The 144,179-nt window shown below is 43.3% G+C and overlaps 1 protein-coding gene and 2 pseudogenes across 1 annotated transcript; 1 reads left to right on the forward strand and 2 right to left on the reverse strand.

The window, feature by feature from the left end:
- Positions 1-1,873: 1,873 nt before the first annotated feature.
- LOC120053187 lies at positions 1,874-85,123 on the reverse strand (annotated as a pseudogene).
- A 14,641-nt stretch (positions 85,124-99,764) lies between these two features.
- LOC120053806 (twinfilin-1-like) lies at positions 99,765-113,690 on the forward strand. The gene is made up of 9 exons (XM_039001062.1): positions 99,765-99,856; positions 102,269-102,349; positions 102,555-102,733; positions 107,173-107,268; positions 107,632-107,736; positions 111,111-111,236; positions 111,635-111,785; positions 111,958-112,079; positions 112,334-113,690. The coding sequence occupies exons 1-9, from the start codon at positions 99,832-99,834 to the stop codon at positions 112,499-112,501; spliced, it is 1,053 nt and encodes a 350-aa protein (XP_038856990.1). The 5' UTR covers positions 99,765-99,831; the 3' UTR covers positions 112,502-113,690.
- LOC120053188 lies at positions 113,558-127,071 on the reverse strand (annotated as a pseudogene).
- Between the last annotated feature and the right edge of the window lie 17,108 nt (positions 127,072-144,179).

Here is a 144,179-nt window from a genome sequence, read left to right on the forward strand (position 1 = left end):
GACCTGAGGAGTTGCTTGGCAACAGTGTCAATGCGCTATATCTACTGTATATAAAATATGAACTAGTTTCAGCATTGAGGTTATGTAACAGATAGAATGAGGTGCCTATCTCACACTGATATTCTTCAATCCCACAAAGTATATCAGTTAATAAGGGCACCGGCAACCTAGTATGTAGCAAAATGTATACATTTTATTGATACCATTACTCGGCAGACATTTATTGTGTCAACATGTTAAAAAGAGATATCCTTTGTTTAAAAAAAACACACAACCACACACACAAGAATGCAAAATAGCTGTCAGTTATGCAACACAATACCATGTATAACAGCAGGGGGAACATTCAGTTCCAACCAAAGCACAATATTTTACAAACATATCACTAGATCACTTAAAGTGAGATAAACACACTCATTTAGCCATTGCCCCATACATTTAGCAATTTGTTGCCTTGTTGCGAAGCCATATCTCCAAAATGAAATAAGTTGAGCTGTAATGAGGACTCTGACCTGTAAAGTGTAGAAGGGGGATCACTGAACCAAGGACCATACACGACTTACATTAACTACATTGACCTCTTCAGAATTGTCAGCTCTCGCTGTCTCTGACACATACACACGCACGCGCGCACAAACTCAGACGCACAACACATTGTTAGAAAACACTTAACAGAGCATTGGTATACAGTAGTTGCACACTTAACGTATGTGATATAATAACGCTCATAACTCTCAGAAATACTAAAAACTCCCATTCTCTTTTGCTTGTCAGCTGTAAGAGGTCACATTCTCTATGTGTTCTCTCAAACCAAACCATACCCCAATACTGGCTTCGAACCAAGGTCGTACTTGTGGTACATATACTGCTGGGGGATATGATATGGGTAAGGTGCAGCAGTTAGATTTGGTGTACTTCTCTCTCCTTCTATAACAAAAGCACATTTACCCCACCAAGGGCAAATGACCTTTCTGACCTAATTGGCATTTCATCTGAGTATAATGACCAGATAAGCGATCATGAGGTGACTTTTGAATGTTATTTGAAAATAGCTTATGCCTTTTATCTTGCATTTGATAATACAACTAGAAAATGAAGAGGTGGTCATAGTATTATCATCATCATAACGATGTTTAGCAATCAAGTCATTTCTATGACGACAAGAGAAGAGGCACGTGAAGATGGGATATGTAAGAATTATCAAGATAACACATTCATTCAAAAACCTGTGATAAAGTCTGAAAGGGTAAACATTGTCCAACATTGTGAAGTGGAACATTGAAATAAACAAGACAGACACACATTATCAGACATCTTCTGTTTTGCTGCCTATGGTATAGACTATGTTGCTGTCCTTTAGTGGACGTGGGTTATCAAGGCACCTCTTCAACTGTAATACTCTAGTTGTACAATATAAACTAGCCATGACTATTGTGTCATACATCGACTGTAGAAATAGTTCCCCACATAGGCACCAAAATATGTCACGATAAGAGAAAACATCTTGATATTATAAAAACGGCAAATCTAGCTAGAGCACCATGTTGACAATAGAACTTTGCAGTGAGGGAGGTTAAAATAAGCTGTTTGTCATTGTGTTGGTGTCAGCTTAAAGGTTTTACAATTCAAATAAATAATCATAATAAAAAGCCATCAGGGATATCACAGTAGCAAAACAAAGTGGCCATTGTAGCTACATCTTCCTGCTCCAGGAATACTCAATCAGTGTTGGGTTCAAAATCTACTCAGACTGAAAAAGATCTAGACTGAAAATGAGTTTCAGTTTGGTCTCTCTCCTGTGTCTCCTCTCCTCCCTCCAGGCTGTGTGTCTGTCAGTAGAAGTATAGCAGTACTTCCCCTCAGGGCAGTAAGGTCAGGGCGGTGACAGTTTGCCGACATCAAAGGAAACCGCCGGCTCTCTCGGCTCCGCGCCTTCGATGACAATGCTGGGATGCGTCTCCTGGCTCTCCATGGAAACAGGCGAAGTGGAGTTGGTGGAGGTGGCAGAGTGCAGAGCAAAGTGATGCCCGTCCACCGACAGCAGCATGGGGGTTCCGGAACGTTTGAGCGCCTCGCTCATAGAGATGTGCACCTCCTCTGGCGTGAGTCCCATGTCCTTACTATACTCAGACGGAGACTTCCTCTTGATCCTCTCGTACGTCTTGTCCACCTGGCCCTCCGGGAAGGTCTCGCTGTCCTGGAAACGTCCCAGCAGCCAGATGAAGAAGCCGAAGAGGACAAAGGCAGCCAGGCTGGGGATGAAGGCCAGGCACTTGACTTCCAGGCTGGCACCCACGTAGCGGCTATGCAGGAACATGTCGCGATGCACGTACGAGCGGTTGGTCAGCGGGTCCACGTGGCTGGAGCGCCACTTGTAGGTGAGCGTGCTGCGGTTGAAGTCGCCCAGCGTGTGGGGCTCCTCCACAGTGAAGATCTTCTCCCCTGGACCAACGTACTGGCCGTACTCGTAGGGCTTGTAGAAGATCTGGTTCTTCCACATGTTCAGGTCCAGGATTAACACCAGGAAGATGATGCCGTAGTTGAACCACTTACCTGCAGGGACAAACAATATGGAGGGCAGTTAGGATCATTTCTAGATGTCAAAATCCAGTTTTATTGTATTTATTGTGCCCAAGCTGACGTTGACATGCTCTTTAATTCACTGATTTCTGTACTGTTGGGACAAATTCTAAAGCTTTTAAGAATCAAATGCATTTAAGGTAATCAATTGACAAAACACAGGCAGTATGTGTGTTAAGGCATATGAGAATATATTTGCAGGTACCAGGTCCAACATTGACACTTAATGAAATGAGGTCATAATATTAATGGTAGCAATCTTTCCAGGTTTACTGATCTAAAGTCAGATAGCTTCATGGGTACATGTGACACAATTCCTTCCCTTTCCTGAGACGCACCACCGTTAACAAGCTTTTAGTCAAAGCAATCACGTACTGTAAGAATATTAACATAATGCTAAATGGATGTGCGATGCATTAGGGTTAACAACCAAGCGCAAATCAGGGAGCGTTTGAACATTTTAACATCTAGCATGGGAACATTAGTTTCTCTCCCCCTTAATGGTTGTCACATTTACACTTTAGCAGATGCTCTTATCCAGAGCGACTTACAGGAACAATTAGGGTTAAGTGCCTTGCTCAAGGGCACATCCACAGATATTTCACCTAGTCGGCTTAGAGACTTGAACCAGCGACCTTTCAGTTACCGGCCCAACGCTCTTAACCTCTAGGTTACCTGTCGCCCCACATGAGTTTAATAAATTACTTATAATTAAAGAAAACAAGCGCAACACATTGAATAATATCAATACTTGGGGCATGCTGTGGAACAGAATGAAACCTGGGTGATTGTTTAAATGGAAGAGTTAACTCTCATATGTTTATACACATTGCACCTTTCTGTCTGACGCAGCAGGGATGCTAGGTGGGGCAGAAACAAGCAACACTGGTAGGATGAAGAAGACACATGTCAGAACAGGTATATCTGATCTGTATTCATCTTAGGCCAGTGTCATGGTGCAACCATCAAAACACAGCTGGTCAGATAGAATGTGAAAATATTGAAGTAATAGTGGTGACCCTCTATACCACCTAAATCAATTGGGATAGTATAGTATGTTTACTTGTATAGTATGCTTGCTAATATATGTACCTGTGATATGGATGTGGTACTCCTCTTTGAAGATGCTCTTGCAGACAGGAAGTTTGAACTTGAGCTGAGTGGTGGACATGCCAGGCAGGTTCATATCCAGGTCGCCCATGAACTGAGGAAAATCCCAATCCTAATGACATCAAACATATGATCAAACAATGCAAATACAAAATACATCAGCACATCCAAATAATTTACTGATAGTGAAAGCTTTTACTGAAGTAAACACACATCATGTAACACCTAGCATAAAAGCAAAGACAAAAGAAGAATCTGAACAATACACAGGCTCCAAAGTCTAATGGTGCGTGTGTAGCAGGGATTTATTTTAATATATAAAATGATACTAACGAGGGATTCAGAGGAGTTGTCCATTGACGGGTAAGTTACCACAGAGGTCAAAAGCCTAACTGAGAGCTGCAGTGCACAGTGTGCTTACATGGCCTTGTATTGTGCCTGTGTGCATTGACGTTTTCTCATGTCAAAACACCTCAGGAATCACTCACAGACATCTATCTATAAGTTGCCCTCTGTGTCTCAGTCTTTGCTTTGGAATAGTCAATACAGACTCAATATCATATAGATGTAAGATCCCGGAACATTGTCTGAAATAAACAAGTGATAATGTCTGGGAAGAATGTGATGTGTGTTGAACAGATAGAGGGACATACTGTACATTTTAGACAACAAAAGCACACTGAGATCTTTCCAGATTTTTATGAATAGCTGCATTTTCATCAGATTCTAACAGTCTAGTTATGTACCTAAACAGCAGCCATTTCTAATGCTATAAAATTCTATACATTTTAAGATGTTAGGGTGAATGAAGAATCCATATGTATGAATGTTCATATGGAAAAATATGAGAAGGGATTTCCCCCTTGATATTAATTAGACCTTCCACCTACTCAACTGTACTTCCTTTCCTGATACAGTCCCACTAATAAGCTTGACATTTAAGTCATGTGCCCCCCTCACAATCAATAATGAGTCTCTAGGACATACTGTAGTAAACAGTGCACATACGCACACATGCATGCGCACGCACAGAAGCACACAAAACAGTTACAAGTTTGCTAGGTCACAATTGATTCTTTGGAAGAGACACTCAGTGTTCTGTCACTCATGGGGACACTACGTCACCCGCCTTTAGTAAAGGTAGACATCAAGAATGTGAGCCCTTTGGGTGTTGCCATAGAGTTGCATTAGAAGTGCCCTTCCAAGAAGGCTCAATGTCATTGGCCACAGATAAAATGACGTCTAATCACGTTATATCTACAGTAGCTTTGATTGGACAACATCTTACTTTCAAAATCTTAGTTACCAGTCATCATCATAAATCAAGTAGACAATCTGTTTAATCCTTGTCATATGAAGAGAAATTATAGATAAAACGTATCGGTGCTCATCAGCCATTGGACATAAACATTACACAACAAGTTGGAAATCGCAAATTCAACAATGAGTTGTTTGGAAGGAATCGGTGACAGTGGCTAACCCGCAAGCATTGCAACTGGGAAGTCAGACTGAAAAAATACGTTTTGAACGGTCATTCAACTTGGAATTGAAAATATTTTTCTTTGATGACAAAATTTGCCAATGAAGGACCGCCGCGCACAACAAGGTGAGTCCAAAAATGTCTTATATGATGTAATATGCCAGGGAGATATGGTCAGCCATATCAGCTATGTTTTTAAAAGAAAGCAGTAAACAAGGCTGAATGAACTGTTTCGCTGCCAGACAAGGCTCTGCTGATAGCCAGGTGTAGCGGTGGAAAGGATTCACTCCATTGTGCTGTTGGGACAGCTTTATGTAGACCTTAACAGTTTCTGGGCATCGCTTGTCGCCGTTATAGTGCAATTAATGTATTGTTTAGTATTGGGATAACCCAAACATGGGTTAATTTAACCATCAGTTGGGTTTTATTCATTTTCATGCTGGGTTGACCCAGCAGCTGGGTCTTTTTTAATGTAATCCTCAGGTTCTTTTCAGGAGGTGTGGCTTATTAGGGGTGTGGCTTCCGGCAGTTATTTTTGGCCATCCGTGAGAGTAAATGTTATTCCTGTTCATCATGTTTTTTACTTTTCTTGTTGAAAAGCTTTATCTCAAGTATAAATACAGTACACACACTAAAAGGTAAAACAAATATATGTTTTGAGAAAAATAGTGGTTAGACAACTGCAAACTTCAAGGAGTAGGGCATTCAAGGAGTTGGTTTGATGGGAAGTCATGATGTCATCGGCCTTGCCCCTCACTTGAGGAACAACAGAGAACAAAAGAGGAAAGGCCCACCCCCCTCACTTGTGCTAGTTCATGACTTACCTGGACCACCTATTGAGATGTGCCTTTTGTAAATCAGATGACATATGAGCTGAAAAGGAGACTGGAGTGCCACTTTAAGTTTGTACACTGCAAATAAAACTGTTCCTTAAATATTTTTACACATTACATATTCTACTATAATAACAGGATTTTTTACACATTGCAACAAAGTGATGTCTATCACAACATTGAGATTTGTATAGGCTTTTAAGGAACTCCGTTAGCTTCAGTAAAGCTTCAAAAGTGTCTGTGTTCAACCTTACCATGTGATAACAATACAACAGAACAGATTAACCAGAATGACGCTTACTCTCACAGGTGGCCAAACATAACTATCTAAAAGCCACAACTCTACTAAGCCACACCTCCAGTCTTCTGATCTAACCCGCTGGGTCATATCTCAATAACCCAGCACTAACAACTCAACCTTGCTCTTTTTAGAAAACAACCCAACTAAGTGGCCCAATGCCTGCACCCTGCAGTTGGGTCATCCAAACCCAACATTTTTGAGACTGTACCAGACAGAACATGTACATATGAAGGTGAATGAAGCCATTTCAAAGGCCGTGACATAGAGGCGGAGTAGAGGAGTGTTTATTGACTTTACCAGAGTAAAGTGCATGGACAGCCAGCCTCAGATCCATGTGAGTACTACCGGCGGGAACTAATTGAAATCATAAATAACCGTAGTAAACGTGCTTGCTGTACACAGAGCAGAAAACGAGAGGAGGCTAGCAATCATAAACAACGAAATCTGAAAGATGCAGGGGTGATGTGATTGGTGGGTAGTTGGGTATTGGCTGGGGCCAGGGAGTCAAAATAGGGATGTCATACTATGGAGACTGCTGTAGTCATGAGGCAGGAGATGAGAGCTGAAACTGACAGCATGCTGAATAATAATAATATATGCCATTTAACAGACACATTAATCCAAAGTCACTTACAGTCATGCATGCACACATTTTACATATGGGTGGCCCCAGGAATCAAACCAACAACTCTGGCATTACAGACAACATGCTCTATCAACTGAGCCATACAGGACCAAGATGGTCACTATGCCTTGGCCTGTTTCTGAGATGGAAAGGGACCCCGGTGAAGAGCAAGGAGGCCTATGCAAACAAAAGCAGGCATGGAAAAAAGTTGTGAGAAGTTGTAATCTTGTAATAAAATCATTTTAAACTATTGAATGGCTGAGCTGAGGTAAATTAAATAGCATTGAAAATACATTATATCGGATTCGTTCTTTTTTGTCAGTTATTGTGCTACAGATAAATAATTTGTGTTAGCTAATAATAAAAGTGTGGTAACAACAGGTGCCAAGTGTGCAGAAGGTAGGCTGAGGTATTATTGACACAATAAGGTTGTGTACTTATCCATGAGCAGCTACTAGGTAGTTTCAATAATGTAGAAACAGACATTTAAGGGATACTACAGATTAGACTACTCCATATCCTTTAAAACAACAAAGCTGTGGAAATACACTACATGACCAAAAGTATGTGGACACCTGCTCATCGAACATCTCATTCCAAAATCATAGGCAATAATATGGAGTTGGTCACCACTTTGCTGCTACAACAGCCTCCACTCTTCTGGGAAGGCTTTTCACTAGATGTTGTAACATTGCTGTGGAGACTTGCTTCCATTCAGCCACAGAAGCCAAACTAAATCCGGCTAGCGTTACAAACCAACCAGTCTGCATTTAGCTTGGAGCCACTGGGCTGAAAGCCTTCTCTCTTTGAAACACTGTTATGCATTTTCTACCCAGACAAAATATTTGCATATTCATGAGTATGCCACTGACAAATCCTTCATTGATGTATAGTCTCCTGTGGGATGGAGAACATTGGGTGGAAAAAAGGAAAGAAAACATAACATTTTATGAGTCATCATTAAGGAAGGCCTGGGTTCACGGAGGAGGAGAGGGTTTAGTTCCTTGCCTGAAGCATGGCCGGATGGGGGGATTGCTGGATAGCTGGGTGGATGATGGATTAGGGGTAAGTAGACATGCAGGTTCAGACTGATTAAATGTCTCCCTCTCTCATCCAAGTACCACAGTGACCCTTTTTTATTTAACCTTTATTTAACTAGGCAAGTCAGTTAAGAGAAAATTCTTATTTACAATGACAGCCTAGCAACAGTGGGTTACTGCCTTGTTCAGGGGCAGAACGACAGATTTTTACCTTGTCAGCTCGGGGATTTGATCTAGCAACCTTTCAGTTACTGGCCCAACACTCTAACCACTAGGCTACCTGCTGCCCCTGTGGCTGAGGGAGGGGTGAGGAAGCGGAGAGATAGAGGAAAAAGTGGGGGAGAGTATAGGAGTCCAGCTAGTTTTTAATTGGCCATGGGGGAGCCCCTACCTGCATGACAATGAGCAGGTCAAAGACCAGGATGAAGGATACCAGGAAGGCCCTGGAGACCTCGTCGCTGGGCAGAAATCCCCGGTTCAGGTTGTCCCAGCTGATCCAGTCAGTGCTGATGACCAGCAAAACCACTGATGTCAGAGTGATCAGGACCGTCCTGGGGGAGACCGGAAGTAAAACCGCATTACTTTCCTGTTAATAACCTGGGACACTCCACAGATTTACTAATTACCACTTTATTAGTCCATTTGTTACGGCGGACGACAATAATTTGCCTTCTGCTCATTTCTCTAAAGTACACAACAATAATATAATTATAACAGGAAGTTATCATAGGTTTATGTAAATATTAATGATGGTTAATAATTCTGTTAGGTATCATTTGATGTTTATCTGTGTGTTATGGACTTTGGATTTAGCAAACTATATTTGGCTCCTCTTTGTACTTGTTTCAATGTCATTCAGTAATTATTACACTGGTGTTGTGTGGGTTGTTGCATCCCCATGGTGACTGGCTGCATTGCCGGTAGCTTGCACCAAGTTCATCATATCATATTTCAATTGTTGTGAGTCAGTTTGCATTTTAAAAATCTAATTCCAGTCCAGATTACTGATTTTTGTAACTGTCATTTGTGATTTACCCAGATTCTTTGCCGCATAATGTCAAGATACATTCCTCAACATATTTATGAATCATACTTTCTCAACCAGTATTTGAGATTTACAAATCATACTTTCTCCCGAGAGTACACATTGATTGTGACAGTCAGACTGGGGGCATTCATTAATAAGACAAAGGCTTCCAGAGGAGCCACAGAGACTATATTTCGACACTCTGCATCCTAAAATAGAAGAACAATCAATTCTAATGGGAAACATAATGCATTGGAGAGTGTGACTTTGAACTTCCATTTATTGGTAATTTACAAATCGAAATGCTCAGATAATACCAAACTACTCCAACACATGTTGATGTTTGTACATAAACTCAAATATCCCCATCCCAGTAGTGACCCTAGTGTCTTGTCCAATAACCAGCATTAGGGACATAGATCTACTACTGTACAATGGATTTCTGTTACACTGTTTATACACACTGCATATTTATATACTGGATTGTTGACATAACTCACTGTAATATATCTACTGTTGTACATATATATTTTTGAGTTTATCCACAGATTGCATTTGGATTACTGATACAGTATTTTTGGGGTTGTTAATTAGATTCGTTTGGACATTCTTGATTTCTTGTTTTTGATTATTTGTGTAATTTTTTGAAATTTGTACTGCACTGTTCGGAGCCAATAACACAAGCATTTCGCTGCACCCGCTATAACATCTGCTAAACTGTGTACGCGACCTGTAACGGCGTTCCTCCTCCTCTTCATCCGAAGAGGAGGAGCAGGGATTGAACCAAACTGCAGCGTTGTGAAATGACATGATATTTATTCAAACAAGACATAAAAACGAACTATACTTGATAATAAACAAAATAACAAAACGAATGTAGACAAACCTGAACATACGAACTTACATAAAACACGAAGAACGCACAACAGGAAAAATGACTACATAAAACGATGAACGAACGAAACAGTCCCGTATGGTGCAACAAACACTGACACAGGAAACAACCACCCACAAACAAACAGTGTGAAAACACCTACCTTAATATGACTCTCAATCAGAGGAAATGAAAACCACCTGCCTCTAATTGAGAGCCATATCAGGTCACCCTTTAAACCAACATAGAAACAGAAAACATAGACTGCCCACCCAAACTCACGTCCTGACCAACTAACACATACAAAACTAACAGAAAACAGGTCAGGAACGTGACACGACCAATAAACTTTGATTTGAGATAAGGGCATCAACCTGTCATGTTTGACTGGCAGTAGCGAACCATTTTCATGCTGACCTGGTGGAGTGACCCCCTCTGGGACCACAGGTGACCGTGAGATATATTTAGACCAGGACTGTCTAAAACGACCATTGACCGCTCCTTTGTAATAAGCATTATTGGGCACAGTGTAACAGTTTGAGTGGGTCATAGACCTTGCTCTGGCTCAGTGAGGTAAAGGCAGCAGTGTGTGTGTGTGTATGTGTATGTGTGTGTGTGTGTGTGTGTGTGTGTAAAGGCAGGGGTATAGCTGGTCTCGTGACCTTGCTGTGTCTATTGATTTCCTCTTCCTGTTCTTCTAATTAAAGGTGAAAGATTAACAGGGCTATTGACTGTGTGTTACTGTGTGTAACCCCACGAGGAGCACAGGGCTTTGTCTGAATACCAATACATGAATGAATACATGCATGCTAATGCACACACACATACTCATGAACCCTAGCACCCACACACACGTACTCATAATCCCCAGCATACACACACATGTACACATACACTGATTGTGCTCAGAGGCAGCATACTGTAAATGCATTAGACTGGAGAATAGAACATACCAGAAGAGGATGATCCTGTGGTTGCCTTGTTTCCAGAACCTTCTGGCAGCTTTGCCCCAGTCTGGGTAGTGCTGGTCCTGGAGCATCATGTCAGTGACCTGGGAATAAAACAGGGTAACTTAACACGTGACATGTGTGAGGGAGAAATAAACTAACATCAAACTGAGATGGTGTTTCCAGGAATCATTCATTTCTGAGTGATCTCTGAATGAGGCTAAAATTAATTCATAGAATCACATTCGTACCAGATTGAGCTTGTGTTATTTCATTGTGAATACAGTGTTAAAATGGATGTTTAGAATTTGCCATTCTGCCGATGAAACGCCGCAATGGAATGGCATAATCAATTCAAATGGCATTGCTTTGTTTATATTCCTATGCTATACAGTCAATCATTAAAAGTAATCTAGGTTTATTTATTTTCGATCAACATTCATTTAGATTTTAAAGGGTTGTTATACCCAACTATGCAAATCCAGACTTTCGGAGAAGGGACTTCATTGGGGCGAGGGTCATTTGTCAGCAGGCCACATCTCCTTCAGGCAGAGAGAGTGGAGAAAGATTTTGTTGAGAATAGTCTCTCACAGTTGAAGTGTACCTATGATAAAAATGACAGACCTCTACATGCTTTGTAAGTAGGGAAACCTGCAAAATCGGCAGTGTATCAAACACTTGTTCTCCCCACTGTACATACGAGATGGATAATGCAAGATATGTAGAAGTGACTAGTGTTCCATTTATTAAAGTGATCAGTGATTTCAAGCCTATGTATATAGGCAGCAGCCTCTATGTGCTAGTGATGGCTATTTAGCAGTCTGATGGCCTTGAGATAGAAGCTGTTTTTCAGTCTCTCAGTCCCAGCTTTGATGCACCTGTACTGACCTCGCCTTCTGGATGATAGCGGGGTGAACAGGCAGTGACATCGGGTGCTGTATTTGCCCCCGGTGATGCGTTGGGCAGACCGCACCACCATCTGGAAAGCCCTGCGGTTGCAGGCGGTACAGTTGCCTTAACAAGCGGTGATACAGCCCGACAGGATGCTCTCGATTGTGTATCTGTAAAGGTTTGTGAGGGTTTTAGGTGATAAGCCAAATTTCTTCAGCCTCCTGAGGTTGAAGAGGCGCTGTTGTGCCTTCTTCACCACACTGTCTGTGTGAGTGGACCATTTCAGTTTGTCAGTGATGTGTATGCCGAGGAACTTAAAACTTTCCACCTACTCCACTGCTGTCCCGTCGATGTGGATAGGGGGGTGCTCCCTCTGCTGTTTCCTGAAGTCCACAATCATCTCCTTTGTTTTATTGACGTTGAGTGAGAAGTTGTTTTCCTGACACCACACTCCCAGAGCCCTCACCTCCTCCTTGTAGGCTGTCTCGTCATGGTTGGCATCAAATCAAAGTTCAAGCCTACTACTGTTGTCGTCTGCAAACTTGATGACTGAGTTGGAGGCGTGCATGGCCACACAGTCATTGGTAAAAAGGGAGTACAGGAGGGGGCTGAGCACGCACCATTGTGGGGCCCCAGTGTTAAAGATCAGCGAAGTGGAGATATTGATTCCTACATTCACCACCTGGGGGCGGCCCATCAGGAAGTCCAGGACCAAGTTGCACAGGGCGTGGTTCAGACCCAGGGCCTCAAGTTTAATTGTTACATTTGAATTTTTTTATTTAACCAGGCAAGCCAGTTAAAACTTCTTATGGCTGAGATCCCGTTAACGGGATCGACTTGACAACAGCCAGTGAAAGTGCAGGGCGCCAAAGTCAAACAGAAATCTCATAATTAAAATTCCTCAAACATACAAGTATTTTACACCATTTTAAAGATAAACTTGTTGTTAATCCCACCACAGTGTCCGATTTCAAGAAGGCTTTACGACGAAAGCACACCATCTGATTATGTTAGGTCAGTACCTAGTCACAGAAAAACACAGCCATTTTTCCAGCCAAAGAAAGGAGTCACAAAAATCAGGAATAGAGATCAAATTCATCACTAACCTTTGATGACCTTCATCAGATGACACTCATAGGACTTCATGTTACACAATACATGTATGTTTTGTTCGATAAAGTTCATATTTATATCCAAAAATCTTAGTTTACATTGGCGCGTTATGTTCAGTAATGTTTTGCCTCCAAAATATCCGGTGATTTTGCAGAGAGCCACATCAATTTACAGAAATACTCATCATAAATGTTGATGAAAATACAAGTGTTATGCATGGAACTTTAGATCAACTTCTCCTTAATGCAACCGCTGTGTCAGATTTTTTTTAAACTTTACGGAAAAAGCACACCATGCTATAATCTGAGTACGGCGCTCAGACACAAAAACAAGCCACAGGTACCCGCCATGTTGGATGTTGGAGTCAACAGAAGTCAGAAATAGCATTATAAATATTCACTTACCTTTGGTGATCTTCATCAGAATGCACTCCCAGGAATCCCAGTTCCACAATAAATGTTTGTTTTGTTCGATAAAGTCTATACTTTATATCCAAATACCTCCATTTTGTTCACGCGTTTAGATCAAAAATCCAAATTCACGACTCGCAGGCACACTTAGTCCAGACAAAAAGTCAAAAAATTCCATTACAGTTTGTAGAAACATGTCAAACGATGTATAGAATCAATCTTTAGGATGTTTTTAACATAAATCTTCAATAATGTTTCAACCGGAGAATTCATTTGTCTTTAGAAACTAAAAGGAACGCAGCTACCTCTCACGGGGGAGTGCCTGAGTGAGCTCGTGGCACTCTGCCAGACACCTGACTCAATCAGCTCTCAATTCCTCATCCTTCATAGTAGAAGCATCAAACAAGGTTCTAAAGACTGTTGACATCTAATGGAAGCCTTAGGAAGTGCAATATGACCCCATAGACACTGTATATTGGATAGGCAAACCTACAAACTTCAGATTTCCCACTTCCTGGTTGGATTTATTCTCAGGTTTTTGCCTGCCATATGAGTTCTGTTATACTCACAGACATCATTCAAATAGTTTTAGAAACTTCAGTGTTTTTTCTATATCTTAGCTTCTGGGCCTGAGTAGCAGGCAGTTTACTCTGGGCACCTTTTTCATCCAAGCTACTCAATACTGCCCCCGGCCATAAGAAGTTAAGAACAAATTCTTATTTACAATGACTGCCTACCCCAGCCAAACCCGGACGACGCTGGGCCAATTGTGCGCCGCCCTATGGGACTCCCAATCACAGCTGGATGTGATGCAGCCTGGATACAAACCAGGTACTGCAGTGACGCCTCATGCACTGAGACGCAGTGCCTTAGACGACTGCGCCACTCGGGAGCCAAATGATGAGTTTGGACAGTACTATGGTGTTGAACGCTGAGCGATAGTCAATGAACAGCATTCTTACATAGGTATTCCTCTTGTCCAGATGGGATAGGGCAGTGTGCAGTGCGATGGCGATTGCATCGTCTGTGGATCTATTGGGGCGGCAAGCAAATTTAAGTGGGTCTAGGGTGTCAGGTAAGGTAGAGATGATATGACCCTTGAATAGTCTCTCAAAGCACTTCATGATGACAGAAGTGAGTGCTACGAGGTGAAAGTCATTTAGTTTAGTTACCTTTGCATTCTTGGGTACAGGAACAATTATGGCCATCTTGAAGCATGTTTGGACAGCAGACAGGGATATGGAGAGATAGAATACGTCCGTAAACACAACAGCCAGCTGGTCTGCCATGCTCTGAGGACGCGGCTAGGGATGCCGTCTGGGCCGGCAGCTTTGCAAGGGTTAACACGCCTAAATGTCTTACTCACATCGGCCATGGAGAAGAGGAGCCCACAGTCCTTGGTAGCGGACCGCGTCGGTGGCACTGTTTTATCCTCAAATCGGGCGAAGAAGGTGTTTAGCTTGTCCGGAAGCAAGACATTGGTGTCCGCAACATGGCTGGTTTTCCTTTTGTAGTCCGTGATTGTCTGTAGACCCTGCAACATACGTCTCAAGTCTGAGCCGTTGAATTGCGACTCCACTTTGTCTCTATATTGAGGTTTTTTGACGTTGATTGCCTTACGGAGGGAATAACTACACTGTTTGTATTCTGCCATATTCCCAGTCACCTTGCCATGGTTAAATGCGGTGGTTTGCGCTTTCAGTTTTGCGTGAATGCTGCCATCTATCCACGGTTTCTGGTTAGGGTAGGTTTTAATAGTCACAGTGGGTACAACATCTCCTATACACTTCCTGATAAACTCAGTCACCGTATCAGTGTATTCGTCAATGTTATTCTCGGAAGCTACCCGGAACATATCCCAGTCCGCGTAATCAAAACAATCTTGAAGCGTGGATTCTGATTGGTCAGACCAGTGTTGAATAGTTCTTAGTACGGGTACTTCCTTTTTGAGTTACTGCCTATAGGAAGAGTGGAGCAAAATGGAGTCATGATTTAGATTTGCCGAATGGAGGGCAAGGGAGGGCCTTGTAGGCATCCCGGAAGTTGTGGCAGTGGTCGAGAGTTTTAGCAGAGCGAGTATTACAGTCGATGTGTTGATAGAACTTCGATAGCACTTTCCTCAAATTTGCTTTGTTAAAATCCCCAGCTACAATAAATGTGGCCTCAGGATACGTGGTTTCCAGTTTGGATAAAGTCCAGTGAAGTTCTTTGAGGGCCGTTGTGGTATCGGCTTGAGGAGGAATATACACGGCTGTGACAATAACCGAAGAGAATTCTCTTGGAAGGTAATACGGTTCGCATTTGATTGTGAGGTATTCTAGGTCGGGTAAACAAAAGGACTTGAGTTCCTGTATGTTATCACAATCACACCATGAATAGCTAATCATGAAACATACACCCCCGCCCTTCTTCCTGGAGAGATATTTATTCCTGTCGGCGCAATGAACTGAGAACCCAACTGGCTGTACGTACTCAGACAGTAAATCCCGAGAGAGCCATGTTTCCATGAAACAGAGTATGTTACAATCTCTGTAAGGAGATCCTCACCCTCACCTCGTCAACTTTATTATCCAGAGACTGAACATTAGCGAGTAATATACTCGGAAGCGGTGGGTGGTGTGCGCGCCTCCTGAGTCGGACTAAAAGTCCACTCTTCTCTGCCAGCGATGTTTTGGGTCAGCCTATGGAATCAGTTCAATTGCCCTAGGCCCTATGGGTAGAACAAAGGATCCAATTCTGGAAAGTTGTTTTCCTGGTCGTAATGCTGGTAATGCTGGTGAGTACCGCCGCTCTGATATCCAAAAGTTCGTCTCAGCTGTATGTAATAACACAAAAACATGTAAGAAATAACACATTAAAAAAATACTGCAAAGTTGCGTAGGGGCTAGAAGCACAGCTGCCCTCTCTATCAGCACCATTTTACACCACTTTTGAATGATGCCCAGTGTTTGCAGTAAGAAGAATCAGCACATGGCAAGAAACGGCAAGAAACAGCACATGGCGTTTTTGCAACTTTACTTCCGTGTGAGCATTGCTGCGCTTATTATGTGAAGAGATAGCTTAATAGTTGATCAACATTTTAAGCTAAACGTTCTGATCTGTTGCATTTTTGATGCGAGTGGTTTGATTAATTTGGGATCTATCGCATCCCACAACTGTTTGGAATATTTATTTCTCGCACAGAAGGACAAGTTGACCAATAGAATAGGTTAACTTTTGTACTATGGGGGATAGTACAGTCGTGGCCAAAAGTTTTGAGAATTACACAAATATTAATTTTCACAAAGTCTGCTGCCTCAGTTTGTATGAAGGCAATTTGCATATACTCCAGAATGTTATGAAGAGTGATCAGATGAATTGCAATTAATTGCAAAGTCCCTCTTTGCCATGCAAATTAAATGAATCCCCCAAAAATATTTCCACTGCATTTCAGCCCTGCCACAAAAGGACCAGCTGACATCATGTCAGTGATTCTCTCGTTAACACAGGTGTGATTATTGACGAGGACAAGGCTGGAGATCACTCTGTTATGCTGATTGAGTTTGAATAACAGACTGGAAGCTTCAAAAGGAGGTTGGTGCTTGGAATCATTGTTCTTCCTTTGTCAAACATGGTTACCTGCAAGGAAACACGTGCCGTCATCATTGCTTTGCACAAAAAGGGCTTCACAGGCAAGGATATTGCTGCCAGTAAGATTGCACCTAAAATCAACCATTTATCGGATCATCAAGAACTTCAAGGAGAGCGGTTCAATTGTTGTGAAGAAGGCTTCAGGGCACCCAAGAAAGTCCAGCAAGCGCCAGGACCATCTCCTAAAGTTGATTCAGCTGCAGGATTGGGGCACCACCAGTACAGAGCTAACTCAGGAATGGCAGCAGGCAGGTGTGAGTGCATCTGCACGCACAGTGAGGCAAAGACTTTTGGAGGATGGCTTTGTGTCAAGAAGGGCAGCAAAGAAGCCACTTCTCTCCAGGAAAAACATCAGGGACAGACTGATATTCTGCAAAAGGTACAGGGATTGGACTACTGAGGACTGGGGTAAAGTCATTTTCTCTGATGAATCCCCTTTCCGATTGTTCGGGGCATACGGAAAAAAGCTTGTCCGGAGAAGACAAGGTGAACGCTACCATCAGTCCTGTGTCATGCCAACAGTAAAGCATCCTGAGACCATTCATGTGTGGGGTTGCTTCTCAGCCAAGGGAGAGGGCTCACTCACAATTTTGCCTAAGAACACAGCCATGAATAAAGTATGGTACCAACACATCCTCCGAGAGGAACTTCTCCCAACCATCCAGGAACAGTTTGGTGATGAACAATGCCTTTTCCAGCTGGATGGAGCACCTTGCCATAAGGCAAAAGTGATAACTAAGTGGCTCGGGGAACAAAACATCGATATTTTGGGTCCATGGCCAGGAAACTCCCCAGACCTTAATCCCATTGAGAACTTGTGGTCAATCCTCAAGAGGCGGGTGGACAAACAAAAACCCACAAATTCTGACAAACTCCAAGCATTGATTATGCAAGAATGGGCTGCCATCAGTCAGGATGTGGCCCAGAAGTTAATTGACAGCATGCCAGGGCAGATTGCAGAGGTCTTGAAAAAGAAGGGTCAACACTGCAAATATTGACTCTTTGCATCAACTTCATGTAATTGTCAATAAAGGCCTTTGACACTTTAAAAAAATAAAAATATTTCACCTTTATTTAACCAGGTAGGCAAGTTGAGAACAAGTTCTCATTTACAATTGCGACCTGGCCAAGATAAAGCAAAGCAGTTCGACACATACAACAACACAGAGTTACACATGGCGTAAAACAAACATACAGTAGAAAAATAAGTCTATATACAATGTGAGCAAATGAGGTGAGATAAGGGAGGTAAAGGCAAAATAAGGCCATGGTGGCGAAGTAAACACAATATAGCAAGTAAAACACTGGAATGGTAGATTTGCTCTCTCTCTCTCTCATGAAATGCTTGTAATTATACTTCAGTATTCCATAGTAACATTTGACAAAAATATCTAAAGACACTGAAGCAGCAAACTGTGAAAATGTATATTTGTGTCATTCTCAGAACTTTTGGCCACGACTGTAGATTGACATAGGCTAATGCTTTTGCTGTTTATTAGGCCTATTCATCTTGTTGGCTGACAAAAAAGTAAATGTGGACAGTATGCGCCTCAGAATTCGTTAAGAAAGACGCATGCAGTTGCGTTCCAGATGTGTCTGTCTTCACTTGTAGCCTACTTCGGAACTGAGATGCCTGTGAGAAGGACCCGATCACATGACGGGCATTGGCAAATAAGAATTGAGATATCTGAGAGAGCCATGTGAGCGAGAGGTGCCACGGAGCACGGAGATTGGCAGCCGTGAGAAGGGAATTAGGCTATAATTATTATATTCAGCCCAAGGGCATTACGGCCACACAAGGGGGATGCTGCCATGACATTCGAGGCCTGGTGAGAATATTATCAAGTGCTTGTCAAATTGTGACAGAGTGTGTGCAGCCTGCACGAGAAACAAAGCAGAGTTCATGCCTTTCATGCAACTTTTTTCAAATCAGCCATGCAGCCAACGTTTGTATCACAACTAAAGTTGCATAAATAACACTAAATTAACCATATAGGAGGACCTGTTTCTTTGTTAACTCCTCAACACAGAATAGCCGCATGTGCTCACTCCATCGGAAATTGTTTTCTAGAAAATATTTATATTTTATTTAGCTATGTTCAATTGTATTCTTCATACTATAAAATAATATAAAATAACACCACAGAATTCTAAGCGAATCTTGTCTGCTAAATGAACTACTGTAGCCCAAAGCCATATGGCAGGGCGTAACATAAGGAAAACTCAGAGTATGCTATTCTGTTCTTCGAAAAAAACGACATTCTCTTCATATCATGTTTCTTTAGACCTGTCTAAAATAAATAATGGATTTATTATGATGGTCTAGGATATATTTAATGAATGTATTAGACTTTTTATAATGTGGATGTTCCAAAGGTCTGCATCAGTGGCTTGTAGGCTATGCGTGGAAGCCAGGAGATCCTAAATGTGTTTATGTTAATTACCGGTCAATTAACGTGAGACTGGCAGTTATTTGCTTGACAATCACCGGCTGATAATATTTCATGACCACCACAGCCCTAGTAGAGAAAATAAGGTGTTGCAAAAACACCAATTTCCTGCTCACTCATCTACCGATGACACATTCAAAATATCTGCTCTGTCGAGGAGAAACACAGAGGTCGTCTTGAAAGTGCCATGTTTAATTTATCAACTGTAAAAAAAATAAAAGAAAAAAAAGCTAGAGTAATGTCTGGATTCAGCTCTCTCTCTCTCCCCCTCTCTCGTACAGTAGAATAATAATGGAGGCTGAGGAAGCGTGACAAGTTGTCTCTCCTCTACTCCAGTGGTTCCCAAACTGTGGGGCGCGAGGGTGTCGGCAGGGGTAGTGCGGGGTTCTCCCCCCACTCTATCCCTCGCTGTCTCTCCTTTCCTCTTCTCCACCTCTCACTGTCTCTCTTCTACTCCACCCCTCGCTGTGCCGCTATGCTTCTCTGTGTTTCCTGTGACCTCGCACTGTTGCTCTGTTCCTGCTACTTCTGTTTGATCTGGCCTGGGACCAGGTGCTAAGGGTATAAACCCTCATCTTTGTGCTGATATTCTAGTTGATTCTAATCAGTGTTGGGCTACTACTGGGTAGTTCTCTTACCATCCATGCAGTCACAAAGTCCCCCATCCACGTCCCTACTGCTGCAATCTTCATGAAGCTCTCGTTCCTGATACCCATGTACTCTGTCACCATGTGAGGCCTAGAAAGAGAAAGAGAGATAGAAAGAGGAAGAAAGAAAGAGAGAGAGCGAGGGAGCGAGGGGAAAAACAGAAAACGGTCACTGCGGCTGCTAAGTGTCATGATGCTAACTGTCAGATCCCATCCAAATCAAACTAGCCCTGTGAAAACAGTGTGCAGCAAGCGGCGCTACCTTTGTGGGACCCTCAGGGTTGTAAACAATATACACTGAGCTTCCATGAAATTGTTTACCTCCCTACTGTTTGGGAATTATCTTTCCATTTCGCAAATTTGTATCAGTGTCTAGGTGAATTTAAATCAGCATTATCCAAAAGCATGAGATGTCTCCATTGGTTGTTGGAACTAACAGAACATTGTTACTTAGCGCCATGCCACCATCCCTGATACAAAGGGCATGGGAGAAGAAACCATTTGTGGTATGCAGTTTGTCTTTGGTGCAGGGAAAAGATGACATGCATTCGCTGAAGTCCTAGTTATTCCTCCTATATTTCCTGTTGTAGGTAGAGATGGGAGCAGGAGCCTTTTGTTCAGGGTATTCATTAATCTTCCAACTTATCCTGGTAATAACACTGGGAGAAACTGGGTCACAAGCCAGGTCTATATGACAACCGCACCTACTGTACTTACCGCCCCCCAAAGAGAAGAAAAGAAGGATGAGGGAGGGAGGAGTTTGATCTCCTGGCAGCATCTTAGAGGCTGAGTGGAGCAGGTGGGCCTCCTCCCTCCCTCATCATTCTTTTCTTCTCTTTGGGGGGCGGTAAGTACAGTAGGTGCGGTCTCCTCCCTCCCTCCCTCTCCCACCCCTGACAGGTCACTGCGGTTTTCCAGCGAGTCGTTTCTGAAGTCAATAGCTCCACTCATCCTCTTTTGGCTCCGTGGCTGTTTTCCAACCTGCCACACAATACCCATGAAATATTTATTTGGCTTTGTGGACAGAGGCATCTGGAAAATGACAACCATGCCTGTTTTACTTTCCCATGCATTTATTTGATATGTTATTAGTGTTTACAATGACTGTACATGCCATTGGTTTTGTGAATGAAAATACAACTCTTTCAAAGCGGTACAGGATTATCCCATTAAATCCTATTAAAGAGCTTAGGCATGTTTAAATTAAACTTGAATATGTATTCATCTCCAATTAATGATAATTGCTCTCCCTTTTATCACCCATTAACTCATAATTCCCCTTAGCAACAAAACATAATAAAGAATTGAAGGTGGTCCTGGGGCAGAATTGCTATCAGCTATAACGAACCACTGAACACAAATGGCACTTGTCTTCTTCTGCTGTTTTCATGTTCTTTGAATTCATGAAAATGAGCTGCTTTTGAAAATGAATGTGTTAAATATGATGGGGTGTGGTATAATTTATTCCTACCCATCATTTTGTCTGACTTGTCATTCATGCTCAGTGTAGAGTAAAAGTGCTACCATATAACTGTTCTGTTTCAAGTGTCTCCTAGAACCTATGACAAACCATTGACCCCAAATGGCACCTGTTTTCTTGTGCCTACATAGACAGTCTCTGTAGTCATGAAAACAGATAGATTGTTAATTAAAAATACAATTAAGATGCTGCATCAAAGGTAGGCTACAATATAAATCATATGACATCAATACTCTATTCATTAGATTGCCGTGAAAGGGCTTGATTAACAGAAACGTGAGGGGCATGGCATAGGTGACTTAACACCTTGCCCGTAAATAAAACTAAACTTGATTAGAATGGGAATTTATAGGCCTACCTGCATTAAGTCAGTTAGATGCTCAGCAGCTTGGCCCCGGTCCAGTTGCCTAGGAGATCCCACAGGGAGTCGTGTACCCACTGCAAAATTATAATCGATAGTCCTGGAAATGCTGTCTAGCACAGCACAACTCAGACTTAAATCTAGCCGATAGCTGGCCGTATCAGAGAAAACACTTGCCCTCTCTACACCTCCTCCACGGTTATCAAAATTGGGCAAACATTGCACCTCTTCTACCAGGCAGCAATGTTTGCCCTTTTTTCTATGGACAGCAGAAGAGCAGAGGAAGAGTTTGGGGACTCTTCTCTCAGTGTGATTAAAGGCAACACTTCCACGGCTGCCGTGAACCCTCTGACCTAATGAGAGTGTTCACGGCAGCCGTGGAACATCAGTACAGTAGCTGTCATGAATAATCAGATCAAAAATGGCTCCCTCCTGGTGGAACATCAGTACACTAACTACCATGAATAATCGGATCCAAAATGGCTCCTGTGGCGCAAAGCAGTGAACCAGTTACACCTGTGCGTCAATCTAATTAACATATATACATCAAAATCCGTCAGTTTAAGAGAGAGATAGAGATATGTTTTTTTGCATGGGCTGCGTCTTAATCCACCACATCCGCCTAAGTCAGCCTTCCACATCTGCGTTGGAAAGTGACAGAGCTACAGTCCTCTTTGTCAGACCAGGAGACATCCAGAAAACCGGTCTTCTTACAAAAATGTCTGTAGCGAACGGTTTGGCCTACTAACTATGTTCTCCGTTTTGCTCCATGACCCCCACAAGCCCCACGGGACTTGTCTGAAGTCGGTACCACCGATGTGCCAACTTCTGTCTGTAGTGTCCAAACCGTTTGGGCTACAACTGAATATCACCCCACTATGGAAAAGGGAGACTCTCGTTTTGCTCCCCCACAAGTGTAACGGGACTCATCTGAAAGTAACCCGCTACCACCCCCAAAAAATGAATGGAAGTATGGTGGTAGTTTTGTGCCAGCAAAAAAAGAGCTTAAATATGTGTCCAAAAACAAAACTAAAATCCTGAGCTTTCTTATATCTCCTAGACATAGGACAAACACTTCAAAACATTTTAACTTATGATTTATTTTTTGATTGTCTGTTTCGCCAATTAGGAATGTGTAAAATCAATGCGTTTCTATGGGCTATAGTAGTAAAGGCTAAATAATATATATATATATATATATATATATATATATATATATATATATATATATATATATATATAGCTGAAGTCGGAAGTTTACATACACCTTAGCCAAATACATCTAAACTCAGTTTTTCACAATTCCTGACATTTAATCCTGGTAAAAAATTCCCTGTCAGAATAATAGTAGAGAGGATTATTTATTTCAGCTTTTATTTCTTTCATCACATTCCCAGTGGGTCAGAAGTTTACATACACTCAATTAGTATTTGGTAGCATTGCCTTTAAATTGTTTAACTTGGGTCAAACGTTTCAGGTAAGACCTCCCGGGTGGCGCAGTGGTCTAGGGCACTGCATCGCAGTGCTAGCTGCGCCACCAGAGTCTCTGGGTTCGCGCCCAGGCTCTGTCGCAGCCGGCCGCAACCGGGAGGTCCGTGGGGCGACGCACAATTGGCATAGCGTCGTCCGGGTTAGGGAGGGTTTGGCCGGTAGGGATATCCTTGTCTCAGTATGTAAAATGTAATAAGAAATGTATGCACTCTACTGTAAGTCGCTCTGGATAAGAGCGTCTGCTAAATGACTAAAATAAAAATAAAATAAAAAATAGGTAGCCTTCCACAAGCTTCCCACGATAAGTTGGGTGAATTTTGGCCCATTACTCCTGACAGAGCTGGTGTAACTGAGTTAGGTTTGTAGGCCTCCTTGCTCACACACGCTTTTTCAGTTCTGCTCACACATTTTCTATAAGACTGAGGTCAGGGCTTTGTGATGGCCACTCCAATACCTTCACTTTGTTGTCCTTAAGCCATTTTGCCACAACTTTGGAAGTATGCTTGGGGTCATTGTCTATTTGGAAGACCCATTTGCGATCAAGTTTTACCTTCCTGACTGATGTCTTGAGATGTTGCTTCAATATATCCACATAATTTTCCATCCTCATGATGCCATCTATTTTGTGAAGTGCACCAGTCCCTCCTGCAGCAAAGCACCCCGAAAACATGATGCTGCCACCCCCGTGCTTCACGGTTGGGATGGTGTTCTTCGCAAGCCTCCCCCTTTTTCCTCCAAACATAACAATGGTTATTATGGCCAAACAGTTCTATTTTTGTTGCATCAGACCAGAGGACATTTCTCCAAAAAGTACGATCTTTGTCCCCATGTGCAGTTGCAAACCATAATCTGGCTTTTTTATGGCGGTTTTGGAGCATTGGCTTCTTCCTTGCTGAGGGGCTTTTTAGGTTGTCGATATAGGACTCATTTTACTGTGGATATAGATACTTTTGTACCAGTTTCCTCCAGCATCTTCACAAGGTCCTTTGCTGTTGTTCTGGGATTGATTTGCACTTTTCACACCAAAGCACGTTCATCTCTAGGAGAGAACGGTTCTCCTTCCTGAGCGGTATGACGGCTGTGTGGTCCCATGGTGTTTATACTTGCGTGCTACTGTTTGTACAGATGAACGTGGTACCTTCAGGCATTTGGAAATTGCTCCCAAGGATGAACCAGATGTTTTCAGAGGTCTTGGCTGATTTCTTTTGATTTTCCCATGATGTCAAGCAAAGAGGCACTGAGTTTGAAGGTAGGCCTTGAAATACATCCACAGGTACACCTCCTATTGACACAAATGACGTCAATTAGCCTATCAGAAGCTTTTAAAGCCATTACATCCTTTTCTGTAATTTTCCAAGCTGTTTATTTTATTTATTTAACCTTTATTTAACCAGGAAGGGCTCATTGAGATTTAAAATCTCTTTTTCAAGAGCGTCCTGGCCAAGATAGGCAGCACCAAGTCATTACAAGTCATTTCAAAAATTACAGACAGACAACATGAAAAACTACAAGTAATCTAGTAAAAACCATAGAATTCACAAGAGTATAACAACATCAAAAACAGCAAATTAAAAACATTGACAGGTCAGGGAATCAGCCTCAAAATCCTTCATCAGTGATTTAAAAACACCAATCGGGACAAGTTCTTCCAGTTTAAAATTATTTTGTAAGGTGTTCCAAGACGATGGCGCAGAGTACATAAAAGACCTTTTACCAAATTCAGTTCGGACATTTGGAACAGTTAGCAGGATAAAGTCTAGCGAACCAAGAGAGTACCCACCACATTTCTGAACAATAAAAATGCCCAAATAAAAAGGTAGCAAACCCAAAATGGCTTTGTAAATAAAAGTATACCAGTGACTGAGCCTACGAGTGACTAGAGAAGGCCAGCCAACCCTGGTATACAAAGTGCAGTGGTGCGTAAGGGTTTTGCAGTTTAAAATAAATCTCAAAGTGCCATGGTAAAGAGTGTCAATTGATCTCAAACACTGAGCGGAAGCATTCATATATAAAATATCCCCATAGTCTAGTAAAGGCATAAATGTAGCTGATACTAGCCTCCTTCTGGCTTCAAAAGAAAAACAGGCCTTATTCCTAAAATAAAAACCCAATTTCAGCTTCAATTTTTTTGTAAGTTGTTGAATATGCAATTTAAAAGAGAGGCCGTCATCAATTAGAATTCCAAGATATTTATATGAGGTTACAACCTCAATCTCCTTGCCCTGACAGGTAGTAATAGGTGAAAGGTTCAGAGGTCTATTTCTTGCATTAGAAAACACCATTAGTTTAGTTTTGTCAGTATTGAGGATAAGCTTCAATTGACACAAGATATGTTGAACAGTATAAAAAGCAGTTTGCAAGTTCTGGAAAGCTTTTGTAAGAGATGAGGCACAACAGTAAATAACAGTATCATCAGCATAAAAATGAAGTTGTGCATTTTGGACATTTTTGTCTAAATCATTTATATAAATAGTGAATAAGAGAGGACCAAGTACAGCGCCTTGGGGCACACCATTCAGGACAGACAATTTAACAGACATAAGCCCATCAAATTGAGTGCACTGAGTTCTATCAGACAGATAGTTAGCAAACCATGCAACTGCATGCTCCGAAAGACCTACACTCAACAATCTCTGCCTTAGTATAGCATGATCAACTGTATCAAAAGCCTTAGAGAGATCAATAAAAAGTGAGACACAGTGCTGTTTTTTGTCAAGGGCTTCAGTGATATCATTTAAAACCTTCATGGCTGCTGTAATTGTGCTATGCTTCTTCCTGAAGCCCGATTGGTACATAGATAAAATAGAGTTAGTAAATAAAAGCTCTTTTAGCTGTTCACTTACAAGGGTTTCAAGTATTTTCACCAGGGGTGACAGCTTTGAGATTGGCCTATAATTATTTAAAAGAGTTGGATCTCCCCCTTTTAAAAGTGGTAGGACAAATGCTGATTTCCAGATATTTGGAATTTCATTACATTCCAGGGTTAGATTGAACAGATATGTAAGTGGTTCAGCTATGAAATCAGCTGCCACTTTTAAAAAGCAGGGATCCAAAAGATCAGGACTTGCAGGCTTTCTTTGATCTAAGGATTTCAGGGCTTTATGTACCACCTGCACTGAGAATGGCAAAAAGCTAAAAGTTTGACCAGCTCTCACTGGTTCATCCACACAGGGTTGTACAGAGACAGAGGACACTGGTTCATCCACACAGGGTTGTACAGAGACAGAGGACACTGAATCAAACAGCCTACCAGATGATACAAAGTGCTCATTGAAACAATTCAGCATTTCAGTTTTGTCATATATAGCAACAGAGTCCTTCAAAACACATGATGGTAATTCATTAACATTACTGTTACCAGACAGACTTAATAGCATTCCAAAACTTTCTAGGGTCATTCAGGTTATCAGTGGTAACAGACATAAAATATTCAGACTTGGCCTTCCTGAGAAGAAAAGAACACTTGTTTCTTAACTGCCTAAAAATAAGCCAATCAGCATCAGAACAAGATTTCCTTGCTTTAGCCCAGGCTAGATTACGGTCGTGAATAATACAAGACAGCTCAGAAGAAAACCATGGATTATCCCGCCCTTTAACCCTGAACCTGCGGAATGGGGCATGTTTGTTTACTATTTGGGAAAAACCATCATGAAAGAATATCCAGGCAGTTTCCACATCAGGGATAAGCTCAATCTTGCTCCAGTCAAAATAAAACAAATCATGAAAGAAAGCCTGCTCATTAAAACACTTCAAATTTCTCTTACGAATAAAACGTGGATTTGTCTTTGGAACCTTAGTATTTCTAACAGCAACAACAGCACAACGGTCACTTAAATCATTACAAAAAACACCCACCGCAGAATATTTATGTGGAACATTTGTCAATATCAAATCAATCAGGGTAGATTTATCTGGGCATTTAAGATTTGGGCGAGTTAATCAACTGGGTAAGATTCATAGAATTACAAAATATTTTTAAATCATCAGACACCGGCTTTAACCAACACCAGTTGAGATCACCAATCAAGATCATTTCACTGTAAAGAAGTTTAGACATAAGGTGCGTCAAAGAAGAAAATTCATCACCGAGAGCAGTTATAGAGAGGCCCTTTGAAACCTCAATATTCAAAGCAAGAAATTCCAACTGTTTACAAATAGTTGTTTCAGACTTTGCCACACTTACATGGAATTTAGATTTTACTTACATGGAATTTAGATTTTACATATATAGCCACACCTTTCTTAACCCGATCAGTGCGATACACATTGTAACCACTTATACAAATATCCTTATCAAAAATAGACTTGCTGAGCCAGGTTTCAGAAAACACAATTACATCAGCATCAGTTGATTTAGCCCAAATCCTAACCCCATCAATTTTTGACAACAGGCTGCGTACATTTAAATGAAAAATACCAAAACCAGATCTTGATTTAAAATCAGAGGGGGTTTGGAGACATTGCATATCAGGGCCAGGGTTGGGTTGCACATTACCTGATATCAACAACAGAAGAATAACTAGGCACCTCTGTTTAATAACCTTGCACGGCTTCTCTTTTTTAAGAGACCTACTGCAAGCAAATTCTACAAGTGAGTTTCCAGACAATACAAAACAGTCATTTAAAACCATTAGACTTTGGTAGTGACACAAATTCGTACTGTTCACATCATGCCACAAATGCATCGGCACTTGGACGAGTGAACCGAGTAAAAAAGAGCGAGTTCCTGCAGACAAAATGTCTAATGGACGGGAGAGCACATTGTCAGATGTACTCACCCTGCGACAATGTTCGTTTTCTCCAGAGTTCAGTAAAGTCAGTGCACAAAGCAATACCACGTAAATTGTCATTTTCTCTGACAAAAAAATAAGAGGCCAACGAAGGTAAGGGGAGAGAGGGACAGCGTGTATGTGAGTCAATGTGAGTGTTTGCGCGTGTGAGTAGATTGGGTGTTGAGGGCGATAGAGAGAACGGGTTGAGCTGCCACTGACAGCCAGGCGAAGAGCAAAAAGGAGCAGCTTGGACGAGACACTCCGCGGACGAAGGAGGAACTCAGGCCAGCCAGAGATAGGGTTACCTTGGTAAACTTCAAGTAATGAAGTGCCGAGTTGAGGGAGACCCGTGATCTTTACACCAGCAAAAATAAAATTGTTTGCACTACACAACAATGAAGTTACGCAACCATAAATAAATAGATTATTAGTAGGTTAAAATGTACTAGTCACAGACAAACGACTTGACATGCTGCCATCTTGGAACGCTTTATAGGCTCAGTCAACTTAGTGTATGTAAACTTCTGACCCCCTGGAATTGTGATACAGTGAATATAAGTGAAATAATCTCTGTAAACAATTGTTGGAAAAATTACTTGTGTCATGCACAAAGTAGATGTCCTAACTGACTTGCCAAAACTATAGTTTGTTAACAAGACATTTGTGGAGTGGTTGAAAAATGACTTTTAATGACTCCAACCTAAGTGTATGTAAACTTCTGACTTCAACTGTACCTACAGGGGTATATAATTCATCACGGTGAGAGATTGTACTCCACTGAGTCCTTCTGGCCCTTCCTTTCTCTCCTCTGCTCCTTTCTGTCCACTAGTTTCCAAGCTTGATTCTTGTACTTGTGTTCTGAATTTCACAATCAGTGATTGTGGAAGAACCTGGCAGGTGTGTAACCTCTGAAGCCTCGGAGATGTCTAGCCTACTTCAGTACACAAACATGGCATTGGATCCTCCGTCATCTACATTGAGATGTTTTTTCTGTCTCTTCCGTGTGTACAGTACATAAGAGCACACATTTGACAGTATACACAGCTTTGGACTGGAGAATGGTTGACTGAAGAACATCAAGCTGTCATGGAAGGGCCTCTCTCCTATCACCAAATCATCTCCCAAGGCGACTTAAAATCTCTATCTCCATCCATCCCCCTCTTTTTTAGTCAGAGCGACATCAGCCCACATATTGTATTAAACTTTCTCTAGTTTCTTATCACTCTACTGGCTCATACAGTGGGGGAGTGGGGGTGAATAACCAGCAGGCACTTTCCAGGCCAGCACCAGTATCTGTCCACTGTATCAGTCTTCCATTAAACTAGTCTTAAATGGAGTCTGCAAGTCCTAGAATCTTATAAATCCACTTGACTTGGGCTTTACAATGTCACAAGTGATAAAACGCACACGCGCACACACACACAAAATCAACTGTGATAAGCTTTTATAAAAAGTATTGCTTGTAGATGCTGGCATATGCCTGCTAATTAAGGCTACAAACAGGTGGGTGAGACAGGCTTTGTAGCTTTGCCTTACTTGATAAATACAGCCAGACCATAACTTTATACTTGATAGTCAAGACAAGCTCTGAGTTTACCTTTCCACCTCCTCTCGAGATGGGAAAGTGCTCAAGTACTTACATAAAGTCACACATCAACACACAGGCAGGCACGCACACATGCACACACACACAAAACCAACTGTGGTAAGCTTTTATAAAAAATGATTGCTTGTAGATGCATTACACATTTTTAAATATTGATTAAAAGACACGTTTCAAGTTGTTTGATGTCCCTCAAGGGAAGATTGGTTCTGCACTGTGTGGCATTTAGAAATGTCAGGACACATTTTATAAATCATATTTTATCGCAAATTGTCTGCAGAGCAGCACAAACAATTTATAGTACAGTGCTTGCAAAACTGTAGCCTTTAAGGCAAGATTATGAAATGCTATCAATGACATGACTGGCTGGTGTGAAACATAATGAAAAGGTAGAGAGATTCACACATGCAGACCACAGGAGGTTGGAGGCACCTGAATTGGGGAGAACGGGCTTGTGGTAATGACTGGAGCAGTATAAGTGGAATGGTATCAAATACATCAAACAGATGGTTTCCAGGTGTTTGATGGCATTCCATTTGCTCCGTTCCGTCCATTATTTTGAGCGGTTCTCCCCTCAGCAGCCTCCACTGATACAGATGTATGCACACACACACACTGTGTTAGGCTTTTTCCTATTTGCAGTTCCCAGTGGACTTCCCCATAGAGTTGTCAAGGTTAATGTGCTATGCTGTTGATAGTAGCTGTCTGTATGTCTCTGCATGAGGATGACCTGTAAGAGGCCAACTCCCAATAAGGCCTCTCTCCCTTGTCCCAGATAACAGCAGGGGAAGGTGGGCTTATGATACTAAGGTAATGACAGACCTGTCTCTCCTCTCTCTCTCTCAATATCGACCGTCAGCTACAAAAAATAGCATGGTCTCTCCACCCCTGGTCATGTTTATGTTTGGTACTCCGGCAGGGAATCCCTCCTGTCAACAGGAGGGAACCTAAATACCACAACATCCCATATATTCTGCCTTTTAAATCTACTAGTCTATGGCATTACGCCCGCTCAGCTAGACAGGGACTCTCACGCAAGGAACACAGAGGCATGGTGGTAAACAGAGACAATGTTCTTATGTGCTGCTATAACCCAGCTCAGTCAAAGGGGCGGCTGCGGTCATCTGCCTCCCTCCCTCCCGCCACTGGGTGAGGACATGGGGCACGCAGGCAGCCGCCCCCTGCCTCCACCCGTCCCATGCAGCAGTGTAGCCTGGCAATAGCAGAGTCCCCCCTCATCTAAATTAGTCATGATTAACATGTGCGGTGCCACGCATTGGGCTCTCTTAATTAAATAACACTGCCTAATTAGGGGCTTCTTTCTGCAGGTAATGGTGCTGTAAAATGCCAGAATGGGATTAGGCGGCGTGACGGAGCACCGGTGAAGGGCGTCAAACTCCCTGGGCGGTCACACTCCTCTGCTTTCACACAAACAAAAGCCCCCTAATCTGACACTTACATTAAAATGCAAATGGCCCAGATGTGAAAGCCGCCCGGTAACAAGTGTGGCTCTGGATAACACTGTGTGCTGTGGGAGCCACAATGGAGGGATGCATTCCTGGTGTTACATATGAATGAAGGCAACTGGTTGATAGCTGATGACCCTGGGTTATGTTTAAACCATGGCTCTCATGGTTACATGTTTGATCAATGTCCTTTGTCTGGACAGCTCTAAATTCTGATGGTCACATCTAACATGGAGGTAATGACATGTCGCTCTCATCATTTATCATATTTGAATGAATTGAATTTGAATAAGTAAGTATTAGGTCATTCCTAGAGAAAATATAAATTCCTGTCATTGAATCAAGCTCAGTGGAGTCTGAATGGTCAAAGAAAATGAAAGCATATCAATGAGCACTGGGTCAGGGACAGCATACGGTGACAGGTCAGAGAGCACGGAGACAGACACACCTCCCCCTCAGCCACACACAGTCAGACACACACAAGACACAGCCAGACCTCTACAAAGGGGTGTGAGATGGAAACAATATGTGGTGTGTGTGTGGGGGGGGGGGGGCAAACGAGCAGTAGGACCTCTCCTGCACCGCTCCATCACAGTTGGATGCCAAGCGCAAGGCATCATGGTGTGTTTTTTCAAAGACATCATTATTCCGAGGGAAACCAATGCCAGCAGATGGCCTTTACAGAGCCTTGGCAATAACTGTGCCTTATCCTCTCTGAACAAAAAATTAAAAGGAAAATATAATTAATTCCCACACAGAGGCTTCCTATCCTATTTGCCACAAAGGGATATTATTGTACCTCTTTTATGCTTTGCCTCAGTAAAATTACAACGGCCTCATATTGAGTAAGGGAACGCGGGATATGGATGCAGAAAAGCTTTGGACACGGATCAAAATACTTAAGTTTCACTGCATCATCAGAGTTGGAACACTTCCATTCTCCTCTCCATCCATCCTCCTCCCGCTCTACCTCCCTCCCCTCTCTGCTAACTGCTGCATTGGCTGCCATCAGAGACCCGAACACATCTCTTCTGAGGCGTGTCCTGGTCCTCTCTGGTAGAATGTGAACACTGCTCTAATAGGTCCGCATTAAACAGAGATGCAAACATTAGTCATCTCTAGCAGACCGCCAGCCTTAAGAGGACACAGAGAAAGAGCAAGACAGGAGGTGCCGGGAGGAAACAGGACAGGACCGACAGGAAAAAAAGGCAGAGTGGTGGAGTAGAGGAGTAGAGCAGAGAAAAGGCTGGTTGCTGGCTCCTACTGCCTCTTGGTGGGCTGCTGGCTCGATGCGTTCACTTGCTTTACAACAGCACCATCTACCGATCTGAAAAGACACAACCTGAAATGACTATGTGATGTCATTGGAACTGTCACATCAGAGGCAGTTTGTTACATAAGGGAGACTATTATTTTTTATGTCTGGGACATATAGTTGACCAATTGAAAGTACCTGGCTCGTTGTGTCTGCACTGTATCTCTGTTCATTTAGTGTTTACAGCTCACAGTGAGGAGTAAATGAGGATTGGGAACATTCTCAGCACTTTTAAGGAACTTGAAAACATTTTTCTTCATCACTATTTCAGTACTTTAACATAACTTCTCAAAGTTCAAACATGGTTACATTTAATTTCAATTTTAGTAATGTTCCTTGGAATGTTATCAAACTGGTTTGGCATTGGGAATATTCTCAAATAGTTCAGAGAACGTTAAGAAACAACATCCTTCTGTGGGAATTTCAGTAATTCAGCATAACGTTTTCTACAGGTTTCCTCATGGTTCTATTTAAAGTAGGGCCGTCATTTTTGGGACATTTCTTCATCGCACGCAGTGGCGACCCGTCATTCAGGGCAGTTTTTCTTGCTCTAGCTGTTTTTTTTTGGGGGGGGGGGGGGGGGGCTTGCCTGTTTTGCACATTATTTTGGCATTAATACGTAACACATATCAGTTTGCAAACAATGTAAAAAAAAATATATATCATTGAGTTAATAAAGCCGCATTACAAACATGGTCTCTTTTTTGTTTTCTTGAGTAAGGCAGCTCCAAAATGATAGGTGTTTCAGCCTAGCTCAGTGCTTATCTAGCAGTCATCATCATGAATCAAGTCGACAATCTACATGCAAATCCTTTTTAATCCTATGAAGAGAAATAATTAAGAGAAATTATAGGTAAAACGTATCGGTGCTCATTGGCCATTGGACATAAATATTACCCAACGGGTTGTAAATCGCAAATTCAACAATGACTGATTTGGAAGGAATCAGTGACAGTGGCTGTGTGGTACCAAATCTGTGATCAAGGGGCTCTGATAAACATTCAACATTGGCCTTGCTGTCAATGAAGCATGATTTGTGCCGCGCTCAAAACAACAGTTAACTCGGAACTACGAAAACTTCACTTCAGTGAGTTCGAGACAACTGGGAAGTCAGAAATAAACGAGCTCCGACTGGGAAAATTCGTTTTGAACAGTCATCCAACTCGGAATTGTAAATCCGGCCTCTTTCTAGAGCTACGACCTGAAGATCAATGACGTCATCATGATTCGACCTTGTTTGTTTCCGAGTTCCCATTTGTTTTGAAAGCACCATAAATCCAGAGAATGCCAGACATTGATGACAAAATTTGCAGATGAAGGACCGCCGCTCCACCTTCCTGTTCAAGTGAGCACAGCACAACAAGGTGAGACCAAAAATGTATTGTATGCTGCTGCATAAATTATGTAATATGTCTGGGGGATATGTATACTGTAGCTAAGAAAGTAATACTATGTCTATGTTGTGTAGTAAGATGTTAGTAGCCCATGTGCCTCACCCTAATAATTTGGTCTATTTACCCCTCTTAATTTCACCCACTCTTCTGACTTGGTGGTGCACATGTAGCCTATAACCTGTTTTGAGAAATGTAATCATCGAATATTGTAAGTTTTCATTGTCTGCTTATATGCCCCCTTTATTTATCCTATGCTTCTGACTTGGTGTACAGGGAGAACACTGTAAGAAGGGCCCATGTTCTGAATTCTGTACATTTCAAAAGTGCTGAACAAATAGTTATATTGACTACGTCTGTCCTTGCTATGCTCATTAATGTCCCCTTATGCCATAGTTTGTAGATCTCAATTGTCATTAGAAACCACATTTGTTTAAGCCAGTTTGCCATATCAGCTATGTTTATTTAAGGCAGTAAATGAGGCTGAATGAACTGTTTTGTTGCCAGACAAGGCTCCGCTGATAGCCAGGTGTAGCAGTGGTAAGATGTTGGGACTGCTGTTAGGACAGCTTTATGTAGGCCCTCACAGTTTGTGGGCACTGTTTGTCATTGTTATAGTACAATCGCATATAACCTTTTAAGCGCACACGTTTCCGCACTGAACCTTTTAAGCGCAGAACACAGCTACAGTCAATGCTTGCTTGCACCTTTACATAGCTGAAGACCATGTGCCTCTAGCCAAAATCATGTAAAAGATTTGGTCAATATTACCGGAGATATGTTTTTTTCTTTTGTGTACATGTCATAAGCCATTTTAAAATACTCACAAGACGCAATTCTTTGGTTTGATAACAAACAACATTGTTTAGCTAGCTAGCTAGCAACCTGATAACTTAACCACTGACTAGGCTATGCACAGATATGGATGGCACAGGAAGAACTGAAAATGAATAGGGTACTCAAAGAGATGCATCAAAGGTAGGCTGCATATGCAAGAGTGATGTGTGTATTATTGTGTTTGTGAGAGAGGATGTGTGTGCGAGCAGGAGTAAATGTGACAGAGAGGGTTGTGGGAGGAAGGGAGAGTGTGTAGGCCTACAGTATGTGTTTTACATTTATCTGAAAAGTACAGAAGGTTACAGTGTTTAAAAGCTCTTTGTTCTTTGTATCCATAGAGACAGTTATTTTTTCCTACTGTCACACTCATTTAGAATTCCTGAGTAAGGGGGATTATTTAAGATACTCAAGGGTTTCAGATCACTTCAAAAGATGGGCAGGAACTCTGCTGTCCTAGCTTCAGGGGAAAGCTGATTTCACCATTGGGGTGCCAGGACAGAGAAGAGCTTGGTCCTCCCACCCCTACCAGAGGTGGCAGAATGGAGACCAGAGGTGGCAGAATGGAGTACTCGGATTGGGTTGTAGAGTATAGCCTGAAGGTAGGGAGAGGCAGTTCCTCTTGTTGCACCGCAGACAAGTACCATGGTCTTGTAGTGGATGCGAGCTTCGACTGGAAGCTAGTGGAGTTTACGGAGGAGTAGGGTGACATGGAAGAACATGGGAAGGTTGAATACCAGGTGGGCTGCAGCATTATGGATAATTTGCAGGGGTTTGATGGCACAAGTGGGGAACCCAGCCAACAGCAAGTCGCAGTAGTCAAGACAGGAGATGACAAGTGCCTGGATTATGTGAGTTAGGGTTGTACTCTACGGATATTGTAGAGCTTTCAAACTCAACTCTGGACCTCGAAGCCAGTTTCACTACATTTTTTCATTGTTCCCCTCTAGTGATTTAGACTTGGGACACCAGGTACTTGCAATTCATTATCAGGTAGAACAGAAAACCAGCAGGCTCCGGACCTTGTAGGGTAAGAGTTGTAGAGCATAAAACCTGCAGGAGCAAGTCACTACTTTGATGTTTGCAGAGAACAACAGGGTGTTGTCCAGGGTCAAGCCAAGGTTCTTTGCACACTGGGAGGGGGACACCGTGGAGTTGTCAACCATCATGTAGAGGTCTTGGAACGGGCAGGCCTTCTCCAGGAGGAAGAGCAGCTCTGGCTTGTCAAGGTTGAAATTGAGGTGGTGGGCCAACATCTAAGCTGAGATGTCTGCCAGGCACGCAGAGAAGTGTGTCGTCAGAAAGGGGAGAAGTAAAAAAGTAGCTGAGTGTCATCCGCATAGCAATGATAGGAGAGACCATGTGAGGATATGACGGAGCCAAGTGACTTGGTGTATAGAGAGAAGAGGAGAGGGCCTTTAGCAGCGGATACAGAGGAAGAGAAGGTCGAGAGGAGGGAGTGATAGGTTCTCCGGAAGTTTCATTTTCCTCCATTTTCTCTCAGCTGCCCACAGCCCTGTTCTGTAAGCTCACAATGAGTCCCTCAACCACGGAGCAGGAGGGGAGGAAAGGGGACAGTACGAGTCATAGGATGGGGAAAGGGAGGAGAGTAGGGTCAAAGAAGCAGAATTAGGAGACAGGAGGGAGCAGGATTTAGCAGAAGAGAGAGATGATAGGATAGAAGAGGAAGGAGTAGTGGGAGAGAGAGAGCAAAGATTGCGACAGTGCATGACCATCTGGGTAAGGGCTGAGTGGCTAGGGTTGGAGGAGAGGGAGACAGAAAAATATACAAAGTAGTGATCAGGGACCTGAATGGGGGTTGCAGTGAGATTAGTATGAGAAAAGCCTCTAGTAAAGATAAGGTCAAGTGTATTGCCTGCCTTGTGAGTGGGTCAAAAGAGGGAGTGGGAGGGGAAAGAAAACTATTCGACGGCAGACATAGGGAGGTTGAAGTTGCCAAGTAAGAACAATGGAAATGAGTTTATCAAGGTGGCAAACTCATTGAGGAACTCTCTAAGGGCAACTGGTGGGCAATAAATTACAACAATGTTAAGCTTGAGTGTATGTTACAGTGACTTTTGTGTTATTTATGGTGAAAATCCTATTAAAACATTCTGATGTAGATCATTCTATGTTTTTGTCCCTTTCAATCAAAGCATAGTATGCCTGTATCTCAATGCACTACTGTTTAAATGTCAAATCCTTCTTTAGGGTCAAATTTTTGCAAATTCAAAGATTTAGATTAACTAATGCCATTAAGTTAAAGTCACGTTCTCAGAACATTAAGAAAACTTTCCATAAAAAAACGCAACAAAACAACGTAACGAACGTAACGTTCTAAGAACATTTTCAGAATGTTATTTAAAATATATACATTCCGTTTTCAGCATCAAAAAATCTCTATCCTCTAACTCACAGGTGTCAAACTCATTCCACGGGGGGCCGAGTGTCTGCGGGTTTTCGCTCCTCCCTTGTACTTGATTGATGAATTAACATCACTAATTAGTTAGGAACTCCCCACACCTGGTTGTCTAGGGCTTTATTGAAAGGAAAAACCAAAAACCTGCAGACACTAGGCCCTCCGTGGAATGAGTTTGACACCCCTGCTCTAACTGGTTAAGTGTGTTCGGGTGTGCTGGCCAGGCCCACTAATTGGCCACACCTGATCTTAATCAGTGTTTGTTTCCTTTGAAATGGGGTCTATTTGAATAGACTAAAATGAACAGTTTGTATGGCATGCTAGCTCCATCCTGATGGCGCAGTGGACTAATTCCATGGGAACAGAAGTGCCACATTAAAATGGAAATGTGTTTGTACGTATGATTAATGCAGAAGCAAATTCATTTCCATATGTCCTATCTGTCCTATCTGTCCTAAACCTCCCAGGATATCTTTCAGGACACCATAATAAAATGTTTCCAGAACATTTCTGCAACCTAAAAATGTATGTTGACATTTTCACTTCCATTCTCAGTACGTTAAAAAAAAGTTAACATTAATTTTTACCAGTCAGGAAACTTTTGGCTTCGTTCCCAAAACCAATGGGAAACCAAAAACGTATGTTCCCACAACTTCCAAGGAACCGAATGTGTTAGCTGGGCCTGTTGCATTGGGGTGACATACGCTCCAACATTCTAGATGGCCAACAAGATACGGTAAAGGTCTCAAGACAACAGCCAATAGGACACACATGCCATAGACACAGACACACACACAGGTACAGACACTCACACAGACACACAGACACACTCACTAATAACGGCGCCGGAGGAGATCGTTGCCGTTTACGGTCTCCTGACCAATTGTGCTAATGCGTGTGTTTTTTTCACGTTATTTGTAACTTGTTTTGTACATAATGTTTCTGCCACCGTCTCTTATGACCGAAAAGAGCCTCTAGATATCAGGACAGCGATTAATCACCTCATACTGGACAAAGATTTTTTCTTTAACTAGTCGGACGCAAAGGATTTACTTCAGACACCCGATAAGGGCCAAATCCCCGTGATTCGCATGAGAAAGAGACGGAGATATCAGGGACATAGGTCGGGGTGCCTTGTAAGGATCCGACAGCGAGTGGATAATCTGCCTCAACCATCAGTCCTCCGACAGCGAGAGGGTAATCTGCCTCTACCATCAGTCCAATTAACCAACGTACAATCATTGGATAACAAAATAGACTAACTACCATCATGAATATCCTAAGGGGACATTAAAAACTATAATATCTTATGTTTCATCGAGTCGTGGCTGAACGACGACATGAATAACATTCAGCTGGAGGGTTTATGCTGCAATGGCAAGATAGAACAGCCGCCTCCGGTAAGACAAGGGGTGGCAGTCTATGTATATTTGTAAACAACAGCTGGTGCATGAAATCGCTGTACACCACCCTATTTAACAAGAGCGTTTTCATCTACAGTTGAAGTCGGAAGTTTTCATACACTTAGGTTGGAGCCATTAAAACTCATTTTTCAACCACTCCACAAATTTATTGTTAACAAACTATAGTTTTGTCAAGTCAGTTAGGACATCTACTTAGTACATGACACAAGTAATTTTTCCAACAATTGTTTACAGACAGTGTATTTAACTTATATTCACTGTATCACAATTCCAGTGGGTCAGAAGTTTACATACAGTAAATTGACAGTGCCTTTAAACAGCTTGGAAAATTCAAGAAAATTATGTCATGGCTTTAAGAATAAATCAGCTAATTGACATAATTTAGGTCAATTGGAGGTGTACCTGTGGATGTATTTCAAGGCCTACCTTCAAACTCAGTGCCTCTTTGCTTGACATCATGGGAAAATCAAAAGAAATCAGCCAAAAAATTGTAGACCTTCACAAGTCTGGTTCATCCTTGGGAGTGTCACGCCCTGACCGTAGAGAGCTTTTTATGTCTCTATTTTGGTTTGGTCAGGGTGTGATTTGGGTGGGAATTCTATGTTCATTTTCTATTTTTTGTATTTCTTTGTGTTTGGCCGGGTGTGGTTCTCAATCAGAGGCAGCTGTCTATCGTTGTCTCTGATTGAGAATCATACTTTAGCAGCTTTTTCCCACCTGTGTTTTGTGGGTAGTTGTTTTCTGTTTAGTGTTTTGCACCTGACAGGACTGTTTCGGTTTCGGTTATTCACTTTGTTATTTTTTGTTTCGTGTTCAGTTTAAATAAAAAGTCATGAACACTTACCACGCTGCGCTTTTTTCCGATTCCTCTTCATCCGACGATGAAACTCGTTACAGGGAGCAATTTCCAAAATGCCTGAATATACCATGTTCATCTGTACAAACAATAGTACGCAAGTATAAACACCATGGGACCACGCAGCCATCATACCACTCAGGAAGGAGACGCGTTCTGTCTCCTAGAGATGAACGTACTTTGGTGTGAAAAGTGCAAATCAATCCCAGGCCTACAAACCTGACTCCCGCTCTGTCAGGAGGAATGGGCCAAAATTCACCCAACTTATTGTGGGAAGCTTGTGTAAGGCTACCCAAAACGTTTGACTCAAGTTAAACAATTTAAAGGCAATGCTACCAAATACTAATTGAGGGTATGTGACCCACTGACCCACTGGGAATGTGATGAAAAAAATAAAAGCTGAAATAAATCATTCTCTCTACTATTATTCTGACATTTCACATTCTTAAAATAAAGTGGTGATCCTAACTGACCTAAAACAGGGAATTTTTACTAGGATTAAATGTCAGGAATTGTGAAAAACTGAGTTTAAATGTATTTGGCTAAGGTGTATGTAAACTTCCGACTTCAACTGTATATTCTTCGTAGCTGTCTATTTATTACCACAAACCGATGCTGGCACTTAGCCCGCACTCAATGAGCTGTATACGGCCATAAGCAAACAGGAAAACGCTCATCCAGAGGCGGCGCTCCTAGTGGCCGGGGACTTGAATGCAGGGAAATTTAAATCCGTTTTACCTCATTTCTAACTCTAGACCACCTTTACTCCACACACAGAGATGTGTATAAAACTCTTCCTCCATTTGGCAAATCTGACCATAATTCTATTCACCTGATTCCTGCTTACAAGCAAAAACTAAAGCAGGAAGCACCAGTGACTCGGTCAATAAATAGTGGTCAGATGGCGCAGATGCTAAGCTACAGGACTGTTTTGCTAGCACAGACAGGAAATGTTCTGGGATTCTTCTGAAGGCATTGAGGAGTACACCATATCAGTCACTGGCTTCATCAATAAGTGCATCGATGACGTCGTCCCCAAAGTGACTGGACGTACATACCCCAACCAGAAGCCATGGATTACCGACAACATACGCACTGAGCTAAAGGGTAGAGCTGCCACTTTTCAAGGAGCGGGACTCTAACCTGGATGCTTAAAAGAAATTCCGCTATGCCCTCCGACAAACCATCAAACAGGCAAAGCGTCAATACAGGACTAAGATTGAATCGTACTACACCGGCTCCGACGCTCGTCGGATGTGGCAGGGCGTTTCAAGGAGGTGCTGACAGAGAGGGCTGCCTCGCTTCTAGTTCTTAGGAAATGTTGCAGTATTTAGCTTTTTTATGTATTATTTCTTACATTGTTAGCCCAGAAAATGTAATGTGTTATTACATACAGCCGGGAAGAACTATTGGATATCAAAGCAGTGGTAACTCACCAGCACTACCAGTATTACGACCAGGAATACGACTTTCCCAAAGCGGTTCCTTTGTTCTCACCACCCAGGGCAATTTAACTGATTCCCGGAAGCCTACCCAAAACAACGCCGGAGGTGAAGAGGAATTCAGAGCGGTCTTCTAGTCCGACTTAGGAGGCGCACACACCACCCACCACTTCCGAGTATTTTACTCGCTAATGTTCAGTCACTGTATAACAAAGTTGACGAGGTCAGGGCAAGGGTATCTTTCCAGTGAGACACTAGGGATTGTAACATACTCTGTTTCACGGAAACATGGCTCTCTTGGGATATAATGTTGGAGTCGGTCCAGCCATCTGGATTCTCAGTTCATCGCGCCGACAGGAAAAAACATCTCTCCGGGAAGAAGGGCGGAGGTGTATGTTTCATGATTAACGACTCATGGTGTAATTGTGATTACATACAGGATCTCAAGTCCTTTTGTTCACCTGACCTAGAATACCTCGACCTAGAATACAATCAAATGCCGACCATATTATCTCCCAAGAGAATGTTCTTTCATTATAGCCACAGCCGTGTACATCCCCCCTAATAGCCAAACTATTACAGACTATAAAGGGAAGCACAGCCGTGAACTGCCCAGTGACACCAGCCTACCAGAAGAGATAAATTACTTCTATGCTCGCTTCGAGGCAAGCAGCACTGAAGCATGCATGAAGGCATCAGCTGTTCCTGACGACTGTGTGATCACACTCTCTGTAGCCGATGTGAGTAAGACCTTTAAAGAGGTCAACATTCACAAGGCCGCAGGGCCAGATAGATTACCAAGACGTGTACTCCGAGCATGCGCTGACCAACTGGCAAGTGTCTTCACTGACATTTTCAACCTGTCCCTGACTGAGTCTGTAAAACCTACATGTTTCAAGCAGATCACCATAGTCTCTGTGCCAAAGAACACTAAGGTAACTTGCCTAAATGATACCGCCCCGTAGCACTCACGTCTGTAGCCATGAAGTGCTTTGAAAAGCTGGTCATGGCTCACATCAACACCATTATCCCAGAAAACCTAGACCCACTCCAATTTGCAATATGATCACAGACAACGCTGAGACAGCCTATAGGGAGGAGGTTAGAGACCTGGCTGTGTGGTGCCAGGATAACAACCTCTCCCTCAACGTGATCGAGACAAAGGAGATGATTGTGGACTACAAGAAAAGGAGGACCGAGCACGCCCCCATTCTAAACGACGGGGCAGTAGTGGAGCAGGCTGAGCGCTTCAAGTTCCTTGGTATCCACACCACCAAAAAGCGATCATGGTCCAAGCACACCAAGACAGTTGTGAAGAGGGCACAACAAAGCCTATTCCCCCTCAGGAGACTGAAAAGATTTGGCATGGGTCCTCAGATCCTCAAAAAGTTCTACAGCTGCACCATTGAGAGCATCCTGACTGGTTGCATCACTGCCTGGTATGGCAACTGCTCTGTCTCCCACTGCAAGGCACTACAAAGGGTAGTGCGACCGGCCCAGTACATCACTGGGGCCAAGCTTCCTGCCATCCAGGACCTCTATACCAGGCGGTATCAGAGGAAGGCACCAAAAATTGACAAAGACTCCAACCACCCTAGTCATAGATTGTTCTCTCTGCTACCGCACGACAAGCGGTACCGGAGCACCAAGTCTAAGTTCAAAAGGTTTCTAAACAACTGCTACGCCCAAGCCATAAGACTTCTGAACAGCTAATGAAATGGCTAGACCCCCCCTCTTTAATGCTGCTGCTACTCTCTGTTTATTATCTATGCATAGTCACTTTAACTCTACCTACATACACATATTACCTCAATTACCTCGACTAACCTGTACTGGTTCTCACTGTATATAGCCTCACTACTGTTATTTTACTGCTGCTCTTTAATTTTATTTTTTTTGACTGATCTATTTTTTACTTAACACTTATTTTTCTTAAAACTGCATTGTAGGTTAAGGGCTTGAAAATAAGCATTTCACTGTAACCTGTTGTATTTGGTGCATGTGACAAATACAATTTGATTTGATTTGATTCGCTGAAGGCAGTATAGGTACTATTTTGGTAAAGCATGAAATGGGAGAGTGGTAGCGGGTAACATTTATCGTCTCAGCGGACCGGCTGCTCCGTTCAGCCATGCATCTCTGCGTTTCCCTTCCTCCTGCCAAATAGAAAGAGCGGGTATGATGGATGTCACTGTCACAGCTCTGGCCAGTTTGACAGATTATACAAGCATATTCTCCTCCCCTGTATAGAACAACAACACCTTACCGCTAGCTATTAGCCTGCCAAGTCTACTTCCACTGACAGCATGTTTGCAATACGTAATTTCATTTTTATGTTTTACAACCAAAACAAACAAATGGTAAATCACAAGCCCTCGACCTTGGAGCTGGATGGATACTCAATACCCAATAAGGGATATCTCTATTGCATGTGCTTATTGGGCCAGTATAGTTGGGCCCTGTCCAGAAGCAACACTAACCCTAGGCATTTGTGTAGATCTGGAACAACTTGATACGTGTAAGCAATAGGGTGAATGCACTTTGAAGTAAATCTCAGCTATGGTAAAAGTACACTTGATTTTCAGGACTATCATTAATATGCCCCACTGGCATTAGACAACTATACAGAAAGCCCTTACATATCTACAATTAGTAAATAAAACAAATTATAACAGAACAGTCTGATTACCTGATACCTGACACGGACATGGTGGCGTAGAAAGGAAGATCGGAACTTTGTGAACTAAGAGGGTGTGAGTTCAAATCCCAGGTGACAAAATGTCGAATAATAATTACGGGTATAAATGACCATGCACAATGTAATCACATACAGTTAATTCGGAAAGTATTCTGACCCCTTGACTTTTTCCACATTTTATTAAGTACAGCCTTATACAGCCTTATTCTAAAATTGATTAAATTAATGTTTTTTTCTCATCAATCTACACACAGTACCCCATAATGAACAGGTAATAACATTTTTTTTTTTTTTTGCAAATGTATACAAAAAAACAAAAACAGAAATACCTTATTTACATAAGTATTCAGACCCTTTGCTATGATAATCAAAATTGAGCTCAGGTGCAACCTGTTTCCATTGATCATCCTTGAGATGTTTCTACAACTTGATTAGAGTCCAGCTGTGGTAAATTCAAGTGATTGGACATGATTTGCAAAGGCACACACCTTTCTATATAAGGTCCCACAGTTGACAGTGCATGTCAGAGCAAAAACGAAGCCACGAGGTCGAAGGAATTGTCCGTAAAGGTCAGAGACAGGATTGTGTCGAGGCACAGATCTGGTGAAGGGTACGAAAACATGTCTGGAGCACTGAAGGTCCCCAAGAACACAGTGGCCTCCATTATTCTTAAATAGAAAAAGTTTGGAACTACCAAGACTCTTCCTATAGTTGGCCGCCAAACTGAGCAATCAGGGGAGAAGGGCCTTGGTTAGGGAGGTGACCAAGAACCCGATGGTCGCTCTAACAGAGCTCCAGAATTCCTCTGTGGAGATGGGAGAACCTTCCAGAAGGACAACCATCTCTGCAGCACTCCACCAATCAGGTCGTTATGGTAGAGTGACCAGACGGAAGCCACTCCTCAGTAAAAGGCACATGACAGTAAGCTTGGAGATTGCCAAAAGGCACCTAAAGAGTCCCAGACCATGAGAAACAAGATTCTCTGGCCTGAATGCCAAGTATCACATCTGGAGGAAACCTGGGACCATCCCTACGTTGAAGCATGGTGGTGGCAGAGTCATGCTGTGGGGATGTTTTTCAGCAGCAGGGACTGGGAGACTAGTCAGGATCCAGGCAATGATGAACGGAGCAAAATACAGAGAGATCCTTGATGAAAACCTGCTCCAAAGCGCCTCAGACTGGGGCAAAGGTTCTCCTTCCAACAGGACAATGACCCTAAGCACACAGCCAAGACAATGCAGCAGTGGCTTCTCTGAATGTCCTTGAGTGGCCCAGCCAGAGCCCAGACTTGAACCCGATCGAACATCTCTGGAGAAACCTGAAAAGAGCTGTGCAGCGATGCTCCCCATCCAACCTGACAGAGGTTGAGAGGATCTGCAGAGAAGAATGGGAGAAACTCCCCAAATACAGCCGCGTCAAGCCTGTAGTGTCATAACCAAGAAGACTCAAGGCTGTAATCGCTGCCAAAGGTGCTTCAACAAAGTACTGAGTAAAGGGTCTGAATACTTATGTAAATGTGATACATATATATATATATACACATTTTCAAACATTTAAGAAAACCTGTTGCTGCTTTGTCATTATGAGGTATTGTGTGTAGATTGATGAGGGGGAAAAACTATGTAATACATTTTAGAATAAGGCTGTAACGTAACAAAATGTGGAAAAAGTCAAAGGGTCTGAATACTTTCCGAATGCACTGTATGTTAAAGTGTGTCAAATACAGTGCCTTCAGAAAGTATTCACACACACTTTATCCACTTTTTGTTGTGTTACATCCTGAATTTTTAATGGATTAAATTTAGATTTTTTGTCACTGGCCTACACACAATACCCCATAATGTCAAGCGGAATAATGTTCTTTTAATTTTTTTTAAATTAAATGCTGAAATGTCTTGAGTCAATACGTATTCAACCCCTTTGTTATGGCAAACCTAAATACGTTCAGGAGTAAAAGTGTGCTTAACAAGTCACATAATAAGTTGCACGGACTCATTCCATATTCAATAATAGTGGTTAACATGATTTTTGAATAACTACCTCATCCTTGTACCCTAGACATACAATTATCTGTAAGAATTTCAAGCACAGATTCAACTACAAAGACCAGGGAGGTTTTTCAATACCTCGCAAAGAAGGGCACCTATAGAGTACCACAGTATGAGTCATAATACCCATAAAACCTAGCGGTGAAACAGGGAAATGGTTCCAATAGTTTTTTCCACCATTCATTTTTCACATAGGGGATTTTAGAAGCAATTAAAATAAGAGCTGTGTTTCGTGTAGGCTTACCCAGGCATGACGTCGTGTAAATCTCTCTAGGACAGGGTGACTTTTATCAATATATTCACATGTATTTATCCCCCCAAAATGAAATGCTAATTTGCTGCTAATGTGACTATCATAAAGAACTACAAATTCCATGATGATCCGGACGAGACTGCCGAATTGAGGCAAAGGTAAGAATCTCTGTATTAACTATCTAATGTTAGCGAAATGTAGTAATGAATAAATAGGCAAAATTTATTTAAAAAAGGAAAATTCTGTAAACTGTCTTGTGCTAGATTTAAATTGACACAATAACTGTTAGCATAGGTGTCAGCTAGAGATGACATGTAAGAGCTTGCAGGGATTTGTAGTTTTGCATGATGTCTTCTTTGATGCTAACTAGCATTTTCGAATCTGAGATTAAATAGAGCCGAATATATTGATAAAAGTCACCTTGTCCGAGAGAGATTTACATGATCAAAACGGCCCGCCAGGGTAAGTCCACCTGAAACAGACCTTACTTAAAGTGTTTCTAAAATCCCCTAAGGGGGAAAATTAACGGTAGAAAAATTATTGGAACCATTTCACTGTTTGACGGCTAGGTTTTATGGGTATTATGACACCTCCACTGTGAGGCTATGTAGGTAGATGGGTAAAAAAAAGTTATTAATTAACCTTTGGATGGTGTGTCAATATACCCAGTCACTACAAAGGTACAGGCATCCTTCCTAACAGTTGCCGGAGAGGATGAAAACCCGCTCAGGGTTTTCACCATGAGGCCAATAGTGAACGTAACAGTTCGAGTTTAATGGCTGTGATAGGAAAAAACTGAGGATGGATCAACAACATTGTAGTTACTCCACAATACTAACCTACACCTAACAAAATATAAATGCAACATGCAACAATTTCAAAGATTTTACTGAGTTACAGTTCATATAAGGAACTCAAGTAAATTCAAATAAATTCATTATGCCCTAATCTATGGATTTCACATGACTAGGAATACAGATATGCATCTGTTGGTCACAGATACCTTTAAAAAAAAGTAGGGGCATGGATCATAAAACCAGTCAGTATCTGGTGTGACCACCATTTGCCACATGCAGCGTTGATCAGTCTGTTGATTGTGGCATGTGGAATGTTGTCCCACTCCTCTTCAATGGCTGTGCGAAGTTGCTGGATATTGGTGGGAACTGGAACACGCTGTTGTCCACGTCGATCCAGAGCATCCCAAACATGATCTATGGATGACACGTCTGGTCAGTATGCAGGCCATGGAAGAAAAGGGGACATTTTTAGCTTCCGGGAATTGTGAGAAAGCCATCTTCTCCCGGGAGACCGCTGGCAGCGGCACCTGTCAGTACCCCTTCGTCAGGTCCAGGGTGCCTTCCCCAAGCGGTCGATCAGTTTGTCCACCCGGGGCATGGGGTAGGCGTCGAATTTACTGACCTCGTTCCCAGAAGTCGTTGCAGAAGCGGACAGTTCTGTCCAGTTTCGGTACCAGCACTATAGGGCTAGACCACTCAGTGTGGGACTCCTCCAGTACCCCCATCTCTAGCATTGTCGTCACTTCCCGCTGGACCGCCGTCCTCCGTGATTCTGGTGTCCGGTTTGGCCGTTTACACACTTTTGTGTAGATGTGATGTTCCGGAGAACACGGCCGTATTCCACTGGACCAACTCTCAGAGCGCTTGTCGTTAGGTCGGGCTGAGGTCTTCCCCCATGGAGACTTCGACAGAGGGCGGATTCTGCTGTGGCCGGGTCCACATTGCGCACAGCGCCTCTAGTGCGTGCCACTTCTTCAGAAGGTTCACATGGTAAAGCTGGAGGGGTTTTCTCCACCCTGGTTGGCAGACCTTATAATTGACGTTGCCTATCCGCTCGACGATATCATAGGACCCATGCCACGTAGCCAGGAATTTGCTCTCCGTTGTGGGGATCAGCACCAAGACCTTCTCACCTGGGTGGAACTCTCGTGATTGGGCCCCCCGGTTGTAAACACGCTCCTGGGCGCGTTGCGCCTGGGTCGTGTGCTCCCTCACCACTGGCCAAATCGCAGTCATCCTCTCCCTCATCTCCTCCACGTGTTCCACCATGCTGCGAAGGGGGGTTGGTTGGTACTCCCAGACCTTCTTGGCTAGGTCCAGCAGTCCGTGGGGCCGATGGCCATACAGGAGCTCAAGTGAGGAGAACCCAGTGGATGCTTGGGGTACCTCGCGCACCAATAACATCAGGTAGGGCAGCAGCTGGTCCCAGTTTCTTCCCGTCTCTCTCGATGACATTCTTCAGCATCTGTTTTAGGGTCTTATTGAAGTGTTCGACTAGCCCATCCGTTTGTGGATGGTACATACTGGTCGTCATTTGGTTGATTCGTAAAAGATTGCAGACCACTTTCATTACACGAGACATGAATGCGGGCCCTGGTCCTACAGAATTTCCCGCAGAATACCCACCCGGCTGAATAAAGGAAGAGCTCCCGTGCGATAACGTTCGTTGCCGCCGTGCGTAATGGGATCGCCTCCGGATACCGTGTGGCGTAATCTACGATTACCAAGATGTATTTGGTGTCCGCTCGGGGTCTTCACATACGGACCCACCAGATCCATCGCCACCCGCTCAAACGGCACCCCTATAATAGGAAAGGGAACCAAAGGGTTTCTATAATATACCATCTGAGCTGTGATCTGGCACTCCAGGCAGGTACGGCAGTAGTCCTCAACGGCACTCTTGACTCCGGGACAGTGGAACCGATTCCTGATCCGCTCCCTGGTTTTCTACATCCCCAGGTGTGCCCCGAGCAGGTGGGTGTGGGGGCGAGCTGCAAGACAGTCCTAACATACTGGGTGGGTATGAGTAACAAGTCTTTTGACTCCCCATTGTGCATTACTACCTGATACAATAAATTATGCTTGATGGCAAAGTGGGGGTAGCGCCACTCACTTACCCCGGGTAATAGTGCGCCGTCCACCGCGATCACCTGGCCCCTTGTGTTCTGGAGGTTGGGGTCTTCTAACTGGGCCATCCCAAACTGGCCCGTGAGGATTCCCGTGTCGAGCGGTCCGCATGGTGCCTCCACCTCCATAAAGGGAGGTGGAGACTTTTTGTCCTGAATACAAAGTGTTATGTTTGGGGCAAATCCAATACAGCACATTACTGAGTACCACTCTCCATATTTTCAAGTATACTGGTGGCTACATCATGTAATGCATATGCTTGTAATTGTTAAGGACTGGGGAGTTTTTTCAGCATAAAAATAACCAGAACGGCGCCAGACACAGGCAAAATCCTAGAGGAAAACCTGGTTCAGTCTGCTTTCCACCAGACACTGGGAGACTAATTCACCTTTCATCAGGACAATAACCTAAAACACAAGGCCAAGTCTAAACTGGAGTTGCTTACCAAGGAGATAGTGAATGTTCCTGAGTGGCTGTTATAGTTTTGACTTAAATCTATTGCAAGACCTGAAAATGGTTGTCTAGCAATGATCAACAACCAACTTGACAGAGCTTGATGAATTTTGAAAATAATAATGGGCAAATGTTGCACAATCCAGGTGTGGAAAGCACTTAGAGACTTACCCAGAAAGACTCACAGCTGTAATCACTGCCAAAGGTGCTTCTACAAAGTATTGACTCAAGGGTGAGACTACTTACAGTTGAAGTCGGAAGTTTACATACATCTTAGCCAAATACATTTAAACTCAGTAGTTCACAATTCCTGACATTTAATCCAAGTAAAAATTCCCTGTTTTAGGTCAGTTAGGATCACCACTTTATTTTAAGAATGTGAAATGTCAGAAAAAAAGTAGAGAGAATTATTTATTTCATCTTTTATTTATTTAATCACATTCCCAGTCGGTCAGAAGTTTACATACACTTAATTAGTATTTGGTAGCATTGCCTTTAAATTGTTTAACTTGGGTCAAACGTTTCGGGTAGCCTTTCACAAGCATCCCACAATAAGTTGGGTGAATATTGGCCCATTCCTCCTGACAGAGCTGATGTAACTGAGTCAGGTTTGTAGGACTCCTTGCTCGCACACGCTTTTTCAGTTCTGCTCACAAATTTTCTATGGGATTGAGGTCAGGGTTTTGTGATGGTCACTCCAATGCCTTGACTTTGTTGTCCTTAAGCCATTTTGCCACAACTTTGGAAGTATGCTTGGGGTCATTGTCCATTTGGAAGACCCATTTGCGACCAAGCTTTAAATTCATGACTGATGTCTTAAGATGTTGCTTCAATATATCCACATAATTTTCCTGCCTCATGATGCCATCTATTTTGTGAAGTGCACCAGTCCCTCCTGAAGCAAAGCACCTCCACAACATGATGCTGCCACCCCCATTGTAACGATAGTCATTTTCTTCCTCCTCCTCGGAAGAGGAGAGGCGAGAAGGATCGGACCAATACGCAGAGTGGTTAGTTTCCATAGTGATTTAATATATAACAAAACAATATGCGATACAAAATAACTACCGTGACAGTCCCGTGTGGCGAAACACTGACACAAGAACAAACACCCACAAAACACACGTGAAACCCCGGCTGCCTAAGTATGATTCTCAATCAGGGACAACGATTGACAGCTGCCTCTGATTGAGAATCATACCAGGCCGAACACACAAAATCCCAACATAAAAATCACACATCGACAACCCACCCAACTCACGCCCTGACCATACTAAATAAATACAAAAACAAGGGAAAACAGGTCAGGAACGTGACAGAACCCCCCCCCCCCCCCCCCTTAAGGGGCAACTCCGGGCGCACCTCCTAAACTCTAGGGGAGGGTCTGGGTGGGCGTCTGTCCGCGGTGGCAGCTCTGGCGCGGGACGTGGACCCCACTTAAACAATGTTTTTTCCCGCCTCCTTAATCGCCCCCGTGGCTTCCTAACCACAACCACCCTCCATATCAACCCCACTGAACCAAGGGGTAGCACCGGACTGAGGGGCAGATCCTGGCTGGCGGGCGGTTCTGGCAGATCCTGGCTGGCTGGCGGCTCTGGCAGATCCTGGCTGGCTGGCGGCTCTGGCAGATCCTGGCTGGCTGGCGGCTCTGGCAGATCCTGGCTGGCTGGCGGCTCTGGCAGCTCCTGGCTGGCTGGCTCTGGCAGATCCTGGCTGGCTGGCGGCTCTGGCAGCTCCTGGCTGGCTGGCGGCTCTGGCAGCTCCTGGCTGGCTGGCGGCTCTGGCAGCTCCTGGCTGGCTGGCGGCTCTGGCAGCTCCTGGCTGGCTGGCGGCTCTGGCAGCTCCTGGCTGGCTGGCTCTGGCAGCTCCATGCTGGCTGGCTCTGGCAGCTCCATGCTGGCTGGCTCTGGCAGCTCCATGCTGGCTGGCTCTGGCAGCTCCTGGCTGGCTGACGGCTCTGGCTGGTCATGGCTGGCTGACGGCTCTGGCTGGTCATGGCTGGCTGACGGCTCTGGCTGGTCATGGCTGGCTGACGGCTCTGGCTGCTCCTGTCTGGCGGACGGCTCTGACTGCTCCTGTCTGGCGGACGGCTCTGACTGCTCCTGTCTGGCGGACGGCTCTGGCTGCTCCTGTCTGGCGCACGGCTCTGACTGCTCCTGTCTGGCGGACGGTTCTGGCTGCTCCTGTCTGGCGGACGGCTCTGGCTGCTCCTGTCTGGCGGTCGGCTCTAGCGGCTCGGGACAGACGGGCAGCTCTGACGGCTCGGGACAGACGGGCAGCTCTGACGGCTCGGGACAGACGGGCAGCTCTGACAGCGCTGGGCAGGCAGGCAGCTCAGACAGCGCTGGGCAGGCAGGCAGCTCAGACAGCGCTGGGCAGGCAGGCAGCTCAGACTCTGGCTGCGCTGGAGAGGAGGAAGGCTCTGACAGCGCTGGACAGGTGGGAGCAACTGGAGAGAGAAGACGGAGAGACAGCCTGGTGCGGGGGGCTGCCACCGGAGGACTGGTACGTGGAGGTGGCACCGGATATACCGGACCGTGAAGGAGTACACGCGCTCTTGAGCACCGAGCCTGCCCAACCTTACCAGGTTGAATGGTCCCCGTAGCCCTGCCAGTGCGGCGAGGTGGAATAGCCCGCACTGGGCTATGCTGGCGAACCGGGGACACCATTTGTAAGGCTGGTGCCATGTACGCCGGCCCGAGGAGACGCACTGGAGAACAGATGCGTTGGGCCGGCTTCATGACACCCGGCTCGATGCCCAACCTAGCCCTACCAGTGCGGCGAGGTGGAATAGCCCGCACTGGGCTAAGCACGCGTACTGGGGACACCGTGCGCTCCACCGCATAACACGGTGTCTGACCAGTACGACGCCCTCTCACTCCACGGTAAGCACGGGGAGTTGGCTCAGGTCTCCTACCCGGCTTTGCCACACTCCGCGTGTGCCCCCCACAATACATTTTTGGGTCTGACTCTCGGGCTCCCAACCGCGTCGCCGCGCTGCCTCCTCATACCAGCGCCTAGTCATTTTCTTCCTCCTCCTCGGAAGAGGAGAGGCGAGAAGGATCGGACCAATACGCAGAGTGGTTAGTTTCCATAGTGATTTAATATATAACAAAACAATATGCGATACAAAATAACAAAATAATTACCGTGACAGTCCCGTGTGGCGAAACACTGACACAAGAACAAACACCCACAAAACACACGTGAAACCCCGGCTGCCAAAGTATGATTCTCAATCAGGGACAAAGATTGACAGCTGCCTCTGATTGAGAATCATACCAGGCCGAACACACAAAATCCCAACATAAAAATCACACATCGACAACCCACCCAACTCACGCCCTGACCATACTAAATAAATACAAAAACAAGGGAAAACAGGTCAGGAACGTGACACCCGTGCTTCACGGTTGGGATGGTGTTCTTCGGCTTGCAATCCTCCCCCTTTTTCCTCCAAACATAACGATGGTCATTATGGCCAAACAGTTCTATTTTTGTTTCATCACACCAGAGGACATTTCTCCAAAAAGTACGATCTTTGTCCCCATGTGCATTCGCAAATCGTAGTATGACTTTTTATGGCGGTTTTGGAGCAGTGGCTTCTTCCTTGATGAGCGGCCTTTCAGGTTATGTCGATATAGGACTCGTTTTACTGTGGATATAGATACTTTTGTACCTGTTTCCTCCAGCATCTTCACAGGGTCCTTTGCTGTTGTTTTGGGATTGATTTGCACTTTCGCACCAAAGTACGTTCATTTGTAGGAGACAGAATGCGTCTCCTTTCTGAGCGGTATGACGGCTGCGTGGTCCCATGGTGTTTATACTTGCATACTATTGTTTGTACAGATGTGGTACCTTCAGGCATTTGGAAATTGCTCCCAAGGATGAACCAAACTTGCGGAGGTCTACAAATTTATTTTCTGAGGTCTTGGCTGATTTCTTTAGATTTTCCCATGATGTCAAGCAACGTGGCACTGAATTTGAAGGTAGCCCTTCAAATACATCCACAGGTACACCTCCAATTGACTCAAATTATGTCAATTAGCCTATCAGAAGCTTCTAAAGCCATGACATAATTTTCTGGAATTTTCCAAGCTGTTTAAAGGCACAGTCAACTTAGTGTATATAAACTTCTGACCCACTGGAATTGTGATACAGTGAATTATAAGTTGGAAAAATGACTTGTGTCATGCACAAAGTAGATGTCCTAACCGACTTGCTAAAACTATAGTTTGTTAATTAACAATACATTTGTGGAGTGGTTGAAAAACAAGTTTTCATGATTCCAACCGAAGTGTATGTAAACTTCCAACTTCAACTGTATGTATGTAAATGAGGTATTTCTGCATTTCATTTTCACAAAATTTGTAAAACATTTTTAAAAAATTACAACTTTGTCATTATGGGCACTGTGTGTAGATGGGTGAGGAAAAACATACATTTAATCTATTTAAATTTTCAGGCTGTAACACAACAAAATGTGGAATAAGTCAAGGGGTATGAATATGTTCTGAAGGCACTAAATTGAAAACACTATGTTAAAAGCACTGTGTGCTTGACTTATTCCACATTTCATTGTTACAGTCTGAATTCAAAATTGATTATTATATTTCATTATTTAATATTTTAACAAACCTAACCTTGCCAACAGACAAAGATCTATGACTGGATCAGTGGTCCACCAATCAGAGCCTTGGATTGGTTCAACAACAGTAACAAGAGGTGTAATGTGTAATGACATTTTTTTACACAAATGTTCTTGCATACTTCCCATGATACATGTCTAGAACATTAATATCTTATGTTCTGAGAACATGACAACCATGTTCTGTGTATGTTTTGTGGGAAATTTATAAAATATTCTCTCTACCCACAGAAAACTGGACACATGAATGTTCTTGCAGCGTACTATGAAACGTTTCTAGAACAATAATATCTTATATTCTGAGAACATGGCAACCATGTTCTGCGTATGTTTGATGTGACGTTGATGGAATATTCTCCTAACACTCAGAAAACAGGACACAAATGTTCTTGCAACATTCCCATGATATATGTCTAGAATTGTTATATCTTAAATTCTGAGAACATGGCAACCACGTTCTGTGTATGTTTGGTGGGACATTGATGAAATATTATCCTAACCCACAAAAAACTGGACACATGAATGTTCTTGCAATATTCTCGTTTAATCTAGAACATCTAGAACATTAATATCTTATAACATTAAAGGGAATGGTCTCTTGGAAACATTGCTTGCACATCACGGTAACATTCCTTTAAAAACGTTAGTTAATGACCTAATGAGACTCTTAACTTCTCTAGGGTAGGGGGCAGCATTCGGAATTTTGGATGAAAAGCATGCCCAAATTAAACTGCCTGCTTCTCGGGCCCAGAAGATATGATATGCATATAACTGGTAGATTTGGATAGAAAACACTCTAAAGTTTCCAAAACTGTTAAAATAGTGTCTGTGAGTATAACAGAACTGAATTAGCAGACGAAAACCTGAGAAATTAATTCGGGAAGTCGTTATATTTTTGGTTTTGTAGTTTTCTATTCAATGCCATTACAGTATCCATTGACTTAGGACTCAAATTGCAGTTCCTATGCCTTCCACTAGAAGTCAACAGTCTTTAGAAATTGTTTCAGGCTTGTATTCTGAAAAATTAGGAAGTAAGAGCAGTCTGAATGAGTGGACCCTAAAGTGTCACAGAGCTTTTTCATGCACGCGACCAAGAGAGTGCCTTTGTTGTTGACCTTTTATATTGACGCCGTTATTGTCCGGTTTAAATATGATCGATTATTTAGGCTAAAAACAACCCGAGGATTGAATATAAACATCGTTTAACATGTTTCTATTAACTTTACGGATACAATTTAGATTTTTTTCTGCCTGTTTTGACTGCGTTTGAGCCTGTGGATTACTGAAGAAAACGCGCGAACAAAACGGAGGGTTTTGGAACAAAAGGAACATTTATTGAGTAAATGAATGTCTGCTGAGTGCAACCATATGAAGATCATCAAAGGTAAGGGATTCATTTTATCTCTATTTCTGACTTGTGTAACTCTTCTACTTGGCTGGTTACTGTTTGTAATGATTTGTCTGCTGGGCTATGTTCTCAAATAATCGTAAGGTATGCTTTCGCCGTAAAGCATTTTTTAAATCTGACACTGTGGTTGGATTCACAAGAAGTTAATCTTTAAACCTATGTAAAATATGTTTTGTTTTCTGAATTTTTATAATGAGTATTTCTGTATTTGAATTTGGCGCCCAGCAGTTTCACTGGCTGTTGAAGAGGTGGGACGCTAACGTCTCACGTACCCAAGAGAGGTTAAGGGTACGTTCTCTAAAGTTGTGGGAACGTTTGTTGTTAACTGGAAGCTTCTCTCTGACTGAAACATCAAATGCTAAAATGGATTCCTGTCACTGGCTTGATATGTGTGACTGACACGGCTCTGCAGCTGGTTACCCATTGAGTGTAGGTAAACCAGTAGAACAGCAGGTAAAGGGGAAGCCATCTTGACTCTTGACTTTAATTAGTCAATAAACCAAGATGGCCGCCCTGATCATCATTGAAGAGTTATGGTGGTGCTGAAGGTGATCTTTCAGGTTCCCTCCCACCCACCCACCCCAACTCCATCTCCTCCACCCCTGAATTAAAGTCTCGAGGTGATTGATGGGACTGAGAGAGACAGAGGCTCTAACAAATGAAAGCAGCAGTGAGAGAATGAGAGAGAAGGATGAGACATTGAGCGGTGGCTTACCCCATGCTTCCTGCCATTAGAAGGATCACATTGTAGATGTGTGAGAAGATGAAGAGGAAGAGGATGGTGCTGAAGAACATGGTCATCCAGGAGCCGTGATCCTCACGGAACATTTTCAGACGCAGATATCGACCTATAGGAGGAGGGCATGAGGACGACAAACCTTTTCAGTGGCAGGGTCCATTCACTGGGCATTATATTCTCTCAGTCATTGTACTACTTTTGACCAGGACCACTAGTCAAAAGTTGTGCACTATATAGGGAATAGGCTACCATTTTAGATGCAACCCGTGTCTGCTGTACCAGCAAATATGGGCTCAACAAACAAGGATGAAATGATAGGCTATGTTCATACACATAAATAAACATGTCAGAAACTCAGCCCTAAAGCATTGAAATTATGATTAAAGACCATTCTGGAGCACTATATCCTCCCTTCCAATTTCAGTGCAATTTATTTTGGTGAACTAAACCTTGCCAACTGAATTGACTGTTCTAAAATGGCATCTCCTTAGTACAGGGATCTTCAACCTTTTCTTGCCCAGGGAAACCCTCTCAGGTAAACCCGCGAGCCAGGGACACCTGTCATACGTTAGCAAAACATTTTTTCACATGTTTTGTCTTATAATCAAGTGAATGATAATAGCAAGGAGAAGTAATCAACAATTGAAAATGAATAGATTAGATAGATAGTCACGCGGTCTCCTCTGAACAGTTGATGTTGAGATGTGTCTGTTACTTGAACTCTGTGAAGCATATATTTGGGCTGCAATCTGAGGTGAAGTTAACTCTAATGAACTTATCCTCTGCAGCAGAGGTAACTCTGGGTCTTTCCTTCCTGTGGCGGTCCTCATGAGAGCCAGTTTCATCATAGCACTTGATGTTTTTTGCGACTGCACCTTAAGAAACTTTTAAAGTTCTTGACATATTCCGGATTGACTGCCCTTTATGTCTTAAAGTAACGATGTGCTGTCATTTTTGCTTATTTGAGCTGTTCTTGCCATAATATGGACTTGGACTTTTACCAAATAGAGCTATCTTCTGTATACCACCCCTACCTTGTCACAAGACAACTGATTGGCTCAAACGCATGAAGAAGGAAAGATATTCCACAAATTAACTTTGAACAAGGCACACCTGTTAATTGAAATGCATTCCAGGTGACTACTTCATGAAGCTGGTTGAGAGAATGCCAAGAGTGTGCAAAGCTGTCATCAAGGCAAAGGGTGGCTACTTTGAAGAATCTAAAATCTATATATTTGTTTTACACTTTTTTGGTTACTACATGATTCCATATGTGTTATGTCATAGTTTTGATGTCTTCACTATTATTCTACAATGTAGAAAATAGTAAAATAAAGAAAAACCCTTGAATGAGTATGTGTGTCCAAACTTTTGACTGGTACTGTATATAATTATACCTTTTATTTTAGTATTTTATTTTTTGCAGTGGTGGCCGCGATTTAGCAGCGGCAAAGGTGCCACTGCTGAATGCATATAGGGGAAACACTGCCTTGTCTGTGCTCTTTGGTATATCACTGGCTTTTTGGTCTAAACAGGTAACATGATTTTTAGCAATCTGACTGAGACCCTGTTGTGTTCCAAGCCACTGATGCTGCCTTGATTGTGTTCCATGAGGACAGTTCAGCATGATTAGATAGATTATGCTGATATTTGTGACCTGTGGTGTTTTCCATTCTTCTGGCTGGGAATTCAATTACTGGGAAATATCTCTCTGCTAGAGCATGAGATTGATTCAGGCAGTCCACCTTCTGCCCAGAATACATCATCACAGCTGGCCTCGGGTGCCAGAGATCCTCTACACAGTTTATGAAGACACTTACAACATTCCATTACAACATTGTTATTTTGGAATTTGAATGAATCCATCTGTTAAGTTAATCCATGGATTGCGTTGCCCAGAAAATAATATAGTAAGTGCATAGCCTAAAAGGCTTGTATCATTTTGACAGCCATCTATTTCAGATGAAATGTTGCATGGCAATAATATGAATATATTCAAACCAGGCAATATAATCCATATGACAACTCTAAACATAAACATGTTGCATGAGTAGTGGCTTAAGCTAATGTCACTGCAAAACAGAAAATGTTATTTTCTTTGGGGATGTACAATCAGACTATGGCTAGTGTATACCACAATTTTGATCTCACTCCTGCTGCTCAGTGCTCATACAGTACAGTACAATGCCATGTCAGTGAGCCTGACCCCAAGTCCTCTCTCCCCACCGGGAGGCCCCTCTAAAATATAGGTGTTACTAACAAACACAGCAGGCTTTTTTCTCTCCTTCTGGTTCCTCCTCAGAAACCTCAGCCAGTGCCAACCCAGTACCAGCAGCCTGCTTCTCTCAGAGACAACTCTTTATTTTGGTCTGCCCCAGTCTCTCTAAGAGTTGCAGCCCCTGGGAGGGGTGTTGTATAGTGTAGTGTTGTGTAGCTGCAGTGTAGTGTTGTGTCCACACGCAGTAGCAGCCACAAAGACAGGACCCCAATGCTCCGTTTATTTTCCCATTACCACAAGGCCAAAGGCTCCCTCTCTCCGGCTCCCTCTCTCCGAGTGCCTAACATGCTGTTTAATTTCAGCTCGCTCACCTCATTCTCCCTAATAAAACCAAAGCCGCTGAGACTGCATCAGAGAGATGGAGTTCTCCAATGCTGCTTTACGTCCATAATAAAGATATCCATTATCTCCCTTCAGGTGTATAGACACTGTGTGTGTGTTTGGGTTTTCATACTGAAATGCATTCTTAAACAGCCTGTATACAGAAAACAAATTGAGGTCTCCACTACTCAATGCACCATGTACTGTGTAAGATACAACAAAGCAGTGGTGGCATACTGTACCATTATACTGAAGAAAGAGATTAAATTGGCTACATTCCCTGAAACCAAATTGTGTTCAACCCCATTCAAACAGTTGTAAAGTTGTGGACGAATCGATGTGCAGGTGCCTAGCTAGTGTGGATTGTGGTTTTTCGAGGTTCATCACAACTCCATAATTGAATTGGTTTGTGTGGATTAATTTAATTGCAGTGCCAGTGAGCCCTAGCTCTGATCTAGGTGCAGCCTGCAGAGTATCGGCAGATCTGACTCTTAAAGTGGCCAGCCCAGCCAGCAAACACGGTGGCAAGCCTCTCGGAGCCAATCAGTGTAGGCCTGATAACGAGTGATTCATGAACCCCTTCTACACCATTCAGCCAGGCTGGAAACACACACGCACACAGCCACGCACACACACAGGCACATACACACACACTTGAACCCACACGCGCAAGCAAACAATTTTCCGTAGCTGGCTATTTACCACCATAAACCAATGCTGACACTAAGACCGCACTCAACGAGCTATATAGGGCCATAAGCCAACAAGAAAACGCTCACCCAGAGGCAGTGCTTCTAGTGGCAGGTGATTTTAATGCAGGAAAACTCAGTTTTACTTCATTTCTACCAGCATGTCACCTGTGCAACTAGAGGGAAAAAAACTCTAGACGGATACAAAGCTCTCTCTCGCCCTCCATTTGGCAAATCTGACCGTAAGTCTATCTTCCTGATTCCTGCTTACAAGCAAATACTATAACAGGAAGTACCAGAGACACGCTCAATTCGGAAGTGGTCCGATGAAGCGGAGGCTAAGCTACAAGACTGTTTTGCTAGCACAGACTGGAATATGTTCCTGGATTCATCAGATGGCATTGAGGAGTTTACCACATCAGTCACCGGCTGATGAGTGCATTGATAAGTGCATTGACGACGTCATCCCCACAGTGACCGTACATACATATCCCAACCAGAAGCCATGGATTACAGGCAATATCTGCTTTGAGCTAAAGCCTAGAGCTACTGCTTTCAAGGAGCGGAAAACTAAGCTGGACGCTTATAAGAAATCCCGCTACGCCCTCCGATAAATGAACAAACAGGCAAAGCGTCAATACAGGATAGGGTTTCCATTAGACGGTAATAGCCGGCTTTTGGCCTATAAAAGAAATTGAGAAGCCGATTAATAAAATTGTCACCGGCCAATTGTCCGGGAGAAGAAAACAAAGTCCCATTGAGAAATAATGATTTTTATCCTGTTCATCGATGGAAATACCAGTCGATGGAAATACATTTGACTGGTCATGCTTATCCGTCTATAGGTTCATTTCCATAATTTAGTGGCATTAAATTGGCATGTGTGTAGGTTAAAGTATATCCGTTATGTATCTTATTTATCACACACGTACAGCATACAGATACAGCGACGTTGAGTGGAAAATCTGTCAGACTAGGCAAAAGCAGCTGCTGCAGCATCTCAAACTTCATCAGCACTTTGCGATAAGCTGGAGGCAGTAGGCAATGCCTTTTCAAAAAATATACTTCATTGTTTGAAACATGAACGTTTTAATATATATTATTAAGCATGTCTTACCTTGCTTCAAAGTAGCCAATTAGATATCCTCTCTTTCTAAATTTCAAACAGATATTTTTATCTGTCACATGAAATCCCTCGCATGTGCATTGTCCCGCTAACTGCATTATGGAATGAACATTTGCAAGTAGCCTACTGCCTTGTGCGCATTGCTGCGCTTATAATGTGAAGAAATAGTCGTTTATCAACATTGTAAGCTAAACGTTCTGATCTGTTGCATCAGACTCATTGCTTTTTAAAGTGTTTCTTATGTAGCCTTACTGGATTTGTGAATTTGGGATCTACACTACATGACCAAAAGTATGTGGACATCTGCCCGTCGAACATCTCATTCCAAAATCATGGGCATTAATATGGAGTTGTCCCCCCTTTGCTGCTATAACAGCCTCCACTCTTCTGGGAAGGCTTTCCACTAAGATGTTGGAACATTGCTGCGGGGACTTGCTTGGTTTTGGGCGATTAGGCCTGGCTCGCAGTCTGTGTTCCAATTCATCCCAAAGGTGTTCGATGGGGTTGAGGTCAGGACACTGTGCAGGCCAGACAAGTTATTCCACTCTGATCTCGACAAACTATTTCTGTATGGACCTTGCTTTGTGCACAGGGGCATTGTCATGCTGAAACAGGAAAGGGCCTCCCCGAAACTGTTGCCACAAAGTTGGAAGCACAGAATCGTCTAGAATGTCATTGTATGCTGCAGCATTAAGATTTCCCTTCACTGGAACTAAGGGGCCTAGCCCGAACCATGAAAAACAGCCCCAGACCATTATTCCTCCTCCACTCCTCCTCTACAGTTGCCACTATGCATTTGGGTAGGTAGCGTTCTCCTGGCATTTGCCAAACCCAGATTCGTCCGTCGGACTGCCAGATGGGGAAGCGTGATTCATCACTCCAGAGAACGCGTATCCACTGCTCCAGAGTCCAATTGTGGTGAGCTTTACACCACTCCAGCCGACGCTTGGCATTGTACATGGTGATCTTAGGCTTGTGTATGGCTGCTCGGACATGGAAACCCGTGGGCCGAATTTGACACGCGGGTGATTTTATTTTGCCACCCAAGTTTTGTATTTTTTATTTGTATTTTTATTGTTGGACATAATAGACTAAAAACACCAGGAAATCAGCTCCAAGTGATTCTAATTTAAGAAATCTGTTCCCAAGTATTTCCATACATACTGTAATAGAGATCATATACAAATGTAATCAAGGTTTCAAATGATTATGTTTTAGCCAAACATTATATCTGTTTGGGCTTCTTGCGGTCAATAGTCCGTCTATAAATTATTTGTAATTATGTTCCGGCCCCCCGACCATCCAATCAAGAAAAATTCGTCCCACGGCTGAATCTGGTGGATGATCCCTAACTTCCATGTTTCAAGCAGACCACCATAGTCCCTATGCCCAAGAATGCCAAGGTAAGCTGTCTAAAACTGACTAGGTATCCCCCTTTCCCTTATCGCCCCGTAGTACTCACATCTGTAGCCATGGAATGCTTTGGAAGGCTGGTCATGGCTCATATCAACACCATCATCCCAGACACCCTGGACCCACTCCAATTCGCATACTGCCCCAATAGATCCACAGATGATGCAATCTCTATTGCACTCCACACTGCCCTTTTCCACTTGGAAAAAAGGAACACCTACCTGAGAATGCTGTTCATTGACTACAGCTCAAGATTCAAAACCATAGTGCCCTCGAAGCTCATCACTAAGCTAAGGTCCCTGGGACTGAACACCTCCCTCTGCAACTGTATCCTGGACTTCCTGTTGGGCCACCCACAGGTGGTAAGGGTAGGCTACAACACATCCGCCATGCTTACCCTCAACACTGGGGCCCCTCAGAGGTACAGTGTACTCCCTATTCAAACATCGACTGCGTGGCCGCGTGTCCATCATCATTAAGTTTGTCAAAAACACAACGGTGGTCACTGACGACGATGAGACAGCCTATAGAGAGGAGGTCAGAGACCTGGCAGGGTGGTGCCAGGACAACAAGCTCTCCCTCAATATCAGTCAGACAAAAGAACCGATCGTGGACTACAGGAAACGGAGGGCCGAGCACACCCCCATTCACATCGACGGGGCTGTTGTGGAGCGGATCAAGAGCTTCAAGTTCCTCGGTGTGCACATCACTAAAGACCTATCATGGTCCAAACACACCAATACAGTTGTGAAGAGGGCACGACAACGCCTCTTCCCCTTCAAAAGCCTGAAAAGAATTGGCATGGGCCCTTTTGTGACGTGACTAAACATTCATCTGATGACTGTTATGTATCAAATCAACTAACTAGGTTTAATTGTTACTCAATTAAATTAATCATGTAACAGTTAACTCATTAGGATTTAGGGCACCACTGAAGAAGTTGTTTAACGAGTTAGTTACAATTTCCCAAATTAAACTTTAGATGATATATAAGATATATATCGATAAAAGTAATTTATTAATATTACCTTATATCAGTCTCATAATTCTGAATGTCACATACTCCTTGCATATGCACCAACCCCAGCTTTACTGATCATTCCGTACCACAAAAATGTATTTTATTATTGAATTACTACCTAACTACATGATAACACAGGATACACACACACACGGTATAGGTTATTGATTAGAAACTTAATACGATGGAAACAGGTCCCTAGCGGACTAACAACAACATGACTGCTTGTTTATCAAAAGAGGGAGGAGTAAAGAGGAACAAAGGGAGAATCAAAGAGAGACAAACTTATATACTTGGAACTACACTCACAGTAATCATGATACTTTGCCTCGAACCACCGCCCATTTGGGGTAAGAAGTAATGAATGTATTTACGTGTTTGTATGTCTTCCTTCGTCATTTATCTCTTTTGGACCCATGCCTTCGTGAAAAGGGTTCCGTTGGCCTTCTCCCGAGCTCTTAAGTGTAAGGCTCTGATTGTACACAAGAGGTCACAATGTTCTTGTCCTGTAGTCTGAAGCAGACTAACAGGGTTTTGTTTACTTTCATTCCCAGGAAGAGGGGTCCTCTGAACGCAGCTAATCAGCTGTGTCGATGATCCCCAGTGGGGTGATGAGAGCAGTGTAGTTGATGAGGATTTGAAGAGAGTAATAGGATGGTCCTACTTAAATTCACTTTCTTACATACAGTACTTAGAACAGCTACTCAGCCGTAACATTGATTGCTAGAGAGGCTACTTTGCCATCTTCACCTCGTCTTAACCAATGGAGATCTAGGCTGCAGCTAGAGTCCTGGTCTGATATGTTAATTCTCAACTCATCCTTTATACACTCTGGCAAAAAGGGGGCGTTTCCATCATGCTGACACACTCTTTGAGCTCCCTCGAGCGTGGCTACTTACTGGGCAATGTATCATCAAAACTATGATCTCGTAAAAACTCAAATCAAATTCATATCTTAACATAAATATTCTCATCATCTTGATATTTCCTACGCGTAAGGACGAAAACCTGACATATACAGTGTGTATACTGTTCAAGTTACAATATTTTTGTCATACATTTTTTATACCATTTTTTATGACATCACAAAATCAACATTAGTTTTCCGTAGACCATCTCTCATCATTCCCCACATCCAGATGTTAGAAATATTGTCCCAGTGTTCACTTTTGGACATTAGAGTTTTTGGGCGGCAAAGTACCTCTTTAACAAAGGGACATTCCAATCATCACTACCAAAAAGAGTCCAATTTACATACAATTTACAACCGGGCGTGAGGTGTCACAAAACCCCTACATCAATCCCTCCTCCCCTCTGCGGGTGAGAGGGATCTGGTAGATGTTGATCCATTGTAACCTGATCTTTGGATTCTCACGGGAGAGTTATGACAGCCCTCAGATCCTCAAAAAGTTCTACAGCTGTACCATCTGGGGCATCTTGACTGGCTGGTTCACTGCTTGGTACTGTATGGCAACTGATTGGCATGCGACCGCAAGGCGCTACAGAGTATAGTGCATATGGCCCAGTAAATCACTGGGACCGAGCCCCCTGCCATCCAGGACCTCTATATCAGGCAGTGTTAGAGGAAGGCCCAAAAAAAATTCAAAGTCTCCAGCCACCCAAGCCACAGACTGTTCTCTCTACTACCATATGGCAAGCAGTACCCGTGCATAAAGTCTGGAACCAACAGGACCCTAAACAGCTTCTCCCCCCAAGCCATAAGACTTCTAAACAAGACTGCTAAATAGCTAATCAAATTGCTACCCGGACCTCCTACATTTACTCTATTTTGCACCAACTCTCTTTCACTGACTCTATGCACACACATTGGACACACACTACCCACACATACTTACACTGACACCCCAACACACACGTACTAAATACGCCCACACACACATAACATGCACACACTTGCATACTGACGCCACACACACACACACACACACACACACACAGACACCACATACACTGCTGCTACTGTCTATTATCGATCCTGTTGCCTAGTCACTTTACCCCTACCTATATGTACAGCAGTGGAGGCTGCTGAGGGGAGGACAGCTCATAATAATGTCTGGAATGGATTTTAATGGCTGGAATAGAGTGAATAGAATGGTAACAAACTCATTCATGTGTTTGATACACTTCCATTTACTCCATTCTGGCCATTATTATGAGCCGTCCATAGCTACTTCAATTACCTAGTACCCCTGCATATCGACTCGGTACTTGCACCTCCCTTTACATAGCCATGTTATTTTTACTCTTATTTTTGTTCGTTATTCACAGGTGTATTTATTCATCTTGCCACAATTTCTATTTTATGTCATTTTTTATCTTATCTTTAACTCTGCATTGTTGGAAAAGGACCCGTAAGTAAGCATTTCACTGTTGGTCTACACCTGTTGTCTACGAAGCATGTGACAAATAAAATTTGATTCAATTTTGAAACTCTGACTGTTGGTGACTACAGCTTCCATCAAAATTCTAAAATGTGTGGTTGTTTCCATCTAGTGGTAATATAGTGATAGTACAATAGAACTGAAAAGGTGCCACTTTTTTAATTATACAGCATTAATATTGACCATCATGTAAATGTGGAAATCGTTAAACGTGATATGTGCATGACCACGCTGGTTTCCCCTGTTTAATTCTAGCAAATCAGTGGAATGATAAATGATAATGAACATTAAACAAAGGTCATGGCACAAAAACAGGATTTGAAAAAGACAAAAAACACTCCTATCTTTTTCTGACAACAAGCAGGAACGTTGGTGCCAGACAGCTAAAATACAAACACACATTGGCAAACTGGAGCAGGCAATCAATCAAAAACACACACACACAGTGGGCGTCACACACAGACAGGCAGCCTGTCACCAGCCTCAGCCCCAGACTGATGAGAAGTACACAGCTGGTGGAGGTGTTCAACTAAGTGAGTGACAGAATGAGTGAGTGAGTGAGACCTGAGACCCGAACACGGTCACTCCTGTCATCATGATACCACTGCTCATCAATAACTCGCTGTTTATTAAACAGGGTAAGAACAGCTCCTCATTCATCATTTCACACCCACATTATGATTCACTGACACATCATGGTGTATACCTGTACAGATACATTCATACATATATTTTTGAGCAATGACGGTAGTTTGTGGCCATCAAAACATTATTTATTGTGTTATTGGTGTTGAAGTTTTTTGGTCACGTACACAGATTTACAGATGTTATAGCAGGTGCAGCAAAATGCTTGTGTTTCTAGCTCAAACAGTGCAGTAATACCTAGCAATAAAAAACAATACCCACATAATCCAATTGATTATGATTTTTTAAATAAGAAATTAAGAAATATCAGAACGATCAATGTCAGAGTCCGGAATATAAATATATATACATACTGTATAATGTATATAATAATATATATACAAATAATGGTGTGTATAGACAGTATGGACAGTATATGAACAGAAAAGGTGTATACTGAAGTAGCTTTATATGATGAGGCATGAATACAGTATATACATATAAAGTGGGTAAATTAGTGTAAACATTATTAAAGTGACCAGTGTTCAATGACTATGTACACAGGGCAGCAGTCGCTAAGGTGCAGCGTAGAGTACCGGGTGGTAGCCGGCTAGTAACAGTGACTAAGGTTCACTGTAGGGTACTAGACGGAGGCCGGCTAGTGGTGACTGTTTAACAGTCTGATGGCCTGGAGATAAAAGCTGTTTATCAGTCTCTCAGTCCCAGCTTTGATGCACCTAATGTGGTCTTTTGAATGGGTATAGTATTAATTTGAAAAATGCTTATCAGTATGTTTGGAAAGTTTTGTGATGAGAAAGATGACAGAAAATGCAAGATGTCCACAAAAAAATACTTAATAACACATTTAAGGCATTCCATGTGTATAAAGTTCAGAATTAGTCTTTACATCGCTAAAAATCGAGAGAGAAAACTATCCTATCACTCTCAGCGTCACAGACACTATGTTGAAATGTGATGAAAGTTCGTGTAACCTTTGCATGCATGGTCAACATAAATAGCCAGTCTTGATTGAAAGCAAACAGCACGTTTCCATATTGAAGGTAATAGATCAACAGTGGAATCCCGGGCTCATTATTCTCAGCACATACAGTACAATAGCCAGGCTGTCACTTCCTGGTGACTGGTCACAGCAGGACTGAGGGGGTGGACGGGGTTGAGAACGTTTGGAGACAGGCAGGCAGGGGACTCTACCTGATTTAATGATAATAATATATCCTGGCTGAACCTTGGCTAGAATAACCTTGATGTGGATCAACTGAAATGCATGTAATTATATATGGCATGAAAGGCTACCCTTGATTATGTTTTTATACTGTATTAAGTGATCTTGTAAATGTCCCCATCCCACAACACCAGAGGTAATGTTTTGGGGTAAATGCAAGCTGTTTGAAATCAATACGTTTTTAAGTGGCTATCTATTGTCTTTTCCCACCCCCACAGTACCGTTCCTGCCCAAAAACCAGTCGGAAGCGTTCTGCAGCCAGTTTAAGAACGGCCATTGGTACTGCTACGTCCTCCTCGTTCTCTTCACCTTCACCCTGCCCCTGGGCATCCTGGGTAACGTGGCGGCGCTGTTCAACTACACCTGCTTCAGGAGGACACGTAGTCTGTCCACCAGCAACGTGTTCCTACTCAACCTGGCCATGTGTGACTCCGCCTGGATCCTCACCCTGCCCTTCACCATCTACTTCAGCCTCCAGAGGCCCTTCCTCAAGGACATCCAGACCTTCTGCCAACTCAAGAAGATCTTCTTCAACATCAACATCTACGGTAGTATTCTCTTCCTCACTCTGATCAGCTTCGATCGCTACGCCGGCACCGTGCACCCTATCAGCTCCCGCCAGTGGTGGGACGTAGGCAAAGCCAAGCTCTGCTCCGCCTGCGTCTGGGTCTTCCTCTTCCTGGGCTCCATCCCTGAACTCTTCGTGACCTTCGCTATCCAGAGACCGGGGAATGTGACCGTGTGCATGGACCACATCCAGGGTCCATTCGTCTACGTCAAAACCATCTCTATCATCAGGACTCTGGTGGGCTTCGCCCTGCCGTTCACTGTCATGCTGGCCTTCTATGTGATGACAGTGCGGGTGTTACGAGGAATGCCCCGGGGAAAGAGAAGGGGTTGTGGCGGGTGTCAGTGGGTGGGGAAGCCCCTGCTGCTCATCACCGCTGCCCTGCTGGTGTTCGTGGTGTCCTTCGTGCCCTACCACGTCATGATCATGATCCTGGTGTTCATGAGGATCCACGACCAGGTAACTCCCGCCAACGTGCACGTCCTCTATGCCTCCTATGAGTTCTTCGAGGCCATGTGCAGCGTGAGTAGCTGCCTGGACCCCATGCTGTACATCCTGGCCAGTGACAGGTTCCGGAGGAGACTGCAGGCCCTCAGGAGGGGCCACCACAGGGCGCTATGCTGCAGGCGTAGCAGGAGGGTAGGGGTGGAGGGCTGACAGCGGAAAGGGCCTTCTATTATAGTCAGCTTTATTCAATTCAATTCATTTAGTAAACTACAAAATAGTTTGATCGTTTTATTTGATGATCTAATAAGACACATATTAAGGGCCGGTGTTATGTGCAGGCGTTAGTGGGCGTGGCACATCTAACATACCTCCTTGCCCAACCAAATCAAATATTTAAATATTGATCATTTATTTTTGTCCAGACAGCATCAGATACATGGGCTAGATATAGTAAGACAGAGAGGCGCTGTTTCGCTGACTCTGATTATTTTTCGGATGCTTTTGCTATCTCATCCTGGAATATACAAGGTCTTAGGTCATCTACCTTTGGTCGAAAGAGCAGGAACCAGACTTCATCAAATAAATTGGAATACAGACATTGTCATCCTACAATAGACATGGTATAGAGGAGACGGACCCACCGGTTGCCATCTAGGTTACAGAGAGCTGGTAGTCCCATCCACCAAACTACTGTACCAGGTGTGAAACAGGGAAGAGACTCTGGGGGTATGCTAACTTGGTATAAATCAGACCTAACCCACTCTATTACATTAGTCAAAACAGAAGCATTTTACATCTGTCTAGAAATAAATAAGGAAATTATTTCAACGGAGCAAAATGTCCTCAAGTGTGCTACCAATATTCCCCCTACAGAATCAAGATCAACCTTTGGCAGCTATTACAGCTGTGAGTCTATCTGGGTAAGTCTCTAAGAGCATTGCACACAAGCTTTGTCAAGTTGGTTGTTAGACAGCCATTTTCAAATCTTGCCATATATTTTCAAGACGATTTAAGTCAAAAGTGTAACTAGGCCACTCAGGAACATTCAATGTTATCTTGGTTAGCAACTCCAGTGTATATTTGGCCTAGTGATTTAGGTTATTGTCTTGCATCATGTTATGGTGAACCAACAACATGATGCAGCCACTATCATGCTTGAAAATATGAAGAGTGGTAGGTACTCAGTGAAGTGTGGTGTTGGATTTGACCCAACGCTTTGTATTCTGGACAAAAAGTTAATTACTTAAGTGCCTTGTTGCAAACCGGATGCATTTTTGGAATATTTTTACATCAGTACAGGCTTCACTCTTTTCACTCTGTCATTTAGGTTAGTATTGTTGAGTAACTACAATGTTGTTGATCCATCCTGCGTTTTCTCATATCACAACCATTAAGCTCTGTAAATGTTTTAAAATCACCATTGCCCTTATGGTGAAAAACCGGAGCGGTTTCCATCCTCTCCGGCAACTGAGTTAGGAAAGACGCCTGCATCTTTGTAGTGACTGGGTGTATTGATACACCATCCAAAGTGTAATTAATAACTTCACCATGCTCAAAGAGATATTCAATGTCTGCTATTTTTATTATTACCCATCTACCAATAGATGCCCTTCTTTGTGAAGCATTGGAAACCCCCAAACCCCCATGTTTTATTAATTTGTAAACATTTCTAAAGACATAATTCCGCTTTGACATTATGGGGTATTGTGTGTAGGCCATTGACAGAAAATCGCAATTTAATCCATTTTAAATTCAGGCTGTAACACAACAAAATAGGGGAAAAAATCAAGGGGTGTGAATACTTTCTGAATTCACTGCAATTGTATGTGTGGGGTACAGAGATGGGGTAATCATAAAAAAATGATGTTAACCACTATTACTCAACACAGAATGAGTCCATGCAACTTATGTGATTTGTTAAGTACATTTTTACTACTGAACTTATTTAGGCTTGCCATAAAAAAGGGATTGAATACTTTTTGACTGAAGACATTTCAGCTTTTCATTTTTAATTAATTTGAGAGAGGAAAAAAACACAAACAAATATTCCACTTTGACATTATGGGGTATTGTAGATCAGTAACACAAAATCTAAATTTGTATCAATTTTAAATTCAAGCTGTAACACCAAAATGTGAAGTGTTTCAGGAAACTAGACATATGTCGCGCGTCACTACTTCACAGTAGCGCCATTTGAACGTAAACTTTTTTGGGGCAGAAATGCCTTCTGGAACATGTGAACTTTCGTTTGCCTTAATAACACACTTGTATGTCATCTGTAAATACGAATAAAATGGTTAAATTACGAGCCTAGTTGGTTTAGCCATGGAAAAAGACAGAAACCTTCCCGCTAGCCATGATTAGCTGAGATAATGAGTGGGTTGGACATGCCAAGAGATGAGCTTGGATTGGTCTGCCATGTAGCTCGCTTCTGTCTATAATATGAGCTTTCCAGTATGTGTATGTAATCCTTTCTAACGCAGATTTTTTTTTAAGATATCACATAGTGGAGCTGCATAAGTGTTGCTCTCCATTTTTTGGAGGACCGAGTTTTGAAATCAGTGAAATTAGAGTATGATAGCTAAGGAGATGGAGAAAATTGTGGCGTTTGATTGCAAATAAAAGAGAGCACACAGAAGGCTGTGTTGTATAAAACACCTGTCTCCAGATTACATCTTCAAACTAAGGACAACCATGGCATCCGTGACAGAGGGAGAAGCATCCATCCATGTATACGGGTAAGAGAGTCTAGCTAGCTACATTTTCTAATTTTAGTCAGAAAGTCAGAAAGTGGCTGGCCACTTATTCCAGTGGGTCAGAAGTTAACATGCACTAAGTAGACTGTGCATTTAAACACCTTGGAAAATTCCAGAAAATGATGTAATGGCATTAGAAGCTTCTGATAGGCTAATTGACATCATTTGAGTCAATTGGAGGTGTACCTGTGGATTTATTTCAAGGCCTACCTTCAAACTCAATGCCTCTTTGCTTGACATCATGGGAAAATCAAAAGACCTCAGAATTTTTTTTTTAGACTTCCACAAGTCTTATTCATCCTTGGGAGCAATTTCCAAATGCTTGAAGGTACCACGTTCATCTGTACAAAGAATAGTATGCAAGTATAAACCCCATGGGACCACGCAGCCATCATACCGCTCAGGAAGGAGACGCGTTCTGTCTCCTAGAGATGAACGCACTTTGGTGCAAAAACTGCAACAAAAAAAAAGGACCTTGTGAAGATGCTGGAGGAAACAGGTACAAAAGTATCTATATCCACAGTAAAACGAGTCCTATCGACATAACCTGAAAGGCTGCTCAGCAAGGAAGAAGCCACTGCTCCAAAACCGACATAAAAAATCCAGACTACGGTTTGCAACTGCACATGGGGACAAAGATCGTACTTTTTGGAGAAATGTCCTCTGGTGTGATGAAGCAAAAATAGAACTGTTTGGCCACAATGATCATCGTTATGTTTGGAGGAGAAAGGGGGAGGCTTGCAAGCCGAAGAACACCATCCCAATCGTGAAGCACGGGGGTGGCAGCATCATGTTGCGGGGGTGCTTTGCTGCAGGAGGGCCTGGTGCACTTCACAAAATAGATAGCTTCATGAGGGAGGAAAATTATGTGGATATATTGAAGCAACATCTCAAGACATCAGTCAGGAAGTTAAAGCTTAGTCGCAAATGGGTCTTACAAATGGACAATGACCCCAAGCATACTTCCAAAGTTGTGGCAAAATGGCTTAAGGACAACAAAGTCAAGGTGGCCATCACAAAGCCCTGACCTCAATCCTATAGAAAATGTGGGGGCAGAACAGAAAAAGTGTGTGCGAGCTAGGAGGCCTACAAAGCTGACTCAGTTACACCAGCTCTGTCAGGAGGAATTCACTCAACTGATTGTGGGAAGCTTGTGGAGGGCTACCCGAAACGTTTGACTCAAGTTAAACTATTTAAAGTCAATGCTACCAAATACTAATTGAGTGTATGTAAACTTCTGACCCACTGGGAATGTGATTAAAGAAATTAAAGCTGAAATAAATCATTCTCGCTACTATTATTCTGACATTTCACATTCTTAAAATAAAGTGGTGAACTTCTGACTTCAACTGTACATGACATGTATTAATCACACTGCTAGAATGTTGCATTCAGAATGACTGCTCATTAGCTTGAAGCGGGGGTCCATCGAGGCCTAGCCGTTCTAGTTTTAAAAAGAATTGGGAAGCGCATGCACACATAGGAGGTCCTGTCAAGAAAACATGCCCCAATGTAAATCAAACACCTGTCCAACTGATTAGTTCTGGTGCTGGCCATGCACATATTGCCATGTCATTCAGAGAGATTGTCTCTCACAAAAGATATGCCAACCAAGGAGGGAGAGGGGGAAAATTCTACCATTGTCAAGTGTCTGTGTTTATCTATAGAGCAGGATAGAGGATGAATTGTGCCATTGATACCTATATATTACAGTGTCAAAACACTTTTGCAAATATTCCATTCCAGAAAACAGAAGTTCAAACTGGGGCCCTTGCTAGATGAAACAGAAATAGTAATGAGAGGGAAATTCTGCAGTTGGGGGAACACAATATCCTTTAATATGGGGCAGCAGGTAGCCTAGTTAGGGCGTTGGGCCAGTAACCGAAAGGTTGCTAGATTGAATCCCCGAGCTGACAAGAATCTGTCGTTCTGCCCCTGAACAAGACAGTTAACCCACTGTTCCTAGGCCGTCATTGTAAATAAGAATTTGTTCTTAACTGACTTGCCTAGTTAAATAAAGGTTAAATAAAAAATAAAAATAAATCATATAACCTGTTGCAGTCACAGACTGTTATTGCCACAGTCTTCCAGGGGGATAAAAACACCAACTGATAAAATATTTTGCTGGCAGAGACAGGGCGCCGAGCTGGACATGGAAAAAGTGGTCAAATCAATCTAGGCACAATGAGATCAAATATTGAGCTTTTAAAAAACAACATTTGATCACTTTACTTGAGGATATCTGTATTGATACATACAGCCTTCAGATAGCCAACCCTCCATGTGTTACACCTTCTCCTTTTCTATACCACACATGACATATTGCCAGCAGCATACCACCCTGCATCCCACTGCTGGCTTGCTTCTGAAGCTAAGACATACAGCCTTACGGTCCTAGTCAACATACGGTCCTAGTCAGTCCCTGGATGGGAGACCAGATGCTGCTGGAAGTGGTGTTGGAGGGCCAGTAGGAGGCACCCTTTCCTATGGTCTCAAAAATATATATCCCAATGCCCCAGGGAAGTGATTGGGGACATTGCCCTGTGTAGTGTGCTGTCTTTTAGATGGGACGTTAAACGGGTGTCCTGACTCTCTGTGGTCACTAAAGATCCTATGGCACTTATCGTAAGAGTAGAGGTGTTAACCCTGGTGTCCTGGCTAAATTCCCAATCGGGCCTTCATACCATCATGCTCACCTAATAATCCCCAGCTTCCAATTGGCTCATTCATCCCCTCACCTCTCCCCTGTAACTATTCCCCAGGTCATTGCTGTAAATGAGAATGTGTTCTCAGTCAACTTACCGGGTAAAAAAAAATAACCCAATAAATTTACATGCTGTTGGGTCTATAACTGGGTGTCCTGATTTGGGGTATTGCACCATCAAAGTGGTTGTTAGTCCACTCACACACATACATAACAACAGTTACTGCCCTCCTTAGGGACCCTAGAAGAGACGACTTGCTTCCCTCTGACAAACCTAGATGGGCTGGATAGGAGAGGAGAGAGCCTTGCTCCGCTCCACCTGGATATCACAAAGTTTACACTGCAGCCCCGTGTCATTATATCGCCAGCTGTGTTACCGTGGCCAAGGCGTCACACTCAACATTGGAATTACCATGACAACGTTGCCGGGGTCCCCAGAGTTGCAGCCCATGGTAACTACAAGTCTCCCCAATAAAACAGAGATTGGCGGACGTACTTGTAAGAGTGAGACTCCCTCCCTCCCTCCTTGCCTCCCTCGCTCCAATGGGCGATGGAAAGCAGCTGTTCCAGTGTCTAGCTGGGGCTGTTTCAACAGCCACATCTGATTACTGTCAGAGAGGTTTGTTAAATCATTTCCCCAGTCGTAAGAGCTACAGTTTGTACCATAGACTTCATTAATCTTAAGTAAACAAGCAATTTCCTTTACCCAATGTATTGTATGCCTCCTCTCTCTCACACTCTCAATCTCTCTCTCTCCCTGGATTTTGCAAACGCCTGGACCGTTTTATCTTTCATTCAAAGCAGACAGATGTTTAGAGTTAGTTTACTTCACGAATAAAAATAAATAAAACACCTTTCATTGTCTTTATACAAGACACGAAAGGAGGTTACTTATTAATGTTTTGAGTGTAAACCAGTCTTGTGGATAAACAACTTCACTGTTTACAATTGATCCTGGACACATAATAGATCATGAACACATTTAAGATTCTGCTAAATATAGCGTATTTAGTGCGTATTTAATGCTGTTATAGCGTATTTAATGCTGTTTGATGCAAAATGTATCAAACAACAAAACATAAAAAACCCATTCACTCTAAAACAACAACATGCCAATGTAAGAAAGAGCTACTGTCTAAGATAGTGGCCGATTCCCCTCTGCTCAAATCTCTGCTACAAACATCAATATTACATTACAACCCATCAGTCTCAACACAGCAGCCGGCCTGCTGGTCCATGTCTTAAATATTTGAATCCTGGCACTAGTACAATACTCTATTATTTACTGTGAAAGGCCAGCCTCCGAGTGACAACTAACATAGGTAGGTCTAAACTGAATTGTTGCTGTGTATTAAACAGAAGAAACAACAAGGAGGCATAGGGTTATATGCTGTGTTCCAGATGTGAACACACACACACACACACACACACACACACACACACACACACACACACACACACACACACACACACACACACACACACACACACACACACACGTATGCAAAGTAAACACACACACACTTAAACCCACACGCTCAAGCAAACTCTGACCTTTGGCCACCACAGCACAGGGCCATCATACCCATAATGCACTACTGTAACAACGTGTGACAGAGTCCAGGTGGCATCTCTGAGGCTACAGCTAGTCAAGGATCAGGATCAGGCAGGAGGAGCATTCATAAGTGGAGAGCGCTTTAACAATGGAACAACCATAGGCAATAGTCACACATTCACAGCAGCGCATTGATGTTAACTTCAAAATATCTTCAACCATCAAAGTCTCCCAAAAAAACTGGGTCTCCCATTTCAGTCTTTTCTCAAACGGGTTTTTACTATTCTGAGCGGCTGTGTGAGCTGGAAAATCCACCGTGATGACTCAAAGCAAAGAAGCCCTGTGCTCATAGTACTGAATCAAAGATGGTCAATGGGATACCTACTCCTGTTAGGATGCTAAACATTCACTGAGAACACAAGTCTTGGAAAATGCACAGGAAACAAAGGTTAAAAGGTTATGTTAATCTGAAACTGGTGCAGCACAACATGGAATGAGAAGCAGATTCCATTGCATTACCTTGATGAAAAGGCGTTTTGTTTTACAATGAAGGCTGTAAGCATGAAATACTGAGTGCTGTGCTGGATCAGGGAGGAAAGGAAAAAGGTATGCTGTATGTACTGTATGCCTACTGGTTTACAACACAGAAAACCCAGTATACAAAATGGAATACAATACAATCTCACATGGGCATACAAATCAAATTCCCCATGTCCTTGTTGTAATAACAAAGGCACAGAGACAGACAAGCTCTCACTGAATGACCAGAAGACATGCCACTCAATGGGAGAGTACATAGCCTTTAGTGGCTGGGTGAATTAGCATCGGTTGTATATATGCCTGGGAGGTAGTCTTAACCCACATAGTCTGTCACGAACCATCCATCACCTTTGAGAGAAACTGATAAGTGGCTGGCTGTGCTACCGGAGAATAAAAACCAAACCCACTGTGATCTCCATCCACCTCCTCTCATTCCACTAGGTAGCAGCCAACGTTATTGCTAACATAAACATGGTAAATTGAGTATTGCGTATAGTCCTCTGTGAAAAAGCAACATCGCCAGTGGGATGAGTTGGTGTAATTCAACGTAAAATTAGTGGTTGTGATATTCAGATTTTTTTCTAGGCCATGATAAATTATAAATGATGCAGCGGAATGCGTCAGCAAGCAACACATTGTCTGGTTTCCATTTAGTTACAAATTGATACATAGTTGAACACAAATGGAAATAGCAGCATGAATAACTTCATATATTACGTAGGAAAGACAAGTGCTTTCATTTGGAAAAATAAAACAAATAAACAAAGAATAAGTTGAAATATCAGTGACCAGGTAAAAAGCTTGGCATTTATTGGACAAATGACTCTCATTACAATTATAAATACACTGTGAATTCCTCATAAGAATTCTTCATAAATGAGACATTACTGTAATTAACTAAGTGTGCATGCCTACCATGTTGTAGTGTAGGTAGTAAAGGAGAGAAGAGTACTCTATAGAGTGCTCTATATTCTGCTCATCTCTCATTTTTAGGATTACATAACGCCATTGCAAAAATGTTGTGCTGAACCCCCCTCTGTCGCTCACCATCGCTCTTCATGTTCCATTTCTCCATGTCTATCTCACACTCACTCAATCACTCAAGCCCACACACACACACACCATCTGTTCCTCCTGCACTCTGTGCCCTGCACTGCTCTACCCTGTGGCCTGTGAAGTGCAATGGCCCTACCTGGCTCCAGCTCCAGAGAGAGAGAGAGAGATGGGAGGTCTACTCTGCTCTCTGTTCCCGCTATGTGCCCTGAAGCTCTGGGCTTTAAGTGTAAAACTCTGATCTGAATAGACTGCCCTCATTTTTATTTTATTTTTTTAACCTTTATTTAACTAGGCAAGTCAGTTAACAACAAATTATTATTTACAATGAAAGCCTACCCCGGCCAAACCCAGACGACACTGAGACAATTGTGCACTGCTATATGGGACTCCCAATCACGGCAGGATGTGAAACCAGGGACTGTAGTGACGCCTCTTGCAATGAGATGCAGTGCCTTAGACTGCTGCACCATAATGGTGCTGAATCTGAGGGTGGGAACCAGACAAGCAGCTAGGCTTGACATGACTTTCAAAGGAAAGCCAAGCTGAGTGCCGATTGAAAACAGACCTCCATCCTCTGCCAGCTTGCTACCCATGGCCCGGCTAGCTGTCTGAATCGCCGTGACCCCAACCAACCTCACTACTCACTGGACCCTTATGATCACTCGGCTAAGCATGCCTCTCCTGTCAATATGTAGAGGTGAATCCAGGCCCTGCAGTGCCTAGCTCCACTCCTATTCCCCAGGCGCTCTCTTTTGATGACTTCTGCAACCGTAATAGCCTTGGTTTCATGCATGTTAACATTAGAAGCCTCCTCCCTAAGTTTGTTTTATTCACTGCTTTAGCACACTCTGCCAACCCGGAAGTCCTAGCCGTGTCTGAGTTCTGGCTTAGGAAGACCACCAAAAACTCTGAAATCTTCATCCCTAACTACAACATTTTCAGACAAGATAGAACGGCCAAAGGTGACGGTGCTGCAATCTACTGCAGAGATAGCCTGCAGAGTTCTGTCCTACTATCCAGGTCTGTATCCAAACAATTTGAACTTCTACTTTTAAAAATCCACCTCTCTAAATACAAGTCTCTCACAGTTGCCACCTGCCATAGACCACCCTCTGCCCCCAGCTGTGCTCTGGACACCATATATGAACTGATTGCCCCCCATCTATCTTCAGAGCTCGTGCTGCTAGGTGACCTAAACTGGGACATGCTTAACACCCCAGCCATCCTACAATCTAAGCTTGATGCCCTCAATCTCACACAAATTATCAATGAACCTACCAGGTACCACCCCAAAGCCGTAAACACGGGCACCCTCATAGATATCATCCTAATCAACTTGCCCTCTAAATACACCTCTGCTGTTTTCAACCAAGATCTCAGCGATCACTGCCTCATTGCCTCCATCCGTAACGGGTCAGCGGTCAAATGACCTCCACTCATCACTGTCAAACGCTCCCTGAAACACTTCAGCGAGCAGGCCTTTCTAATCGACCTGGCCCGGGTATCCTGGAAGGATATTGACCTCATCCCGTCAGTAGAGGATGCCTGGTTATTTCTTAAATAAGCATGTCCCATTCAAGAAATGTAGAACCAGGAACAGATATAGCCCTTGGTTCTCTCCAGAGCTGACTGCCCTTAACCAACACAAAAACATCCTATGGCATTCTGCATTAGCATCGAACAACCCCCGTGATATGCAACTTTTCAGGGAAGTTAGAAACCAATATACACAGGCAGTTAGAAAAGCCAAGGCTAGCTTTTTCAAGCCGAAATTTGCTTCCTGCAACACAAACTCAAAAAAGTTCTGGGACACTGTAAAGTCCATGGAGAATAAGAACACCTCCTCCCAGCTGCCCACTGCACCGAGGATAGGAAACTTTGTCACCACCGATAAATCCACTATAATTGAGAATTTCAATAAGCATTTTTCTACGGCTGGCCATGCTTTCCACCTGGCTACCCCTACCCCGGTCAACAGCACTAAACCCCCCCACAGCAACTCGCCCAAGCCTTCCCCATTTCTCCTTCTCCCAAATCCAGTCAGCTGATGTTCTGAAAGAGCTGCAAAATCTGGACCCCTACAAATCAGCCGGGCTAGACAATTTGGACCCTTTCTTTCTAAAATTATCTGCCGAAATTGTTGCAATCCCTATTACTAGCCTGTTCAACCTCTCTTTCGTGTCATCTGAGATTCCCAAAGATTGGAAAGCAGCTGCGGTCATCCCCCTCTTCAAAGGGGGGGACACTTTTGACCCAAACTGCTACAGACCTATATCTATCCTACCCTGCCTTTCTAAGGTCTTCGAAAGCCAAGTCAACAAACAGATCACCGACCATTTCGAATCCCACCGCACCTTCTCCGCTATGCAATCTGGTTTCAGAGCTGGTCATGGGTGCACCTCAGCCACGCTCAAGGTCCTAAACGATATCTTAACCGCCATCCATAAGAAACAATACTGTGCAGCCGTATTCATTGACCTGGCCAAGGCTTTCGACTCTGTCAATCACCACATCCTCATCGGCAGAATCGATAGCCTTGGTTTGTCAAATGATTGCCTCGCCTGGTTCACCAACTACTTCTCTGATAGAGTTCAGTGTGTCAAATCGGAGGGCCTGTTGTCCGGGCCTCTGGCAGTCTCTATCGGGGTGCCACAGGGTTCAATTCTTGGGCCGACTCTCTTCTCTGTATACATCAATGATGTCGCTCTTGCTGCTGGTGAGTCTCTGATCCACCTCTACGCAGACGACACCATTCTGTATACTTCTGGCCCTTCTTTGGACACTGTGTTAACAACCCTCCAGACGAGCTTCAATGCCATACAACTCTCCTTCCGTGGCCTCCAACTGCTCTTAAATACAAGTAAAACTAAATGCATGCTCTTCAACCGATCGCTGCCTGCACCTGCCCGCCTGTCCAGCATCACTACTCTGGACGGTTCTGACTTAGAATATGTGGACAACTACAAATACCTAGGTGTCTGGTTAGACTGTAAACTCTTCTTCCAGACTCACATCAAACATCTCCAATCCAAAGTTAAATCTAGAATTGGCTTCCTATTTCGCAACAAAGCATCCTTCACTCATGCTGCCAAACATACCCTCGTAAAACTGACCATCCTACCGATCCCTGACTTCGGCAATGTCATTTACAAAATAGCCTCCAATACCCTATAAATTGGATGCAGTCTATCACAGTACCATCCGTTTTGTCACCAAAGCCCCATATATTACCCACCACTGCGACCTGTACGCTCTCGTTGGCTGGCCCTCGCTTCATACTCGTCGCCAAACCCACTGGCTCCAGGTCATCTACAAGACCGTGCTAAGTAAAGTCCCCCCTTATCTCAGCTCTCTGGTCACCATAGCAGCACCCACCTGTAGCACGCGCTCCAGCAGGTATATCTCTCTGGTCACCATCAAAGCCAATTCCTCCTTTGGCCGCCTCTCCTTCCAGTTCTCTGCTGCCAATGACTGGAACGAACTACAAAAATCTCTGAAACTGGAAACACTTATCTCCCTCACTAACTTTAAGCACCAGCTGTCAGAGCAGCTCACAGATTACTGCACCTGTACATAGCCCATCTATAATTTAGCCCAAACAACTACGTCTTCCCCTACTGTATTTATTTATTTATTTTGCTCCTTTCCACCCCATTATTTCTATTTCTACTTTGCACTTTCTTCCACTGCAAATCTACCATTCCAGTGTTTTACTTGCTGTATTGTATTTACTTCGCCACCATGGCCTTTTTTTGCCTTTACCTCCCTTATCTCACCTCATTTGCTCACATTGTATATAGACTTATTTTTCTACTGTATTATTGACTGTATGTTTGTTTTACTCCATGTGTAACTCTGTGTTGTATGTGTCGAACTGCTTTGCTTTATCTTGGCCAGGTCGCAATTGTAAATGAGAACTTGTTCTCAACTTGCCTACCTGGTTAAATAAAGATGAAATAAAAAATAAATAAAATAAATAATAATCCTAGCAATTATGAAAGATCAACGCAACTATAGTGCTGTAAATGCATTTAAGATGCTTGCTTTTGTGTAGGAGGGAAACAGCTAAGTGGCTTCAAACTCTGACATTTAGTTTTAGTCTCAAAGTAAATGGGGGAATCATCCGGGTAATTCAATAGATTAAGGCTTGAAAGATGTGCAAGGACAGAGTAGCTACATTATCAGATACCTATTCTTCCGCATAGAGGAAACATAATAGCACTCAAGACATGTTCTCTTTCCTGGCCTAAGTGAAGACTGCAACATTCAATATTTATAGAGAGCAGCACATGGAATAGAGTCATGATCCCTTCATATCCTGATAATGCTCTGTGTGTGTGTGTGTGTGTGTGTGTGTGTGTGTGTGTGTGTGTGTGTGTGTGTGTGTGTGTGTGTGTGTGTGTGTGTGTGTGTGTGTGTGTGTGTGTGTGTGTGTGTGTGTGTGTGTGTGTGTGTGTGTGAGTGTCAGTGTTTAGCATATCACGTGGTTTTCTTTGCCACTCTAACCATTACCCTAACATGACAAAATACTTTTCAGTTGTCTTTGTATGGCTGTATTCCTCATTAAGTCTCGCCAGAAGAGGACTGAAGAGGACTGGCCACCCTTCAGAGCATGGTTCCTCTCTAGGTTTCTTCCTAGGTTCCTGGCTTTCATAGGAGTTTTTCCTAGCCACCGTGTGTAACGGTCGTCATAGTCGTTCTCCTCCTCAGACGAGGAGGAGCATGGATCGGACCAACACGCAGAGTGGATAGTGCTCATGATAATTTATTAAAACGAAACTGAACACTAACACGAAACAAAATAACAAAAATGAATACAACCGACAACAGTCCCGTGTGGCACGAATACAAACACGGAAACAAACACCCACAAAACACACGTGAAACCCGGCTGCCTTAGTATGATTCTCAATCAGGGACAACGATTGACAGCTGCCTCTGATTGAGAATCATACCAGGCCGAACACAAAATCCCAACATAGAAAATCACACATAGACAAACCCACCCAACTCACGCCCTGACCAACTAAATAAATACAAGACAAAAGAAAACAGGTCAGGAACGTGACATAACCCCCCCCTTAAGGTGCGAACTCCGGGCGCACCAGCATAAACTCTAGGGGAGGGTCTGGGTGGGCGTCTGTCCACGGTGGCGGCTCTGTCGTGGTCCCCACCCCACCATAGTCAAACCCCGCTTCCGTGGCCTCTTCCCAATGGCCACCCTCCATATAAACTCCATTGGATTAAGGGGCAGCTCCGGACTGAGGGGCAGCCCCGGACTGAGGGGCAGCACCGGACTGAGGGGCAGCACCGGACTGAGGGGCAGCACCGGACTGAGGGGCGGATCCTGGCTGGCTGGCTCTGGCGGATCCTGGCTGGCTGGCTCTGGCGGATCCTGGCTGGCTCTGGCGGATCCTGGCTGGCTGGCTCTGGCGGATCCTGGCTGGCTGGCTCTGGCAGATCCTGGCTGGCTGGCTCTGGCGGATCCTGGCTGGCTGGCTCTGGCGGCTCCTGGCTGGCTGGCGGCCCTGGCGGATCCTGGCTGGCTGGCGGCCCTGGCGGATCCTGGCTGGCTGGCGGCCCTGGCGGATCCTGGCTGGCTGGCGGCCCTGGCGGATCCTGGCTGGCTGGCTCTGGCTGGTCCTGGCTGGCTGGCTCTGGCTGGTCCTGGCTGGACGGCTCTGGCTGGTCCTGGCTGGACGGCTCTGGCTGGTCCTGGCTGGACGGCTCTGGCGGATCCTGTCTGGCGGAAGGCTTTGGCTGCTCCTGTCTGGCGGAAGGCTCTAGCGGCTCCTGTCTGGCAGACGGCTCTGAAGGCTCAGGACAGACGGGCGGCTTTGAAGGCTCAGTACAGACGGGCGGCTTTGAAGGCTCAGTACAGACGGGCGGCTTTGAAGACTCAGTACAGACGGGCAGCTCTGACGGCTCGGGACAGACGGACAGCGCTGGGCAGGCAGGCAGCTCAGACAGCGCTGGGCAGGCAGGCAGCTCAGACAGCGCTGGGCAGGAAGACAGTTCAGACAGCGCTGGGCAGGCAGACAGTTCAGACAGCGCTGGGCAGGCAGGCAGCTCAGACACTGGCTGCGCTGGAGAGGAGGAAGGCTCTGACAGCGCTGGACAGGTGGGAGCAACTGGAGAGAGAAGACGGAGAGACAGCCTGGTGCGGGGGGCTGCCACCGGAGGACTGGTACGTGGAGGTGGCACCGGAAAAACCGGACCGTGAAGGAGGACACGCGCTCTTGAGCACCGAGCCTGCCCAACCTTACCAGGTTGAATGGTCCCCGTAGCCCTGCCAGTGCGGCGAGGTGGAAAAACCCGCACTGGGCTATGCTGGCGAACCGGGGACACCATTTGTAAGGCTGGTGCCATGTACGCCGGCCCGAGGAGACGCACTGGAGGCCAGATGCGTTGGGCCGGCTTCATGACACCCGGCTCGATGCCCAACCTAGCCCGGCCAGTGCGGCAAGGTGGAATAGCCCGCACTGGACTAAGCACGCGTACTGGGGACACCGTGCGCTTTACCGCATAACACGGTGTCTGACCAGTACGACGCCCTCTCACTCCACGGTAAGCACGGGGAGTTGGCTCAGGTATCCTACCCGGCTTTGCCACACTCCGCGTGTGCCCCCCCCCCCCCCCCAAGACATTTTTGGGTCTGGCTCTCGGGCTCCCAACCGCGTCGCCGCGCTGCCTCCTCATACCAGCGCCTCTCTACCTTCGCTGCCTCCAACTCCGCCTTGGGACGGCGATATTCCCCTGGCTGAGCCCAGGGTCCTTTGCCGTCCAGGATCTCCTCCCAAGTCCACGAGTCCTGTGTCCTCGGTCTCTGCTGCTGCTGCTGTCTGTTCCCACTCTGCTTGATCCTTTTGGGGTGGGTGTTTCTGTAACGGTCGTCATAGTCGTTCTCCTCCTCAGACGAGGAGGAGCATGGATCGGACCAACACGCAGAGTGGGTAGTGCTCATGATAATTTATTAAAACGAAACTGAACACTAACACGAAGCAAAATAACAAAAATGAATAAAACCGACAACAGTCCCGTGTGGCACGAATACAAACACGGAAACAAACACCCACAAAACACACGTGAAACCCGGGCTGCCTTAGTATGATTCTCAATCAGGGACAACGATTGACAGCTGCCTCTGATTGAGAATCATACCAGGCCGAACACAAAATCCCAACATAGAAAATCACACATAGACAAACCCACCCAACTCACGCCCTGACCAACTAAATAAATACAAGACAAAAGAAAACAGGTCAGGAACGTGACACCGTGGCTCTACATCTGCATTGCTTGCTCTCTGGGTTCTGTATAAGCACTTTGTGACATCTGCTGATGTAAAATTGGGTTATATAAATATATTGAATTGATTGACTGATGACTTACCAAAGAGCCTGCGGTGGAATATGAACTTCCCGGCAAACATTCCGATTACAATGGCCATCAGCCACGAGATGATTTTGAGGACGCTCCATCCTCCACCAGGGTACTTGTTCACTATGAAGGAGAAGCAGTTTCCCACCACGATCATGTGAGCCTCTGTCTGGCTGTGGGAGACAGGGTCCTCAGCAAAGATAAGGAAGTTGCAGAAAGTGACGAGGTAGGCCACAAACAGACGAGACCAGGGGTGCTGGAAATAGTACCGCAAACAGGGATCTATATCCATTTTGAAGGACCCCAAGCCACAGTCCACCTGAAGAGGGAGAGAAGATTGTTGCCTGAGTGAAATCTGCAACAGATTACAGTGGAAATATTACAGAGTTCATGAGATTACAGAGGAAAAACTAGAGACGTCCATCCAGACTGAGATTATTCTAAATTCAGACTACTCAGATTATTCTGTAGCGTGATCACCACACTAATAGCAGCAGGACAGACAAGTGGTCTATCATCCAGACTGAGGTTATCTGAGAAACGTCTATCAGTCAGGTCAACAGTGTAGTTTCAGAGCATCATTATGGTCATCTACTCCTCAAATGGTGTCACATTTGTATTTATTTTACATTTCTCTTCCTTTTAATCTATTATTTCGCCAGGGATGACCTTTGACGTCAGAGGTTTTCCAGAGACCATTCACTCAATCAATAAAATGATCTAAAGATACAGTGTCACACAAGGCAGTCTCTTGGAGCTGCCTCACATTCACTGCCTAGCTGCTTGTCTGGTTCCCACCCTCAGATTTAGCACCATCATGCTGATATTTTGGTTCCACTGCCAGGCAGTGCTTGGGTCAGTTCTCAACAGGACAGTGAGCCCACTGTATTTTTAAATCTGTGGACTATTATTCGCTCCAGGACTTCACCTCGTCACTCACTCACTGCCGTGCACATTCTTGGCGGTCTCAAATATTTCCCTCTGGTTTCCTCCGACCCTGTTTCCTAAAATATCCATACTGGGAATTTGTATGATGATGTAAGGCCCCAGATATAGAGCAGTGTCAAACTGGGCTATGTGGATATTACATTTCACCAGCATCATGTTTGTCTTGCTGTAATGTGCTACCCTAGGTGTTGTTGATGTTATGACTCGGGGGAGGTTTATGACAAATAAGTTAACATATGGATTTTTTAAAGATGGTCATACCAAGGAAGTTTTAGCTACTTGATTTAGAATTTTAGGACCCCTTTAGTTATAAAATATATATTTAAAAACATTTTATGATGAGACATTGAATTTGGCCTTACTGCTATTAGCCCATGGCCCATTGAATAACAGATTCATACATGGAAAAACAGATAGTAAAAAAAAATATCAAAAGGAAGTTTGTTTTAAAGTGTCTGTCCTACACTACAAGGCCAAAAGTAGGTGGACACCCATTCAAATTAGTGGATTTTGCTATTTCAGCCACACCCATTGCTGACAGGTGTATAAAATCGAGCACGCAGCTATGCAATCTCCATAGACAAACAATGGCAGTAGAATGGCCGTACTGAAGAGCTCAGTGACTTTCAACGTGGCACCGTCATAGGATGCCACCTTTCCAACAAGTCAGTTTGTAAAATGTCTGGAGCAACAACGGCTCAGCCGCAAAGTGGTAGGCCACACAAGCTCACAGAACGGGACTGCCGAGTGCTGAAGCACGTAGTGCATAAAAATCATCTGTCCTCAGTTGCAACACTCACTACCGAGTTCCAAATTGCCTCTGGAAGCAGCGTCAGCACAAGAAGTGTTTCTTCGGGAGCTTCATTAGCATCGTCTGGAGTGGTGTAAAGCTCGCTGCCATTGGACTGGAGCAGTGGAAACACGTTCTCTGGAGTGATGAATCATGCTTCACCATCTGGCGGTCCAACTGACAAATCTGGGTTTGGAGGATGCCAGGAGAACGCTACCTGCCTGAATGCATAGTGCTAACTGTAAAGTTTGGTGGAGGAGGAATAATGGTCTGGGGCTGTTTTTCATGGTTCGGGTTAGGCCCCTTTGTTCCAGTGAAGGGAAATCTTAACACTACAGCATACAAGGACATTCTAGAACACCTTTGGGATGAATTGGAACGCCGACTGTGAGCCAGACCTAATCGCCCAACATCAGTGCCCGACCTCACTAATGCTCTTGTGGCTGAATGGAAGTAAGTCCTCACAGCAATGTTCCAACAGCTAGTGGGAGGCCTTCCCAGAAGAGTGGAGGCTATTATAGCGGCAAAGGGGGGACCAACTCCATATTAATGCCAATGATATTGGAATGAGATGTTTGACAAGCATTTGTCCACATTTATATATTTTTTTCACCTTAATTTATCCAGGTAGGCCAGTTGAGAACAAGTTCTCATTTACAACTGCAACCGGCCAAGATAAAGCAAAGCAGTGCGACATAAACAACAACACAGAGTTACACATGGGATAAACAAGCGTACAGTCAATAACACAATAGATATATCTGTATACAGTGTGTGCAAATGAAGTAAGGAGGTCAGGCAATAAATAGGCCAATATTGGTGAAGTAATTACAATTTAGCAATTTACACTGGAGTGATATATGTGCAGATGAGGATGTGCAAATAGAAATACTGGTGTGCAAAAGAGCAGAGAAACATACTTTTGGTCATTTAGTGTATATCTGAGCGATATAAGAAAGATCAGAAAATTATTTTAGTTTTTTACCCATATTTAACCTCTTTTTTGGCACAAAACTACTTCCACATACACTAATCATACAAAACATTAAGAACACCGGCTCTTTCCATGACATAGGTAGATTGACCAGGTGAAAGCTATGATCTCTTATTGATGTCACTTGTTAAATCCACTCCAGTCAGTAGGGATTGAGTATTATCTGAGATGGGCTAGATGGGCCCTGTCATTAGACACAGCACCGCTGTTGTGACGATGGGGAGGTGCATCTGTGTATCCAGTTCATCGAATTAATAGAGTCGATGTTTCCGCCCACGCGGAAACGTAATTAGCATAATTAAGTTAGCATTATATATATTTTTTAATGTTATTTATTTATTTAACCTTTATTTAACTAGGCAAGTCAGTTAAGGACAAATTCTTATTTACAAAGACGGGCTACCCCATCCAAACCCTAACCCGGACGACGCTGGGCCAATTGTGTGACAGGTTGTGATACAGCCTGGAATCAGACCAGGGTCTGTAGTGACGCCTCAAGCACTGAGATACAGTGCCTTAGATCAATGCGCGACTCAGGAGATGAAGGGGAAGAGACAGGTTAAATTGAGACATGGAATGTTTATGTTTGCCATTCAGAGGGTGAACAGAGTATGGTAGTAGGTGCCAGGTGCACAGGTTTGTGTCAAGAACTGCAATGCTGTTGGGTTTTTCAAGCTTAACAGTTTCCTGTGTGGATCAAGAATGGTCCACCACCCAAAGGACATCCAGCCAACTTGACACAACTGTGGTATACTTAGTGTATACTTCCATTAATAATTTTAACTGGTACTGGCTACCCTCAGACTAGTATTATGAGGCTTGTACGTGTCCTACAGCAAAACAACCAGGCTTGTGAGCGTTCTAGAGCAGAACAACCCATGTAGGCCTACCTGTTCATGAGAGGCTTGCCTTTTCCATATAGGGGACGTATTAGTGTGTAGCCCTAACTGTTCGGACCTACAGACGGGAGTTGGCAGATCGGCGGTACCGACCTCAGACGCTTGTGGGGGTCGTAGATCAAACCGTTCGGACCCTACAGACCTTTAAGTGAGAATACCGATTTTCGGCATGTCTCATGATCTGACAAACACCGCTGTAACTCGGCCTCCTTCCACAGCAGATGCAGAAGGCCACCATTGGCTGGTGCGGTGGGTTGAGACAGCCAACTCCCCCCCAAAAACAGATCTCTCTAGTATAAACAAACCGATTTTGATGGGGATTTTTGTATTATGCTAATTAAGTTTCCGCATGGGCGCAGACATCGACTCATCGACTCCGATGAACTGGATACACAGATGCACCTCCCCATCGTCGCAACAGCGGTGCTGTGTCTAATGACAGGGCACATCTAGCCCATCTCAGATAATACTCGATCCATATGCTTTATCAATCTCGAATGGAATTATCTGATTACAAAATTGAAACCTACCTCAGTGCACAATGGTGTGTACAAGCCATCTACATATTGATTTAATAAGAAAGCATCCCTTGTATTTTGATATTTATAGGCCTACATACACAGACACGCACTCCACGCACTTACCTGTTCCACGCTTCTTTGCGTTTCCCTCTCAAAAAGTACTGTCAAAACGAGAAGCCCCGCTCCCCCACGGCTCTCTCTCCTGCCTATCATGCCCGGCGAGCCGACAGCGGCGCTCTAATCATCGTAACGACGAGAGCTGAATCGGTTGAGGCGGGATTATCCATGCTATCTGTTGTTGCTAAAACAGATGCACCCCCAAATCCTCTGCCATTGTGTTGGCTGTCCATGCAGCGGCGTGGCAGGGCAGCGAGGCGCTGCTTTGCACCGCCGGAGCGGCTTGCAGGTTTCTATGTGTGATGATGATGCTGGAGAGTCGCGCGATGGATGAATGGATGCTTCTATCCCCAGGACTGGCGCATACCATCAGTGCATTGTAATGTAACTGCAATATAACAAACACATTGAGTTTCCCACTGACGGCAGGGTGATGTTCATAGAGCATACAAATATTTATTTTTATATCCAGAGGGGTATGCATATACCCCTTTCTGTGTTTGCAAACATTGTCGCACGAGGGCGAAGGGCGCACGCTGGTGTCAGAACACGGGGGAGTTCTTATAGAACGCCGGCAAATTTAGGGTGATTTACATGCTAAAATCGACACTGCATAGGGTTCTGAGTTAAATAATGTTATGGTTATAAAAAACAAAGAAATTATATTCAGCGTCTCATTACAACAGACACTACATGAACAAAAGTATGTGGACGCCTGGTCCTCAAACATCTCATATTCCAAAATCATGGGCATTACTATGGAGTTGGTCCCCTTTGCTACTATAACAGCCTCCACAGTGCGGCGGGGACTTGCTTCCATTCAGCCACAAGAGCATTAGTGAGGTCTGGCACTAATGTTGGGCGATTAGGGCTGGCTTGCAGTCATTGTTCCAATTCATCCCAAAGGTGTTGGGGATGAGGGCTTCCCCAAAATGTTGCAACAAAGTTGGAAGCACAGAATCGTCTAGAATGTCATTGTATGCTGTATCGTTAAGATTTCCCATCTCTGGAACTAAGGGGCCTGGACCATGAAAAACAGCCACAGACCATTATTCCTGGTCCACCAAACTTTAAAGTTGGCACTATGCATTCCGGCAGGTAGCGTTTTCCTGGCATCTGCCAAACCCATATTTGTCTGTCGGACTGCCAGATGGTGAAGCATGATTCATCACTCCAGAGAACACGTTTCCACTGTTCCAGAGTCCAAAGGCAGCGAGTTTTACACCATTCCAGCTGACGCTGGCTGCTCGGCCATGGAAAGCCAATTCATGAAGCTCCCGACGAACAGTTCTTGTGCTGACATTGCACCCAGAGGCAATTTGGAACTCGGTAGTGAGTGTCACAACCGTAGACAGACGATTTTACGAGCTTCAGCACTTGGCGGTCCATTTCTGTGAGCTTGTGTGGCCTACCACTTCACGGCTGAGCCATTGTTGCTCCTATACGTTTCCACTTCACAAAAACAGCACTTACAGTTGACTGGGGCAGCTCTAGCAGGGGCAGAAATTTGATGAACTGACTTGTTGGAAAGGTGGCACCCTATGATGGTGCCATGATGAAAGTCACTGAGCTCTTCAGTAAGGCCATTCTACTGCCAATGTTTGTCTATGGAGATTGCATGGCGGTGTGCTCGATTTTATAGCCAAATCCACTCATTTGAAGGGGTGTCCACATACTTTTGTATATATAGTGTATTTTGTAATGGGATGTAATTGTACATCAAAATGACTGTAAATGGTTTTCTTACTACTCTCACCTTTTTAGAATATTGACATTTTGACAGTGTTCTCAGTTCATCGCGCATACAGGAATAAATATCTCTCCGGGAAGAAGGGCGGGGTGTATGTTTCATGATTAACTACTTAGGGTGTGATTGTGATAACATACATGAACTCAAGTCCTTGTTTACCCAACCTAGAATACCTCACAATCAAATTCCGACCGTATTAACTCCCAAGAGAATTCTCTTCGGTTATAGTCACATATTCACCCTCAAGCCGATACCACAACAGCCTTCAAAGAACTTCACTGGACTTTATGCAAACTGGAAACCACATATCCTTAGACCGCATTTATTGTAGCTGGGGATTTTAACAAAGCAATTTTGAGAAAAATGCTACCGAAGTTCTATCAACACATTGACTGTAGTACTCACGCTGCTAAAACACGTGACCACTGCTACTCCAACTTCTGGGATGCCTAAAAGGCCCTCCCCTGCCTTCCCTTCGGCAAATCTGATCACGACTCCATTTTCCTCCTCCCTTTGTATAGGCGGAAACCCAAACAGGAAGTACCAGTGCTGAGGACTATTCAACGCTGGTCTGACCAATCGGAATCCACGCTTCAATATTGTTTTGATCACGCGGACTGGGATATGTTCAGGGAAGCTATAAATAACATTGACGAATACACTGATACGGTGACCGAGTTCATCAGGAAGTGTATAGTCACCGAACGTACCCACGGTGACTATTAAAACCTACCCTAACCAAAACTGTGGATAGATGGCAGCATTTGCGCAAAACCGAAAGTGCGAACCACTGCATTTAAGGTGAATGGGAATATGCCGAATACGAACAGTGCAGTTATTCCCTCCGTAAGGCAATCAAATAGGCCAAACATCAGCATAGAGACAAAGTGGAGTCCGTATTTCGACGTGGCCTGCTACCAAGGACTGTGGGCTCTCCTTCTCCGTGGCTGACGTGAGTAAGACATTTAAGTGTGTTAACTCTCGCAAGGCTGCCGGCCCAGACGGCATCCCTAGCCGCATTCTCAGAGCATGCACAGACCAGCTGGCTGGAGTGTTTACGGACGTATTCAATCTCTCCCTATCCCAGTCTGCTGTCTCCACTATTGTTCCTGTACCCAAAAAACAAAGGAAACTGAACTAAATGACTATCGCCCCATAACACTCACTTATGTCATCATGAAGTGCTTTGAAAGACTAGTCAATGTTATATCACCTCTACCTTACCTTGACACCCTAGACCCACTTAAATTTTCTTACTGCCCCAATAGATCCACAGACGATACAATCGCCATTGCCATCGCTCTGCACACTGCGCTATCCCATCTGGACAAGAGGAATACCTATGTACTGTAAGAATGCTGTTCATTGACACTAGCTCAGCATTCAACACCATAGTACACTCCAAGCTCATCATTAAGCTCGTGGCCCTGGGTCTGAACCCCGCCCTGTGAAACTGGGTCCTGGACTTCCTGACGGGCTACCCCCAGGTGGTGAAGGTAGGAAACCACACCTCCACTTCGCTGATCGTCAACATAGGGGCCCCACAAGGGTGCGTGCTCAGCCCCCTCCTGTACTCTCTGTTCACCCATGACTGCGTGGCCACGCACACCTTCAACTCAATCATCAAGTTTGCAGATGACACAACAGTAGTAGGCCTGATTACCAACAATGATGAGACAGCCTACAGGGAGGAGGTGAGGGCCCTGGGAGTGTGGTGCCAGGAAAATAACCTCTCACTCAACGTCACCAAAACAAAGGAGCTGATCGTGGACTACAGGAAACAGCAGAGGGAGCACCCCCCTATCCACATCGACGGAACCGCAGTGGAGAAGATGGAAAGTTTCAAGTTCCTCGGCGTACACATCACTGACAAACTGAAATGGTCAACCCACACAGACAGTGTGGTGAAGAAGGTGCAACAGAACATCTTCAACCTCAGGAGGCTGAAGAAATTTGGCTTGGCACCTAAAACCCTCACAAACTTTTACAGATGCACAATTGAGAGCATCCTGTCGGGCTGTATGACCGCCTGGTACGGAAAATGCACCGCCCGCAACCGCAGGGCTCACCAGAGGGTGGTGCGGTCTGCCCAACGCATCACCGGGGGAAAACTACCTGCCCTCCAGGACACCTACAGCACCCAATGTCACAGGAATGCCAAAAATATCATCAAGGACAACAACCACCCGAGCCACTGCCTGTTCACCCCGTTATCATCCAGAAGGCGAGGTCAGTACAGGTGCATCAAAGCTGGTACTGAGAGACTGAAGAACAGCTTCTATATCAAGGCCATCAGACTGTTAAATAGCCATCTGTAGCACTTTAGAGGTTGCTGCCATATATACATAGACTTGAAATCACTGGCCACTTTAATAACGGAACACTAGTCCCTTTAATAATGTTTACAGATTTTGCATTACTCATCTCATATGTATACTGTTTTATATTCTATTCTACTGTATCTTAGTCTATGCCGCTCTGACGTTACTCGTACAAATATTTATATATTCTTAATTCCATTCCTTTACTTTTGGTTTGTGTGTATTGTGTGTAATGTTGTGAAATTGTTAGATATCACTTTGATATAGATATCACTTCGATATTACTGCACTATTGGCTCTAGAAACACAAGCATTTTGCTACACCCGCACTAACATCTGCTAAACACGTGTATGTGACGAAACAAAATTTGATTTGATTTGATTTAAAGAATGTTTTAATACATTTCATTTGTATTTATAATTCAAGTTTATCATTAAAATAATAAAATTACTCATATACTCTCTGATTTTTCCTTCTTTACAATTAAGAATTAAGTGGACCTCTTTGCCAACCAAGGTGTCCCAATTTGCCAGTATCGACTGAAAAAAATGTGGTCTCAGGACAATTTGTGTTTGAAGAAAAGTAATTCATCCTGTGTTTAATGTAGTGGAGTTCTTAAGCTATTTAGAATGGTATCGTGTTGAGTGTTGAGACAATGGGATGATTCTGTAAGGTGTTCCGGAAAGCAGACCATGAGAAACAAGATTCTCTGGTCTGATGAAACCAAGATTGAACTCTTTGGAATGAATGCCAAGCGTCACATCTGGAGGAAACCTGGCACCATCCTTACGGTGAAGCATGGTGGTGGCAGCATCATGCTGTGGGGATGTTTTTCAGCGGCAGGGACTGGGAGACGAGTCAGGATCGAGGTAAAGATGAACGGAGCAAAGTACAGCGATCCTTGATGAAAACCTGCTCCAGAGCGCTCAGGACCTCAGACTGGAGTGAAGGTTTACTTTCCAACAGAACAACAACCCTAAGCACACAGCCAAGACAATGCAGGAGTGGCTTCAGGACAAGTCTCTGAATGTCTTTGAGTGGCCCAGCCAGAGCCCGGACTTGAACCAGATCTAACATCTCTTCAGAGACCTGAAAATAGCTGTACAGCAATGCTCCCCATCCAATCTGACAGAGCTTGAGAGGATCTGCAGAGAAGAATGGAAGAAACTCCCCAAATACAGGTGTGCCAATCTTTTAGTGTCATATCCAAGAAGACTTGAGGCTGTAATCGCTGCCAAAGGTGCTTCAACAAAGTACTGAGTAAAGGGTCTGAATACTTCTGTAAATGTTGCATTTCAGTTTTACATTTTTTTAAATAAATTTGCAAAGAATTCTAAAAACCTGTTTTTGCTTTGTCATTATGGGGTATTGTGTGTAGAATGATGAGGAGAAACAACTATTAAAGCAATTGTATAATAAGGCTGTAACGTAACAAAATGTGGAAAAAGTCAAGTGGTGTGAATAATTTCCTAAGGCACTGGAGCTATTAGTCATTGCAATGTGTAATAAATCTTCATATTGCCTATATTTAGCCTAGTCTATAGTTAAAGTTATTGTCCACAGCCAACAAATAGCCTACTGATACTGACTATAATGTGCAGACTGATCCTATCTTTAGCTAACATTCCATTCCTGCCACTGGGCACACACTGGTTGAATCAAAGTTGTTTCCACGTCATTTCAATGAAATGACATTGAACCAACGTGGAATAGAAGTTGAATTGACATATGTGCCCAGTGTGCTGTCATTTGCCAAAGAGTCTTTGGCGAATGACAGGAGTGATTGGAGTTGAATAGCTGAACAGAGACGGCAACCAGGCTAATTTATAGCGACTAGATTTTAAACTGTAACTCTGAAAATATCATGAAATGGGTGGTGTAATGCTATTTTGTAGCATTTAGGGGTGGTCTGGCAATTCTGGCAACTTCCAGAAGGGCCGGGATCATCTTTTATTAGGGGTGGCTGGTTGAAACTGACATCAAAAAAGTATATATAAAAAATTTAAAAAATGATGGACACGTACGGTGGCCCATGAGCCTGTTTTTTAATGACTTTTGTGTTATTTCTCTGTTGTCATAATCGTCTGTATTGTCCATTTAGCTGACCAGTGGGAAACGGCTAGCCCCCCTACCAAGATGAGCCAGCCCAGTTTTCTGATTGGCTGTGGTGGCGCAAATTCACTTTCAAAGTTAAATGCTCATCATCAAAGAGAGTGAGACCCGATCTGTCAGTCACTCAGTCAATACAGAAAAACGGAAGGGTGGTGCCAAAAAAGTTAGAGAAACCAAAAAAAGGCTCTGCTGTGTCTGTGAGGAATGACAGATCATATCCTGTGGTAGAAAACAGAGAAAGACACCCACGCACACTGACACAGATCATGTACCCTACTACTGCCAGTTAGGTCTAATATTTTGGCTATATATTGTATTAAATAAATACTGAGTGTACAAGTCATTTGGAGCACCTGCTCTTTCCATGACATAGACTGACCAGGTGAATCCAGGTGAAAGCTATGACCCCTTATTGATGTCACTTGTTAAATCCACTTCAATCAGCGTAGATGAAGGGGAGGCGACAGGTTAAAGAAGGATTTGTAAGCCTTGAGACAACTGACACATGGAGTTTGTGTGTGCCATTCAGAGGGTGAATGGGCAAGACAAACGATTTAAGTGCCTTGAACAAGGTATGGTAGTAGGTGCCAGGCTCACCGGTCTGAGTGTTTCAAGAACTGAAACGCTGCTGGGTTTTTCCAGCTCAACAGTTTCCCGTGTGTATCAAGAATGGTCCACCACCCAAAGGACATCCAGCCAACTCGACACAACTGTGAGAAGCATTGGAGTCAATATGGGCCAGCATCCCTGTGGAACGCTTTCAACACCTTGTAGAGTTCATGCCCCGCCGAATTGAGGCTGTTCTGAGGGGAAAAAGGGATGCAACTTCCTTTTTGTACACTCAGTGTACAAAATAACGTAGCAAGTCATTAGATTGGCTTTTATAACACATAGGTAAGGCAATAGTCATTTACTAGACATATATACAGTGCTTTTTAGTAAACACAAGTTATCATGTATTACAATAAAGGTCCATTTGGGGATTGTCTGTGTATTTTTTTATTGTTTTATCAATGTTTATTCACTTCTGAATCTCAGTCTCAGCCCAGCATGTCAGTTTATGAGTTGTAGTAAGAAGTGACTCTGGTGTCGGATTACATTACATAGCCACAGCACTCATTGCTGAAAAGACCCGCCTATCTCCAGCTTATTTCATTTGTTGAAAGCCTGGTCACTTCTTGGCAGAGAGATACACAGCCACATGAACTAGTCCCGGTATAGTTCTTTGACAAACACAGAAGGTTGTATATTGAACTCAATAGAAGAAAACAGAGAGAGAGGGAGAGAGAGAGACTACCAGCATCCACATAAACTAGTCTCGGCATCGTTCTATGGCAAACACAGAAGGTTTTATATTGAATTCAGTAAAAGAACAGAGAGAGAGTGAGAGAGAGACAAAACAAGAAGGAACTGTCTGTGTCTCTCTCCTTCTCTTACTCTCAGTTTTATTCTGTTGAATTATATGTAGCCTCATATTTAAACACGTATCTAAAGTGGGCAGGGGAAACACATGAAATGCAGTAATTTGAAATATGTAGCTAGGCTGTTATAAGGTATTATATAAGCCACTGATCATCTATAAGGCATTTGTTCAGTGATTTTCTTATTTGTCTAATATACAGTGCCTTCAGAAAGTATGCATAACCTTTGACTTATTCCAGATTTTTTTGTTTCTACAGCCTGAATTCAAAATGTATTCAATCTTTTTTTTGTCACTCATCTACACACAATACCCCATAATGGCAAAGTGAAAACATGTTTTTAGAAATGTTAGCAAATTTATTATAAAAAAATAAAAAATATATACCATTTACATAAGTATTTACACCCCCGAGTCAATAAATGTTAGAATCCCCTTTGGCAGGGATTACAGCTGTGAATCTTTCTGGGAAAGTCTATAAGAGCTTTGCACACCTGGATTGTACAATATTTACACATTACTATTTTTAAAACTCTTCAGGCTTTGTCAAGAAACATGCATGAGAGCATCAGCTGTTCCGGATAACTGTCACGCTCTCTGCAGCCGATGTGAGTAAGACCTTTAAACAGGTCAACATTCACAAGGCTGCAGGGCCAGACGGATTACCAGGACGTGTACTCCGAGCATGCGCTGACCAACTGGCAAGTGTCTTCACAGATATTTTCAACCTCTCCCTGTCTGAGTCTGTAATACCAACATGTTTCAAGCAAACCACCATAGTCCCTGTGCCCAAGAACACTAAAGTAACCTGCCTAAATGACTACCGCCCCGTAGCACTCACCTCTGTAGCCATGAAATGCTTTGAAAGGCTGGTCATGGCTCACATCAACACCATTATCCCAGAAACCCTAGACCCACTCCAATTTGCATACTGCACCAACAGATCCACAGAAGATGCAATCTCTATTGCACTCCACACTGCCCTTTCACACCTGGACAAAAGGAACACCTATGTGAGAATGCTATTCATTGACTACAGCTCAGCGTTCAACACCATAGTGCTTTCAAAACTCATCACTAAGCTAAGGACCCTGGGACTAAACAGCTCCCTCTGCAACTGGATCCTAGACTTCTTGACGGGCCACCCCCAGGTGGTAAGGGTAGGTAACAACACATTCGCCACCCTGGTCCTCAACACAGGGGCCCCTCAGGGGTGCGTGCTCAGTCCCCTCCTGTACTCCCTTTTGACTCATGACTGTACGCCCAGGCACAACTCCAACACCATCATCAAGTTTGCTGATGACACAACAGTGGTAGGCCTGATCACCGACAACGATGAGACAACCTATAGGGAGGAGGTCAGAGACCTGACCATGTGGTGCAAGGACAACAACCTCTCCCTCAACGTGATCAAGACAAAGGAGATGATTGTGGACTACAGGAAAAAGAGGACCGAGCACGCCCCCATTCTCATCGACGGGGCTGTAGTGGAGCAGGTTGAGAGCTTCAAGTTCCTTGGCGTCCACATCAACAACAAACTAACATGGTCCAAGCACACCAAGACAGTCGTGAAGAGGGCACGACAAAACCTATTCCCCCTCAGGAGACTGAAAAGATTTGGCATGGTTCCTCAGATCCTCAAAAGGTTCTACAGCTGCACCATCAAGAGCATCCTGACGGGTTGCATCACTGCCTGGTATGGCAACTGCTCGGCCTCCGACTGCAAGGCACTACAGAGGGTAGTGCGAACGGCCCAGTACATCACCGGCGCCAAGCTTCCTGCCATCCAGGACCTCTATACCAGGCGGTGTCAGAGGAAGGCCCTAAAAATCATCAAAGACTCCAGCCACCCTAGTCATAGACTGTTCTCTCTGCTACCATATGGCAAGAGGTACCGAAGCGCCAAGTCTAGGTCCAAGAGGCTTCTAAACAGCTTCTACCCCCAAGCCATAAGACTCCTGAACAGCTAATCAAATGGCTACCCAGACTATTTGCAACCCCCCCCCCCCCCCCACGCTGCTACTACTCTCTGTTATTATCTATGCATAGCCACTTTAACAACCCTACCTGCATGTACATAATTATCTCAATTACCTTGACACCGGTGCCCCCGCACATTGACACACTGATTCTGTACCGGTACCCCCTGTATATAGCCCCGCTATTGTTATTCACTGCTGCTCTTTAATTATTTGTTTTTCTTATCTCTTACTTTTTCTTAATTTTTATTTTTTAGGTATTTTCTTAAAACTGCATTGTTGGTTAAAGGGTTGTAAGTAAGCATTTCACTGTAAGGTGATACCTGTTGTATTCGACGCATGTGACAAATACAATTTGATTTAATTTATCATTGCTAGACAGCCATTTTCAAGTCTTGCCATAGATTTTCTAGCCAATTTAAGTCAAAACTGTAATTAGGCCACTCGGGAACATTCAATGTTTTCTTGGTTAGCAACTCCAGTGTAGATTTGGCGTTGTGATTTAGGCTATTGTCCTGTTATTGCTGAAACGTGAATTTGTCTCCCCCTGTCTGTTGGAAAGCACACTGAACAAGGTTTTCCTATTGGATTTTTCCTGCGCGTCGCTGTATTCCTTTTCTTTTTATCCCAAAAAACTCCATAGTCCTTGCGATGTGAAGCATATGCATAACATGATGCAGCCACCACCATGCTTGAAAATACAAAGAGTGGTACTCGGTGATGTGTGGTGTCGGATTTGTCCCAAAGATAACACTTTGTATTCAGGACAAAAAGTTAATTTCTTTGACACATTTTTTTGCAGTGACATATTTTTGTTGTTGTTTTGGCCCCGTACTCCAGCACTTTGGATTTGAAATGATAAAATGAGGTTAGTATGAGGTTACAAAGTCCCCCCAGTTTAGGGAACCAAAAGTATTGGGACAAATTCACTTATTTGTGTATTAAAGTAGTGAAAAGTTTTGTGTTTGGTCCCATATTCCAACCACACAATAATTACATGAAGCTTGTGACTACAAATTTGTTGGATGCATTTGCTGTTTGTTTTGGTTGTTTCAAATAATTTTGTGCCCAATAGAAATTAATGGTAAATAATCTATTGTGTCATTTTAGAGTCACTTTTATTGTAAATAAGAATATAATATTTTTCTAATCACTTATGCGTTAATGTGGATGCTACCCTGATTATGGATAATCCTGAAAAAAATCATGAATATTGATGATTGAGAAAGTTATAGAGGCATAAATATCATATATAATTTGTGCGTCTGTAATTCATTATTCACAATTCATTCAGGATTATCCGTAATCATGGTAGCATCCACATGAACGTAGAAGTGTGATGTGGGCTGGTGTGGCTGAAATGCCTGGGCTGAATTTCTGTCCCAGTCTGCCTCTGGTAGCATTGCATCACAAACAATAGGCTACATTGCAAAAGTTACAAATGTAACATTGCAGAATGTAACATTGTAAATGTAACATTGCAGATCAGACGTTACATTTCAGTCTAGACTGGAGTGGATACAATGGAACAAATGTGGCATCCCCTCATGCTAGACAGAGTAGTAACGTTAGACTTCATATATACAGTCATTGGTAGTAGCCTATAAAATAGCTAGCTCCTCCAGTCCAGCGTGTATGTGTAGAATATCAATAGACTTCCCGAGGTCAAAGCATCGCATTTGTTGTTACCATTTAAATAACGCAGGAATTTAATAATACGATTTGTTGTATTCCTCATCGTCACCCCTGCACCGTTGAACCACGTGACCTTGCTGATGATGACGACACATGAATTTAGCCTAGTCTGCTTCCTACTTCCTTATCCTGGCTTGGTTCTCTGCTTCATCAACCTTTCTTGCGATAAAAATACAAAATGTCCCACCAAACGGGCATACAGGGTAGCTATTTCATTTAAGTTATGTTGTCGCTATCTTAGCGTGTTTGAACTGTATACATCTTAATTGAAAAATCTGTTTTTAATCGATGTGCAATGTTTTACTATTTATGCACAATTTCATCCTGTAGTACAGTAACGTTAAGTATTCGCTAGCGACGGTAGCTAGCTAGCAAGCTATCTGTGATAATTGATTTGATGCTCTGCTAAGGAGTAGCAACGGTAGTTATGTAGCTAGATGTCCTAAAAGAACAGTGTGTGTTTGTCTCTGCTTCTACTCTAGTAAAAAAAAAATAACATTTTGGCTTGGGCAACGCCTTCATTGAAACATCTGACATTCAAATGTAACAGACATTTACATAAACAATGAGCTGACAAATAGCCTAAACCAAAGTATCTGAGTGCTTTCAAACCAATGACAGATATCAATATTGTATTTTTCATTTGCACAATTATTGAAATATTTATGCAAGTGATACGTGTGTGTGTGTGTGTGTGTGTGTGTGTGTGTGTGTGTGTGTGTGTGTGTGTGTGTGTGTGGTTTTGACAACATGGATGAGTGAAGATCCTACTCACCAAGCAACACGCACACGACTTGGGTTAAAAGGTTCATATGGTGAACTTGACGACATGCATGTAAAATAGTGGTGTGCCACATTGTTCAAATCTGTGAGTTGGGAAGGAGATTGCTGTAGGTCGCATGCGTTCATCCTACTATTTGCTCAGTATGGGCTTATATGAGGGATAGGCTTAGGCCAGGGATGGGCAACTCAGTCGGGGTCGCGATATACTGTTGAGAGTTAAAATAATAGAATACACAAGGTGCAATTTAGAAATGTGATTGTGCATCAGCAGTCACTCAATTAGCCCATGTTAGCAAAATATTTTTAGATTGGTAAATTAGTCTAGCGGCCAGCTATCTGAACTTGTAATAAGCATGGTCTAATTACCAACCAGGGAGGAGCCCAGTGACCATCAGTTGTCATATTAAAAACGGCAAACATTTGCTTCCACCCTGTGGCAAAAATGTATAGAATTGCATGAAATTAGTTATAAAATTGCAGGAAATTAACTTTAAAACTAAATGTATTTATCACGAGGGGGGCTGCTGTCACGAATGGGGGGGGAGGTATGGATGTTGGTACGCAGACCCACGAGCCACTGTGGCCCCTTATGAGCAATTTCCAAACGCCTGAAGGTACCACGTTCATCTGTACAAACAATAGTACGCAAGTATAAACACCATGGGACCACGCAGCCGTCATTCCGCTCATGAAAGAGACACGTTCTGTCTCCTAGAGATTAACGTACTTTGGTGCGAAAAGTGCAAATCAATCCCAGAACAACAGCAAAGGACCTTGTGGAGATGCTGGAGGAAATCTCTACTCAGATCACTAAGTATCTATATCCACAGGAAAACGAGTCCTATATCGACATAACCTGAAAGTCCGCTCAGCAAGGAAAAAGCCACTGCTCCAAAACCCACCATAAAAAAGCCAGACTACGGTTTGCAACTGCACATGGGGACAAAAATAGAACTGTTTGGCCATAATCACCATTGTTATGTTTGGAGGAAAAAAGGGGAGGCTTGCAAGCCGAAGAACACCATCCCAACCGTGAAGCACGGGGTGGCAGCATCATGTTGTGGGGGTGCTTTGCTGCAGGAGGGACTGGTGCACTTCACAAAATAGATGGCATCATGAGGGAGGGAAATTATGTGGGTATATTGAAGCAACATCTCAAGACATCAGTCAGGAAGTTAAAGCTTGGTCGCAAATGGGTCTTCCAAAACTTCCAAAGTTGTGGCAAAATGGCATAAAGGAGGCCTACAAACCTGTCTCAGTTACACCAGCTCTGTCAGGAGTAATGGGCCAAAATTCACCCAACTTATTGTGGGAAGCTTGTGGAAGGCTACCCGAAATGTTTGACCTGAGTTAAACAATTTAAAGGCAATGCTACCAAATACTAATTGAGTGTATGTAAACTTCTGACCCACTGGGAATGTGATGAAAGAAATATAAGCTGAAATAAATAATTCTATTTACTATTATTCTGACATTTCACCTTCTTAAAATAAAGTGGTGATCCTAACTGACCTAAGACAGGATTAAATGTCAGGAATTGTGAAAAACTGAGTTTAAATATATTTGGCTAAGGTGTATGTAAACTTCCGACTTCAACTGTATATGTGGACCAAACTTCTGTGGCAAAGATTGTTTTAAATAGATAAGGCTGAAGATAATTACATGGTTTGTTCTTTGGAAGGTTTTAACATGGGTTTAACTGAAGTCATTACAGCTTGAAACATTTCTTTAAGCCCAATTTCAGTGGTGAGGCTTCTACTGTGAAACATCCATATTAGAACACATTGCATGTTTGTGCCGATACCAAACTCACTTCCCCACTGTTCTTCTAGCTGGTAACGACGTGAAGGACATCTTTGCCAGTGCGAGGTGTGGAGACCAATATCGACTCTTAAAGATTGTGATTGAGGATGGTAAAGAAGTGTTTATTTTTTTACTGATCTGACCATAAACATATCTAATGTTTGTCACCAAGGTTGTCTCTCAAGGATATATGATCTTTTTTAGAATTAAAACAGTTTCCGAAATGTTGGAAAGCACAGAGAGATTCTATTCACCAAAATTATGTTTTCACTTTGAATCTTCAGCCACTAAATTCTGATAATATTTGTGTTACAGAGCAGCTAGCTTTGGGCGAAACCAGGCAAGCATCAAAGACATGGGACCAAGAGTATGACTCGTTAGTCCTGCCTCTACTACAGGACGACCTGCCATCTTATATCCTGTACCGACTGGACTCCTCCAACAACCAGGGCTATGAGTGGATCTTCATGGCCTGGTCACCTGACCACTCTCCTGTAAGCAACTCCTCTCACACACAGATGTCAGCTTCCGTTTGCTAATTATTTTGCACGGTCATGCCAATGACAAGTCTCTTCATGCTCACGACTCACAACAGACCCTTAGCAGACATGTTTTGTGTTTATTACTGATTGTTGTTGGTTATATGTAGTTTGTACTTAAGTGCAAATGTGACATTTAGCTTTTGACCACCTCTTGATACAGATAACATCACAGCTGTTGCAAATTGATGTAATGGCAGAGACTGAAAGGAATTTAGCATTACCAGATTGAATGAGTTGGCACAATTAAGACAGAGGAATGATGCACAGACAAGGAGAGAAATGTGCCCTGGCCTACACTATCTGTACCAGGCTGAATTACATGGGGCAGAGACTAGAGACCGAGAAAGTACTGACTGCATCCTACTCTAGCAGACAGGGCTCGACATTCCTACCCACTATCCGTAGGCTGAGTGCCACAGGTCCAGGCTTGTCTGGAAAGCTGCAGATGTTTCAAAACACTTCCACATGTTCTAAGACTGAGTACAGTCTATATATACATATATGAGTTTCCAATAGCTGGCTTTTGGAAGTGTTTTGGAAGTTTTTTGAAAAGCTGATAAATAAAATTGGCACTAGCCAATTGTCTGGGAGAAGAAATAAAGTCCCATTGCGAAATAATAATACTCTTTAGTCTATTCATTGATGGAAATAGCAGTTTATGTAAATACATTTGACTGGTCATGCATTCTGGTCTGTGGGTTAATTTGCATAATTTAGTGGAATTGAATTGGTGCGTGTATATTCATTATATCTTGGTTACTGACTTGCCTAGTTAGCCTACTCCTGTCTATACAGAACTAAATAAAATAATTCAAAATATGCTACTGAAGCATGATTTGGACACAGTGGATCATTACCTTCCCCTTGCCTTAAAACATTAATAAATTGTTTTAAATCGCATTGCCTACAGTCGGAAGGAAAGGCAGCATGCACAATTTGGGCAGCGTGTGCAGCAAATACCAAATAGATGATTGCTGAGTTGCGACTGTCAGTGAAAAGTAGAGACCCAACCAGGTATTTCGGAATATTTCTAAATTAAATCGCGGGAAAACATTGTTTGGAAATCAAATAGTTATTGCTTTAAAGAGAAGACAATGAAAATACTCAAATCTGTCTTTTAGTTATCAAAATTCTAACTTAATTGAGCGAACAACAGTAGGCCTATAGCCTATCTTATTGGCACCAGCAGAGAGCATAGGCCATATCTCCGGTGAGTATGCAGTTCACATATTCACTCTTTATCGTTGGGTCAGTGGCACTTAAAGTTTGTTTTTGGACAATAATTTCCTCCTCCAGTTTAGATGGACGTCATATTCTATTCGTGTCTCCCCTTCTCGTAGGCCTATTATATGGACAATGTCGTTTTTTTTGGTCTGTTGGTCAGTGTCAGCAGAGTAGGCTACCCTATAATTTGTTGTTTTAAGAAATTAAGATTCTGCTAATGTCTCCAGTCATATAAAGTGTAGTAGCATTGCATGAAATGTGTAATTCCCGTGTAAAGAAATAAGAAATGTATCTGATATAGCCTATAGCCCAGGCTTCTACGCTATAAGTGCTCAGCCATGCAAAAAACTGTATTTTTTGCAAACAGTGATTTAGTTATATTTACAGTGCATTCGGAAGGTATTCAGACCCCTTGACTTTTTCCACATTTTGTTATGTTACAGCCTTATTCTGAAATGATGAGTAAACTTCTATTTAATCCAATCTACACACAATACCCCATAATGACAAAGCAATTAAAATTAAAATAAAAAGTGTGCAAATTCATTAAAATAATCAAACAGAAATACCTTATTTACATATTCATTTACGTATTCAGACCCTTTGCTATGCAACTCAAAATTGAGCTCAGGTGCATCCTGTTTCCATTGAACATCATTGAGATGTTTCTACAACTTGATGGGAGTCCACCTGTGGTAAATTCAATTGGTCATGATTTGGAAAGCCACACACCTGTCTATATAAGTTCCCACAGTTTACAGTGCATGTCAGAGCAAAAACCAAGCTATGAGGTCGAAGGAATTGTCTGTAGAGCTCTGAGACAGGATTGTGTCGAGGCACAGATATGGGGAAAGGTACCAAAAAAATTCTGCAGGATTGAAGGTCCCCAAGAACACAGTGGCCTCCATCATTCTTAAATGGAAGAAGTTTGGAACTTCCAAGAAGTTTGGAACTACCTAGAGCTGCCCGCCTGGCCAAACTGATCAATCGGGGGAGAAGGGCCTTGGTCAGGAAGGTGACCAAGAACCCGATGGTAACTCTGACAGAGCTCCAGAGTTCCTCTGTGGAGATGGGAAAACCTTCTAGAAGAACAACCATCTCTGTAGCACTCCACCAAGCCGGACTTTATGGTAGAGTGGCCACACGGAAGCCACTCCTCAGTAAGAGGCACATGACAGCACGCTTGGAGTTTGCCAAAAATCACCTATAGGACTCTGACTATGAGAAACAAGATTCTCTGGTCTGATGAAACCAAGATTGAACTATTTGGCCTGAATGCCAAGCGTCACATCTGGAGGAAACCTGGCACCATCCCTACGGTGAAGCATGGTGGTGCAGCAGCATGCTGTGGGGATGTTTTTCTGCGGCAGGGACTGGGAGACCAGTCAGGGTCGAGGGAAAGATGAATAGAGCTAAATACAGAGAGATCCTTGATGAAAACCTGCTCCAGAGCGCTCAGGACCTCAGACTGGGGTGAATGTCCACCTCCCAACAGGACAACGGCCCTAAACACACAGCCAAGACAACGCCGGAGTGGCTTCGGGACAAGTTTCTAAATGTCCTTGAGTGGCCCAGCCAGAGCCCGGACTTGAACCTGATCTAAAATCTCTGGAGAGACCTGATAATAGCTGTGCAGCAACGCTCCCCATCCAACCTGACAGAGCTTGAGAGGATCTGCAAAGAAGAATGGGAGAAACTCCCCAAATACAGGTGTGCCTATCTTTTAGTGTCATATCCAAGAAGACTCGAGGCTGTAATCGCTGCCAAAGGTGTTTCAACAAAGTACTGAGTAAAAGGTCTGAATACTTCTGTAAATGTCATATTTCATTTTTACATTTTGTATAAATATGCAAAAATCTAAAAACCTTTTTTTGCTTTGTTGTTGTGGGTTATTGTGTGTAGGTTGAGTTAATAAACTGTTTATTAATTTTAGAATAAGGCTGTAACTTAACAAAGTGGAAAAAGTCAAGGGGTCTAAATACTTTCCGAATGCACTCTAGGGCTGTTGCCTAGTTATATTATTAGCCTAAACTATGACTATACAATCTACTTCTCACATTACGAATAGTAGGCTATTTTACATAAATCTGCATATGCGATGACGCATGGAATGCTTTATTATAAAGGTGCATTTTTATGGTGAAAATTTGCTTCCTCAAACTAGAAACTCACCCGCCACCTATGCATAGGCTAGTGATTTTACTCTTCGCTACTCATCTTGTTGGCTGAGGGAAAGTAAATGTGGACAGTTATTCTAACATCTTCAAAGTGCGCGGTAAGGACACACGTCATTGCATCCTCGATTTGCATGTTTTGTTACAAATAATTACCATAATCTAAATATGATTTCTGTCATTCTGAGCACTGTGGGTGGACACCCTAATCAGGGTACACACCCAATGCATATGGGTCTGGGAAATTTCTCAATTGTCCGGTGCCACCTCTTCATAACGGAAACCCTGATGCACACAATACTCCCGATTTATTGTGGATAGTCAGATTAATATAATACTTTGTTTAAAACGTTTACATGCTTTTCAAGAATAATAATTTCCCTAATAGTCCTGTTTACATGTACACATCTGAAATCAGGCCACTTGATGCAGAAAATTGGCAATCAAAATAAACGTTATACCACAGCGACCATACTATTTTTGTGAAGCAAATTTTATTCTGAGTTCGGACATATAAAGTTTGTGTGTGAACTACTTCTAAGATGCATACATTCAGTTGTTCCGAACTCAAATACATCGCTGGAACGTGAATTAAGGTGTTTACATGTCCTAATAATTCAAAAGATTTCACAGAACACCAGGTGTTTTAATCGGCGTATGCTTACTTCGATTTTGACCGTACTCCAATTTAAGATACTGTATAATCTGCCTACTGCCATAATCAGTTTAATATAGAAATGATTACTGTGCATGTAAAAGTACTCACTGAAACATCCAAATGGGATGCATTTATTTTGTGATTATCCAGGCACAGTTTGCTCTCCTATGGGGGCTTATGTTGCGGCAGCAAGATAAGAATCAGAAATCAATAAAACCATTAATAAAATCACTGAATGTCATTGAGATATAGAAAGTGGATGGTATAGTTAAATGTAAACAGACTGCTTTTCCAGTACCCTTTGTGTATTCACTAATACATTCTATTTCAAACAGGTGCGACATAAGATGTTATACGCTGCTACCAGGGCCACACTAAAGAAGGAATTTGGTGGGGGGCTTATCAAAGATGAGCTCTTTGGCAATACAAAGGTTGGTTAGATTATCTGTATTAGCCTAGATTGTGTTGTGAAATCCTCTTATGCCTTTCTGAAATGAACTTTGAAGATCAGATTTTCTGTCTGCTTTGTCATTCAGGTTGTTGTAATGGAAATATGTCAATTTTTTTATATCACAAACCCTCGAGGTGCCTTATTGCTGTTATTAACTGGTTACTAACGTAATTAGGGCAGTAAAACGAAACGTTTTGTCATACCCATGGTATACGGTCTGATATACCATGGCTGTCGGCCAATATGCATTCAGGACTCGAACCACCCAGTTTATAATAGTGTGTATAAAAGGCTAACTGGTATGTGATCCTCTCTCCCCTTCTGATTATCCCCACTCCCCCAGGATGATGTGTCTCTGAGTGGCTACAAGAAGTACCTGGTGACCAAGGCCGCACCACTACCACTCACTGCTGCTGAGGAGGAACTGAGACAGATCAAACTCAGTGAGGTACACACACACACACACACAGAGAACAGTATTCACACTTCCTGTGATGTTTAAAAGTGATTCTGTGCAAAAGTAATTATGTTGGTTGAAAGTGTCATTGTTAAATGGGTGAGGATTCAAACCTTTCTTTAAGCTTTGAAACCAAGACATCTAGCCAAACTTCTCTTAATAGTGGGAGTGATTCTGAGCAACTCATAGCAACATGTACAGTAAACTCATAGCATATGCTTTGAATTGTGTTCAATCCAAAAGACAGTGTTGAATATTAATGACGGCTGGTGATACCTTCCCCCATAAGACCACAAGGTCAGCAATACAGCTGTGCAAAATGCCGACCTGGCACTAAGAGTCACTGGATAGGTGCTGTGATTCATTAGAACTACAGGAAGTTGGCAGATGGACAACTAACCGCGGCACGTAGCCGAGCGGTTAGAGCGTTGGGCCAGTAACCGAAAGGTTGCTGGTTCGAATGCCCTTCTGCCCTTGAGCAAGGCAGTTAACCTCCAACCGAAACGATTCCCTGGGCTCCGATGACGCGGACATCGATTAAGGCAGCCCCCCGCACCTCTTTGATTCAGAGGGGTTGGTTTAAATGCGGTAGACACATTTCAGTTGAATGCATTCAGTTGTACAACTTACAATGCACTGTAAGCAATAGGATGTTGTTGTTGAGATCTCCCACTAAATACACTGGTCTTGAACTCAAATGTTCTGTATAGTCAGCCTACACGAGGGGCCACCTTTGAAAGTTGATGAATGATCATTCATTTGCATTGATACTTTGCATTAATTCTGTCCAGGAAAGCACTTGGACAAGGTCACACCACTGCCTGGGCTTGGCTCCACTGATAAGATCAGGGTACACTGTTATGTGATAGCCAGTGCTTGACTTGCTACTAACAATGAAGCTTGTCAAGTTTGCTTTTCTCTTGGTAGTTGTAAGATGTGATTAACCAAAGAGAAAGTAACACACAGTGGCTCGTGATTCCAACCAAACCAAAGTCAGTCTTGTAAAGAGGAAACAACCTAGTTGCTGTGACTGTCTGACATGAACAATGTCTCCAACTCCATATAAGGAAGTGGTCTGAGAAGCATTCAGTCACACTCCTAAATACAACCAATAAAAAGCAAGACAGGCGAAAACAAGCTAGCATTTCTCCCAATTGACCAGCTTTTGAAAGGAAGATAAACAACATTAATCTGTGTGGGAGCAGAGAGGCTTTGAAATATGTACAGTTGAAGTTGGAAGTTTACATACACTTAGGTTGGAGTCATTAAAACAAATTTTTCAACCACTCCATAAATTTCTTAACAAACTATAGTTTTGGCAATGACACAAGTAACTTTTCCAACAATTGTTTACAGACAGATTATTTCACTTATAATTCACTGTATCACAATTACAGTGGGTCAGAAGTTTACATACACTAAGTTGACAGTGCCTTTAAGCACCTTGGAAAATTCCAGAAAATTATGTCATGGCTTTAGAAGCTTCTGATAGGCTAATTGGCATCATTTGAGTCAATTGGAGGTGTACCTGTGGATGTATTTCAAGGCCTACCTTCAAACGCAGTGCCTCTTTGCTTGACATCATGGGAAAATGTAAAGAAATCAGCCAAGACCTTAGAGAAAAAATTGTAGACCTCCACAAGTTTAATTCATCCTTGGGAGCAATTTCCAAATGCCTGAAGGTACCACGTTCATCTATACAAACAATTGTACGCAAGTATAAACACCATGGGACCACGCAGCCGCCATGCCGCTCAGGAAAGAGACGCGTTCTGTCTACTAGAGATGAACGTACTTTGGTGCGAAAAGTGCAAATCAATCCCAGAACAACAGCAAAGGACCTTGTGAAGATGCTGGAGGAAACAGGTACAAAAGTATCTATATCCACAGTAAAACGAGTCCTATATCGACATAACCTGAAAGGCCGCTCAGCAAGGAAGAAGCCACTGCTCCAAAACAGCCATAAAAAAGCCATAAAAAAGCCAGACTACGGTTTGCAACTGCACATGGGGACAAAGATTGTACTTTTTGAAGAAATGTCCTCTGATCTGATGAAACAAAAATAGAACTGTTGGGCCATAATGACCATCGTTATATTTGGAGCAGAAAGGGGGAGGCTTGCAAGCCGAAGAACACCATCCCAACTGTGAAGCACGGGGGTGGCAGCATCATGTTGTGGGGGTGCTTTGCTGCAGGAGGGACTGGTGCGTTTCACAAAATAGATGGAATCATAAGGATGGAAAATTATGTGGATATATTGAAGCAACATCTCAAGACATCAGTCAGGAAGTTAAAGCTTGGTCGCAAATGCGTCTTTCAAATGGACAGTGACCCCAAGCATACTTCCAAAGTTGTGGCAAAATGGCTTAAGGACAACAAAGTCAAGGTATTGGAGTGGCCATCACAAAGCCCTGACCTCAATCCTACGGAAACTTTGTGAGCAGAACTGAAAAAGCGTGTGCGAGCAAGGAGGCCTACAAACCTGACTCCGTTACACCAGTTCTGTCAGGAGGAATGGGCCAAAATTCACCCAACTTATTGTGGGAAGCTTGTGGAAGGCTACCCGAAACGTTTGACCCAAGTTAAACAATTTAATGGCAATGCTACTAAATACTAATTGAGTGTATGTAAACTTCTGACCCACTGGGAATGTGATGAAAGTAATAAAAGCTGAAATAAATCATTCTATTTACTATTATTCTGACATTTCACCTTCTTAAAATAAAGTGGTGATCCTAACTGACCTAAGACAGGGAATTTTTACTAGGATTAAATGTCAGGAATTGTGAAAAACTGAGATTAAATGTATTTGGCTAAGGTGTATGTAAACTTCCGACTTCAACTGTATTTATCATTCATGTGCCTGGAGAGAGAGAGACTGCCTTGACTAAGTTGATGGATAAACCCCACAATCCTTCTGGTACATGAGGTGGGTGCACTGCTGCTCAATCATGTGTACACGACAGAGCCTCTAATTCCGAGGGAACCAGCAGGGCTCTAAAAATAGGTGCATTCCATCAGTATAATCCCCTTCCATTTCCAGTCTTTAAGGTGATGTTATCATCACTCCTGTCTCTCCTGTCCAGATATAGAAACATCAGCCACATCAGTCATTATCCCCAATGTGGAGAATCTGAACAGGAGGAAGTAAGGAAGTAAATGTTCTGGATTTGTTTGCCTCATATCTACTTCAAATTAATTTAAGGTGGCCAGTTCTCCCTTTGGAAAGAGATGTAATGACCTCAAAAGGACTTCCTGGTTAAATCAGATATTGATGGAATCACTAGCACTACCAATAGTGAGTTGTGTGTTGACTATGGTAAAGGTTAAGTTGTCTTACGTTGTTTTCTCTGTGTTGTGTTCAGGTGCAGACTGACATCAGTGTAGACACCAAGCAGAAGACACTGCAGGGAGTGGCGTTCCCCATGCATGGAGACGCATTCGAGGCGCTCAAACGATTCAGAGACAAGCAAGTCAACTACGTACAACTTGTAAGTACTTCTCTCCCTCTGTCGCTTTTCCAGGTGAGTCAGTTGAGAACAAGTTCTGTTCCTCTTTTATCCTCAGGCTTCTCTGTAGACTGTCAAAGGAATTTTGGAGTCAGGAGTTCTATTGAGAACAGTACGATGTGGTTCTTCTTTGTTTACCAAAGTGTCATTGTGTCAGTTCTCATTGAAATTCAAGGGCTTGTGTCACAAGATCAGATTTGGGGACAAAGGCATAATTGTGACACATCAAACCGGCTCTGCCTTGTTCTCATAATGGGCATGTTATCAAAAGAGCTATTCAATAAATCACACAAAGATGAAATTACACTTTATTAGAGCGTAATTGTCCGACTGTCATATCTGGTTAATTCATAGTACGGTTTAATTTCTACTCTCGATAGGAAATAGACTTTGCCAAAGAACTCATTAGGTTGTCTAACACTGAACCAACCGAGGTGAAAGACCTGCCCAAGAGGATCCCCACAGAGTCTGCTCGCTATCACTTCTTCCGCTACAATCATTCCCACGAGGGTGACTACTTGGAGTCCACAGGTGAATATATTTACATTCACTGTTTTCACAAAGAACAATAGAAGAGAACCAACTGAAGACACCAAGCACAGCTGTCATCATACCTATATACAAAATACATATTTCATATTTACTGCATTGTATATCTGTGATTGTGATGAGACATCCTCCATTGTTATTTTGCCTTTTGCAGTGTTCATTTATTCCATGCCGGGGTACAAGTGCAGCATCAAAGAGAGGATGCTCTATTCCAGTTGCAAAAATCCCCTGGTGGACATGGTGGAGAACAACATGCAAATTGACATTTTGAAGAAGGTAAGGACCAAAAGATCAAACAATTGGTGTTAACACCAATACAAGTGTTCCATGTGTCTTAGGGTTCATAACAAAAATCTGTAGGTTTGGTTCAGGTTAATTTCGTTTTAATTCAGGATGTAAACTGCCACTATTATTACATTTTTTTCTCAATGTGTTTACTTCCTAAATTTACTGAATTTATATGGAATTGACTCCAACCTTGGTTTGGTTAACAGTCCAACGCCTCACTATTCGTGTGTGACTGTTCATAGCTCGAGATTGAAAGCGGGGAAGAGCTGACTGGTGACTTCCTGTATGAGGAAGTCCATCCCAAGCAGCACGCACACAAGCAGGCCTTCGCCAAGCCCAAGGGCCCCGCTGGGAAGAAGGGAGGACGCCGCATCACCAGACCACCTGGCGATGGAGAAGAGGATGACTAAACAGACCCCCCCCCCCGCCACACACACCCACACGCTCCATAATGGAACATTCCAAGTGATGGAGGGAAATATTATTTGAGACCTCTTGTAAAATATTTTAAAAAATTACAAAAAACTTCTAAACCCTCGAAGCCTAAGTGATGGAGGGAAATATTATTTGAGACAACCTCTTGTAAAATATTTAAAAATTACAAAAAACTTCTAAACCCTCGAAGCCTAAGTGATGGAGGGAAATATTATTTGAGACAACCTCTTGTAAAATATTTAAAAATTACAAAAAACTTCTAAACCCTCGAAGCCCACCCAGAGACTGAACTATGCACGCCAATGGACAACTGAGCTGAAACACACACTTGAGAATGTCCATTTGTAGCCTGCGATTCATTCAAAGTATTTTACTGAGCTATTCAGAGGTTAGAACAAGTTAAGTAAGAAAGGTTTTTACACTGTTGCCGAGAATAAAAAAATATGTTAGTGCGACTAATGTGAATTTGTGCCAATGTGACGAACCCTCCATGAGTTGAGTTCACATGCTTGCAATCATTCCTTGCATTCCTCTTAGATCAATGCCAATTTGTTATGTGTTTCCTGTACCTAAAGTTGATCAAATGTCTCCATCGATATGTGGGCACAGCTATGAAGAGGTCCAAACCCCCCTTAAAGATGTAATATTTGCTCCTGTCATTTAAAAAAAAAAATGATTTTTTTTATTTTTATAACTGTGGTTTACATAAAACACATCTGCTGAGAAACATATTTTTCTATGCAAGTGCTGTACATGTTGTAGGTGTTCTGCTCTGTCTGTGATGAAAAGGTATTGTCTGTACTGATCTGTCTATCTATGGTGTCAATGAGGGTCACGTAACGGAGAGAACAGGGGCTTCCAGTATTTCACATCATTGATATAGCTCTGATTAGCATTCGAGGAAGCTAAGTATGCTACTGTGCCAGCTCCTATGGTGTGAATGCAAGGTGGGAGTCCCAGAGACCGTGATTCCAAATGGAATTTCTTTCTGCCACAGTCACTTGTCTACTGATTTATTGTATGGCAAATCACTAGTTTAACACCTCATCTTCGGACAAGGGAATACACTCTCATGAGAACTGTCATGTTTGGTCTTAAGTTGTTTATTTTTCTTAAAACAGCGGCTTTTTAAAAAGGATAATAAAAATATTTACATCAAACATACTGTATGCTCTGTTTTTCCATATATAAAAAAATGAATATGCTGTTTATTCTTAAAGCAAAAAAAATACAGAAGAATTTGTAAAAATGTTGGTCACTGCTCTAGAGCAAAGTAACCTTGTTTAAGGAAAAGTGGGAGGCAAGAGATAGTCTCTCCATGTTGTCTGCTTCCCTCTCGGGTCCCAGCTGTTCTAGTGAAATGCTTTTGACAACATCTTCAAGCTCCGTCAGGACCTATAAAAATATTTACATTATTTCAATGTGATAAAGACAGTTAATCACATAGTAGTAAGCGTTGGCTCCCAGCTATAACTAAGAAGCACAAAGTACCCATTGATATACCAGTGGAGACAGTACTGTCAACTAAAGTGCTAGCAACTGTACTGGCATCACACCTCTTTCGTCAGTGGCTGTTTGTTCTTTCTGTCATTGAGACAGCATCCTCTTGTCCTCCAGGGCCATTTATTCCCCATCTATCTCATCCTTCATGTTCATTTGTGACAGTCATAACAAATCATACCAATCAACAGCAGCAACACATCCTTCAGCTACTGCTTGCAGTGGTAACTACACTGACAGATGAGATATACAACACTGTCTGCCATCTACTGTATACTGTACAAATGTGGCCTTATGCTCAACAGGGAGCGAAGAGTAGAAACTAAGTAATGCTGCGTAATTAGCTTTTTGATTGACACTGCATAGTAAATACAAAAAGTGTAATATTTTCTTTCTTCAGATCATATGCATTCATCCCACTGTATGATGAAGACAGACGAGTACTAAAGAGAAAGCTTCCATTGTTCTGCTTGCTCACCAGGAACTTAGGATCACGATTTTCATCGACTGGCAGGACTCCAGACAATATTTCTAGCAACACCTGTGGATGACAGAGACCTTAGATTAACCACCTGGCTGGCTCCGGCTCTAGCCAACAACAGCCTTCTATTACTCTTCATTAATAATATAGCAGGCTATGTCTAAGATACTGTACGCTACTGTTCCCAGGGTTCAGGCTGAACACTAACAGTAGCTGTTGGTTTATGATGCGGTTCAATCAGTTCAACAGACAGATGACCTGACATTATATTATTGGACTGCTGACATTAGAGTACATCATTTATGTCATACAGTACTGTTCCCGCACTTTCCATTATAAGCCTCCATCAACATTTACCAACATGTTTTCTTTATTTATCATTGAGGAGCAGTAACCTTTAATTTATTGGTATTTAATTTGAAATTAATTGGCTGGTAGACGGGCACAGGTGCATGTTTCAGTGCAGTTCTCCCGAGTGGCGCAGCGGTCTAAGGCATTATTGCAGTGCTAGAGGCGTCATTACAGTTCCCAGACTGTGTCACAACCAGAAGTGATCGGGAGTCCCATAGGGCGGCGCACGGGTTAGGGGAGGGTTTGGCCGGGGTAGGAGGTCATTGTAAATAAGAATTTGTTCTTAACTGACTTGCATAGTTAAATAAAAAATAAAACAATTCTCACTTAAGGGTCCAACAATTATGTGTGTCAGTAGTTTTTGGAGTTTGGCACTGAGGTAAACCGCTGAACTGGCAATTCAGTTTTATGAGTTTGACTTACGTTGCAGTTTCATCATCAATTCAATATTGTTGTCACTGTATCTTCTGGGTTATATTTAGGTATTTAAAGTGATAGTGTGAAAGGCTTGACCTGTTTGGCATAATGTTTAGGGGTGTAGCCACATGAGGTGCTGTCTCAATTGCTTAGTGTCACTAAGGTGATAATCAAATCAGTGCTGGTGTGGATTTCACACAACATTGTATAATGTCTTCATATTGTGTTAGTTCCATACATATGTGTTAGTGTAAAGTACAACGTACCACCCAAAAACTGTAGATGTTTGATTTGGAAGTGATCTCGGCCCAGAATGCCTCATTTGCCATGTACGCTGTTGTACCCAGAATCCTCTCGGTCATCACTGTCGAAGACGACCGCATGGCCGAGGCCCGTGTCAGCCCAAAGTCAGAGATTTTTTCTTTATCCAGAAAAGTATTTCTGCAGCCAGACACAAATGTTTAGAAATCATGAATAACTACTATTGAGACTGATATGACAAGGTTGTTTGTCTATGGTTTTTGAGAGGATCTGTCGCACATCCGACCGTAGCTGAGGTGGAGGGGATAAAGAGTAACGCTGAAATAAAAAGGTCTCCGCACACTCAGGATCAATACACAATTTAAAATGTATTTTGTCATGCTCTGATGAAGGTCTGACGACCGAAAACTCAGCCTAAATAAATTGAAAATTGTCTATTGATCCTGAGTGTGCGGAGACTCATTTACATGTCTGACTATGATTAAAATGTCAAATATTTGATCAAGTGGCATAGGAAAGGCATTTATTAAAAACTTCCAGTTACCTCTTGTCATCTCTGTGGACATTGTTGCTGCTGTGCAGATAATCCAAGCCTCTGGCTGTTCCCAAGGCGGTCAGACATCTCCTATACCAGGACATAGGAGGGCTACGGTCCTACAACCACACAACCATATTCATCCTTAAGAGAAAGCACCTGGAAAACATCTCTCTTCCAAAATCAATTTTATTTAATTGATTCTGTACAAATTAAGTTAGCTACAATTTCAAAAATATGTCGATATTGTACAGTGTGTGTGCTTACCAAGCAAGCCAGCCGGTCGAGCAACGACCCATTGGACATGTAAGCATACACAAAACAAGGGTGATTACGTCTACCAGGTTTTCATGTTTCAACCTGTGGAACAAGAAGCCTATCATCAAATAAACAGTAGTCTTTTCTTTAAACCATAAAGACAATTCAAGCTAAATCAAATCTACTAATAATCTAATCTAAAACCGATATCTGGACAGCTCCTAAGTAAAAGCCATTCTCTCAGGACATTTCTCTGTTGATTTTATTACAGTAGAGACCCATTAAGTTGCGTTATTGAGATATTGAGCACACACTAGCTATTGCTTCTGTTAAAGAAATAGAGCTGCAATGGTTATGAAGTGGTCGCACAGTAGGTCAGCTAGTTTATAAGGACTCCCTACAATAGAACAATAGCAGAGCAGAAAATAGACACTTATGCCAAAAGAATATGGACCTCTTGAATGAACTGAACATTTAGCTCCTCTAGTGAGATGTCTTCCATCTAAAAGAGTAAGAAACTGAAGTTTTAGAAATCTTTTAGAATGTGCTGTTTAATTAAATGTGGAGAACTCATACACACACTGAATACACCAAACATTAATCCTAACATTAAGAACACCTTTATCAAAGGTACTTAAGTATTTTGTCTTGCCCATTCAACCTCTGAATGGCACACATACACAATCCATGTCTCAACTGTCTAAAGGTATAAAAATCCTTCTTTAACCTGTCTCCTCCCCTTCATCTACACTGACGGAAGTGGATTTAACAAGTGACATCAATAAGGTGTCATAGCTTTCACCTGGATTCACCTGGTCAGTCTATGTCACGGAAGGAGCAGGTGTTCTTAATGTTTTGTATACTCTGTGTACAATATGAATAGTATTATTGCCACACCTACTGAGAGTAGTTTCTCCAATGCCACAGGTTTACCATTGATGAGGCCTTTGTAGACCGTTCCAAAGCTCCCCTCACCAAGTCTGCTCCCACCGTCACTCACTGGCCTCTCATCAAAATGACCAGTTATCTTCTTCAGCTCGTGGAAAGAAAGCCTTAGAAAACCTGAGAATCAATGGACAAACCTGTTCATAAGGTACAGTCTTGGTACACTACCATCGTTTTTTGAGCACTGCACAAATGCTGCCATCTACTGGATACTGTGTGCATTGTGACATTTCTGAACAGGATCAATCGATCTGTCAAATTTCACTCAACACAATCTATAATAGCTTCTTGTCACCATATCTATGTCATTAAACCACCAGTAAAATAACCTATAATCTATATAATCCATGTATTACTATGTTTTGTGTGCTCCTAACACCTCAAGTGGTTATAACACATGCATATGCAAGTCATACAACATTAGTCCAAACCTGAAGTGTCATTGGGTTCCTCGACCTCCTGCTGCTCTGAGGTGCTGGAAGTGGCTGTTCCTCTGTCCTTCCCAAGGTTCTGGTTTCAGCGTTGTTTACTGTCTCCTTTTCCCCTGGAGACACAGGTGGCTGGGATGTGGCTGGGGGATGGTTGAGCGGAGGTTGTTTATGTCTGGGTGAAATCATAGATAAGAAATCTATACAAGACGATCAAAACCAGCGAGTGGAATAGACAGTCAATACAAGATCTTTGATGAAACACACACATTGACCGTAGCATACCCGGTAGCAGAATACTGTCTGCAGCCATTAACCTGTGGCTCATCAAGATGCCACCTCTCCCACAGTGCTGTTAGATGTCCCCCAGCTTCAAATCTCCTGTCATTTGAAGGTAGGTTCAAGAATAGAGCAGACCATGACCGGAACAACCAAAAAACAGCATCTGATGATTACAATGCTAATGTTGCAAAGTAACAGACAGCTTTGATAGAAGGTAACAATTTTGTCATGAATGATGACAACTTTGGTGTCACTCCTATCAGCGAAGTACAGTAAATGACCAGCCCATGACCTTAAATGCGAGTACCAGAGAGTACTTCGGCTCCCCTGTGTGTTTGTGTATAGAAACAAGAACGTCTTTCCAGCTCTCTTGAGGGTCCAAGAAGTCTGATAATTTTCATTGAACCCCATAGTGGAGGTTCCGAATAAATGTAGCCGATTTTATTGTATTGTTCTTCCTGGAAAATAATGATCACACATGTTGGACAGTTCCTTTTTACACGAGAAGGTTCACTTCAAAGGCAAGCGTTACAATGTCATGTTACAATTTTGCAAACTCATGGAGTAGAAATCAAAATCATTTATTTCCTTGTTCATTGAAGTACGCTTTAAAAAAAAATAGCAATATCTCTAAAGTGTAACATTTTAGGCTCACCATGTGACATGGTTTCACATTCGTCATTACTGTAGCATGTAGGTTAACATCAGTGCCCTCTTATGGGCAATCTTGCAATATCTGCAGGGATTTTAAAGTTCAACTATTCTCCACCAATATAGTATAGAAGACAGACTTTCCATTTCTGTATTTGAGAATAATGTTGGAAGCATGCAAGTCAAGATGCTGTTGTGATTAGGTCCAGAGGTCTGGCGCATAATTACACATCAACAATTGTGATGAAATAACCATGACAGAATGCTGTGCATGCTTGCTATTTGATTGTTAATTGGAAGTTAGTGAGACTAATTATCTCTCTCTTTATAAGCAGTACCTGATCTGTTTATGGCCTGCTAGTTGCTATTTGCTCTGGGTGTGTTGGTTGAGGATTTATGATCAGTTACACATGCTGATGCTGGATTCTGGTAGCCTGGCAGGGTGGCTGGCTGGCTTGATGGATGACTGGAGTTGTGGGTGGGTAGGTCTGGGTGGTAGGTTGTATGGGTGACTGGGTGGTTGAGAGTGAAGGAGAGGCCCAGGGTCCACTCTGTAGATGGAATAGATGAGATGTTGTGCTGTGCATGTGACTCATAGCCTCAGTGTCTGGTTATGAACCTTGTGGTTGATTTGATATGTGGAAGTACAATCATAAGGGTCAGGCCCACCTTGACTGTGACCCTGAGGCCACAGGGCCACCCATGGCCACCTATGAATACAGATGTATGTACTTTACCCATACTGATAGGACAGAGAAATACTGACATGCTCTACTCTGTTTACTAAGCCTGCATAAGGGACCAAGTGACACTCTCCGTTGTAAACACTGTGTCGCCGTTCCCACAGGGGCCATCATTACGACACCTCAGAGAGAATACTACTGATTACATCTACCAACAATAACGCATATGAGGACTGAATTAACAATGCAAACCATCCATGTGTAAAATTGTTTTATTTATTTTTATTTTCTATGAAACAACATAATTTAAACCATTATAACAGAATGGCGGAGGCCGAAAATATGGGTCTCTCATAGAGGCCTTCCTTGACAAAATACAACACGTTTATTTTTGTTGGGTTTGCTTACAGTACGTGTAAGCAAGTTCATTGTTCTGGGTTTGTTTGCTGTGTACTGTATATTCAAGAGCGTGTGTGTGTTTGCTTACAGTACGTGTGTGTCTGCAGTGTGTGCGTCTGTGTGCCTGCTTGCATGTGTGTGTGTGTGTGTGTGTGTGTGTGTGTGTGTGTGTGTGTGTGTGTGTGTGTGTGTGTGTGTGTGTGTGTACAAGCTGGAGGGTGTAACCAACTAGGTGTGTTGTTTGGAATGTAAAGATATTGCATTATGCCTGAGAGACCTTCAAAGGAGTTCCATGTTTGACAGGGGTGTGCAACTGACAAGCAGCCCTCAGATTAGTGCTCTGAGTTAGACGGCCCTCACACCTGCACACAGGACCCCTTTGAAGTCCCTAACTGTCTCCTGTGTTTTTCCCCAAGGATCTCACTACCGCTCACACGGTTCACACGCAAAGTCCCAGACGCAGGGAGTAAGGCCAGCTCTGGTTTCTTCTTTGTGTTGATTCTTGGAGCAGAGTGAGAGAGGGAGACAGGGAGAGAGAGAGACAGAGGAAGAGAGGAAGAGAAAAACAACAGAGGGAGATAGAGAGAAACGAGAGAGAGAGAAACAACAGAGAGGGAGATAGAGAGAAACGAGAGAGAGGGAGAGAGCAACAACAGAGAGGGAGATAGAGAGAGAAACAACAGAGAGGGAGATAGAGAGAAACGAGAGAGAGGGAGAGAGAAACAACAGAGAGGGAGATAGAGAGAGAAACAACAGAGAGGGAGATAGAGAGAAACGAGAGAGAGAGAGAAACAACAGAGAGGGAGATAGAGAGAAACGAGAGAGAGAGAGAAACAACAGAGAGGGAGATAGAGAGAAACGAGAGAGAGGGAGAGAGAAACAACAGAGAGGGAGAGAGAAACAACAGAGAGGGAGATAGAGAGAAACGAGAGAGAGAAACAACAGAGGGAGATAGAGAGAAACGAGAGAGAGAGAGAAACAACAGAGAGGGAGATAGAGAGAAACGAGAGAGAGAGAGAAACAACAGAGAGGGAGATAGAGAGAAACGAGAGAGAGAGAGAAACAACAGAGAGGGAGATAGAGCGAAACGAGAGAGAGGGAGAGAGAAACAACAGAGAGGGAGATAGAGAGAAACAAGAGAGAGAAACAACAGAGGGAGATAGAGAGAAACGAGATAGAGAGAGAAACAACAGAGAGGGAGATAGAGAGAAACGAGAGAGAGAGAGAAACAACAGAGAGGGAGATAGAGAGAAACGAGAGAGAGGGAGAGAGAAACAACAGAGAGGGAGATAGAGAGAAACGAGAGAGAGGGAGAGAGAAACAACAGAGAGGGAGATAGAGAGAAACGAGAGAGAGAGAAACAACAGAGGGAGATAGAGAGAAATGAGAGAGAGAAACAACAGAGAGGGAGATAGAGAGAAATGAGAGAGAGAGAGAAACAACAGAGGGAGATAGAGAGAAACGAGAGAGAGAGAGAGAAACAACAGAGAGGGAGATAGAGAGAAACAAGAGAGAGAGAGAGAGAAACAACAGAGAGGGAGATAGAGAGAAACGAGAGAGAGGGAGAGAGAAACAACAGAGAGGGAGATAGAGAGAAACGAGAGAGAGAGAAACAACAGAGAGGGAGATAGAGAGAAACAACAGAGAGAAACAACAGAGAGGGAGATAGAGAGAAACGAGAGAGAGAGAGAAACAACAGAGAGGGAGATAGAGAGAAACGAGAGAGAGGGAGAGAGAAACAACAGAGAGGGAGATAGAGAGAAACGAGAGAGAGAGAAACAACAGAGAGGGAGATAGAGAGAAACGAGAGAGAGAAACAACAGAGAGGGAGATAGAGAGAAACGAGAGAGAGAGAGAAACAACAGAGAGGGAGCTAGAGAGAAACGAGAGAGAGAGAGAGAAACAACAGAGAGGGAGATAGAGAGAAACGAGAGAGAGGGAGAGAAACAACAGAGAGGGAGATAGAGAGAAACGAGAGAGAGAAACAACAGAGAGGGAGATAGAGAGAAACGAGAGAGAGAGAGAAACAACAGAGAGGGAGATAGAGAGAAACGAGAGAGAGAGAGAGAAACAACAGAGAGGGAGATAGAGAGAAACGAGAGAGAGGGGGAGAGAAACAACAGAGAGGGAGATAGAGAGAAACGAGAGAGAGAGAAACAACAGAGAGGGAGATAGAGAGAAACGAGAGAGAGAAACAACAGAGAGGGAGATAGAGAGAAACGAGAGAGAGAGAGAAACAACAGAGAGGGAGTAGTGGGTCCAGAGCAGGGTTGTAATTCACAGTGACCAAAAGCCTGAGGAGAAGACAGGGGGAACTCGAGGGAGACTCTGGGGCAATGAGCATAGCCTTGTTATTGACAGAAGACAGGCTATCTGCCCAATGCCCACAAAATGAGATGGAAACTGAGCTGCAGTTCCTAACCCTCTGCCAAATGTATGACCACATTAGAGATACATACTGTATTTCCCACAGATCACACAGACCAACAAAGAATTTGAAAACAAATCAAACATTGATAAACTCCCAAATCTGTTAGGTGAAATATTGCAGTTGTGCAATCACAGCAGCAAGATTTGTGGCCAGTTGCCATAAGAAAAGGGCAGCAAGTGGAGCACAAACAACATTGTAAATACCACCAATATTTATCTGTTTGTTTTTCTTCCCCTATTATTCATACTACAACTATTTGCACATTGATTAAACCCTGTACATAGCTGATAACATAACACTTGAAATGTCTATATTTTTTAAACCTTTTTGAGTGCAATATTTACTTTTAAATTCGAATCGTTTTTTGTTGATGTTGTTTTGTGTCTTCTCACTTTTGTTTATTGTTTATCTCACTTGCTTTAGCAATATAAACACGTTTCCCATACCAATAAAGCCCCTTTGAATTGAACTGAAGGGAGACAAGGGGAACCGCCTACTGATTAGGAACAAGGGCAGAGGAGAGAAGTGCCAACGCAGGTTATATCAACAGGGAGAGACCCAGTGAGTGTACGATGTGGTCATACTAAGTCATGTGATGGAAGGACCTCCGTGAGTGAAAAAAGTGTGTTGTGGCGGTGCTGGGGCAGTGAAGGAGCCACACTGCCAGGGTTGCTAGGTTACGGTTTGTCACCTACCCAGATCTTGGTTGCGTCCGACTACCCATACTTGCGTCCTAAATAGTAGGCGTTTGAGTATGCGAAAAAATTAAGTTTAATAGTATGCGGCATTTCAAAAATCTGGTATACTTTAGATTCCCAGATGTCAAACTAAATTCGGCTTTGACAACAGCTGAACAATTAGATATGGGGATGCGCTACCAAAATCAACCAATAGCAGGAAACAATGAAATCATGCATGACGCATTCTCAGTATGCAAAAATATAATGTCTAATAGTATGTGACATTTCTAAAATCAAGTATGATTTAAATGCCAGGATGTAATACTTATTTTGGCTCTTTTTTCCACAATGCATTGGAAAAGGTGGGCTGCGAGTGATAGGCCCTAGTTCTCTTCAAGTAGCCAACGCCAAAACTAGGCTTCTTAATTGGGATTATAAACTGGGTGGTTCGAGCACGGAATGCTAATTGGCTAAAAGCTGTGGTATTTATGACCGTATACCACAGGTGTGACAAAACATTTCTTTTTACTGTTCTAATTATGTTGGTAACCAGTTTATAATAGCAATAAGGCACCTCAGGGTTTGTGGTATATGGCCAATATACCACGGCTAAGGCCTGTTCTTCCGCACGACACAATTTGGAGAGCTTGGATACAGCCCTTAGCCGTGGTATATTGGCCATATACCACAAACCCTGAGGTGCCTTATTGCTATTATAAACTGGTTACCAATGTATTTATCCAAAGTGGATTTCTGTTTTCTCACTGAAAAGTGTTTCCTGTTCTCTTGGCTTTTAGCTAAATAATAAACCATCTTTTGATTTCTGAATCTGTCGGCACCAGGGACTCTGGAACATATGGATTGTTTTAGTCTTGTATGCTAGGCTACGTATATAATTATTTAATTTAGAGTTCAAATCAAATCAAAGTTTATTTGTCACGTGCGCCGAATTCAACAGGTGTAGATCTTACAGTGAAATGCTTACTTACAGGCTCTAACCAATAGTGCAAAAAAGGTGTTAGGTGAACAATAGGTAAGTAAAGAAATAAAACAACAGTAAAAAGACAGGCTATATACAGTAGCGAGGCTATAAAAGTAGTGAGGCTACATACTGACACCGGTTAGTCGGGCTGATTGAGGTAGTATGTACATGTAGATATGGTTAAAGTGACTATGCATACATGATGAACAGAGAGTAGCAGTAGCGTAAAAGAGGGGTGGGCGGGTGGTGGGTGGCGGGACACAATGCAGATAGTCCGGGTAGCCAGTCTTATGGCTTGGGGGTAAAAACTGTTGAGGAGCCTTTTTGTCCTAGACTTGGCACTCCGGTACCGCTTGCCATGCGGTAGTAGAGAGAACAGTCTATGACTGGGGTGGCTGGGGTCTTTGAAGTCGGATGATTACATACACCTTAGCCAAATATATTTAAACTCCGTTTTTCACAATTCCTGACATTTAATCATAGTAAAAACTCCCTGTCTTAGGTCAGTTATCAAATAAAGTTTAATTGTCACGTGAAAGGCTCTAACCAATAGGATCACCACTTTATGTGAAATGTCAGAATAATAGTAGAGAGAATGATTTATTTCAGCTTTTATTTCTTTCATCACATTCCCAGTGGGTCAGAAGTTTACATACACTCAATTAGTATTTGGTAGCATTGCCTTTAAATTGTTTAACTTGGGTCAAACGTTTCGGGTAGCCTTCCACAAGCTTCCCACAATAAGTTGGGTGAATTTTGGTCCATTCCTCTTGACAAAGCTGGTGTAACGGAGTCAGGTTTGTAGGCCTCCTTGCTCGCACACGCTTTTTCAGTTCTGCTCACAAATTTTCTATAGGATTGAGGTCAGGGCTTTGTGATGGCCACTCAATACCTTGACTTTGTTGTCCTTAAGCCATTTTGCCACAACTTTGGAAGTATGCTTGGGGTCACTGTCCATTTGAAAGACCCATTTGCGACCAAGCTATAACTTCCTGACTGATGTCTTGAGATGTTGCTTCAATATATCCACATAATTTTCCATCCTCATGATGCCATCTATTTTGTGAAGTGCACCAGTCCCTCCTGCAGCAAAGCACCCCCACAACATGATGCTGCCACCCCCGTGCTTCACAGTTGGGATGGTGTTCTTCGGCTTGCAAGCCTCCCCCTTTCTCCTCCAAACATAACGATGGTCATTATGGCCAAACAGTTCTATTTTTGTTTCGTCAGACCAGAGGACATTTTTCCAAAAAGTACGATCTTTGTCCCCATGTGCAGTTGCAAACCGTAACTGGCTTTTTTATGGCGGTTTTGGAGCAGTGGCTTCTTCCTTGCTGAGCGGCCTTTCAGGTTATGTCGATATAGGACTCGTTTTACTGTGGATATAGATACTTTTGCACCTGTTTCCTCCAGCATCTTCACAAGGTCCTTTGCTGTTGTTCTGGGATTGATTTGCACTTTTCGCACCAAAGTACGTTCATCTCTAGGAGGCAGAAGGCGTCTCCTTCCTGAGCGGTATGACGGCTGCGTGGTCCCATGGTGTTTATACTTGCGTACTATTGTTTGAACAGATGAACGTGGTACCTTCAGGCATTTGGAAATTGCTCCCAAGGATGAACCAGACTTGTGGAAGTCCACAATTCTTTCTCTGAGGTCTTGGCTGATTTCTTTAGATTTTCACATGATGTCAAGCAAAGAGGCACTGAGTTTGAAGGTAGGCCTTGAAATACACAGGTACACCTCCAATTGACTCAAATGATGTCAATTAGCCTATCAGAAGCTTCTAAAGCCATGACATCATTTTCTGGAACTTTCCAAGGTGCTTAAAGGCACTGTCAACTTAGTGTATGTAAACTTCTGACCCACTGGAATTGTGATACAGTGAATTATAAGTGAAATAATCTGTCTGTAAACAATTGTTGGAAAAATTACTTATGTCGTGTACAAAGTACATGTCCTAACCGACTTGCCAAAACTATAGTTTGTTAACAAGGAACTTGTGGAGTGGTTGAAAAATTTGTTTTATTGACTCCAACCGAAGTGTATGTTAACTTCTGACTTCAACTGTATGTATCAAGCCTTAGCAGTCATTCTGATCTCTTTCCCAATGATCATTGCTTTAGTTTATTATGTTGCTGTCCAGCGGTTCTGAATTTGCAACGCAGCCGACACGTTTTTCTGTGCCTTTTGATTTGAAGAGTTGAAAAATGTTGGTGTGTGGTTTCACTAATAAATACACTGAGTGTACAAAATATTAGAAACACCTTCCTAATATTGAGTTGCAGCCCCTTTCGCCCTCAGAACGACCTCAATTTGTCGGGCATGGACTACAAGGTGTCGAAAGCAACATGGAAGAAAGGGATGCTGGCCCATGTTGACACCAATGCTTCCCTACAGTTGTGTCAAGTTGGCTGGATGTCCTTTTGATGTCCATTCTTGATACACCCAGGAAACTGTTGAGGGTGAAAACACAGCAGCGTTGCAGTTCTTGACACACTCAAACCGGTGCACCTGGCACCTACTACCATACCCTGTTCAAAGGCACTTAAATATTTTGTCTTGCCCATTCACCCTCTGAATAGCACACATACACAATCAATGTCTCAATTTTCTCAAGGCTTTAAAATTTAACAAGTGACATCAATAAGGGATCATAGCTTTCACCTGGATTCACCTGGTCAGTCTACTGTATGTCATGGAAAGAGCTGTGTTCCTAATGTTTTGTACACTCCGTGTATGGAACCAAATTATCTGTTTCTGTCTTCAGTCCTTTTTAAATAGGATAGATGAGCTATATGGTCTACTACGGTGTAGGCTGAATGTGATAGTCTGTCTATAACCAGCATGAGTCTTTTCAGAGATTGGAAATGAGCAATGACTAGGCTGGTTAATGTGATGCATGTCTGTTGAATTTGGAAAAATCCACCTGCATTTGGCCCCGCCCCACCTACTCAGGCAGCCAGGAGCCGCTACTACGTTGCGGCCTTGAGGTACTGCATTCTTTTTACTAAGCATTACTTGCTAAATAGAATGCAACAATGAGTAAATGGTGTGCAGTTTAAGTATGTAGTACGCAAGTATGGGTATTCGTACATGGCCCTTGTGATATCAGTCCTTTTCTGGCACCTCTCGCTCTATTTGAACAGAGCATGCAGAGCATGCAGAGTACATAGAGCAAGATAATGAAGAACCATGATACTCTACTCTCATGTATAGAGATACAGAATATGACTCTTTGACCTTACCTTGCTCTATGACCATGCTGGTTTGTTAGGGTATAAAATCAAGTGTTGTACACACTTGTGTTGCTTTTAAGCACATGTGATTTAAAGATACATTTACCAGACATCTAACAGCTTTAACATACTGTATAGGTTGGCTATGTATGTAGGGAAATCAAGTCATGTCAGGCGATGTAACAGGTCAATAGGCTGGATCAGAATTCCTTTATCTGAGAATGTAAATGAGCCAACTGAATGGAAAGACTCATTTGTACAGAGAGTGAAGCAACAGGGGATAGGACACCGTGTCAGAACCATAGAGGAGTCTGTATGAAGACTGTCTGGCTATATGAAGGGCTTGGCAGAATACCACTGACAGACATTTAAGGTCCTCAGTACAGGGGCTTCTCAGGGGAACTATGTTTCCTGGTCTCGCTCTCTCTCTCTCTCTCTCTTTCTCTCTCTCATTCTCGCTTTTATTCTACCCCCCTCTCTCTCTCTCCGTCTCTTTGTCTTTCTCTCTCTCTCTTTCTCTCTCATCTACAAGCACCTAGATAATGTAAAACACAGAGTTGCATGATTTATCATAATAATCTGAAAACCATTCTGTTGTCTTGTTTTGATAATGGCTTTACTACGCTGTCATGCTACATACTGTACAAGCAGTACCTTAATGCAAAGGCACTTAGAAGTCTGTTAGGAAAACTTTACATTGCATTATCTTAGGTACTGATGTATTTTATATGTTTTTGTATTAAAATGTGTTTTATTAGTGTGCTATTAAATGTTTATTGTTGTCACACTGTACAGACCCTTTAGTAACACACGCCTTGTTCGTGTTAGCAGAGCTTTATATAACTTATTGTAGTTGTCAAGGGTAGACATAGAGGGCAGTAGTGGCCTGCATAAATTCTACCTGTATTGTAACACTGACTGACCAAAAAGGACAAAGCATTTAGATCATCTACAACTCATAATCACCAAAGATAAATACAGAGAAAGCAGCCAAAGCTTTCTGACACAGTTGCCGGGGCTTGAGAGGCAGCTCTCTGGTGCATCGCAGTCGAGTAGTCACCGACACTGCATGATTGCAGGAGGTTGGTCTCTCATATTTCCCCCAAAAACCTCTGGCTCAGATCCCAAATGATCTGTCCATTGAAGCGAGTCACCCTCCCTCCCTGGCTGCCACCCTCACTACTCTGAGGGCACACGTTAAAACATCTTGAAGGTCATACACACACAAGGCCTTTTAGTATATCATGTCAACCAGGTAAAAAAAGGGTCTAGAGAGACGATATTAACAACTACAGACAAGAAGTGATGCAACAATAGCTTGTCCTACAAATACCCTTTAATGACAGTTGCCAGATTCCTTTGTTCCACCACAATGCTCCACTTCCTGAGGGTCAACTCCAGAAAAGTGCTTTGTAGTTCTTGGAGCTTGAGTTTATAACCGCCATTGTGAGGGACAGATTTGTTTGGGGTCCTTTTGTGGGGCTCCTAGTTAGTGGTTAGGCGGACCTGACAGGATATAGACTCGGCCAGGGTAATCTATGGGAATCTAGGGGTGGCAGGTCAACAGTGACCCAGATCATTCAAAGGCTCTTCTGATTTTCTTAGGCAAGTCCTTGATGGTACGTAACCCCTGGCAGTGGTGCGTTTCTCCTCAGAGGGGGAGGTGAAAGGAGCCTGCGTGGCTCTTTGACATCCCAGCGGGGGCCATGTAATCCAGGGGCGCGTCAATACTAATCCTGGTCTCCCCAGTTACAAAGACCCGGGACACATTTACCCTACACAACATTCCCCCACCATAGAGATGATGAGTTAGCAAGAGAGTAAACAAAAATGCATGCACACACACCCACACGCAAATATCCCCCGCCACACACATTGACACAAACAAACGTATGTACACACACACAAACACACACTCTCACAATGGGGACAATCCAAAACCCAATTGTTAAGTTGCTGACTGTTTGGTTAAGCACCGAAAAGATACAGAGATATTTCTATTTCTAATTCCCGAAAACTAAACCCTACTCTGGTTGGGTGCCCAAGCCCTGTTAGAGGTCAAGGGTCCAGTCTGTAACATCTGAGTTGGTTTCTCCATCTCCCTGTTGCACATTGAGCCATGAGAGTTGAAATTAAGTTCAAGATATAATGTGCTGTAGTTTTGTCCCAAGCCTAGACAAAGTGTCCGGGTGCCTCTTTCAATTGTAGTTTTTTTGGGGTGAAGAGAAATACACTTCCGATTTAGGACTTTATGTTGTTCGGTTGTTCACTGTTTCTCTAGCAGTCTTGAATAGAAATAGAATAAGCAACAGTTTTAAGAGAGTATTTAGTGAGGTCATGTTTGACTCAGGTTATGTAGATGCTTTCTTCTCCAGGTGGGCTTGGAAACCTACCTTCCCATCTCAAAAGACAACCTCCCTCCCTTACAATAACTTGTTTTCTTGCAGTCTAAACGTCTAGCTAAAGTGTAAATTGCTCTCCATAATTTTTTATCTTACTCTTTTGTTGGCATTACCCTTTCAGCTATTGTTCCTGCGGTTCTCATCCTTTTCATTGTCACCTCAATTGTAGCATTTTGAAAGGAGATGGTTACTTATCTTTCCTTGAGTAAATATCCCAGGGAGAATTGGACTGGTTACCCTCCATTAGCTTATAGGGCTCTGACTGAGACTTCAAAGCTGCAGGTTCAAGCCCCTCAGTCTTAGGAACATGATGGGCTCACATATTACAAAAGAGAGACACAGGTGGTTTATTCTTCAAACAATAAAACAATGTACCGTATTATTGGTTCTTCCTCACTTTCCCTTGGAAACCTGTCAGAACCTGTAAATGGATTTAGTTTAGCTAATGGTCTCTTTCCACACCTTGAGAATGAAGATAGAATGAATTGGTTGAACAATATCCCATGGTTTTTCCCATGGATATGCTTTGTATGTTTCTAAAAAATAATTCCAATCATCCATAACTGAGTTTTCTGAACCAACATAAAATATTGTTAAAACATCCTTGAGTTCATAGAGTTCGTCATAGAGTTGTGTTGTGTCCATCTGGTGCACTAATGTAGGTAGGAGGGAAAGGATTTAGGAACACATCTGTTTACTGTACCTTACTATATCACCATACAACACACATACTGTATAATTTCTCTGTCAAATGGCCTTGTCTTGTGTATTATTCCGGTTTAAAAGATACTTGACACAGATGTAGAGAAGTGACCTGAGCCTGAAACTCTACCACACCATGTGGCATGGCTCTTGAGTTTCTATGTACCAGGGAAGAGATTATGACGCTAAACCAGCCGTGTCCGAGTGTTTACATCCTAGCTGATTCCAAACACCTAAGCCTTCTCTTGCGTATCGTTAACACTTATCATTAACGCTGGCCGCCCAAGTCTCATCAGCACCCCAATGCTGAGTCAACCTAATCCCACCCAACGCTGATCCTTCTCCATACAAAACCATATCTTAATGGGCAGATTTGTGGTGGAGGGGAAATCAGTATAGACTGGACTATAATGGTGGTCTTCTGATGATATGGAGGATTTAACACACCTCTATGTCTATGGATTAATATACACAACAATGGTCGCCAGGATGGTTATGGTCCATGTGGTAGTACAGTACAGTATGCACATTAATCTTCTTGGGTTTCGGGTTTCCTGGATCCAGATTAAGCCTATTCATGTCCAACGTGTATTCTCCATTGAGCATTCTTTTGTCCAAGTATAGGCCAAGTATCTGGGTGTCTGGGTCCTGGATCTGGGTCCTGGAAAACAGGGCCCTTATGTGCTTTTTCACCCCCAATTTGTTAGTAGGAGGAGACTTTTGTTGTCTGATATGGGGGGATTCTTCACAGTTTGATATGTAAAATCACTCTTGCACAATCTTCAAAAACGTTTAGATTTCTAATCCAGCCATGGTTTCCTGTACCTGAACCCCATGCTGTCTCCAGAGAAAGGGTAATGTCTTTCAATAGGCCACCAGTCAATCAGATGTTCACATTTGCATCTTTGGAAAAACCTAGCACATAAAGAAAGGCTTGTAGTTGGGCAAACCAAGGGACATATTTTTCACAGCCTGGCTGTCATCTCAAAGCCAGAGGGGTTTTTGGAGCAAGGTGTTTTTGACTGCTGTGGTGCTGCTTTGAACTGTTCTTCTGTCCATTTATCCATTCTGTAAAGTTGTTGTATAATTCTTCTTATAGTAGAGAAATGAACCGAAACCCAATACTTTACAAGAAAGATGTTTAAAAGACCCAGAGCATGCTGCTAAATTATCAGTGTGGATGCTTTTAACTTCAATAAACATCTTTGTCATGGAAGTGCTGTAATTGACAAGTAGATCAAAAGCACAGCCAGCATGTCACGGCCGTTTGAAGGAGAGGACCAAGGTGCAGCGTGGTGAGCGTACATTTTCTTTATTTAAATCAAAATGACACCGAACAAAACAATAAACACTACAAAAACAAACCGTGAAGCTCAAAAGCTATGTGCCCTAAACAAAGTCAACTTCCCACAAAGACAGGTGGGAAAAAAGGCTACCTAAGTAAGGTTCCCAATCAGAGACAACGATAGACAGCTGTCCCTGATTGAGAACCATACCCGGCCAAAACATAGAAATACCAAATCATAGAAAACGAAACATAGAATGCCCACCCCAAATCACACCCTGACCAAACCAAATAGAGACATAAAAAGGCTCTCTACGGTCAGGGCGTGACAGTACCCCCCCCAAAGGTGCGGACTCTGGCCGCAAAACCTGAACCTATAGGGGAGGGTCTGGGTGGGCATCCATCCGCGGTGACGGCTCAGGTGCGGGACGCAGACCCCGCTCCACCTCTGGCTCACCCCACTTTGGTGACGCCTCTGGTGTGGGGGACCTCGTTGCGGATCCCGGACTGGGCACGCTCGTTGCTGCGGGCCCCGGAATGGAGGCCGTCTGGAGGCGCCGAACTGGAGGCCGTCTCGGGAGGCTCCGGACTGGAGGGCGTCGCTGGAGGCTCCGGACTGGTGGGCGTCGCTGGAGGCTCCGGACTGGAGGATGTCTCTGGAGGCTCCGGACTGGAGGCCCTCGTTGGAGGCTTCGTGCCATGTTTCACCCCTGGAGGCTTCTTGCCATGGATCATCACTGGAGGCTTCGTGCCATGGATCATCACTGGAGGCTTTGTGCCATGGATCAACACTGAAGGCTTCTTGCCATGGATAATCACTGGAGGCTTCGTGCCATGGATCATCACTGGAGGCTTCGTGCCATGGATCTTCACTGGAGGCTTCGTGCCATGGATCATCACTGGAGGCTTCGTGCCATGGATCATCACTGGAGGCTTCTTGTCATGGATCATCACTGGAGGCTTCGTGCCATGGATCATCACTGGAGGCTTCGTGCCATGGATCATCACTGGAGGCTTCGTGCCATGGATCATCACTGGAGGCGTCTTGCCATGGATCATCACTGGAGGCTTCTTGCCATGGATCATCACTGGAGGCTTCGTGCCATGGATCATCACTGGAGGCTTCTTGCCATGGATCATCACTGGAGGCTTCGTGCCATGGATCATCACTGGAGGCGTCGTGCCATGGATCATCACTGGAGTGGAGAGACACACAGGAGGCCTGGCTCTGGGAGCAGGCACAGGACTCACGAGGCTGGGGAGACATACAGGAGGCCTTGTCCTTGGCCGAGGTACCAGATACACTGGGCCGTGGAGGCGCACTGGAGGTCTCGAGCTAAGAGCCTGCACAACCCGTCCTGGTTGGATGGTGACTTTGGCCCGGCACGTCCGGGGCGCAGGCCCAGGACGCACTGGGCTGTGCAGACGCACTGGAGACAGTGCGCAGAGCCGGCGCAGGATATCCTGGGCCGAGAAGACGCACTGAAGGTCTGGAGAGCAGGGCTGGCACAATCCGTCCTGGCTGGATGCTCACCCTAGCCCGGCAGGTGCGGGGAGCTGGGATGTAGCGCACCGGGCTAAGAACGCGTACTGGAGACACCGTGCGCTCCACCGCATAACACGGTGCCTGACCAGTACGACGCCCGCCACGGTAAGCACGGGGAGTTGGCTCAGGTCTCCAACCTGACACTGCCACACTCCCCGTGTGCCACCCCTCAAAAAATGAGTGGCTGCCTCTCGGGCTTCCTTGCCAGCCGTGTTCCCTCATAATGTTGTCGCTCCGCTTTAGCTGCTGCCTTCGCCTTCCTCTCTGCTTCTACCTGCTCCCAGGGCAGGCGATCCTTCCCGGCCAGGATCTCCTCCCACGTCCAGGATCCCTTGCCATTTAAAATGTCCTCCCATGTCCAGTCACGCTGCTTGGTCCTTTGGTGGTGGGAAGTTCTGTCACGGCCGTTCGAAGGAGAGGACCAAGGTGCAGCGTGGTGAGCGTACATTTTCTTTATTTAAATCAAAATGGCGCTGAATAAAACAATAAACACTACAAAAACAAACCGTGAAGCTCAAAGGCTATGTGCCTTAAACACAGTCAACTTCCCACAAAGACAGGTGGGAAAAAAGGCTACCTAAGTATGGTTCCCAATCAGAGACAACGATAGACAACTGTACCTGATTGAGAACCCTACCCGGCCAAAACATAGAAATACCAAATCATAGAAAACGAAACATAGAATGCCCACCCCAAATCACACCCTGACCAAACCAAATAGAGACATAAAAAGGCTCTCTACGGTCAGGGCGTGACACAGCAGCAGTACCAGAAGTGTCAGCCAGGCCAGTATAGAGACAGAGCTGCAGTAGGACTGCTGGGAACATGCCTGTGTTCAGAAGATAATCGGCCTTAGAATATCATTACTACTGTAGCTGAATGAGGTGCAAATCCTCCTCTAACCTGGCCAATCTGTAGATGTGTTATGAGAAACCTCTGGGAGGACTAAAGATAGGTTAAAGTTGTCATAGGTGAGTCAGAATGTCTTCAAAAAATCATATTCATTAGAGTTAATCTGTGCTACGTCTGTGTGTCTCAGTTCCTGTCATTCCCGTAAAGAAGCAGTCAACCAAAGATTCACCTCCATTATCTTTTATGCTCATCACGTGACGTTTAGACAACATAACTACCATGGTCTGTGTTTTACCATTTCCCAGAAGTTGAGAGGTTGTTACACACGTGGTCACAAGAATGTAAATGGTGCCATTCACAAACACTTCAAAGTGCGGGTAAGTGTAAGTTATGGTCGGTGGGCCAATTTCCTCAGAGAGTAGACTGGAGATGAATCGCATTGAGTGGCCTGTCCTGCTCTAGCCCCTCCAGTCAGTCTTTCAGCCCCTCAGCTCTTCTGCTCTGTCTGAGGCTGTGGACACACCCTGTCTGTCATTGCTCCTGGCTGTGAGAGTGTGCAGATCCAGGGCTGGCTCCAGGCATAACCGACATAAGCTGTCGCTTAGGGCCCCAGATCCCCCCAAAACAAATATATATGTTTTTTAGAAACTTAGTCAGGGTTTCAACTTATTGTTGAGAGTTAGAATAGTAGAATACACAAGGTGCAATTTTGGTAGTGCATCATGCATTTTCTCTTATGTCAGTCACTGATAGTCACTCAATGATCCATGTCAGCTAACAATTTTTAGATTGGTAAATTAGTCTAGCCAACTAAACTTGTAATAATCATAGCCGAGTACAGACCGGGCACGCAGGGCACATGTCCAGGGGCCCTGACCTACAGGCGGACAATTGCAGTGAATTAGCTTTAAAACTGAAAAACGTTCTCTACACCGCATGGCAAAATGTGTAGAATTGCATGAAATGTTATATAAAATTGCAAGATTTTCTCTACGCCCCATGGTAAAATTTGTAGAACTGCAGGAAATGTACTTTAAAACGTAAATGTTTCTCTCTGCCGTCAATTGGGGGCCACTAAAATGTTTGCCCCTGAGGAGTGGTGTAGTGCTATTTTTTTAGGAACAGTAGCTCCCCAAAATGTTTTACGATGTCATCATCAATCAAAGTGTGTACTGACAGATGTAGCCTATTGAATATCATTATAAAGTATGCATAAAATGCATCCTCCAATTGAAATGTCTGCCTATGCCCACACATTGTCTCAAGAACATGTTATTTTCATACCGTCAAACACCAAGTTTGTCACGCCTGCTCCCGCTCTCCCTCCCTGTCGCTTGAGGGCGCCTGGCTGCCCAGCACTACGCACTCCTGCCACCATCATTACACACCCCTGCTTCCCTGTCCAAACGGCATCTGCATGCCAATCATTTGATCTCAATCAATTTGATTGGAATATGCATTTAGATCTTCCTGAATTACTGTTTCATGAGCGAATTAGTGCAGATGGTGTTAACAAACTATGAACCTTTCTTGTATTTTGTTTCAATCAAAGCATACAGGTAGATCTTGCCTGGTGGCGCGTGCTGTTGAGTTTTGGCTGCAAAAGGCTAGAGCCGGCACTGTACAGATCCTATCAGTATCAGGGATGTCTTGCAGCCACGCTGCTGGACAGGACAGGGGTTTATTTATTGTCTGCTCCTAATTGCACTGGACGCCTCTCATTTCCTGGTTGTTAGAGACAGGGGAGGGCTCCAGATCTGCGCCCCAAGATAACAGAGAATGTTAGAACATTATAACCAGGCCTCTGGACCACGAGCAGAAATGTACATTAGGAGCACCTTCCTAATATTGAGTTCCACCATCTTTTGCCCTCAGAACAGCCTCAATTTGTCGGGGCATGGACTCTAAAAAGTGTCGAAAGCGTTCCACAGGGATGCTGGTCCATTTTGACACCAATGCTTCCCACAGTTGGCTGGATGTTCTTTGGGTGGTGGACCATTCTTGATACACATGAGAAACTTTTGAGTGTGAAAAACCCAGCAGCATTGCAGATCTTGACACACTCAAACCAGTGCGCCTGGCACCTACTACCATATCCAGTTCAAAGGCACTTAAATCTTTTGACTTACCCATTCACCCTCTGAATTGTACACATACACAATCCATGTCTCAATTGTCTCAAGGCTTAAAAATCCTTCTTTAACCTGTCTCCTCCCCTTTATCTACTAAATTAATTATCTACTAATTTATCTACTAGATTAAAGTGGATTTAGCAGGTGACATCAATAAGGGATCATAGCTTTATCTGGATAGTCTATGTCATGTAAAGAGCAGGTGTTCCTAATGTTTTGTACATTTTAGTAAATTAACAGATGCTGTTATCCAGAGCCACTTACAGGGGCAATTAGGTTTAGGTGCCTTGTTTAAGGGCACGTCAACCAATGATTCCCCTAGTTGGCTCAGGGATTCGAACCAGTGAACCTTCAGTGGCGAACCATTTTTAGATTTACATTTTTGTCATTTAGCGGACGCTCTTATCCAGAGCATTCATCTTAAGATAGCTAGGTAGGACAACGACATATCACAGTCATAGTAAGTACATTTTTCCTCAATAAAGTAGCTATCAGCAAAGTCAGAGCTAGTAAGGGGTGGGGGGGAGTCAAGTGCGAGTGCTGGTTCAGGAAAAACTAAATGTGGGGGGTGGGGGGGGGGGGGGGGGGGGGGGGGGGGGGGTTGTTGAGGTGAGGAAGGGAATTATTTAAGATACTCTTTGAAGAGGTAGTGTTTCAGGTGCTTTCGGAAGATGGGCAGGGACTCTGCTGTCCTAACTTCATGGGGTGCCAGAAAAGAGAAGAGCTTGGACTGGTGGTGCATGTGTCATCCTCATCCTCAGATGTTCAACGTCTCTTACGACAACTGTAGCCTAAACTTATTTCTTCCTCGGTCAGACTAGTCATAGCAAAGCAAATCATTATCTGTCGTAAGCACATAATATTCCCTCTATAGAGACATGCTTTACACTCACCCTCAGGGACCAAAGAAGACAAATTGAGGTGTTGTGGCCCTTAGAGATCTCATGTATCAGTTGTGCTTTAAAGGCCCAATGCAGCCATTTTTATATCAAAATGAAATCATTTTCTGGGTAACAATGACATACCTTAATGTAATAGATTTCCATTCAAATTGTCCAAAAGATCTTTATCTAAAAAAACATTTCTAAGCAAGAATGTTGCTAGGAATGTCTGGGAGTGGTATGTGTGGGGAGGAGAAAACTGAAAAGTAGTTTTCTTTGTTATTTGTCTATTAACTTATTTACCACCTGGTGATGTCACGAGGCAAGTCGAAACTCCACCCATGCAAAATCTGCTGAATAGAGGGTCCTGTGTAGATTGTATTTTTAACCAGCAACTATCAGGAAATAAGACTGATAAAAAAATTATACATTTTTACAGTGTAAGTTTCAAAAAGAAAAACATAATTTTGACTGCACTGGGCCTTTAACTAATGTAGATAATTACTAGGCAAGGGCATCACAGGGTCATATATCTATAGTGTGATGGAGTGGGTCACTGTGTTTGTCCAAATGTGTGTTGTTGAAGGAGTGAGAAGGAGACTTAAGGGTCATTCAGTATGTTACGGGTAATGTCTGCAGGTAACAGAGCGATCTCTCGTGAAGGTGTCACTAGTCTATTACCTCTGATGTCCTCTCAGTCAGCAAGGAAGGGTCAAAGGGCAGATAGTATACACTTTGTTCTGTCTCTCTCTGCTAGACAGACTGGAGATAGATAGACAGACAGAGCACTCACAGAAAGCCGAGAGCAGCGATATCAGCCAGGCCAGAACAAAGCAGACACAGTCCTGACAGTCCTGAGGATAACAGCACACATGATATCGGAAAGAGAGAGAGCAGAGAACATAAAACCCAGACCTCTCAGTGATTACATTCCACTTATTCTTGAGGACTAACAGTCCTGTCATTGGCCGTTTGTTCAAGACATTTGGAATTTATCTAAATTTACAGGCCAGTAACTTTTATCATGGATGTGTTTCAGCACCAAAGCAAATAAATGTGGGACTGTTGCAGTCTGCTTCCTGCATGGGTTTGTTTACTAGCTGACTCATATCTTTGTTTGGGTCACCCTGACCTCTCTGCCAAAGCACCGGGTGTCACGTTCCTGACCGGTTTTTCCTTTTTCTTGTATTTATTTAGTTGGTCAGGGCGTGAGTTGGGGTGGGTTGTCGATGTGTTATTTTCTATGTTGGGATGTTTGTGTTTCGGCCGGGTATGATTCTCAATCAGAGACAGCTGTCAATCGTTGTCCCTGATTGAGAATCATACTTAGGCAGCCTGGGGATTCACGTGTGTTTTGTGGGTGTTTGTATCTCGTGTCAGTGTTCGTGCCACACGGGACTGTTTTCGGTTTTGTCACGTTTGTTGTTTTTGTATGTGTAAGTGTTCAGTTTACGTTAATTAAAATATGACCACTTTCCACTCTGCGTGTTGGTCCGATCCATGCTCCTCCTCGTCTGAGGAGGAGAACGACTTCGACAGCCGTTACACCGGGTCACATATGCCCTTTCTGTTTGAGGATATGTTCCAAAACTGGAACTGAATCAATGCAGACCTCGGTGAACTCTGAGAAAAAACAAACGGGCCAGGTTAGATAGCTTAAGTACATTTCTACAGAGACATCAAAATCCTTTACATGACTGATTATGACTCATATGACTTTCAAGTTTCCTGCCACTTTGATTATTCTTGTTGTTTGAAGTTGTTTGTTCCTTATAACCTTATTTACATCATTTAGACCCTAGTGACATCAGAAACAAACAGCAACATCTGATGTCAATGTCTGGTGTCAAGACTTTTTATACATAGGCTAGATCGGAGTCATAAGTATTCAGACCTCTTGACTTTTTCCACATTTTGTTATGTTACAGCCTTATTCTATAATGGATTAAATTGTTTTTTCCCCCTCATCAATCTACACACAATACCCCATAATGACAAAGCAAAAACAGGTTTTTAGAATTTTTGCAAAGTTAATAAAAATAAAGAGCTGAAATATCACGTCCATAAGTATTCAGACCCTTTACTCAGTACTTTGTTGAAGCACCTGTGGCAGCGATTACAGCCTCGAGTCTTCTTGGGTATGACGCTACAAGCTTGGTACACCTGGATTTGGGGAGTTTCTCCCGTTCTTCTCTGCAGATCCTCTCAAGCTCTGTCAGGTTGGATGGGGAGCGTCTGACTAGTCTCCCAGTCCCTGCAGCTGAAAAACATCCCCACAGCATGATGCTGCCACCACCATGCTTCACCGTAGGGATGGTTCCAGATTTCCTCCAGATGTGATGCTTGGCATTCAGGCCAAAGAGTTCAATATTGGTTTCATCAGACCAGAGAATCTTGTTTCTCATGGTCTGAGAGTCCTTAGGTGCATTTTGGCAAACTCCAAGCGGGCTGTCATGTGCCTTTTACTGAGGAGTGGCTTCCGTCTGGAGACAATCAGGTTCTTGGTCACCTCCCTGACCAAGGCCCTTCTCCCCCGATTGCTCAGTTTGACCGAGCGGCCAGCTCCTGGAAGAGTCTTGGCGGTTCCAAACTTCTTCCATTTAAGAATGATGAAGGCCACTGTGTTCTTGGGGACCTTCAATCCTGCAGAAATTTTTTGGTGTCCTTCCCCAGATCTGTGCGTCGACACAATCCTGTCTCGGAGCTCTACGGACAATTCCTTCGACCTCATGGCTTGGTTTTTGCTCTGACATGCACTGTCAACTGTGGGACCTTATATAGACAGGTGTGTGCCTTTCCAAATCATGTCCAATCAATTGAATTTACCACAGGTGGACTCCAATCAAGTTATAGAAACATGTCAACGATGATCAATGGAAACAGGATGTACCTGAGCTCAATTTCAAGTCTCATAGCAAAGGGTCTGAATACTTATGTAAGTAAGTTATTTCTGTTTTATATTTTAATAAATTAGCAAAAAATTCTAAACATCTGTTTTCGATTTGTCATTTTTCACTCATGTAGGACATATCTGAGAGCTTGTCTCCCATTGCTGACCTTTCAGATAGACTACATGGATGTAAATGCAAGTTTCCATTGTTTGTAATGTGATGGCATACTGTACATGATGTAATCTTAACATTTAACATCCCTGGCTAGAGGCTAGAGGGGGGGGGGGAACTTCTGCCTGTGGAATAAAATGCATTCACTGGTTTTATTTGTTTTACCTTACATCGGATGGAATTCCCCTCTTATTTAAATCCAATAATTACTTAATCCTGGATGTCAAAACAATTTCCATTATTGTCACACCCCTTTCTTTGATGCCGTTTACTCCAGTGCAGGAACACACTCCCAAGGCCTTTGTTAGCTCAGCTCACTTGTCAGGATTCATAACCACAGCCGTTACGTCCATCCCAAGGGATATGCCTCTGATCTCAGGATAGATTGCTTACTGGGCAATATTTATGAGACTGAATATGTACGTTTCATGCATAATTGAGTGTTTCAGAGATGTTGTTTGTTTTTATTTTCCATGTTGGTTAAATGTGCCAAGAAATTAGTTGTGAATTACTGAGTGATATGTAGAGCGATTGTGCTCTCGAGGTTCTTAAAAATACAATGCAGAGAGTCTGTGATACGAAAAACAAACAAACAAAAAGTACATCTGGCCCTATGCCGTAATTTATGAAGAGTTATGTTGTATTTTTGTAATGAGAACATTGTTTCTTATAATAATTAGGATGCAATGTTTAGTCTGTATTTATGTAACTGTCACTCTAAGTTGTGGAAAATCCCTTCATGCTTCAGAGAGCTAATTAAACATTTAAGACTTTAACTGTCTTGTGTCTCTTGTAAATGCAGCTAGTGATGCACATAACTAATAGCACTTATACATGTGGCACTTACCAATTCTAAGAGAAGCTACTTAGATCGTACAAGGTCCCAATGATTCCCACCAGTAATGGAGTGTCACAATTAAAATAACCTGTTAGTGCTTTTTAAGCATAATCCTTCTCCTTTCACAAATGTTGAGGTGTATTGTTAAGGTCTTGGGTTTGTGGTTTGAGCAACCATTGATTGTGTGTGAAATGACGGGCTAGTTCTATTCACCCTCACATCTTGCCTGTAACTACCTTGTTTCCTCACTTTTGTGGCGGTGCATTCTTTTGTACCTTCGGCACGCTTGCTGATGGAGAGGTCAAGTGGGTTTAGGTTGGGATAAAAGCACCAACTAAGAGTTCAAGCTTAAAGGTCATTGATGGGTCCACTCCAAGAGGCTTTGCTGATTCCAACACTGAGAGGTTCCATTTTCTGCGGATGGAAGGCAATGTAGCGTGTGATATGATAGTTGTAAGGGTGGAAGACGAGGATAGTGGTTGTTGCTTTGTGTTTATGACAGAACCTCAAAACAATGACCACCACCTTTTTGAATGAAGATCGCACCTGGACGGAACTTGAAAAATAATGAATAAAGCTGTACATATCTACTTACAGGCTCATGTCTTGGTATCCTCCAGCAATGTCATCACTTCCCTAAACCACTCCTTACTTTCTGTCCCCTAGCTATAGAAAAGCTATTTAACAAAAGCTTCCTTTCAAACGTAACAAAATTAAATATCCTTCGCTTTTGTCAGCTAAGATTTGGATAAATAAATATTTGCTATCGTCCTGTATTCTCCCCCTGTGAGTTTTTACAGTACAGTAGAGTAATACTATGGTACATACAGTGTGTCTCACAGCTCTAAAGACTAACCAGATGGAGAGAGAGTAGGCTGGCAGAGCTGTCGTGATGCCCAGTCTTCCTCCAGGACTTGCCTTGAATGTTTCCTGCCCCCTCTCAATTCAATGTAAGGGGTTTATTGGCATGGGAAACATATGTTTACATTGCCAAAGCAAGTGAAATAGATAATAAACAAAAGTGAAATAAACAATCAGAAATTAACAATAAACATTACACTCATTTCAAATGGTATGTTATGGCTATGTACAGTGTTATATTATGTCTCTCTCACTCTATGCTGTAAATAGCTTCACTAAAGTCATTACTTGCTGGACCAATTCAGCATGTTTTCACAAGATCTTAATAAAGTAGTTTACATTTTAAAGACACAATCACGCAGCACTGTGCATTTTGTTTTCCCCGTAGGGAGGGACAGGGCCTGTGTGCCATCTGAGATAGAGAGAAAGAGGCTGGAGAGAGCGATAGAAAGAGAGAGGGAGAGAGAGAGAGGAACAATGGAGTTCCTGCGCCACATTTCCCAGGGTTCCTGTGGAGGAGGAGCTAGCGGTGGCCAGGCCCAGGACTGTCCCACCCTGACCTGTTTCACTTGTCTTGTGCTTGTCTCCACCCCCCACCAGGTGTCTCCTATTTTTCCCCATTATCCTCTGTGTATTTATACCTGCGTTTTCTGTTTGTTTGTTGCCAGTTCGTCTTGTGTCGTGGAAATTCAGTACTGAGAGAGACTTGGTCATTTCTTCAAACGATCATCTTTATTTAATATTGATTAATTATTGCAATATTGAGGCTGGTCGTCCTCCCACCCTTGAGTGTTGGACCGAGTAACCTAACCTTTACACAAAGGCAGAGTACTCTATATAGCTGACACTAACAATGCTCAGTCATGGTTGGTTCAACCCCCCTCATGCAGAACAAGGAGCATCATAAGCCACTCTGGGTTCATCCTGTCGTTATCTGCACGTGGGTTGTTGTCTTAACCCCACCCTGGCTTAGTTTCCCAGATGCAAGGATGATTTTGAGACAATGAGGAATTGTTCTACTCCGAGGCTATCTCTAGTAACACACATTATTGTCTATGCAATGCAGTCTTTAACTAATTTGTCAGCTCAAGCCATCTCTTGTGACCATACGCTCAGATTAGCTGCAGGGAACTAGAGTGGAGCCCCCATGAAAACTCTGTGAAATTCTGTGAAAACACAGAATTAAACAGAACAGAAATGTCCTATTTGTTAAGTATTAATTTCTAACTATTAATATCAAACAAACCAGGTAAATATGTGTACAGGGAGTGCTCTTGGACTCTTGGTGCTCGTGGACTCTTGGGCCGACGAGAGCTTTATGGACACTACCCTGGTGTCAGAGCTGGGTATCTCCACACAACTCCTCTCCATTCCCATGGACGCCAGAGTATTGGACAGACACTCTATTGGCAGGGTCACTCACAGTACAATTCCAATTAACCTGCGAGTGTCAGGGAATCATAGTGAGTCCATGTGGTTGCTGCTCATTGAATCTCCTAATGCACCCGTGGTTTTGTAATTGTCATGGCTCCAGAGGCACAACTGATTGACGGGGCTACGGGTTCTATACTGGGTTGGAGCCTGTTCTGCAATGCGCATTGCCTCAAGGCGGCGCAGCCCGCCCCTGGACGTCCTCCTGCGGGCTTGGGTAAAGCCCCAGATCTCTCCGCCGTTCCCACGGAGTATCAGGACCTCCGAGAGGTTTTCAACAAGGCCCGCACCACATCTCTTTCTCCGCATCAACCCTATGACTGTGCCATTGACCTCCTCTCTGGCACTACACCGCCTCGGGGGCAGCTTTATTCCCTGTTTGGTCCGGAGACCAAGACCATGGAAGGGTACATTGAGGACTCTCTGAGGGCAGGGTTAATTCGTCCTTCTTCCTACCCTGCTGGCGCAGGATTCTTCTTTGTCGAGAAGAAGGACAAAACCCTGCGACCGTGTATTGACTACCAGGGCCTTAATAACATCACGGTAAAGAACCGTTACCCGCTACCACTCCTCTCCTCGGCTTTCGAGCCTCTCCAAGGGGCTACCGTATTCTCGAAATTGGACTTTCGGAATGCCTACCATCTGGTTCGGTTACGGGAAGGAGACGAATGGAAGGAGACGAATGGAAAACAGCCTTTAACATAGCTAGCCGGCACTACTAAGTATCTGGTTATGCCATTTGGACTGACCAACGCTCCCGCAGTGTTCCAGGCTCTGGAAGAGAGCCAGGACCCCAGTTCCCCACTATCGTCTTGGGCAGAGGGTATGGCTCTCCACTCGGGATCTGCCCCTCCGGCTGGAGTCCCGTAAACTTTCCTTATCTCTAAAGTCCTTGGCCCCACTGCTGTTCATCTTCTGTTGCCCCGCACCCTCCGTATACATCCCACTTTCCATGTGTCTAGGATTAAACATCTGTCTCACAGCCCTTTGTCTCCTGTTTCCAGGCCCACCCCTCTTGCCCTTTGCCTGCCCCTTTGTATAATAAATATTCTGAGTATCGAACTATTTTATTTTACCTTTATTTAACTAGGCAAGTCAGTTAAGAACAAATTCTTATTTTCAATGACGGCCTAGGAACAGT

Source organism: Salvelinus namaycush, chromosome 9 (genome assembly GCF_016432855.1).
Source record: "Salvelinus namaycush isolate Seneca chromosome 9, SaNama_1.0, whole genome shotgun sequence".
Lineage (NCBI taxonomy): Eukaryota > Metazoa > Chordata > Actinopteri > Salmoniformes > Salmonidae > Salvelinus > Salvelinus namaycush.

Excerpts from the sequence above, each read along its gene's own strand:
- LOC120053806 (XM_039001062.1), top strand. The coding sequence starts at position 99,832 with ATGTCCCACCAAACGGGCATACAGG. Across the intron at positions 102,350-102,554 it reads AAAGATTGTGATTGAGGATG|AGCAGCTAGCTTTGGGCGAA; the intron begins GTAAAGAAGTGT and ends TTTGTGTTACAG. Across the intron at positions 107,269-107,631 it reads AGCTCTTTGGCAATACAAAG|GATGATGTGTCTCTGAGTGG; the intron begins GTTGGTTAGATT and ends CCACTCCCCCAG.